Source organism: Thunnus thynnus, chromosome 15 (assembly GCF_963924715.1).
Source record: "Thunnus thynnus chromosome 15, fThuThy2.1, whole genome shotgun sequence".
NCBI classification, from domain to species: domain Eukaryota; kingdom Metazoa; phylum Chordata; class Actinopteri; order Scombriformes; family Scombridae; genus Thunnus; species Thunnus thynnus.
In genome coordinates this window covers 18,886,739-19,030,917 of record NC_089531.1, presented here as the reverse complement: position 1 = coordinate 19,030,917, position 144,179 = coordinate 18,886,739, and the positions used below count along the sequence as shown (strand labels likewise).

Below are 144,179 nucleotides of genomic sequence, written 5' to 3'. Positions count from 1 at the left end.
TTTTACTCACCCACACAGTATGTAAACATATTGAAGTTCTGTTTAAAAGTGGGTCTTCATCAGAGCTCTACAGTACATCTATGCTGCATGACTCAATGTAACATTTGTGATTGCTTTATTATTGATGACTATTGATTTACATTTGTTGAACTTTGGCATTTTCGGTAGATCTCTACTGATTGTTTTCTATGTAATTATATTTTTATTGCATCAAAAACATGCTCAACAACATTATTACAGTATCAGTCAGAATCCTTTAATCATTTTATTGTGGCACTGAGCTTTTCTATTAGAACAACCTAAAGTAGAAGTTTATTATATTTTATTATATATGATATTATTATATATTATACAGTTATATAGTACACATTTTCTTGCTAAGGAAATGAGTTTATTCTACTTATATCTACCTGAGTTCAAGGTTCTTTGGCAGCCCTAATAAAAACGGTCAGATTTTTACATATATTCTGCATTAAAATGTTACTATTCTCTTTGGTTACATGACCAGAGCTCAGTTATTTTTAATTTAATTTCAAAAGCAAGAAATGTACGTTCCACCTGTCAATTTACTTTTAATAAACAAAGGGGATCTAATAGGATCGGTTTTGAAAGAAGGGAATACGAGGCCCAAATATATTCTTCCCAAAAATGTTCATCTTAAAAATTATGAAGGTCCTTTTCCCTTCACAGATTTTCGGTATTATGTTCATTACTGCTCTGTTAACTATTGTAAAAATATGAAATAAAACCTTTGTTCAGTCTGAAATGAATTTGTCCAAGAAAGGCCATATCCTTTATTACTGCTCTTTTAGCTATGTTGCACATTTCATATCAAAACTATAAATAGTTAATTGTGTCTTAAAATAATATTCATATTTACATATGAACATTGAAAGCATTTTTCCTTGCTGTAATCATTCCTCCTGTTCATACTGGCCGTTAGAAGATTCATTCTTAATGTGCTTCAATGTAAGTGATGGACAGCCCTCAGTTTGTGCAAATATGTATTTGAAGTTTATCAGAAGCTCATGTCCAAACACCTTCCAAAGTTATCAACTTTTTACTGCAAATGTTGTAAAGGGATCAGTGTCTATCTTTGAAAGAGAATTTTAATACACAGACAAGGACTAAACTGCTCATAACCCTGAATTTCTGTATGAAAGTGAGCCTTCACCTTCAGATCATCTTTAACTTTTGTCTTGTAATGAATCAAAGATGCTTTTACAAGTAAAATGCTTTCGAAAAAATTGTGGTTCTCACTTGAACATTTCACTCATTGTGATTTTACCTTTGAGTTGAAATGTTGTTGAACACGTGTTGCATACACATTTGACTTTATTGCACTTTACCCCCCTCCCACAGAGTATTTGTACTCGGTGTTCTTGTGATCAAAACAGCTGTTACCAAATTTATCTACTACACAGAGTCTATGAAGTGGTGGAGCAGACTTTGAAAAACACTTTAATAATCTAAACTTACACAAACAAGCAAGTGAAAAATAGTAAATCATTTCACTGTTAATTCTCTTATTTTAATATTATTGTTTTACACAATGAGTGGAAGTTACCTGTGTGACTGTCAAGTGTCAGAGAAAATTTGGGTTGATAAAATAACTTGTGTACATACTTCCCCCACATTAGTGGCCTATAAATATCTGCATGGGATCATTAATTACATGTTAAGTGTGGACACCCCTGATTAAGACTTTCATTCACACAACATTTTTAAAATAAACAAGAATCGGTCTTGATGTCTCTCTTGGTAAAGTCTACAGGCTTACCAAGATGTCAGTTATATAACAGTCTCTACTTAACAAGGCCGTAACTACCATAGATCTTTTTTACTGAAGATATTTTTTACATGTCACAGGTGTGATATAATAAATTATGACTGAATTACATTTAACTGGTTCAGTTTCAGGGTCTTGTAGTGTGCATGCAGGCTCACTGTCACACTGTCACGGCTTACTGGAACACTTGAATCAAACAGAGCCATCATTAATGTTATTAGTAACATCTGTGCTTTTCCCAAAGGACAAATCAAAATGTCTGAGGACCTCCATATCCTCAATAGACCTGGTTTTTTGAGGATATGGAGGTCATGTCCTCTGCAGTTTTTTTTAAGCTAATATTTCATTTTTCGTGACATTATATTATATATATACTGGAATTTTATTCCTGCGATAGTGAGAGTTTGGAACAACATTAAAATCTTAATATTGGAGAACAAAAATATACAGACAATATAGTTAAAACTGAATACATAAAATGTTTTTTTTTTCTTTTTTAAATAGAGATCATTAAAAATTGTGTACACATTTTTTCTGGGCAAACATTTTCAGTTGCCAACATAAGCCAGAAATGACCAGCTCACCTAGAAATGTCAAATGAAAGCTACAACTTATTCAAATAATACATGAGGTCTAATCCATTCACTCTCCTTCCACCCCAATAAAGATGTGAGGTAAAAACTGATTGGTGTTGTTTTAAACAAAACTAAGTTAAGGAATGAATACATCTTTTCTTCGTGCACTACCAAAAAGTGCCAAGAAGAATGTTTATTTTTTTGTGATCATCTATTGGTCATAAAAAGTGATCACAGTCTGTCTTTGAAAGAGTTTTTAATGCCTGACAAGGACTTAGCTTATCATAACATTAAAGTGTTCACCTTTGAATTTTGCCTTGTGATGAAGTAAAGATGCTCTTGGCACTAAAATGATTTGGGAAAAAGCCCAGAGCCTCAGTTAGAACAGATATAAAAAGTGTATTAAGCCCTGGCTGCTGCCTGTGTTAAATAGATCTAATATAAACTAACTGAAGACAGTTTGATTTTACCATCAGAACCAAGTAAATATTGAGTTTTGAATACATAAAAAGATATTTACATGTATTTTAGGCAGTGTACTTGTGATTACATCATAAGAGCTGTTACACCTGTGCTGTTCCCATATTCATCTAAGACCTAATATAAATAGCTAGGACAGCCAAACACTTTGATAATTAAAATTTATGCAAACCAGCAGGTGAAGAAATAAAACATGTGACTTCTGTGAGAAATGGATGTTGATGGTCAACAGTTATATAACTCAAGTTTTTGTTTTCGGTTGTAGAAAAGATGATATTAGCAAAATGTTTTCATGAGATAGATAAAATTTAGAGATTCACTATTGCTTTAAATATCTCAGTGTCATAATGAATTAAAATGGCTCATTATAATTGCCATTGAGGAGCTGTATAAGCAGACCTCCACAGATATGTTTGCTCATGTTAGTAAATGTAAAACTCTGGATTTACTTGCAGATGTCAGATTAAATGTTGTAGGTAGTTTAGGCCAAACAGTTATGTTGTGTGTATGTGAAGAGTGGCAGTTTAAAATATACACATATATACTGGAAAAGCTATACATTTATTAAGTATACCTTAAAAGTTAAAATGACAATCTGTATTAATAAGGTCTATGGAGAGTTGGGAAGATACTTTGTGTTGCAGTTAAAGAGAATTATTGTCCTCTGGAGGAAGCTGCTTTAAGGTAACAAAACTCCCTATTATTGATGAATCAGAATATAAAATTCATGTGCTGCTACTTCATTTAATCAACAAGCAGAGTATGAAAATCTAGAATAGACATGTAAAAGCTCTTTAACTAAAACAATCATTTAAATCTAAACAAATGTGCAAGAAGAAAAATCTATGGATTGAAATGTCTTTATTGCATTATTGTTAATAGTAAATGCTTTTATTGTAATTCTATAAACATATTTTACAGTCAAATTGGGACAAAAAAGAAAATTTTGAGACTATCAAAAAATTGCGTGAATATTCTTTTTGACCAATCACTGTAGTTACATGTGTGAATGTTCAATATTCATAAAAATAAAGGAAATTGTGAGTATGTCCACAAACCGAAATTTGCAAACTCACACAGATTTTTTTATTGAACCACTGGAGTCGAATATGTGAACATCCAACAATTGTGAAAGTAAGAGTTAGAGAAATAACTTCTGTACACACACGTAATATTGTATATATATGTTTATTTTTTGTGTTCCAGACTGTGGATAGACAGCAGGTTGGCCTCTCTGACACAGTGGAGCTCTGCATCAGCCCAAGTCATACCATTTGCTAAGAACAGCCTATGCGAGAAGCACAAACAGACGGAAAGGTTTTAGAACATGAGTGATCATTCCATTTCAGATCAGTACCATAGTTGTTGTGAGCACAGTCTTCTTTTCCTCCATAGTTGCTTGGCTCTCCTGAATTCCAAAAGGCAAAGTTCACTGCAGATCCATCAGACCACATCCATCCTCCTTCCTTCTGGGTGTCACTGAGTCCGATCCAAGTGAATCCCTCAGCAGTGTCAAAGTTCTTGATCAGGGATTTGACAAAATTGTGTTCGTCCAGACTGTGGATTGACACCAGGTTGGCATTCTCTGACACACAGTGGAGCTCTGCATCAGCCCAGGTCATATGTGTGGAGACATACTTGTAGCAGCGGCCCTGGAAGCTGTACCAGAACATGGGACAGTTACCACGCTGTAGCTTCATTTCATGGTCACCTGAAGGAGACTCGGCACCCAGAGCCAGACCAAACAAGAAGAGGAACAAGAGCATGTTGGTAATTTCTTGATTGGAGCTGATCTGCACTGTGAGGTGTGATCAAGAATCGTGCAGAGACAGGGGAAAGGCTGTTCTCTTTTAAATGCTTTAGAGAGGGTGTCTGCACTGCTGGCATTATATGATTGGTCAAGAGCACTTGCCAAATATTTTCACCCACACAGTAACACACAGAAGCTGAACATAACCCAAGAAAAGACCATCGATTCACCATGAGATTTCATATCAACACTATAATTAGTTAGTTGTGTCTTAAAATAATATTCATATTTACATATGAACATTGAAAGTGTTTTTTTCCTTGCTGTAATCATTCCTCCTGTTCATACTGGCCGTTAGAAGAGTCATTCCTCATGTGCTTCAATGTAAGTGATGGACAGCCCTCAGTTTGTGCAAATACGTATTTGAAGGTTATCAGAAGCTTATATTCAAATTAGTAAAATCAAGTGGATATCTTCCACCTTTTTACTGCAAATGTTCCTCTTTTTATTACTATCCTCTCACTGCCATTCAACAGAGAAACACTGTCTGTGGAAACAAAGAGGAATTTTGTACTAAAACACTTTAACTTTGGAAGATATTCACTTAATTTAACAAGTGTGGATGACTTAAGCCTCACATTAAATTCAGATAAACTCTGAAATATATTTTTTCATAAAACAAGGACATTGAATTGTGTCCACTTACATTGAAAATGCATTTGGAGGATCTTCTAATGGTCAGTGTGAATAGCAGGAATGATTACAGTGTTTCAATGTCCATATGGGCACCTGACTGGAGTTTTAAGACCAACTTGAAAAGTTGTGAAGCTATCCTCTAATATGCAGACTAAATGAAGGTTTTTGTCCTTTCTCCATGCTCTGCCAAGAAGTTCCAGAAGAATTTTTCTTTTCTGTGAACATCTGAATGAAAATGTTGGTTTTTACTGCACAGACAAGGACTAAACTGCTCATAAAACTGAATTTCTGTATGAAAGTGAGCCTTCACTTTTAGATCATCTTTAATTTATGTCTTGTAATGAATCAAAGATGCTTTTACAAGTAAAATGCTTTGGAAAATTGTGGTTCTCACTTGAACATTTCACTCATTGTGATTTTACCTTTGAGTTGAAATGATGTTGAACATGTGTCGCATACACATTTGACTTTAATACACTTTACCCCCCTCCCACAGAGTATTTGTACTCGGTGTTCTTGTGATTGAAACAGCTGTTACCAAATTTATCTACTACACAGAGTCGATGAAGTGATGGAGCAGACTTTGAAAAACACTTTAATAATCTAAACTTACACAAACAAGCAAGTGAAAAACAGTACATTATTTCACTGTTAATTCTCCTAATAATATGTTTTTGTTTTGCACAATCAGTGGAAGTTATCTGTGTGACTGTCAAATGTCAGAGAAAATTTGGGTTGATAAAATAACTTGTGTACATATTTCCCCCACATTAGTGGCCTATAAATATCTGCATGGGATCATTATTTACGTGTTAAGTGTGGACACCCCTGATTAAGATCTTCATTCACAACATGTTTAAAATAAACAAGAATCGGTCTTGATGTCTCTCTTGGTAAAGTCTACAGGCTTACCAAGATGTCAGTTTGATAACAGTATAACAGTCTGTACTTAACAAGGCCGTAGCTACCATAGATCATTTTTTCTTGAAGATATTTTTACAGGTGAGATATAATAAATAATGGCTGAATTACATTTAGCTGGTTAAGTTTCAGGGTCTTGTAGTGTGCATGCAGGCTCACTGTCACACTGTCACGGCTTACTGGAACACTTGAATCAAACAGAGCCATCATTAATATTATTAGTAACATCTGTGCTTTTCCAATATGACAAATCAAAATGTCTGAGGACCTCCATATCCTCAATAGACCTGGTTTTTTGAGGATATGGAGGTCATGTCCTCTGCAGTTTTTTACAGGGGATTTGTGGGTTTTGGGAACCTGGGGTGAGTTAATATTTTTCATTTTTTGAACACTTATTTTTTAAGTATTTAATATTTCCCTGCCAGAATTTTATTGCTGCAATAGTGAGAGCTTTGCAACAACATTAAGATCTTCATATTGGAAAACAAAAATATACAGACAATAGAGCTGAAACTGAATAAATGAAATGTTTTTTTAAATTCAGATCATTAAGATATGTCTGAACATTTTTTCTGGGTGAGGGTGATTGTCGTCAGTAATTCTAAAAGTCTGACACTTCCTTCATTATCCGTCACCGTTGTTTAGTTGGCAGAAGCCTGCTGAGTAAAAGACTCCTCAGGATGACTACAAAATGATAGGGGTTAGCAGCATCAGCAAACCTTATCACTGCTGGGTGTCAACCATCAGTGACCCTACCTCCCTTTCACACACACACACACACACACACACACACACACAAATGCAGCACATGGCATGGAGTGCTTCTTGTCACAACTCATGCCAACTGGCATCAGTTGAGTTGAGACAGAGGCAACTGTTCACACATTACATTGCTTGATTAATTGAAACATGTCGGGGGAATATAATTATATAATTTCAACTTTGTAATACTGTTGTCCAGGGTGTGATCAAGCTGCATCAGAATTACAGGGTAGGATCATGTGCACTTTGTTCTCATTGCTGACTGAGTGAATTCCCATTAACTCTTAAGCCAAATGAAATTGTTAGACAGCAAACTTTTTAGAAAGGTGTATCTTTATATTTTTTTTCACATTTTTATCTGAATCACCCCTTTTTATCCTTTCTCCATGCTCTGCCAAGAAGTTCCAGAAGATTTTTTTTTTCTGTGAATATCTGAAGGATAATGTGGGTGATAGAAAGGGATCAGTGTCTGTCTTTGAAAGAGTTTTAATGCACAGACAAGCACTAAACTGCTCATAACACTGAATTTCTGTATGAAAGTGAGCCTTCACCTTGAGATCATCTTTAATTTTTGTCTTGTAATGAATCAAAGATGCTTTTACAAGTAAAATGCTTTGGAAAATTGTGGTTCTCACTTGAACATTTCACTCATTGTGATTTTACCTTTGAGTTGAAATGATGTTGAACATGTGTTGCATACATGACTTTATTGCACTTTACCCCCCTCCCACAGAGTATTTGTACTCAGTGTTTGTGTGATTGAAACAGCTGTTCCCAAATTTATCTACTACACAGAGAATATGAAGTGGTGGAGCAGACTTTGAAAAACACTTTAATAATCTAAACAAGCAAGTGAAAAACAGTGAATTATTTCACTGTTAATCCTCATAATATTGTTTTGTTTTGCACAATGAGTGGAAGTTACCTGTGTGACTGTCAAATGTCAGAGAAAATTTGGGTTGATAAAATAACTTGTGTACATACTTCCCCCACATTAGTGGCCTATAAATATCTGCATGGGATCATTATTTACGTGTTAAGTGTGGACCCCTGATTAAGACTTAAATTCACACAACATTTTTAAAATAAACAAGAAGAGGTCTTGATGTCTCTCTTGGTAAAGTCTACAGGCTTACCAAGATGTCAGTTATATAACAGTCTGTACTTAACAAGGCCGTAACTACCATAGGTCTTTTTAACATATGTGAAAATACAACAATGGTGAAAATATGAGTTAGAGAAATAACTTCTGTACACACACGTAAAATTGTATATATGTTTATTTTTTGTGTTCCAGACTGGAAGACTAGACACCAGATTGGCCTCTCTGACACACAGTGGAGCTCTGCATCAGCCCAGGTCTTATCTGTAGCGACAAACTTTTATGAATGTCCAACACTGGTGAAAATGAAGGTTTGATAAATGACTTTTCTTCATAAACATTTGTAACTTTTTTGTTGAGGCCCATTGCATTTTAACAGAACAACAGTTGGAAATACATCAGGTTGTCCATAGCAACCATATCACTTGCTAAGGACAGTCTATGCGAGAAGCACAAACAGACGGAAAGGTTTTAGAACATGTGCCATCATTCCATTTTCGACCAGTACCATAGTTGTTGTGAACACAGTCTTCATTTCCTCCTCCGTTGCTTGGCTCTCTTGAATTCCAAAAGGCAAAGTTCACTGCAGATCCATCAGACCACATCCATCCTCCTTCCTTCTGGGTGTCACTGAGTCCGATCCAAGTGAATCCCTCAGCATGGTCAAAGTTCTTAATCAGGGATTTGACGAACTTCTGTTCTTCCAGACTGTGGATAGACACCAGGTTGGCCTTCTGTGACACACAGTGGAGCTCTGCATCAGCCCAGGTCATACGTGTGGAGACATACTTGTAGCAGCGGCCGTTGAAGCTGTACCAGAACATGGGACAGTTACCACGCTGTAGCTTCAATTGATGGTCACCTGAAGGAGTCTCAGCACCGAGAGCCAGACCAAACAAGAAGAGGAATAAAAGCATGATGGTGTCTCTCTGTCACAGGAGCAGGATGAGAGGTTGATCTGTTAGTTGGAGCTGATCTGCACCGTTAAATGTTATCAAGAATCTTGCAGAGACAGGTGAAAGGCTGCTTTCTTTTATCTGCTTCAGAGAGGCTGTCTGCACTGATGGTGTGATATTTTGTAATGTTTGGCTAATAATCAACCAGGACTCTGAAATGAAAACAAGGAAATCAAAGAGAAGCAATAACTGCTTTACTATTGATCACTATTGATTTACAGTTGTTAAACTTTGGCACTTTCAGGAGAGCTCTGCTGTTTGTTTTTCTATATAATTCTATTTTTATTGCATCCAAAAAGTGCTTAACAATATTATTACAGTATCAGACAAAACCATTTAATCCTTTTATTGTGGCACTGAGCTTTTCTATTGGAACAACTTCAAGTAGAAGGTTATTATATTATATTATTATATGATATACAGTTATATAGTACACATTTTCTCGCTAAGTGAAGGAGTTTGTTCCGTTTATATCTAACTGAGTCCAAGGTTCTTTGGCAGCCCTAATAAAAACTGTCCTAGATCTTTACATACATTCTGCATTAAAATGTTACTATTCTCTTTGGTTACATGACCAGAGCTCAGCTATTTTTAATTTAATTTCAAAAGCAAGAAATGTACGTTCCACCTGTCAATTTACTTTTAATAAACAAAGGGGATCTACTTGGATTGGCTTTGTTTATATGATAGAATAAAATAGGAGGCTCAAATGCATTCTTCTTAAACATATTCATCATAAAAATTATGAAGGTCCCTTCACAGGTTTTCAGTATTATGTTCATTACTGCTCTGTTACCTATTACAAAAATATGAAATAAAACCTTTGTTCAGTGTGAAGTTAATTATGAACTTCTCTATTTGTCCAAGAAGGGCCACATCCTGTGATAATTTGAGGTGGTGAGCTCGAAAATTAGCAAAAACATCTTTTTGAGGAATTCCAAAAGTAGAATTTTGAACTCATGTAAAACACATAATGTAATAATCAAGCAATCCATATTAATCCTGAGTTATACAGGAGAAAGTATCATTTCTACCCATGATTTATTCATATCCTGCTGGACCCCGATAGAGTTCACAAGTGTAAAGTTGACTGATCAACACGACTCAAGAGGATCTTCTCTTAAATTTAGATAGCAGTTAGCCCACTTATAGATGAGTCTACTATGACAGTCTCAGTTATAACATTTGGAAATCTGTCTTTGCAGCTGTAAGGTTTTCATTCTTAATCTGGCTTTTTTTTTCTTGCTATATGAACGTTGAGAAATCTTTTTCAAAATCTTTTTCAGAATATTTTGCTGTCTTCTTTGTGATATATATAAGTGTCATCTGCATAAGAGTCCTCAGGTTGATACATTCACTTTTATTACATTTATTTTAGAAAAACTGACATAGTAAGTATCATAGTCTAATGAAAAATGTGAATAAGGAGTGTTTGGTTCAAAATCATCAAGGAAATAAAAATAAGGAAACCAAAGACAAGCAATAACTGCTAATTATTGACTTACAGTTGTTGAACTTTGGCACTTTCAGGAAAGCTCTTGATATTTTTTATATATAATCATATCCTCATTGCAACATAACAATGCTCAACAACATGATTACAGTAACTATCAATTATATAACAGAGAAGGGATGATGGAAAATGGGTGGAGGATGAGAACACATTATACACATATTTATACAATATCTCATACTTACTATTGTGTACAGGCAAATCCACTTCTGCTGTCTATTACATGGAAATGCAGGAATCCAGTGTGCCTTTTGTCATTTGGTCTAAGTCACTAAGGCCACTGGGACTATTGATTGATCAGAGGGTGCCAGAGATCCATAAAGTTGTTGTCATAAAACCAGGATGTCATTGTGTTTCAGTGTAATTTAGATCTAAATTGCAAAAGGGAAAATTTGTGGACTGAAATGTCTTCATGCCATTATTGTTAAAAGTGAATGACTTTTTTTTTGCAATTCTATCAATAATACATTTTTGTGTGGAGAAAAAGTTGTGTGAATATTCCTCTTGAACAATCACTGGAGTTACATATTTGAATGTAAAATATTCATGAAAATAGAGGGAATCAGAGAAGTTGTCTGCACAAATTGGCTAATTCCCTTTTTTTCAATCGATGGAGTTACCTATGTGAAGGGCCATCATCAGTGAAAAACATTTTTAACTTTTTTGTGGAGGCCCATTGCATTACAACAGAGCAATAGTTGTAAATTCATCAGGTTGTCCATAGCAAACCCGAACAGACAGATGTCATTGCTGTAAAAACACTTTTCATCTCATCCAGCGTTGTTTTCCTGCTTTCCAAAAGATAAAGCTGCACATCTGTCAGACCACATCCGTCCTCCTTCCTTCTGGATTTCACTGAGTCCGATCCAAGTGAGTCCCTCAGCATGGTCGAAGTTCTTGATCAGTGATTTGACAAAATCATTTTCACCCAGACTGTGGATAGACACCAGGTTGGCCTTCTCTGACACACAGTGGAGCTCTGCATCAGCCCAAGTCATACATGTGGTGATGTACTTGTAGAAGCTGCCGTTGAAGCTTTACCAAGACATGGGACAGTTGCCAAACAGACCAAAGAAGAAGAGGAACAAGAGCAGGATGGTGTCTCTCTGTCACAGTAGCAGGATGAGGTGTTGATGTGTTAAATGGAGCTGATCTGCACTGTTGGATGCTATCAAGGATCTTGTAGAGACAGCTGAAATACTTTCTTTTATCTCTGTCGGAGAGGCTGTTGGAGTGATATCATTGGTCAAATGCATTGAGAAACACAATCAGTTGTACACTACCACACAGTGTCTGAACATAACCTAAAGAAAAGATCACCAGCTGTCATAAAACCTATAATTTATTCATTTCCGATAAAGTTGTGACATAGTAAAACACAGCTTTAGAAAAGACGTGGCTTCAGTTGTCAGAAGGTTAAAGGGACACGAGGGCAGACGTATTGCTTTGTGCTTGACATCTTTTCTCATTTACAACAGATAAATACTAACAACATACCAAACATGGGCATATATTTACACATTAACAATATTACGTTAGTACAAAACCTTCAACATGTCCTCTCTTGCCTTGTGAACTTTGTGTTTTCTGTTTTATCATGCAAACAGGTTTTAAACAACATTGCTTTGAAGAAAACATAACTTTAAACAGTCATAACATGGACCAATAAAAGCACTAAATACACCCTCATGTTAGTTTCCTCTCCATTACAGCACTTGACACCAGAGGAGAGAGATAAGCATCATCACACTGACTTGCTCTCCTGCTGCCCTCAAGTGGCCACAACACTTAACAACAAGTACTTTTACATTCCAGCATTACATCTTCCTGAAGTATGCACTTCCACATTGTTGAACCTCTGAACATGGCACATAAACTGACACATTGTCACCTCAGAAATACATAAATAAACTTGTGACGGTCCCCTGGCTTGTGCTTGCACTTTGTTTCTGTGATGCAGCAGGTACCTGGAGGGCAGGGAGCTGATCATGATTGACATAAAGGCTGGTATGGATTTGAAGGGTTAGTAATAAACAAAAAGATGTCTTCTGCATACAGCTCAATCTTATACATAAAAGATCTTATTTGGAATCCTAATATAAAGCTGTGACTCCTAATGGTCTCAGCTAGCAGCTACATGGCCACACTGTGGATAGACACCAGGTTGGCACTCTCTGACACACAGTGGAACTCTGCATCAGCCCAGGTAATACATGTACAGACTCGGCACCCAGAGCCAGACCAAACAAGAAGAGGAACAAGAGCATGTTGGTGTCTCTCTGTCACAGGAGCAGGATGAGAGGTTGATCTGTTGGTTTGAGCTGATCTGTACCATTAATTATTATCAAGAATCTTGCAGAGACTGGTGAAAGGCTGCTTTCTTTTATCTGCTTCAGAGAGGTTGTCTGCACTGATGGTGTGATATCATTGGTTAAAAGCACTTGGCAAACACAAACAGTTTTACTCACCCACACAGTATGTAAACATATTGAAGTTCTGTTTAAAAGTGGGTCTTCATCAGAGCTCTACAGTACATCTATGCTGCATGACTCAGTGTAACATTTGTGATTGCTTTATTATTGATGACTATTGATTTACATTTGTTGAATTTTGGCATTTTCGGTAGATCTCTACTGATTGTTTTCTATATAATTATATTTTTATTGCATCAAAAACATGCTCAACAAAATTATTACAGTATCAGTCAGAATCCTTTAATCATTTTATTGTGGCACTGAGCTTTTCTATTAGAACAACCTAAAGTAGAAGTTTATTATATTTTATTATATATGATATTATTATATAATATACAGTTATATAGTACATATTTTCTTGCTAAGGAAATGAGTTTATTCTACTTATATCTACCTGAGTTCAAGGTTCTTTGGCAGCCCTAATAAAAACAGTCAGATTTTTACATATAAATTCTGCATTAAAATGTTACTATTCTCTTTGGTTACATGACCAGAGCTCAGCTATTTTTAATTTAATTTCAAAAGCAAGAAATGTACGTTCCACCTGTAAGTTTACTTTTAATAAACAAAGGGGATCTAATAGGATCGGTTTTGAAAGAAGGGAATACGAGGCCCAAATATATTCTTCCCAAAAATATTCATCTTAAAAATTATGAAGGTCCTTTTCCCTTCACAGATTTTCAGCATTATGTTCATTACTGCTCTGTTAACTATTGTAAAAATATGAAATAAAACCTTTGTTCAGTGTGAAATGAATTGTAAATTACTCTATTTGTCCAAGAAAGGCCATATCCTTTATTACTGCTCTTTTAGCTATGTTGCACATTTCATATCAAAACTATAAATAGTTAATTGTGTCTTGAAATAATATTCATATTTACATATGACATTGAAAGTGGTTTTCTTGCTGTAATCATTCCTCCTGTTCATACTGGCTGTTAGACGAGTCATTCTTAATGTGCTTCAATGTAAGTGATGGACAGCCCTCAGTTTGTGCAAATATGTATTTGAAGGTTATCAGAAGCTTATATCCAAATCAATGAAATCAAGTAGATACCTTCCAAAGTTACCACCTTTTTACTGCAAATGCTCCTCTTTTATTACTATCCTCTCACTGCCATTCAACAGAGAAAGACTGTCCGGGGAAACAAAGAGGAATTTTGTACTAAAACACTTTAACCTTGGAAGATATCCACTTAATTCAACTAATGCGGATGATGTAAGCCTCACATTAAATTCAAATAAACTCTGAAATATGTTTTTTCATAAAACAAGGACGGTGAATTTTGTCCTTTTACATTGAAAATGCATTTGGAGGATCTTCTAATGGTCAGTGTGAGAAGCAGGAATGATTACAGTGTTTCAATGTTCATATGGGCACCTGACTGGAGTTTAAAGACCAACTTGAAAAATTGTGAAGGTATCCTCTAATATGCAGACTAAATGAAGGTTTTTATCCTTTCTCCATGCTCTGCCAAGAAGTTCCAGAAGAATTTTTCGATTTTGTAAACATCTGAATGAAAATGTTGATGATAAAAAGGGATCAGTGTCTATCTTTGAAAGAGAGTTTTACTGCACAGACAAGCACTAAACTGCTCATAACACTGAATTTCTGTATGAAAGTGAGCCTTCAACTTGAGATCATCTTTAACTTTTGTCTTGTAATGAATCAAAGATGCTTTTACCACTAAAATGCTTTGGAAAAAATTGTGGTTCTCACTTGAACATTTCACTAACTGTTTGACCTAACCTATTATTATATTAGTTATTATATTACTATATTATTATATAGTTATATTATTTTAACTTTAGGCTGAAATGATGTTGAACACGTGTTGCATACATGACTTTATTGCACTTTACCCCCCTCCCACAGAGTATTTGTACTCCGTGTTCTTGTGATTAAAACAGCTGTTACCAAATTTATCTACTACACAGAGTCTATGAAGTGGTGGAGCAGACTTTGAAAAACACTTTAATAATCTAAACTTACACAAACAAGCAAGTGAAAAATAATAAATCATTTCACTGTTAATTCTCTTATTTATATGTTTTTGTTTTACACAATGAGTGGAAGTTACCTGTGTGACTGTCAAGTGTCAGAGAAAATTTGGGTTGATAAAATAACTTGTGTACATACTTCCCCCACATTAGTGGCCTATAAATATCTGCATGGGATCATTAATTACATGTTAAGTGTGGACACCCCTGATTAAGACTTAAATTCACAACATGCTTAAAATAAACAAGAAGAGGTCTTGATGTCTCTCTTGGTAAAGTCTACAGGTCTACCAAGATGTCAGTTATATAACAGTCTGTACTTAACAAGGCCGTAGCTACCATAGATCTTTTTTACTGAAGATATTTTTTACATGTCACAGGTGTGATGTAATAAATTATGACTGAATTACATTTAACTGGTTCAGTTTCAGGGTGAAGAGTGGCAGTTTAAAATATACACATATATACTGGAAAAGCTACACATTTATTAAATATACCTCAAAAGTTAAAATGACAATCTGTATTAATAAGGTCTATGGAGAGTTGGGAAGATACTTTGTGTTGCAGTTAAAAAGAGAATTATTGGCCTCTGGAGGAGGCTGCTTCAAGGTAACAAAACTCCCTATTATTGATGAATATAAAATTCATGTGCTGTTCCTTCATTTAATCAACAAGCAAAGAGTATGAAAATCTAGAGCAGACATGTAAAAGCACTTTAACTAAAACAATCATTTAAATCTAAACAAATGTGCAAGAAGAAAAATCTGTGGATTGAAATGTCTGTATTGCATTATTGTTAAAAGTAAATTTTTTTTGTTGTAATTCTCCAAACAAAACATTTTTATAATCAAACTGGGACAAAAAAGAAAAATTTGAGACTATCAGAAAGTTATGTGAATATTCTTTTTGACCAATCATTGGAGTTACATGTGTGAATGTTCAATATTCATGAAAATAAAGGAAATTGAGAGTTTGTCCACAAACTGAAATTTGCAAACTCACACAGATTTTTTATTGAACCACTGGAGTCGAATATGTGAACATCCAACAATGGTGAAAGTGAGAGTTAGAGAAATAACTTCTGTACACACACGTAATATTGTATATATGTTTATTTTTTGTATTCCAGACTGTGGATAGACACCAGGTTGGCCTCTCTGACACACAGTGGAGCTCTGCATCAGCCCAAGTCAAACGCGTGGAGACATACTTGTAGCAACGGTCGTTGAAGCTGTACCAGAACATGGGACAGTTACCATGCTGTAGCTTCATCTCATGGTCACTTGAAGGAGACTTGGCACCCAGAGCCAGACCAAACAAGAAGAGGAACAAGAGCATGTTGTCAAGTCAGGACAAGAGTGTTGGTAATTTCTTGGTTGGAGCTGATCTGCACTGTGGGGTGTGATCAAGAATCGTGCAGAGACAGGGGAAAGGCTGTTCTCTTTTAAATGCTTTAGAGAGGGTGTCTGCACTACTGGCATTATATGATTGGTCAAGAGCACTTGCCAAACGTTTTTAACCACACAGTAAGACACAGAATCTAAACATAACCCAAGAAAAGACCATCGATTCACCATGAGATTTCACATCAACACTATAATTAGTTAGTTTTGTCTTAAAATAATATTCATATTTACATATGAACATTGAAAGTGGTTTTCTTGCTGTAATCATTCCTCCTGTTCATACTGGCTGTTAGAAGAGTCATTCTTAATGTGCTTCAATGTAAGTGATGGACAGCCCTCAGTTTGTGCAAATACGTATTTGAAGGTTATAAGAAGCTTATATTCAAATTAGTAAAATGGAGTGGATATCTTCCAAAGTTACCACCTTTTTACTGCAAATGTTCCTCTTTTTATTACTATCCTCTCACTGCCATTCAACAGAGAAACACGTTCTGGGGAAACGAAGAGGAATTTTGTACTAAAACACTTTAACATTGGAAAACAAGGATGGCGAATTTTGTCCTTTTACATTGAAAATGCATTTGGAGGATCTTCTAATGGTCAGTGTGAACAGGAGGAATGATTACAGTGTTTCAATGTTCATATGGGCACCTGACTGGAGTTTAAAGACTGACTTGAAAAACTGTGAAGCTATCCTTAAATATGCAGACTAAATGAAGGTTTTTGTCCTTTCTCCATGCTCTGCCAAGAAGTTCCAGAAGAATTCTTCTTTTCTGTGAACATCTGAATGAAAATGTTGGTGACAGAAAGGGATCAGTGTCTAACTTTGAAAGAGAGTTTTAATGCACAGACAAGCACTAAACTGCTCATAACACTGAATTTCTGTATCAAAGTGAGCCTTCACCTTGAGATCATCTTTAATTTTTGTCTTGTAATGAATCAAAGATGCTTTTACAAGTAAAATGCTTTGGAAAATTGTGGTTCTCACTTGAACATTTCACTCATTGTGATCTTACCTTTAGGTTGAAATGATGTTGAACACGTGTTGCATACATGACTTTATTACACTTTACCCCCCTCCCACAGAGTATTTGTACTCGGTGTTCTTGTGATTGAAACAGCTGTTACCAAATTTATCTACTACACAGAGAATATGAAGTGGTGGAGCAGACTTTGAAAAACACTTATATAATCTAAACAAGCAAGTGAAAAACAGTGAATTATTTCACTGTTAATTATCCTAATATCGTTTTGTTTTGCACAATGAGTGGAAGTTACCTGTGTGACTGTCAAATGTCAGAGAAAATTTGGGTTGATAAAATAACTTGTGTACATACTTCCCCCACATTAGTGGCCTATAAATATCTGCATGGGATCATTATTTACGTGTAAAGTGTGGACATCCCTGATTAAGACTTAAATTCACACAACATTTTTAAAATAAACAAGAATCGGTCTTGATGGCTCTCTTGGTAAAGTCTACAGGCTTACCAAGATGTCAGTTATATAACAGTCTGTACTTAACAAGGCCGTAACTACCATAGGTCTTTTTAACATATGTGAAAATACAACAATGGTGAAAATATGAGTTAGAGAAATAACTTCTGTACACACACGTAAAATTGTATATATGTTTATTTTTTGTGTTTCAGACTGTGGATAGACACCAGATTGGCCTCTCTGACACACAGTGGAGCTCTGCATCAGCCCAGGTCTTATCTGTAGCGACAAACTTTTATGAATGTCCAACACTGGTGAAAATGAAGGTTTGATAAATGACTTTTCTTCATAAACATTTGTAACTTTTTTGTTGAGGCCCATTGCATTTTAACAGAACAACAGTTGGAAATACATCAGGTTGTCCATAGCAACCATGTCACTTGCTAAGGACAGTCTATGCGAGAAGCACAAACAGACGGAAAGGTTTTAGAACATGGGACATCATTCCATTTTCGACCAGTACCATAGTTGTTGTGAACACAGTCTTCATGTCCTTTATAGTTGTTTGGCTCTCCTGAATTCCAAAAGACAAAGTGCACTGCAGATCCATCAGACCACATCCATCCTCCTTCCTTCTGGGTGTCACTGAGTCCGATCCAAGTGAATCCCTCAGCATGGTCAAAGTTCTTAATCAGGGATTTGACGAACTTCTGTTCTTCCAGACTGTGGATAGACACCAGGTTGGCCTTCTCTGACACACAGTGGAGCTCTGCATCAGCCCAGGTCAAATGTGTGGAGACATACTTGTAGCAGCGGCCGTTGAAGCTGTACCAGAACATGGGACAGTTACCACGCTGTAGCTTCAATTGATGGTCACCTGAGGGAGTCTCAGCACCGAGAGCCAGACCAAACAAGAAGAGGAATAAAAGCATGATGGTGTCTCTCTGTCACAGGAGCAGGATGAGAGGTTGATCTGTTAGTTGGAGCTGATCTGCACCGTTAAATGTTATCAAGAATCTTGCAGAGACAGGTGAAAGGCTGCTTTCTTTTATCTGCTTCAGAGAGGCTGTCTGCACTGATGGTGTGATATTTTGTAATGTTTGGCTAATAATCAACCAGGACTCTGAAATGAAAACAAGGAAATCAAAGAGAAGCAATAACTGCTTTACTATTGATCACTATTGATTTACAGTTGTTAAACTTTGGCACTTTCAGGAGAGCTCTGCTGTTTGTTTTTCTATATAATTCTATTTTTATTGCATCCAAAAAGTGCTTAACAACAGTATTACAGTATCAGTCAAAACCATTTAATCCTTTTATTGTGGCACTGACCTTTTCTATTGGAACAACTTCAAGTAGAAGGTTATTATATTATATTATTATATGATATACAATTATATAGTACTCATTTTCTCGCTAAGTGAAGGAGTTTGTTCCGCTTATATCTAACTGAGTCCAAGGTTCTTTGGCAGCCCTAATAAAAACTGTCCTAGATCTTTACATACATTCTGCATTAAAATGTTACTATTCTCTTTGGTTACATGACCAGAGCTCAGCTATTTTTAATTTAATTTCAAAAGCAAGAAATGTACGTTCCACCTGTCAGTTTACTTTTAATAAACAAAGGGGATCTACTTGGATTGGCTTTGTTTATATGATAGAATAAAATAGGAGGCTCAAATGCATTCTTCTTAAACATATTCATCATAAAAATTATGAAGGTCCCTTCACAGGTTTTCAGTATTATGTTCATTACTGCTCTGTTACCTATTACAAAAATATGAAATAAAACCTTTGTTCAGTGTGAAGTTAATTATGAACTTCTCTATTTGTCCAAGAAGGGCCACATCCCGTGATAATTTGAGGTGGTGAGCTCGAAAATTAGCAAAAACATCTTTTTGAGGAATTCCAAAAGTAGAATTTTGAACTCATGTAAAACACATAATGTAATAATCAAGCAATCCATATTAATCATGAGTTATACAGGAGAAAGTATCATTTCTACCCATGATTTATTCATATCCTGCTGGACCCCGATAGAGTTCACAAGTGTAAAGTTGACTGATCAACACGACTCAAGAGGATCTTCTCTTTAATTTAGATAGCAGTTAGCCCACTTATAGATGAGCCCACTTATAGATGAGTCTACTATGACAGTCTCAGTTATAACATTTGGAAATCTGTCTTTGCAGCTGTAAGGTTTTCATTCTTAATCTGGCTTTTTTTTTCTTGCTATATGAACGTTGAGAAATCTTTTTCAAAATCTTTTTCAGAATATTTTGCTGTCTTCTTTGTGATATATATAAGTGTCATCTGCATAAGAGTCCTCAGGTTGATACATTCACTTTTATTACATTTATTTTAGAAAAATTGACATAGTAAGTATCATAGTCTAATGAAAAAATGTGAATAAGGAGTGTTTGGTTCAAAATCATCCAGGAAATGAAAATAAGGAAACCAAAGACAAGCAATAACTGCTAATTATTGACTTACAGTTGTTGAACTTTGGCACTTTCAGGAAAGCTCTTGTTATTTTTTATATATAATCATATCTTCACTGCACCATAACAATGCTCAACAACATGATTACAGTAACTATCAATTATATAACAGAGAAGGGATGATGGAAAATGGGTGGAGGATGAGAACACATTATACATATATTTATACAATATCTCATAGTTACTATTGTGCACAGGCAAATCCACTTCTGCTGTCCATTACATAGAAATGCAGGAATCCAGTGTGCCTTTTGTCATTTGTCATTTGGTCACTAAGGCCACTGGGACTATTGATTGATCAGAGGGTGCCAGAGATCCATAAAGTTGTTGTCATAAAACCAGGATGTCATTGTGTTTCAGTGTAATTTAGATCTAAATTGCAAAAGGGAAAATTTGTGGACTGAAATGTCTTCATGCCATTATTGTTAAAAGTGAATGACTTTTTTTTTGCAATTCTATCAATAATACATTTTTGTGTGGGGAAAAAGTTGTGTGAATATTCCTCTTGAACAATCACTGGAGTTACATATTTGAATGTAAAATATTCATGAAAATAGAGGGAATCAGAGAAGTTGTCTAAACAAATTGGCTAATTCCCTTTTTTTCAATCAGTGGAGTTACCTATGTGAAGGGCCATCATCAGTGAAAAACATTTTTAACTTTTTTGTGGAGGCCCATTGCATTACAACAGAGCAATAGTTGTAAATTCATCAGGTTGTCCATAGCAAACCCGAACAGACAGATGTCATTGCTGTAAAAACACTTTTCATCTCATCCAGCGTTGTTTTCCTGCTTTCCAAAAGATAAAGCTGACTGCACATCTGTCAGACCACATCCGTCCTCCTTCCTTCTGGATTTCACTGAGTCCGATCCAAGTGAGTCCCTCAGCATGGTCAAAGTTCTTGATCAGTGATTTGACAAAAGTATTTCCACCCAGACTGTGGATAGACACCAGGTTGGCCTTCTCTGACACACAGTGGAGCTCTGCATCAGCCCAAGTCATACATGTGGTGATGTACTTGTAGAAGCCGTTGAAGCTTTACCAAGACATGGGACAGTTGCCAAACAGACCAAAGAAGAAGAGGACAAAGAGCAGGATGGTGTCTCTCTGTCACAGGAGCAGGATGAGGTGTTGATATGTTAAATGGAGCTGATCTGCATGGTGGATGCTATCAGGGATCTTGTAGAGACAGCTGAAATGCTTTCTTTTATCTCTGTCGGAGAGGCTGTTGGAGTGATATCATTGGTCAAATGCATTGAGAAACACAATTAGTTGTACACTACCACACAGTGTCTGAACATAACCTAAAGAAAAGATCACCAGCTGTCATAAAACCTATAATTTATTCATTTCCAATAAAGTTGTGACATAGTAAAACACAGCTTTAGAAAAGACGTGGCTTCAGTTGTCAGAAGGTTAAAGGGACACGAGGGCAGACGTATTGCTTTGTGCTTGACATCTTTTCTCATTTACAACAGATAAATACTAACAACATACCAAATATGGGCATATATTTACACATTAACAATATTACGTATGTACAAAACCTTCAACATGTCCTCTCTTGCATTGTGAACTTTGTGTTTTCTGTTTTATCATGCAAACAGGTTTTAAACAACATTGCTTTGAAGAAAACATAACTTAAACAGTCATGACATGGACCAATAAAAACACTAAATACACCCTCATGTTGGTTTCCTCTCCATTGCAGCACTTGACACCAGAGGAGAGAGATAAGCGTCATCACACTGACTTGCTCTCCTGCTGCCCTCAAGTGGCCACAACACATAACGACAAGTACTTTTACATTCCAGCATTGCATCTTCCTGAAGTATGTACTTCCACATTGTTGAACCTCTGAACATGGCACATAAACTGACACATTGTCACCTCAGAAATACATAAATAAACTTGTGCCGGTCTCCTGGCTTGTGCTTGCACTTTGTTTCTGTGATGCAGCAGGTACCTGGAGGGCGGTGAGCTGATCATGATTGACATAAAGGCTGGTATGGATTTGAAGAGTTAGTAATAAACAAAAAGATGTCTTCTGCATACAGCTCAATCTTATACATAAAAGATCTTATTTGGAATCCTAATATAAAGCTGTGACTCCTAATGGTCTCAGCTAGCAGCTACATGGCCAGACTGTGGATAGACACCAGGTTGGCACTCTCTGACACACAGTGGAACTCTGCATCAGCCCAGGTAATACATGTACAGACTCGGCACCCAGAGCCAGACCAAACAAGAAGAGGAACAAGAGCATGTTGGTGTCTCTCTGTCACAGGAGCATGATGGGAGGTTGATCTGTTGGTTGGAGCTGATCTGTACCATTAAATGTTATCAAGAATCATGCAGAGACTGGTGAAAGGATGCTTTCTTTTATCTGCTTCAGAGAGGTTGTCTGCACTGATGGTGTGATATCATTGGTTAAAAGCACTTGGCAAACACAAACAGTTTTACTCACCCACACAGTATGTAAACATATTGAAGTTCTGTTTAAAAGTGGGTCTTCATTAGAGCTCTACAGTACATCTATGCTGCATGACTCAATGTAACATTTGTGATTGCTTTATTATTGATGACTATTGATTTACATTTGTTGAACTTTGGCATTTTCGGTAGATCTCTACTGATTGTTTTCTATATAATTATATTTTTATTGCATCAAAAACATGCTCAACAACATTATTACAGTATCAGTCAGAATCCTTTAATCATTTTATTGTGGCACTGAGCTTTTCTATTAGAACAACCTAAAGTAGAAGTTTATTATATTTTATTATATATGATATTATTATATATTATACAGTTATATAGTACACATTTTCTTGCTAAGGAAATGAGTTTATTCTACTTATATCTACCTGAGTTCAAGGTTCTTTGGCAGCCCTAATAAAAACGGTCAGATTTTTACATATATTCTGCATTAAAATGTTACTATTCTCTTTGGTTACATGACCAGAGCTCAGCTATTTTTAATTTAATTTCAAAAGCAAGAAATGTACGTTCCACCTGTCAGTTTACTTTTAATAAACAAAGGGGATCTAATAGGATCGGTTTTGAAAGAAGGGAATATGAGGCCCAAATATATTCTTCCCAAAAATATTCATCTTAAAAATTATGAAGGTCCTTTTCCCTTCACAGATTTTCAGTATTATGTTCATTACTGCTCTGAAAGGCCATATCCTTTATTACTGCTCTTTTAGCTATGTTGCACATTTCATATCAAAACTATAAATAGTTAATTGTGTCTTAAATAATATTCATATTTACATATGAACATTGAAAGCATTTTTCCTTGCTGTAATCATTCCTCCTGTTCATACTGGCCGTTAGAAGATTCATTCTTAATGTGCTTCAATGTAAGTGATGGACAGCCCTCAGTTTGTGCAAATATGTATTTGAAGTTTATCAGAAGCTCATATCGAAATCAGTGAAATCAAGTAGATACCTTCCAAAGTTATCAACTTTTTACTGCAAATGTTCCTCTTTTTATTACTATCCTCTCACTGCCATTCAACAGAGAAACACTGTCCGGGGAAACAAAGGGGAATTTTGTACTAAAACACTTTAACTTTGGAAGATATCCACTTAATTCAACTAATATGGAAGACTTTAGCCTCACATTAAATTCAGAGGAACTCTGAAATATGTTTTTTCATAAAATGAGGACGGTGAATTTTGTCCACTTACATTGAAAATGCATTTGGAGGATCTTCTAATGGTCAGTGTGAACAGGAGGAATGATTACAGTGTTTCAATGTTCATATGGGCACCTGACTGGAGTTTAAAGACCAACTAGAAAAATTGTGAAGCTATCCTCTAATATGCTGACTAAATGAAGGTTTTTGTCCTTTCTCCATGCTCTGCCAAGAAGTTCCAGAAGAATTTTTCTTTTTTGTGAACATCTGAAGGAAAATGTTGGTGATAGAAAGGGATCAGTGTCTATCTTTGAAAGAGAGTTTTAATGCACAGACAAGCACTAAACTGCTCATAACACTGAATTTCTGTATGAAAGTGAGCCTTCACCTTTAGATCATCTTTAACTTTTGTCTTGTAATGAATCAAAGATGCTTTTACAAACAAAATGCTTTGGAAAAAAATTGTGGTTCTCACTTGAACATTTCACTCATTGTTATTTTACCTTTGAGTTGAAATGATGTTGAACACGTGTTGCATACATGACTTTATTACACTTTACCCCCCTCCCACAGAGTATTTGTACTCAGTGTTTGTGTGATTGAAACAGCTGTTACCAAATTTATCTACTACACAGAGAATATGAAGTGGTGGAGCAGACTTTGAAAAACACTTTAATAATCTAAACAAGCAAGTGAAAAACAGTGAATTATTTCACTGTTAATCCTCATAATATTGTTTTGTTTTGCACAATGAGTGGAAGTTATCTGTGTGACTGTCAAGTGTCAGAGAAAATTGGGTTGATAAAATAACTTGTGTACATACTTCCCCCACATTAGTGGCCTATAAATATCTGCATGGGATCATTAATTACATGTTAAGTGTGGACACCCCTGATTAAGACTTAAATTCACAACATGCTTAAAATAAACAAGAATAGGTCTTGATGTCTCTCTTGGTAAAGTCTACAGGTCTACCAAGATGTCAGTTATATAACAGTCTATACTTAACAAGGCCGTAGCTACCATAGATCATTTTTTCTTTAAGATATTTTTACAGGTGTGACATAATAAATTATGACTGAATTACATTTAGCTGGTTCAGTTTCAGGGTCTTGTAGTGTGCATGCAGGCTCACTGTCACACTGTCACGGCTTACTGGAACACTTGAATCAAACAGAGCCATCATTAATGTTATTAGTAACATCTGTGCTTTTCCCAAAGGACAAATCAAAATGTCTGAGGACCTCCATATCCTCAATAGTCCTGGTTTTTGAGAATATGGAGGTCATGTCCTCTGCATTTTTTTCCAGGGGATTTGGGGGTTTAAGGAACCTGAGGTGAGTTAATATATTTCATTTTTTGTATAATTATTTTTTAAGTATTTAATACTTCCCTACCAGAATTTTATTGCCACAATAGTGAGAGATTTGGAATAACATTAACTTCATATTGTAAAACGAAAAAAATATACAGACAATATAGCTAAAACTGAATAAATAAAATGTTTTTTTTTCATTCAGATCATTAAAAATGTGTGAACATTTTTTCTGGGTGAGGGGGATTGTCGTCAGTAATTCTAAAAGTCTGACACTTCTCTCATTTCTTCATCATCCGTCACCGTTGTTTAGTTGGCAGAAGCCTGCTGAGTAAAAGACTCGTCAGGATGACTACAATATGATAGGGGTTAGCAGCATCAGCAAACCTTATCGCTTCTGGGTGTCAACCAGAAGTTGCATCAGAATTACAGGGAAGGATCATGTGCACTTTGCTCTCTTTGCTGATTGAGTGAACTCTTAAGCCAAATTAAATTGTTAGACAGAAAATTTTTTAGAAAGGTGTATCTATTATTTTACTCACCTTTTTATCTAACCAACCCTCAGAGAATGTGCTAAACATAGTTTATTAAGTATTTATTGGTGATTCAGAGGTGTAAAACCATGCAGACAAGTTTCATTCTCTGTTTTTTCTATTTCCCCCTTTTGTTTGACCCTCTTGTCTTCTCCCAGTAACTGACTCACCCAGATTCTATGTGACACACTGGTCTGTTTGATGTTTTTCAAAAAAATGATCCCTTCAAAGTATTTTGTGACATTCAGAGCAGATGAAGGGGCAGAGATGTGGTTTCTCCCGTTGTCAGTTAAATGAGAGCAGCTTTCAGTTGACTGTTGTCAGGTGTTTATGAGTTGTGTTTGCGTAAACATCCACATGAACATACATACATCTTAGTGTCCTTTTCATTCATAAAAATGTTTGATAAAAGTGACTCTCTGTACACACATAAACTTGCAGAAATATATCTTTATTGTTGAGAACCAATGCATTTCAACAGAGCAACAGGTGGAAAGTCATTGGTTGAATTGGACATAACCATCTCAGTTGCTAAGGACAGACACGAGATGCACAGACAAAAGGCAAAGTCTCAGAACAAGGACCATCATTCCATTTCAGATTACCGTTATAGTTTTTGCGTGCACAGTGTTCCTTTCCATGATAGTTGTTTGGCTGTCCATTGTCCCAAAAAGCAAAGTCCAATGCAGATCCATCAGACCATATCCATCTTCCTTCTTTATGGATGTCACTGAATCCGATCCAGGTGGATCCCTGAGCAGGGTCAAAGTTCTTGATCAGGGATGTGACGAACCTCTCTTCTTCCAGACAGTGGATAGACACCAGGGTGGCACTCTCTGACACACAATGGAAGTCTGCATCAGCCCAGGTCATATGTGATGCGACATACTTGTAGCAGCGGCCATTGAAGCTGAACCAGAACATGGGACAATTACCACGCTGTAGCTTCAATTGATGGTCACCTGAAGGAGTCTCAGCACCCAGAGCCAGACCAAACAAGAAGAGGAACAAGAGCATGTTGGTAATTTGTTTATTGGAGCTGATCTGCACTGTGGGGTGTGATCAAGAATATTGCAGAGACAGGGGAAAGGCTGTTCTCTTTTAAATGCTTTAGAGAGGGTGTCTGCACTGCTGGCATTATATGATTGGTCAAGAGCACTTGCCAAACATTTTCACCCACACAGTAACACACAGAATCTGAACATAACCCAAGAAAAGACCATCAATTCACCATGAGATTTCATATCAACACTATAATTAGTTAGTTAGTTTTGTCTTAAAATAATATTCATATTTACATATGAACAGTGAAAATGTTTTTTTTGCTGTAATTATTCCTCCTGTTCATACTGGCCATTAGAAGAGTCATTCTTAATGTGCTTCAATGTAAGTGATGGACAGCCCTCAGTTTGTGCAAAAATCTATTTGCAGGTTATAAGAAGCTTATATTCAAATTAGTAAAATCAAGTGGATATCTTCCACCTTTTTACTGCAAATGTTCCTCTTTTTATTACTATCCTCTCACTGCCATTCAACAGAGAAAGACTGTCTGGGGAAACAAAGAGGAATTTTGTACTAAAACACTTTAACTTTGGAAGATATCCACTTAATTCAACTAGTGTGGACGACTTAAGCCTCACATTAAATTCAGATGAACTCTGAAATATGTTTTTTCATAAACAATGAATTTTGTCCACTTACTTTGAAAATGCATTTGGAGGATCTTCTAATGGTCAGTGTGAAAAGCAGGAATGATTACAGTGTTTCAATGTCCATATGGGCACCTGACTGGAGTTTTAAGACCGACTTGAAAAATTGTGAAGCTATCCTCTAATATGCTGACTAAATGAAGGTTTTTGTCCTTTCTCCATGCTCTGCCAAGAAGTTCCAGAAGAATTTTTCTTTTCTGTGAATATCTGAATGAAAATGTTGGTGATAAAAGGGATCAGTGTCTGTCTTTGAAAGAGAGTTTTAATGCACAGACAAGCACTAAACTGCTCATAACACTGAATTTCTGTATGAAAGTGAGCCTTCATCTTGACATCCTCTTTAACTTTTGTCTTGTAATGAATCAAAGATGCTTTTACAAGTAAAATGCTTTGGAAAATTGTGGTTCTCACTTGAACATTTCATTCATTGTGATTTTACCTTTGAGTTGAAATGATGTTGAACAAGTGTTGCATACATGACTTTATTACACTTTACCCCCCTCCCACAGAGTATTTGTACTCAGTGTTTGTGTGATTGAAACAGCTGTTCCCAAATTTATCTACTACACAGAGAATATGAAGTGGTGGAGCAGACTTTGAAAAACACTTTAATAATCTAAAAAAGCAGGTGAATAGAGATCATTAAAAATTGTGTGCACATTTTTTCTGGGCAAACATTTTCAGTTGCCAACATAAGCCAGAAATGACCAGCTCACCTAGAAATGTCAAATGAAAGCTACAAGTTATTCAAATAATACATCAGGTCTAATCCATTCACTCTCCTTCCACCCCAATAAAGATGTGAGGTAAAAACTGATTGGTGTTGTTTTAAACAAGCACCAGTGAGTGGGATGGAGATCCTGGAGGAGACAAGTGACAGTCTGTTTTCTTTTACATGCTGTGGAGTGGGTGTCTGCACTGTTGGTGTAATATTATTGGCCAAGTGCACTTGGCAAACATTGTCAGTTGCACACTGCCACACAGTATCTGAACATGAGCCAAAAAAGACCAGCACACCTGGAGATGTCACACAAAACCTACAACTTATTCAAATAATATATAAGGTCTAATTCATTCACTCTCCTTCCACCCCAATAAAGACCCTGTGAGGTAAAAACAGATTGGTGTTGTTTAAAACAAAACTAAGTTAAGGAATGAATACATCTTTTCTCCATGCACTACCAAAAAGTGCCAAGAAGAATGTTTATTTTTTTGTGATCATCTGAGGGAAGTATTGGTCATAAAAAGTGATCACAGTCTGTCTTTTGAAAGAGTTTTTAATGTCTGACAAGGACTAAGCTGATCATAACATTAAAGTGTTCACCTTTGAATTTTGCCTTGTGATGAAGTAAAGATGCTCTTGGCACTAAAATGATTTGGGAAAAAGCCCAAAGCCTCAGTTAGAACAGATATAAAAAGTGTATTAAGCCCTGACTGCTACCTGTGTTAAATAGATCTAATATAAACTAACTGAAGACAGTTTGATTTTACCATCAGAACCAAGTAAATATTGAGTTTTGAATACATAAAAAGATATTCACATGTATTTCAGGTAGTGTACTTGTGATTACATCATAACAGCTGTTACACCTATGCTGTTCCCATATTCATCTAAGACCTAATATAAATAGCTGGGACAGCCAAGCACTTTGATAATTAAAATTTATGCAAACCAGCAGGTGAAGAAAAAAAACACGTGTGACTTCTGTGAGAAATGGACATTGATGTTTTAGTCTTCTGTTGTAGAAAAGCTGATATTAGCAAAATAAAGTTTGTATGAAATGGAGAAAATTTAGAGATTCACTATTGCTGTAAATATCTCAGTGTCATAATGAATTAAAATGGACAACCAAGCATTTTGAATATTAAAATTTATGCAAACCAGCAGGTGAAGAATAGTTATATAACAGTCTGTAATTAACAAGGCCGTAACTATCATAGATCTTTTTTACTTGAAGATATTTTTACAGGTGAGATATAATAAATAATAGCATTTAGCTAGTTACGTTTCAGGGTCTTGTAGTGTGCATGCAGGCTCACTGTCACACTGTCACGGCTTACTGGAACACTTGAATCAAACAAAGCCATCATTACTGTTATTAGTAACATCTGTGCTTTTCTAATATGACAAATCAAAATGTCTGAGGACCTCCATATCCTCAATAGACCTGGCTTTTTGGGGATATGGAGGTCATGTCCTCTGCATTTTTTTCCAGGGGATTTGGGGGGTTAAGGAACCTGGGGTGAGTTAATACATTTAATTTTTTGTATAATTATTTTTTAAATATTTAATATTTCCCATTCCTGAATTTTATTCCTGCAACAGTGAGAGCTTTGGAAAAACATTAAGATCTTCATATTGGAAAACTAAAAAATATACAGACAATATAGCTGAAACTGAATAAATGAAATTTTTGTTTTTATTCAGATCATTAAAAAATATGTGCATATTTTTTCTGGATGAGGGGGACTGTCCTCAGTAATTCTAAAAGTCTGACACTTCTCTCATTTCTTCATCATCCCTCACCGTTGTTTAGTTGGCAGAAGCCTGCTGAGTAAGAGAATGATAGGGGTTAACAGCATCAGGAAACCTTATCGCTGCCATGTGTCAACCATCAGTGACCCTACCTCCCTTTCACACACACACACACACAAACGCAGCACATGGCATGGAGTGTTTCTTGTCACAGCTCATGCCAACTGGAATCAGCTGAGTTGAGACAGAGGCAGCTGTTCACACATTACATTGCTTGATTAATTGAAGCATGTCAGGGGAATATAATTATATAATTTCAACTTTGTAATACTGTTGTCCAGGGTGTGACCAAGCTGCATCAGAATTACAGGGAAGGATCATGTGCACTTTGCTCTCATCGCTGATTGAGTTAATTCCCAATACCTATTAAGCCAAATTAAATTGTTAGACAGCAAACTTTTTAGAAAGGTGTATCTTTATATATTTTTTTCACATTTTTATCTGAACCACCCCTCAGATAATGTGTTAAACATAGTTTATCATGTATTTATTGGTGATTCAGAGGTGTAAAACCATGCAGACAAGTTTCATTCTCTGCTTTTTCTATTTCCCCCTTTTGTTTGACCCTCTTGTCTTCTCCCAGTAACTGACTCACCCAGATTCTATGTGACACACTGGTCTGTTTTATGTTTTTCAGAGAAATGATCCCTTCAAAGTATTTTGTGATATTCAGAACAGATGAAGGGGCAGAGATGTGGTTTCTCCCTTTGTCAGTTAAATGAGAGCAGCTTTCAGTTGACTGTTGTCAGGTGTTTGTGAGTTGTGTTTGCGTAAACATCCACATGAACATACATACATCTTAGTGTCCTTTTCATTCTTAAAAATTAAGGTTTGATAAAAATGACTTTCTGTACACACATAAACCTGCACAAATATATCTTTATTGTTGAGAACCAATGCATTTTAACAGAGCAACAGGTGGAAAGTCATTGGTTGAATCAGACATAACCATCTCAGTTGCTAAGGACAGAGAATTTGAGATGCACAAACAGAAGCATACATTTCTGAACATATATCATCATTCCATTTTAAATCAATATCATAGTTGTTGTATACACAGTCTTCATTTCCACCTGCGTTGTTTGGCTCTGTTGCACCCCACAAGACAAAGTCCACTGGGCATCCATCGGACCACATCCATCCGCCTTCCTTCTGGGTGTCACTGAGTCCGATCCAGGTGAATTTCTGAGTGTGGTCAAAGTTCTTGATCAGAGTTTTGACAAAATCGTGTTCTTCCAGACTGTGGATAGACACCAGATTGGCCCTCTGTGACACACAGTGGAGCTCTGCATCAGCCCAGGTCATATGTGTGGCGACATACTTGTAGCAGCGGCCGTTGAAGCTGTACCAGAACATGGGACAGTTACCACGCTGTAGCTTCATTTCACGGTCACCTGAAGGAGACTCGGCACCCAGAGCCAGACCAAACAAGAAAAGGAACAAGAGCATGATGGTGTCTCTGTGTCACAGGAGCAGAGCTGATATGCGCCAGTGAGTGGGATGGAGATCCTGGAGAAGACAAGTAACAGTCTGTTTTCTTTTACATGCTGTGGAGTGGGTGTCTGCACTGTTGGTGTAATATTATTGGCCAAGTGCACTTGGCAAACATTGTCAGTTGCACACTGCCACACAGTATCTGAACATGAGCCAAAAAAGACCAGCACACCTGGAGACGTCACACAAAACCTACAACTTATTCAAATAATATATAAGGTCTAATCCATTCACTCTCCTTCCACCCCAATAAAGACCCTGTGAGGTAAAAACAGATTGGTGTTGTTTAAAACAAAACTAAGTTAAGGAATGAATATATCTTTTCTCCATGCACTACCAAAAAGTGCCAAGAAGAATGTTCATTTTCTGTGATCATCTGAGGGAAGTATTGGTCATAAAAAGTGGTCACAGTCTGTCTTTTGAAAGAGTTTTTAATGTCTGACAAGGACTAAGCTGATCATAACATTAAAGTTCTGTATAATAGTGCTTTTTCATATTGAGATCAACCTTTGAATTTTGCCTTGTGATGAAGTAAAGATGCTCTTGGCACTAAAATGATTTGGGAAAAAGCCCAGAGCCTCAGTTAGAACAGATATAAAAAGTGTATTAAGCCCTGACTGCTACCTGTGTTAAATAGATCTAATATAAACTAACTCACAACAGTGTGATTTTACCATCAGAACCCAGTAAATATTGAGTTTTGAATACATAAAAAGATATTTACATGTATTTTAGGTAGTGTACTTGTGATTACATCATAAGAGCTGTTACACCTGTGCTGTTCCCATATTTATCTAAAACAGAATATTAATAGCTGGGACAGCCAAGCACTTTGAATTTATGCAAACCAACAGGAGAATAAATAAAAAACATGTGACTTCTGTGAGAAATGGATGTTAATGGTCAACAGTTATATAACTCAAGTTTTTGTTTTCGGTTGTAGAAAAGATGATATTAGCAAAAAGTTTTCATGAGATAGATAAAATTTAGAGATTCAATATTGCTTTAAATATCTCAGTGTCATAATGAATTAAAATGGCTCATTATAATTGCCATTGAGGAGCTGTATAAGCATACCTCCACAGATATGTTTGCTCATGTTAGTAAATGTAAAACTCTGGATTTACTTGTAGATGTCAGATTAAATGTTTTAGGTAGGTTAGGCCAAACAGTTATGTTGTGTGTATGTGAAGAGTGGCAGTTTAAAATATACACATACTGGAAAAGCTACACATTTCTTAAGTATACCTCAAAAGTTAAAATGACAATCTGTATTAATAAGGTCTATGGAGAGTTGGGAAGATACTTTGTGTTGCAGTTAAAAAGAGAATTATTGTCCTCTGGAGGAGGCTGCTTAAAGGTAACAAAACTCCCTATTATTGATGAATCAGAATATAAAATTCATGTGCTGCTACTTCATTTCATCAACAAGCAAAGAGTATGAAAATCTAGAATAGACATGTAAAAGCATTTTAACTAAAACAATCATTTAAATCTACACAAATGTGCAAGAAGAAAAATCTATGGATTGAAATGTCTTTATGCCATTGTCAAAAGTAAATGCTTTTTGTTGTAATTTTATAAATAATACATTTTGTATAGTCAAACTGGGACAAAAAGGACAATTTTGAGACTATCAAAAAGTTATGTGAATATTTCTTTTGACCAATCATTGGAGTTACATGTGTGAATGTTCAATATTCATGAAAATAAAGGAAATTGAGAGATTGTCCACAAACTGAAATTTGCAAACTTACACAGATTTTTTTATTGAACCACTGGAGTTGACTATGTGAATATCCAACAATGGTGGAAGTGAGAGTTAGAGAAATAACTTCTGTACACACACGTAATATTGTATATATGTTTATTTTTTGTGTTCCAGACTGTGGATAGACACCAGGTTGGCCTCTCTGACACACAGTGGAGCTCTACATCAGCCCAAGTCATACCAGTTGCTAAGGACAGTCTATGCGAGAAGCACAAACAGACGGAAGGGTGTGAGAACATGGGAGATCATTCCATGTCCGATCAATACGATGGTTGGTGTGAACACAGTCTTCATTTCCTCCAGAATTGTCTGGCTGTCCTTCATCCCAAAAGACAAATTTCACTGCACATCCATCAGACCACATCCAACTGCCTTCTTTGGGGATGTCATCGAGTCCGATCCAGGTGAATCCTTCAGCAGTGTCAAAATTCATAATCAGGGATCTAACAAACTGCTCTTCTTCCATACTATGGATAGACACCAGGTTGGCCCTCTCTGACACACAGTGGAGCTCTGCATCAGCCCAGGTCATATGTGTGGAGACATACTTGTAGCAGCGGCCGTTGAAGCTGAACCAGAACATGGGACAGTTCCCACGCTGTAGCTTCATTTCATGGTCACCTGAAGGAGACTCGGCACCCAGAGCCAGACCAAACAAGAAAAGGAACAAGAGCATGTTGGTAATTTCTTGATTGGAGCTGATCTGCACTGTGAGGTGTGATCAAGAATCGTGCAGAGACAGGGGAAAGGCTGTTCTCTTTTAAATGCTTTAGAGAGGGTGTCTGCACTGCTGGCATTATATGATTGGTCAAGAGCACTTGCCAAATATTTTCACCCACACAGAAACACACAGAAGCTGAGCATAACCCAAGAAAAGACCATCAATTCACCATGAGATTTCATATCAACACTATAATTAGTTAGTTAGTTTTGTCTTAAAATAATATTCATATTTACATATGAACATTGAAAGTGTTTTTTCTTGCTGTAATCATTCCTCCTGTTCATACTGGCCATTAGAAGAGTCATTCCTCATGTGCTTCAATGTAAGTGATGGACAGCCCTCAGTTTGTGCAAAAATCTATTTGCAGGTTATAAGAAGCTTATATTCAAATTAGTAAAATCAAGTGGATATCTTCCACCTTTTTACTGCAAATGTTCCTCTTTTTATTACTATCCTCTCACTGCCATTCAACAGAGAAAGACTGTCCGGGGAAACAAAGAGGAATTTTGTACTAAAACACTTTAACTTTGGAAGATATCCACTTAATTCAACTAATGTGGATGATGTAAGCATCACATTAAATTCAGATAAACTCTGAAATATATTTTTTCATAAAACAAGGATGGCAAATTTTGTCCTTTTACATTGAAAATGCATTTGGAGGATCTTCTAATGGTCAGCGTGAACAGCAGGAATGATTACAGTGTTTCAATGTCCATATAGGCACCTGACTGGAGTTTTAAGACCGACTTGAAAAGTTGTGAAGCTATCCTTAAATATGCAGACTAAATGAAGGTTTTTGTCCTTTCTCCATGCTCTGCCAAGAAGTTCCAGAAGAATTCTTCTTTTCTGTGAACATCTGAATGAAAATGTTGGTGACAGAAAGGGATCAGTGTCTGTCTTTGAAAGAGAGTTTTAATGCACAGACAAGCACTAAACTGCTCATAACACTGAATTTCTGTATGAAAGTGAGCCTTCACCTTGAGATCATCTTTAACTTTTGTCTTGTAATGAATCAAAGATGCTTTTACAAACAAAATGCTTTGGAAAATTGTGGTTCTCACTTGAACATTTCACTCATTGTGATTTTACCTTTGAGTTGAAATGATGTTGAACATGTGTCGCATACATATGTTGACTTTATTGCACTTTACCCCCCTCCCACAGAGTATTTGTACTCGGTGTTCTTGTGATCAAAACAGCTGTTACCAAATTTATCTACTACACAGAGTCTATGAAGTGGTGGAGCAGACTTTGAAAAACACTTTAATAATCTAAATTTACACATACAAGCAAGTGAAAAACAGTACATTATTTCACTGTTAATTCTCTTAATATGTTTTTTTTTTTTTTTTGCTTAATCAGTGGAAGTTAACTGTGTGACTGTCAAGTGTCAGAGAAAATTTGGGTTGATAAAATAACTTGTGTACATACTTCCCCCACATTAGTGGCCTATAAATATCTGCATGGGATCATTATTTACAGGTTAAGTGTGGACACCCCTGAGCAGCATCAGCAAACCTTATCGCTGCCGGGTGTCAACCATCAGTGACCCTATCTCCCTTTCACACACACACACACACATGCACACAGACGCACACACACACACACTCACACACACACATGCACACAGACGCACACACACACACACACACACACACACACACACACACACACACACATGCACACAGACTAATCCATTCACTCTCCTTCCACCCCAATAAAGATGTGAGGTAAAAACAGATTGGTGTTGTTTTAAACAAAACTAAGTTAAGGAATGAATATATCTTTTCTCCATGCACTACCAAAAAGTGCCAAGAAGAATGTTTATTTTCTGTGATCATCTGAGGGAAGTATTGGTCATAAAAAGTGGTCACAGTCTGTCTCTCAAAGAGTTTTTAATGCCTGACAAGGACTAAGCTGATCATAACATTAAAGTTCTGTATAATAGTGCTTTTTCACATTGAAATCAACCTTTGGATTTTGCCTCGTGATGAAGTAAAGATGCTCTTGGCACTAAAATGATTTGGGGAAAAAGCCCAGAGCCTCAATTAGAACAGATATAAAAAGTGTATTAAGTCCTGACTGCTACCTGTGTTAAATAGATCTCATATAAACTAACTGAAGACAGTTTGATTTTACCATCAGAACCCAGTAAATATTGAGTTTTGAATACATAAAAAGATATTTACATGTATTTCAGGTAGTGTACTTGTGATTACATCATAAGAGCTGTTACACCTGTGCTGTTCCCATATTCATCTAAAACAGGATATAAATAGCTAGGACAACCAAGCACTTTGAATATTAAAATTTATGCAAACCAGCAGGTGAAGAAATAAAACGTGTGACTTCTGTGAGAAATGGACATTGATGGTCAACAGTTATATAACTCAAGTTTTAGTTTTTGGTTGTAGAAAAGATGATATTAGCAAAATAATGTTTGTATGAAATAGAGAAAATTTAGAGATTCACTATTGCTGTAAATATCTCAGTGTCATAATGAATTAAAATGGCTCATTATAATTGCCATTGAGGAGCTGTATAAGCAGACCTCCACAGATATGTTTGCTCATGTTAGTAAATGTAAAACTCTGGATTTACTTGTAGATTAAATGTTTTAGGTAGTTTAGGCCAAACAGTTATGTTGTGTGTATGTGAAGAGTGGCAGTTTAAAATATACACATATATACTGGAAAAGCTACACATTTATTAAGTATACCTTAAAAGTTAAAATGACAATCTGTATTAATAAGGTATATGGAGAGTTGGGACGATACTTTGTGTTGCAGTTAAAAAGAGAATTATTGGCCTCTGGAGGAGGCTGCTTTAAGGTAACAAAACTCCCTATTATTGATGAATCAGAATATAAAATTCATGTGCTGCTACTTCATTTCATCAACAAGCAAAGAGTATGAAAATCTAGAACAGACATGTAAAAGCACTTTAACTAAAACAATCATTTAAATCTAAACAAATGTGCAAGAAGAAAAATCTATGAATTGAAATGTCTTTATTGCATTATTGTTAAAAGTAAATGCTTTTATTGTAATTCTATAAACATATTTTACAGTCAAATTGGGACAAAAAAGAAAATTTTGAGACTATCAAAAAGTTGTGTGAATATTCTTTTTGACCAATCACTGTAGTTACATCTGTGAATGTTCAATATTCATGAAAATAAAAGAAATTGAGAGTTTGTCCGCAAACTGAAATTTGCAAACTCACACAGATTTTTTTTATTGAACCACTGGAGTCGAATATGTGAACATCCAACAATGGTGGAAGTGAGAGTTAGAGAAATAACTTCTGTACACACACGTAAAATTGTATATATGTTTATTTTTTGTGTTTCAGACTGTGGATAGACAGCAGGTTGGCCTCTCTGACACACAGTGGAGCTCTGCATCAGCCCAGGTCTTATCTGTGGCGATGAAATTTTATGAATGTCCAACACTGGTGAAAATGAAGGTTTGATAAATGACTTTTCTTCATAAACATTTGTAACTTTTTTGTTGAGGCCCATTGCATTTTAACAGAACAACAGGTGGAAATTCACCAGCATGTTAGTTGCTAAGGACAGAGTATGCGAGAAGCACAAACAGACGGATAGGTGAGAGAACATGGGCGATCATTCCATTTCAGATCAGTACCGAAGTTGTTGTGAACACAGTTTTCATTTCCTTTTTCGTTGTTTGGCTCTCCTGAATTCCAAAAGTCAAAGTCCACTGCACATCCATCAGACCACATCCATCCTCCTTCCTTCTGGGTGTCACTGAGCCCGAGCCAAGTGAGTCCCTCAGCAGTGTCAAAGTTCTTGATCAGGGATTGGACAAACATCTCTTCTTCCAGACTGTGGATAGACACCAGGTTGGCCTTCTCTGACACACAGTGGAGCTCTGCATCAGCCCAGGTCTTAGGTGTGGCGACATACTTGTAGCAGCGGCCGTTGAAGCTGAACCAGAACATGGGACAGTTACCACGCTGTAGCTTCACTTCATGGTCACCTGAAGGAGACTCGGCACCCAGAGCCAGACCAAACAAGAAGAGGAGCAAGAGCATGTTGGTAATTTCTTGGTTGGAGCTGATCTGCACTGTGAGGTGTGATCAAGAATCGTGCAGAGACAGGGGAAAGGCTGTTCTCTTTTAAATGCTTTAGAGAGGGTGTCTGCACTGCTGGCATTACATGATTGGTCAAGAGCACTTGCCAAACATTTTCATCCACACAGTAACACACAGAATCTGAACATAAACCAAGAAAAGACCATCAATTCACCATGAGATTTCATATCAACACTATAATTAGTTAGTTAGTTTTGTCTTAAAATAATATTCATATTTACATATGAACATCGAAAGTGTTCCCCTAACCCTTAACTTTGGAAGATATCCACTTAATTTAACTAGTGTGGATGATGTAAGCCTCACATTAAATTCAGATAAACTCTGAAATATATTTTTTCATAAAACAAGGACGGCGAATTTTGTCCTTTTACATTGAAAATGCATTTGGAGGATCTTCTAATGGTCAGTGTGAACAGCAGGAATGATTACAGTGTTTCAATGTCCATATGGGCACCTGGCTGTAGTTTTAAGACCGACTTGAAAAATTGTGACGCTATCCTCTAATATGCAGACTAAATGAAGATTTTATCCTTTCTCCATGCTCTGCCAAGAAGTTCCAGAAGAATTTTTCTTTTCCGTGAACATCTGAATGAAAATGTTGGTGATAGAAAGGGATCAGTGTCTATCTAGTTTTACTGCACAGACAAGCACTAAACTGCTCATAACACTGAACTTCTGTATGAAAGTGAGCCTTCACCTTGAGATCATCTTTAATTTTTGTCTTGTAATGAATCAAAGATGCTTTTACAAGTAAAATGCTTTGGAAAATTCTGGTTCTCACTTGAACATTTCACTCATTGTGATCTTACCTTTGAGTTGAAATGATGTTGAACACGTGTTGCATACACATTTGACTTTATTACACATTACCCCCCTCCCACAGAGTATTTGTACTCGGTGTTCTTGTGATCAGAACAGCTGTTACCAAATTTATCTACTACACAGAGTCTATGAAGTGGTGGAGCAGACTTTGAAAAACAATAATCTAAACTTACACAAACAAGCAAGTGAAAAACTGCAAATTATTTCACTGTTAATTCTCTTAATAATATGTTTTTGTTTTCCACAATGAGTGGAAGTTATCTGTGTGACTGTCAAATGTCAGAGAAAATTTGGGTTGATAAAATAACTTGTGTACATACTTCCCCCACATTAGTGGCCTATAAATATCTGCATGGGATCATTATTTACGTGTTAAGTGTGGACACCCCTGATTAAGATCTTCATTCACAACATGTTTAAAATAAACAAGAATCGGTCTTGATGTCTCTCTTGGTAAAGTCTACAGGCTTACCAAGATGTCAGTTATATAACAGTCTGTACTTAACAAGGCCGTAGCTACCATAGATCATTTTTTCTTGAAGATATTTTTACAGGTGAGATATAACAAATTATGGCTGAATTACATTTAGCTGGTTCAGTTTTAGGGTCTTGTAGTGTGCATGCTAACTCACTGTCACACTGTCACGGCTTACTGGAACACTTGAATCAAACAGAGCCATCATTAATATTATTAGTAACATCTGTGCTTTTCCAATATGACAAATCAAAATGTCTGAGGACCTCCATATCCTCAATAGACCTGGCTTTTTGAGGATATGGAGGTCATGTCCTCTGCAGTTTTTTACAGGGGATTTGTGGGTTTTGGGAACCTGGGGTGAGTTAATATTTTTCATTTTTTGAACACTTATTTTTTAAGTATTTAATATTTCCCTGCCAGAATTTTATTGCTGCAATAGTGAGAGCTTTGCAACAACATTAAGGAAAACAAAAATATACAGACAATAGAGCTGAAACTGAATAAATGATTTTTTTTTTTTAAATTCAGATCATTAAGATATGTCTGAACATTTTTTCTGGGTGAGGGGGACTGTCCTCAGTAATTCTAAAAGTCTGACACTTCCTTCATTATCCGTCACCGTTGTTTAGTTGGCAGAAGCCTGCTGAGTAAAAGACTCATCAGGATGACTACAATATGATAGGGGTTAGCAGCATCAGCAAACCTTATCACTGCTGGGTGTCAATCATCAGTGACCCTACATGCCTTTCACACACACACACACACACACACACAAATGCAGCACATGGCATGGAGTGCTTCTTGTCACAGCTCATGCCAACTGGCATCAGCTGAGTTGAGACAGAGGCAACTGTTCACACATTACATTGCTTGATTAATTGAAACATGTCGGGGGAATATAATTATATAATTTCAACTTTGTAATACTGTTGTCCAGGGTGTGATCAAGCTGCATCAGAATTACAGGGAAGGATCATGTGCACTTTGCTCTCATCGCTGACTGAGTGAATTCCCATTAACTCTTAAGCCAAATGAAATTGTTAGACAGGAAACTTTTTAGAAAGGTGTATCTATATATTTTTTTTTCACATTTTTATCTGAATCACCCCTTTTTATCCTTTCTCCATGCTCTGCCAAGAAGTTCCAGAGGATTTTTTCTTTTCTGTGAATATCTGAAGGAAAATGTTGGTGATAAAAGGGATCAGTGTCTGTCTTATAAAGAGTTTTAATGCACAGACAAGGACTAAACTGCTCATAACACTGAATTTCTGTATGAAAGTGAGCCTTCATCTTGAGATCATCTTTAATTTTTGTCTTGTAATGAATCAAAGATGCTTTTACAAGTAAAATGCTTTGGAAAATTCTGGTTCTCACTTGAATATTTCACTCATTGTGATTTTACCTTTGAGTTGAAACGATGTTGAACACGTGTTGCATACATGACTTTATTGCACTTTACCCCCCTCCCACAGAGTATTTGTACTCGGTGTTTGTGTGATTGAAACAGCTGTTACCAAATTTATCTACTACACAGAGTCTATGAAGTGGTGGAGCAGACTTAGAAAAACACTTTAATAATCTAAACAAGCAAGTGAAAAACAGTGAATTATTTCACTGTTAATTCTCCTAATATTGTTTTGTTTTGCACAATGAGTGGAAGTTACCTGTGTGACTGTCAAATGTCAGAGAAAATTTGGGTTGATAAAATAACTTGTGTACATACTTCCCCCACATTAGTGGCCTATAAATATCTGCATGGGATCATTATTTACGTGTAAAGTGTGGACCCCTGATTAAGACTTAAATTCACACAACATTTTTAAAATAAACAAGAAGAGGTCTTGATGGCTCTCTTGGTAAAGTCTACAGGCCTACCAAGATGTCAATTATATAACAGTCTGTACTTAACAAGGCCGTAGCTACCATAGATCTTTTTAGCATATGAACATCCAACAATGGTGAAAGTAAGAGTTAGAGAAATAACTTCTGTACACACAAGTAAAATTGTATATATGTTTATTTTTTGTGTTCCAGACTGTGGATAGACACCAGATTGGCCTCTCTGACACACAGTGGAGCTCTGCATCAGCCCAGGTCTTATCTGTAGCGACAAACTTTTATGAATGTCCAACACTGGTGAAAATGAAGGTTTGATAAATGACTTCTTCATAAACATTTGTAACTTTTTTGTTGAGGCCCATTGCATTTTAACAGAACAACAGTTGGAAATTCACCAGGTTGTCCATAGCAACCATATCACTTGCTAAGGACAGCCTATGCGAGAAGCACAAACAGACGGATAGGTATTAGAACATGGGACATCATTCCATTTTAGACCAGTACCGAAGTTGTTGTGAACACAGTCTTCATTTCCTCCTCCGTTGCTTGGCTCTCCTGAATTCCAAAAGGCAAAGTTCACTGCAGATCCATCAGACCACATCCATCTTCCTTCCTTCTGGGTGTCACTGAGTCCGATCCAAGTGAATCCCTCAGCATGGTCAAAGTTCTTAATCAGGGATATGATGAACTTCTGTTCTTCCAGACTGTGGATAGACACCAGGTTGGCACTCTCTGACACACAGTGGAGCTCTGCATCAGCCCAGGTCATACGCGTGGAGACATACTTGTAGCAGCGGTCGTTGAAGCTGTACCAGAACATGGGACAGTTACCACGCTGTAGCTTCATCTCATGGTCACCTGAAGGAGACTCGGCACCCAGAGCCAGACCAAACAAGAAGAGGAACAAGAGCATGTTGTCAAGTCAGGACAAGAGTGTTGGTAATTTCTTGGTTGGAACTGATCTGCACTGTGAGGTGTGATCAAGAATCGTGTAGAGACAGGGGAAAGGCTGTTCTCTTTTAAATGCTTTAGAGAGGGTGTCTGCACTGCTGGCATTATATGATTGGTCAAGAGCACTTGCCAAACATTTTCATCCACACAGTAACACACAGAAGCTGAACATAACCCAAGAAAAGACCATCGATTCACCATGAGATTTCATATCAACACTATAATTAGTTAGTTTTGTCTTAAAATAATATTCATATTTACATATGAACATTAAAAGTGTTTTTTCTTGCTGTAATCATTCCTCCTGTTCATACTGTCCGTTAGAAGAGTCATTCCTCATGTGCTTCAATGTAAGTGATGGACAGCCCTCAGTTTGTGCAAATATGTATTTGAAGGTTATCAGAAGCTTATATTCAAATTAATAAAATCAAGTAGAAACCTTCCAAAGTTATCAACTTTTTACTGCAAATGTTCCTCTTTTTATTACTATCCTCTCACTGCCATTCAACAGAGAAAGACTGTCTGTGGAAACAAAGAGGAATTTTGTACTAAAACACTTTAACTTTGGAAGATATCCACTTAATTCAACTAGTGTGGACGACTTAAGCCTCACATTAAATTCAGATGAACTCTGAAATATATTTTTCATAAACAATGAATTTTGTCCACTTACATTGAAAATGCATTTGGAGGATCTTCTAATGGTCAGTGTGAACAGGAGGAATGATTACAGTGTTTCAATATTCATATAGCCAGAAATGACCAGCTCACCTAGAAATGTTAAATGAAAGCTACAACTTATTCAAATAATACATCAGGTCTAATTCATTCACTCTCCTTCCACCCCAATAAAGATGTGAGGTAAAAACTGATTGGTGTTGTTTTAAACTAAAGTGAGTTAAGGAATGAATACATCTTTTCTCCATGCACTACCAAAAAGTGCCAAGAAGAATGTTTATTGTTTTGTGATCATCTGAGGGAAGTATTGGTCATAAAAGTGATCACAGTCTGTTTTTTGAAAGAGTTTTTAATGCCTGACAAGGACTAAGCTGATCATAACATTAAAGTTCTGTATAATAGTGCTTTTTCATATTGAGATCAAGCTTTGAATTTTGCCTTGTGATGAAGTAAAGATGCTCTTGGCACTAAAATGATTTGGGAAAAAGCCCAGAGCCTCAATTAGAACAGATATAAAAAATGTATTAAGCCCTGACTGCTGCCTGTGTTAAATAGATCTAATATAAACTAACTCAAGACAGTGTGATTTTACCATCAGAACCAAGTAAATATTGAGTTTTGAATACATAAAAAGATATTTACATGTATTTCAGGTAGTATACTTGTGATTACATCATAAGAGCTGTTACACCTGTGCTGTTCCCATATTTATCTAAAACAGAATATAAATTGCTGGGACAGTCAAGCACTTAGATAATTTGAATTTACACAAACCAGCAGGTGAAGAAATAAAACATGTGGCTTCTGTGAGAAATGGAAGTTGATGGTCAACAGTTATATAACTCAAGTTTTAGTTTTTGGTTGTAGAAAAGCTGATATTAGCAAACTAAAGTTTGTATGAAAAGGAGAAAAATCAGAGATTCATCCTGCACTGTAGCGTCATTTCATGGTCACCTAAAAGAGACTCGGCACCCAGAGCCAGACCAACCAAGAAGAGGAACGAAAGCATTTATTTTCTGTGATCATCTGAGGGAAGTATTGGTCATAAAAAGCGATCACAAAGAGTTTTTAATGCCTCACAAGGACTAAGCTGATCATAACACTAAAGCATTCACCTTTGAACATCAACTACCAATTAGTTAGTTGTGTCTTAAAATAATATTCATATTTACATATGAACATTGAAAGTGTTTTTCTTGCTGTAATCGTTCCTCCTGTTCATACTGGCCGTTAGAAGAGTCATTCTTAATGGGCTTCAATGTAAGTGATGGACAGCCCTCAGTTTGTGCAAATATGTATTTGCAGGTTATCAGAAGCTTATATTCAAATTAATAAAATCAAGTGGATATCTTCCAAAGTTATCAACTTTTTACTGCAAATGTTCCTCTTTTTATTACTATCCTCTAACTTTGGAAGATATCCACTTAATTCAACTAATATGGAAGACTTTAGCCTCACATTAAATTCAGATGAACTCTGAAATATGTTTTTTCATAAAATGAGGATGGTGAATTTTGTCCACTTACATTGAAAATGCATTTGGAGGATCTTCTAATGGTCAGTATGAACAGGAGGAATGATTACAGTGTTTCAATATTCATATGGGCACCTGACTGGAGTTTAAAGACCAACTAGAAAAATTGTGAAGCTATCCTCTAATATGCTGACTAAATGAAGGTTTTTGTCCTTTCTCCATGCTCTGCCAAGAAGTTCCAGAAGAATTTTTCTTTTCTGTGAACATCTGAATGAAAATGTTGGTGATAAAAAGGGATCAGTGTCTGTCTTTGAAAGAGAGTTTTAATGCACAGACAAGCACTAAACTGCTCATAACACTGAATTTCTGTATGAAAGTGAGCCTTCACCTTGACATCCTCTTTAACTTTTGTCTTGTAATGAATCAAAGATGCTTTTACAAGTAAAATGCTTTGGAAAATTGTGGTTCTCACTTGAACATTTCACTCATTGTGATCTTACCTTTAGGTTGAAATGATGTTGAACACGTGTTGCATACATGACTTTATTACACTTTATCTCCCTCCCACAGAGTATTTGTACTCGGTGTTCTTGTGATCAAAACAGCTGTTACCAAATTTATCTACTACACAGAGTCGATGAAGTGGTGGAGCAGACTTTGAAAAACACTTTAATAATCTAAACAAGCAAGTGAAAACTGAAAAACTGCAAATTATTTCACTGTTAATTCTCTTATTTATATGTTTTTGTTTTACACAATGAGTGGAAGTTACCTGTGTGGCTGTCAAGTGTCAACAAGCACTAAACTGCTCATAACACTGAATTTCTGTATGAAAGTGAGCCTTCATCTTGACATCCTCTTTAACTTTTGTCTTGTAATGAATCAAAGATGCTTTTACAAGTAAAATGCTTTGGAAAATTGTGGTTCTCACTTGAACATTTCATTCATTGTGATTTTACCTTTGAGTTGAAATGATGTTGAACACGTGTTGCATACATGACTTTATTACACTTTACCCCCCTCCCACAGAGTATTTGTACTCGGTGTTTGTGTGATTGAAACAGCTGTTCCCAAATTTATCTACTACACAGAGTCTATGAAGTGGTGGAGCAGACTTTGAAAAACACTTATATAATCTAAATTTACACATACAAGCAAGTGAAAAACAGTACATTATTTCACTGTTAATTCTCTTAATATGTTTTTTTTTTTTTTTTTGCTTAATCAGTGGAAGTTACCTGTGTGACTGTCAAGCGTCAGAGAAAATTTGGGTTGATAAAATAACTTGTGTACATACTTCCCCCACATTAGTGGCCTATAAATATCTGCATGGGATCATTAATTACATGTTAAGTGTGGACACCCCTGATTAAGACTTAAATTCACACAACATGTTTAAAATAAACAAGAATCGGTCTTGATGTCTCTCTTGGTAAAGTCTACAGGCCTACCAAGATGTCAGTTATATAACAGTCTGTACTTAACAAGGCCGTAGCTACCATAGATCTTTTTTACTGAAGATATTTTTTACATGTCACAGGTGTGATATAATAAATTATGACTGAATTACGTTTAGCTGGTTCAGTTTCAGGGTCTTGTAGTGTGCATGCAGGCTCACTGTCACACTGTCACGGCTTACTGGAAGACTTGAATCAAACAGAGCCATCATTAATGTTATTAGTAACATCTGTGCTTTTCCCAAATGAGAAATCAAAATGTCTGAGGACCTCCATATCCTCAATAGACCTGTTTTTTTGAGGATACAGAGGTCATGTCCTCTGCAGTTTTTTTAAGCTAATATTTCATTTTTCGTGACATTATATTTTAAGTATTTAATATTTCCCCACCAGAATTTTATTCCTGCGATAGTGAGAGTTTGGAACAACATTAAAATCTTCATATTGGAAAACAAAAATATACAGACAATATAGTTAAAACTGAATACATAAAATGTTTTTTTTTTCTTTTTTAAATAGAGATCATTAAAAATTGTGTGCACATTTTTTCTGGGCAAACATTTTCAGTTGCCAACATAAGCCAGAAATGACCAGCTCACCTAGAAATGTCAAATGAAAGCTACAACTTATTCAAATAATACATCAGGTCTAATTCATTCACTCTCCTTCCACCCCAATAAAGATGTGAGGTAAAAACTGATTGGTGTTGTTTTAAACTAAAGTGAGTTAAGGAATGAATACATCAGAATATAAAATTCATGTGCTGTTCCTTCATTTAATCAACAAGCAGAGTATGAAAATCTAGAGCAGACATGTAAAAGCTCTTTAACTAAAACAATCATTTAAATCTAAACAAATGTGCAAGAGGAAAAATCTGTGGATTGAAATGTCTTTATTGCATTATTGTTAAAAGTAAATGCTTTTATTGTAATTCTATAAACATATTTTACAGTCAAATTGGGACAAAAAAGAAAATTTTGAGACTATCAAAAAGTTATGTGAATATTCTTTTTGACCAATCATTGGAGTTACATGTGTGAATGTTCAATATTCATGAAAATAAAGGAAATTGAGAGTTTTTCCACAAACTGAAATTTGCAAACTCACACAGATTTTTTTATTGAACCACTGGAGTCAAATATGTGAACATCCAACAATGGTGAAAGTGAGAGTTAGAGAAATAACTTCTGTACACACACGTAAAATTGTATATATGTTTATTTTTTGTGTTCCAGACTGTGGATAGACACCAGATTGGCCTCTCTGACACACAGTGGAGCTCTGCATCAGCCCAGGTCTTAGGTGTGGCGACATACTTGTAGCAGCGGCCGTTGAAGCTGTACCAGAACATGGGACAGTTACCACGCTGTAGCTTCATTTCATGGTCACCTGAAGGAGACTTGGCACCCAGAGCCAGACCAAACAAGAAGAGGAACAAGAGCATGTTGGTAATTTCTTGATTGGAGCTGATCTGCACTGTGAGGTGTGATCAAGAATCGTGCAGAGACAGGGGAAAGGCTGTTCTCTTTTAAATGCTTTAGAGAGGGTGTCTGCACTGCTGGCATTACATGATTGGTCAAGAGCACTTGCCAAACATTTTCACCCACACAGTAACACACAGAATCTGAACATAACCCAAGAAAAGACCATCAATTCACCATGAGATTTCATGTCAACGCTATAATTAGTTAGTTTTGTCTTAAAATAATATTCATATTTACATATGAACAATGAAAATGTTTTTTCTTGCTGTAATCATTCCTCCTGTTCATACTGGCTGTTAGAAGAGTCATTCCTCATGTGCTTCAATGTAAGTGATGGACAGCCCTCAGTTTGTGCAAATATGTATTTGCAGGTTATAAGAAGCTTATATCCAAATTAGTAAAATGGAGTGGATATCTTCCAAAGTTACCACGTTTTTACTGCAAATGTTCCTCTTTTTATTACTATCCTCTCACTGCCATTCAACAGAGAAACACTGTCTGTGGAAACAAAGAGGAATTTTGTACTAAAACACTTTAACTTTGGAAGATATCCACTTAATTCAACTAATGTGGATGATGTAAGCCTCACATTAAATTCAAATAAACTCTGAAATATATTTTTTCATAAAATAAGGATGGCAAATTTTGTCCTTTTACATTGAAAATGCATTTGGAGGATCTTCTAATGGTCAGTGTGAACAGCAGGAAGGATTACAGTGTTTTAATGTCCATATGGGCACCTGACTGGAGTTTTAAGACCGACTTGAAAAATTGTGAAGCTATCCTCTAATATGCAGACTAAATGAAGGTTTTCGTCCTTTCTCCATGCTCTGCCAAGAAGTTCCAGAAGAATTTTTCTTTTCTGTGAACATCTGAATGAAAATGTTGGTGATAAAAGGGATCAGTGTCTGTCTTTGAAAGAGAGTTTTAATGCACAGACAAGCACTAAACTGCTCATAACACTGAATTTCTGTATGAAAGTGGGCCTTCATCTTGACATCCTCTTTAACTTTTGTCTTGTAATGAATCAAAGATGCTTTTACAAGTAAAATGCTTTGGAAAATTGTGGTTCTCACTTGAACATTTCATTCATTGTGATTTTACCTTTGAGTTGAAATGATGTTGAACACGTGTTGCATACATGACTTTATTACACTTTACCCCCCTCCCACAGAGTATTTGTACTCGGTGTTTGTGTGATTGAAACAGCTGTTCCCAAATTTATCTACTACACAGAGAATATGAAGTGGTGGAGCAGATTTTGAAAAACACTTTAATAATCTAAATTTACACATACAAGCAAGTGAAAAACAGTGAATTATTTCACTGTTAATTCTCTTAATATGTTTTTTTTTTTTTTTTGCTTAATCAGTGGAAGTTACCTGTGTGACTGTCAAGCGTCAGAGAAAATTTGGGTTGATAAAATAACTTGTGTACATACTTCCCCCACATTAGTGGCCTATAAATATCTGCATGGGATCATTACTTACAGGTTAAGTGTGGACACCCCTGAGCAGCATCAGCAAACCTTATCGCTGCCGGGTGTCAACCATCAGTGACCCTACCTCCCTTTCACACACACACACACACACACACACACACACACACACACACACACACACACACTCATACACACACACACACACACACACACACGCACACACACGCACACACACACACACACACACACACACACACACACACACACACACACACATACACACACACACATGCACATAATAGGGAGTGTTTCTTGTTATAGCTTATGCCAACTGGAAAGAGAGCGAGGCAGCTGTTCATATATTATGTTGCTCAGTGCTTTTCCACACACTACCAAAAAGTGCCAAGAAGAATGCTTATTTTTTTGTGATCATCTGAGGGAAGTATTGGTCATAAAAAGTGATCACAGTCTGTCTTGAAAGAGTTTCTAATGCTTGACAAGGACTAAGCTGATCATAACATTAAAGTTCTGTATAATAGTGCTTTTTCACATTGAAATCAACCTTTGAATTTTGACTTGTGATGAAGTAAAGATGCTCTTGGCACTAAAATGATTTGGGAAAAAGCCCAGAGCCTCAGTTAGAACAGATATAAAAAGTGTATTAAGCCCTGACTGCTACCTGTGTTAAATAGATCTAATATAAACTAACTCACAACAGTGTGATTTTACCATCAGAACCAAGTAAATATTGAGTTTGAATACATAAAAAGATATTTACGTGTATTTTAGGTAGTGTACTTGTGTTTACATCATAACAGCTGTTAAACCTGTGCTGTTCCCATATTTATCTAAAACAGAATATTAATAGCTGGGACAGTCAAGCACTTAGATAATTTGAATTTACGTAAACCAGCAGGTGAAGAAATAAAACACATGTGACTTCTGTGAGAAATGGACATTGATGGTCAACAGTTATATAACTCAAGTTTTTGTCTTTGGTTGTAGAAAAGCTGATATTATTAAAATAAAGTTTGTATGAAAAAGAGAAAATTTAGAGATTCACTATTGCTTTAAATATCTCAGTCTCATAATGAATTAAAATAACTCATCATAATTGCCATTGAGGAGCTGTATAAGCAGACCTCCACAGATATGTTTGCTCATGTTAGTAAATGTAAAACTCTCGATTTATTTGTAGATGTCAGATTAAATGTTTTAGGTAGGTTCGGCCCAACAGTTATGTTGTGTGTATGTGAAGAGTGGCAGTTTAAAATATACATATATACTGGAAAAGCTACACATTTCTTAAGTATACCTTAAAAGTTAAAATGATAATCTGTATTAATAAGGTCTATGGAGAGTTGGGAAGATACTTTGTGTTGCAGTTAAAAAGAGAATTATTGGCCTCTGGAGGAGGCTGCTTAAAGGTAACAAAACTCCCTATTATTGATGAATCAGAATATAAAATTCATGTGCTGTTCCTTCATTTAATCAACAAGCAAAGAGTATGAAAATCTAGAACAGACATGTAAAAGCACTTTAATTAAAACAATAATTTCAATCTGCACAAATGTGCAAGGGGAAAGATCTGTCTGTCTTTATGCCATTATTGTCAAAAGTAAATGCCTTTTGTTGTAATTCTATAAATAAAATAGTTTTTACAGTCAAACTGGGACAAAAAAGAAAATTTTGAGACTATTAAAAAGTTGTGTGAATATTCTTTTTGAGCAATCACTGGAGTTACATGTGTGAATGTTCAATATTCATGAAAATAAAGGAAATTGAGGGTTTGTTCACAAACTGAAATTTACAAACTCACAAAGATTTTTTTTATTGAACCACTAGAGTTGACTATGTGTGACTATCTCCAACATTGGTTGACATACAGTGGAGCTCTGCATCAGCCCAGGTCTTAGGTGTGGCGATATACTTGCAGCAGCAGCCGTTGAAGCTGTACCAGAACATGAGACAGAATATAGCTTCATTTCATGGTCACCTGAAGGAGACTCGGCACCCAGAGGCAGACCAAACAAGAAGAGGAACAAGAGCATGTTGTCAAGTCAGGAAAAGAGTGTAATGTGTTGGTTGGAGCTGATCTGCACTGTGGGGTGTGATCAAGAATCTTGCAGAGACAGGGGAAAGGCTGTTCTCTTTTAAATGCTTTAGAGAGGGTGTCTGCACTGCTGGCATTATGGTTGGTCAAGAGCACTTGCCAAACATTTTCACCCACACAGTAACACACAGAAGCTGAACATAACCCAAGAAAAGACCATCAATTCACCATGAGATTTCACATCAACACTATAATTAATTAAGAAGGGCGGAAGAATTGTGACCAAAAAACTGGTGTAAAGAATCCAGGTCCAGGCACTCAAAGTAGGTTTGAAAAATAAAAGTTCTTTATTTCAGTGGGCTAGAGACATTAAATAACATACCAACGCGGGTTTGGAGACACAAAGAAACAAACTGTGTAATTATATTTGCAGTCACCACAAGTGTGCAACACTGAGCACCTGCATAATTTTCTTTCTGGTCTCTAGTGACATCACACAATAAATACAATACAGGAAATACAAAACCAAGGCCCTCCAACAGGCTATTATCCTTGCTAAGGATGGGGTAGGCAAAGAAGGATAAAAAAAAAAATGTATCAATGAGCAATGTAAATGTTTGCACTTTGGCACTTTTTGCACTTTATTGTTTGATATATTGTATTTGTAAATTTATTATTGTGAAATTCAATAAAGATCTTTAAAAAGCAAAGACGGATAAAATCCACAATAGGAAACAAACATCAGAATACAACATTTAAGTCAACATTAGTCAATCAAACAAAACCACCATTACAGATGCACTCAAGCAATAACAACATCAATATATAGTATCTTCAATGAGGAAACCAAGTTGAGAACACTTTAGGGACCTTTTAAAAGAAAAAAAAAAAAAAGCTTTTGGGAATATCAACTCCTTAAGAAGACAAAAAAAAAATTACACTAATATAGGACAAAGCTAATGAGTATAAGAAAGATGAAAGGTCAAAGTCTTCGTTTAGACCAGGGTAACTGGTGGCTTTAAGGGCATAGATCCAGTATGCCTCTCTTTGTTTGAGGTGTTTAATTTTGTCCCCACCCCTGGCATCAGAGCTGATAACTTCAATACCTTACACTCTTAGGGTTTAATCACTCCCATGTTGTGCTTCCATGTACTGTTTGGCCATAGGATAATTCATGTTCCCAGTACGAATGGCATACCTATGTTTGGCCACTCTGTCCCTCAGCCTCCTTCTAGTGAGGCCTACATAGAAACAGCCACAAATGCATTCAAGTCAGTACACAACATGGGTAATATTACAATTCATGAAACTGGTGATAGCGTAGGTTTTGTTACTAAACACATTTCTAAAAGTGTCGGATTTCACCATATTCTCACAGTAATTGCAATTACCACAGCAAAAATTGCCAAGTGTCAGGTTCGAGAGCAGGAAGTCAACTCCTGACTAGTTTGTCCTTGATCGTTGGAGCCCTTCTGAATTCTTAATGGGCTTCAATGTAAGTGATGGAGAGCCGTCAATTTGTGCAAATATGTATTTGAAGGTTATCAGAAGCTTATATCCAAATTAATAAAATCAAGTGGATATCTTCCAAAGTTACCACCTTTTTACTGTAAATGTTCCTCTTTTTATTACTATCCTCTCACTGCCATTCAACAGAGAAACACTGTCTGGGGAAACAAAGAGGAATTTTTGTAATTCTATAAATAAAACATTTTGTATAGTCAAAGTGAGACAAAAAAGAAAATGAATTTGCCTGCACACTGAAATTTTTCAAACTCACACAGATTGAACCACTGGAGTTGACTATGTGAACATCCAACAATGGTGAAAGTAAGAGTTAGAGAAATAACTTCTGTACACACAAGTAAAATTGTATATATGTTGAGTTCCAGACTGTGGATAGACAGCAGGTTGGCCTCTCTGACACACAGTGGAGCTCTGCATCAGCCCAGGTCATACCAGTTGCTAAAGACAGTCTATGCGAGAAGCACAAACATACGGAAGGGTATCAGAACATGGGACATCATTCCATTTCAGATTAGTATCACCATTGATCTGAACACAGTCTTCATTTCCTCCTATGTTGTTTGGCTCTCCTGAATTCCAAAAGATAAAGTTGACTGCACATCCATCAGACCACATCCATCTGCCTTCTTTGGGGATGTCATTGAGTCCGATCCAGATTTTTCTCGGAGCAACGTCAAAGTTCTCGATCAGGGATTTGACAAAATTGTGTTCTCCCAGACTGTGGATAGACACCAGGTTGGCCTTCTCTGACACACAGTGGAGCTCTGCATCAGCCCAGGTCATATGTGATGCGACATACTTGTAGCAGCGGCCATTGAAGCTGAACCAGAACATGGGACAATTACCACGCTGTAGCTTCAATTGATGGTCACCTGAAGGACTCTCAGCACCCAGAGCCAGACCAAACAAGAAGAGGAACAAGAGCATGATGGTGTCTCTCTGTCACAGGAGCAGGATGAGAGGTTGATCCGTTAGTTGGAGCTGATCTGCACTGTTAAATGTTATCAAGAATCTTGTAGAGACAGGTGAAAGCCTGCTTTCTTTTATATGCTTCAGAGAGGCAGATTTTGAAATGAAAACAAGGAAACCAAAGAGGAGGAAGGAGGAGAGGAGAGGAGGAGGAAGCAATAACTACTGATTATTGACTTACAGTTGTTGAACTTTGGAATTTTCAGGAGAACTCTCTTGTTTGTTTTTCTCTATAATTATATCTTTATTGCATCATAATAATGCTCAACAACATTATTACAGTATCAGTCAATTATATCAAGGACAACGGATGAAGGAAAATGGGTGGAAGATAAGAACACATGATTATATTTTTATTGCATGAAAAACATGCCCAACAACATTATTACAATATCAGATAAAATCCTTTTATTTTTTTATTGTGGCACTGAGTTTTACATTTGGAATAAATTTAAGTAGAAAGTTTTTATGGGTATATAGTACACGTTTTCTTGCTAAGAAAAGGACTTGTTGTTGTTGTTCTGCTTTTATCTACCTGAGTAGATAAAAGTAGTAGTAGTTGTCTGCACACTGAAATTTGCAAACTCACAAAGATTTTTTTATTGAATGACTGGAGTTGAATATGTGAATATCCAACAATTGTGAAAGTAAGAGTTAGAGAAATAACTTCTGTACACACACGTAAAATTGTATATATGTTTATTTTTTGTGTTTCAGACTGTGGATAGACAGCAGGTTGGCCTTCTCTGACACACAGTGGAGCTCTGCATCAGCCCAGGTCTTATCTGTGGCAACGAACTTTTATGAATGTCCAACACTGGTGAAAATGAAGGTTTGATAAATGACTTTTCTTCATAAACATTTGTAACTTTTTTGTTGAGGCCCATTGCATTTTAACAGAACAACAGGTGGAAATTCACCAGGTTGTCCATAGCAACCATATCACTTGCTAAGGACAGTCTATGCGAGAAGCACAAACAGACGGAAAGGTGAGAGAACATGAGTGATCATTCCATTTCAGATCAGTACCATGGTTGTTGTAAACACAGTCTTCATTTTCTCCTGCGTTGTTTGGCTCTCCTGAATTCCAAAAGTCAAAGTCCACTGCACATCCATCAGACCACATCCATCCTCCTTCCTTCTGGGTGTCACTGAGTCCGATCCAAGTGAATCCCTCAGCATGGTCAAAGTTCTTAATCAGGGATTTGACAAAATTGTGTTCTTCCAGACTGTGGATAGACACCAGGTTGGCCTTCTCTGACACACAGTGGAGCTCTGCATCAGCCCAGGTCATATGTGTGGCGACATACTTGTAGCAGCGGCTGTTGAAGCTGTACCAGAACATGGGACAGTTACCACGCTGTAGCTTCACTTCATGGTCACCTGAAGGAGTCTCAGCACCCAGAGCCAGACCAAACAAGAAGAGGAACAAGAGCATGATGGTGTCTCTCTGTCACAGGAGCAGGATGAGAGGTTGATCCGTTAGTTGGAGCTGATCTGCACCGTTAAATGTTATCAAGAATCTTGCAGAGACAGGTGAAAGGCTGCTTTCTTTTATCTGCTTCAGAGAGGCTGTCTGCACTGATGGTGTGATATTTTGTAATGTTTGACTAATAATCAACCAGGACTCTGAAATGAAAACAAGGAAATCAAAGAGAAGCAATAACTGCTTTACTATTGATCACTATTGATTTACAGTTGTTAAACTTTGGCACTTTCAGGAGAGCTCTGCTGTTTGTTTTTCTATATAATTCTATTTTTATTGCATCCAAAAAGTGCTTAACAATATTATTACAGTATCAGACAAAACCATTTAATCCTTTTATTGTGGCACTGAGCTTTTCTATTGGAACAACTTCAAGTAGAAGGTTATTATATTATATTATTATATAATATACAGTTACATAGTACTCATTTTCTCGCTAAGTGAAGGAGTTTATTCTACTTATGTCTACCTGAGTCCAAGGTTCTTTGGCAGCCCTAATAAAAACTGTCCTAGATCTTTACATACATTCTGCATTAAAATGTTACTATTCTCTTTGGTTACATGACCAGAGCTCAGCTATTTTTAATTTAATTTCAAAAGCAAGAAATGTGCGTTCCACCTGTCAATTTACTTTTAATAAACAAATCATAAAAATTATGAAGGTCCCATCACAGGTTTTCCGTATTATGTTCATTACTGCTCTGTTACTATTTTCTATATAAATATATATTTTTTGCATCAAAAACATGCTCAACAACAGTATTACAGTATCAGTCAAAACCATTTAATCCCTTTATTGTTGCACTGAGCTTTTCTATTAGAACAACTTCAAGTAGAAGATTATTATATATATTATATCTGATATTATTATATATTATACAGTCATATACAGTAGTACACATAGTACACATTTTCTTGCTAAGAAAAGGAGTTAATTCCACTTATATCTGCCTGAGTCCAAGGTTTGTTGGCCCTAATAAAAACTGTCCCAGATCTTTACAAATATTCTGCATTAAAATGTTACTATTCACTTTGGTTCCGCGACCAGAACTCAGCTATTTTTAATTTAATTTCAAAAGCAAGAAATGTACGTTCCACCTGTCAATTTACTTTTAATAAACAAAGGGGATCTATAAGATCTGTTTTGTTTATTAGAAAGAAGGGAATAGGAGGCCTAAATACATTCTTCCCAAACATATTCATCATAACAATTATGAAGGTCCTCTTCCCTTCACAAATTTTTCAGTATTATGTTCATTACTGCTCTGTTACCTATTACAAAAATATGAAATAAAACCTTTGTTCAGTGTGAAGTTAATTATGAACTTCTCTATTCGTCCAAGAAGGGCTACATCCCGTGATAATTTGAGGTGGTGAGCTCGAAAATGAGCAAAAACATCTTTTTGAGGAATTCCAAAAGTAGAATTCTGAACTTGTGTAAAACACATAATGTAATAATCAAGCAATCCATATTAATCATGAGTTATACAGGAGAAAGTATCATTTCTACCCATGACTTTATTCATATCCCGATAGAGTTCACGAGTGTAAAGTTGACTGATCAACACGACTCAAGAGGGTCTTCTCTTTAATTTAGATAGCAGTTAGCCCACTTATAGATGAGTCTACTACGACAGTCTCAGTTATAACATTTGGAAATCTGTCTTTGCAGCTGTAAGGTTTTCATTCTTAATCTGGGTTTTTTTTTCTTGCTATATGAACGTTGAGAAATCTTTTTCAAAATCTTTTTCAGAATATTTTGCTGTCTTCTTTGTGATATATATAAGTGTCATCTGCATAAGTCAAAGTCCACTGCACATCCATCAGACCACATCCATCCTCCTTCCTTCTGGGTGTCACTGAGTCCGATCCAAGTGAATCCCTCAGCATGGTCAAAGTTCTTAATCAGGGATTTGACAAAATCATTTTCACCCAGACTGTGGATAGACACCAGGTTGGCCTTCTCTGACACACAGTGGAGCTCTGCATCAGCCCAAGTCATACATGTGGTGATGTACTTGTAGAAGCTGCCGTTGAAGCTTTACCAAGACATGGGACAGTTGCCAAACAGACCAAAGAAGAAGAGGAACAAGAGCATGATGGTGTCTCTCTGTCACAGGAGCACGATGAGGTGCTGATGTGTTAAATGGAGCTGATCTGCACTGTTGGATGCTATCAAGGATCTTGTAGAGACAGCTGAAATGCTTTCTTTTATCTGTTTCGGAGAGGCTGTTGAATTGATATCATTGGTCAAATGCATTGAGAAACACAATTAGTTGTACACTACTACACAGTGTCTGAACATAACCTAAAGAAAAGATCACCAGCTGTCATAAAACCTATAATTTATTCATTTCCAATAAAGTTGTGACATAGTAAAACACAGCTTTAGAAAAGACGTGGCTTCAGCTGTCAGAAGGTTGAAGGGACACGAGGGGAGACGTATTGCTTTGTGCTTGACATCTTTTCTCATTTACAACAGATAAATACTAACAACATACCAAATATGGGCACATATTTACACATTAACAATATTACATATGTACAAAACCTTCAACATGTCCTCTCTTGCATTGTGAACTTTGTGTTTTCTGTTTTATCATGCAAACAGGTTTTAAACAACATTGCTTTGAAGAAAACATAACTTTAAACAGTCATGACATGGACCAATAAAAACACTAAATACACCCTCATGTTGGTTTCCTCTCCATTACAGCACTTGACACCAGAGGAGAGAGATAAGCGTCATCACACTGACTTGCTCTCCTGCTGCCCTCAAGTGGCCACAACACATAACAACAATTACTTTTACATTCCAGCATTACATCTTCCTGAAGTATGCACTTCCACATTGTTGAACCTCTGAACATGGCACATAAACTGACACATTGCAACCTCAACAACACATAAATAAACTATATAAAACTAAAACTGTTAAATTTAACATTAAACTGCAAAAACAACAAACAAAAAACACTGAATTAATGAGGTTACTGTTTTAATTTCCTTAAGAATGATATTTTACTTGGTAACTCACCTCTGTCTCTGCTACACTGTCCCTGCCATCCCTTTTCTCCTTGCTGTACCCTGTGACTACATGCCGATTCTCCTAAATGAATTATATCGGCAGATGCAAAATAGTCAGATAAAGAAAGCAGACTTTCCTGTACAATTCTGTTCATCCCAGGACAGAGAAATGTGCGCACATTGGATATGGATATGTGACTCATATAATTAAAATTAATACAATTATCTTTACCACAGCCAAATGTGTAACTTAAGATGCACACATAGGTACAGGCACACTAAATGAAAGTTCTGTTAATTCATGTTGAGATTTAACATCTGTTTTCACTCACTTGTGCATCTACTGATTTCTCAATATATCGCAGGTATGCATGTTATATTGTACAGTTATTCAGCATCTATTTCAGTTTTGTAATTAGGACAAGTAAGGCAAATACAGAGAATAAAAAGATCAGTGTAAATAAACCACTAGCATGTAGTTAATATTAAGTGCAATATTGCCTTTAACTTTAAAGACATTCTTTCCCTCTTTGCCAATGCTATGTGATAATGAAATCATCCTAAACAATGCTGACAGTTTGTGGACACTCACTTGTCTTTTAGGCTGTTTAATAAAGAAATACCTTATGTTTGGCCCCTTCCTCTTCCATAGTGACTCACTCATAGTTTCTGAGTTGTTCTGAATGCAAGGCAAGCAGTGATAGAGGATCAGATCATTTATATACTGACAAACAAGAAACATACACATAAAACTAACATTATCATGCCTGCGTGTTAGGGATATAAACAGTTTGGCCCTTTAACTTACTAATTAATACATATATAACATACACACCAGTGGAGGCTGGTCCATAGAGGCAGAGGAGGTTGATCCTCCTCTATTTTTTGAGAGGCAAGAGGGAGATCAAAATATAAAAAAGAATATTTGGTTGAAATGAACCATTACCAAATCTCACTATTATTTATAAAATATTTTTTCTCTCTTCTTTGGAAAAAATCCATTATTGAAATTCTGGTTAAAATGCTTCAACAGTGACACCTGCAGGGCAGGAGGAGAAAGAGCAGTGTGTGTGAAGTGGTGGTGGGGGAGAGTGAGGGAGAGTGGGGGACAGAGGAGGACGGGTGCCTGCTGTCCTCCACAGGGCGGGCTCTCTTACATCAAATTAATGTACTTCTTTTTTTTCATGCTTTTTTTCACATCCTCCCTTACCAATCACAACCAGAATGCAATATTGACATCGAGTTGGTCCAATAATAGTCTCCAGATTTCATCTTCAGTTCTCTCCACTGTAAGGCAGAGTAGCAGCAGTAGATAACGAGCAGTAGATAGCTCCTTGCGTTAGCCAACGCAACAGTTGGCTTGTCGTAGCAGCCTGAAGGACTCTTTATACATCCATGGAAGGACTGTTAAGGACTGTTGTTAAGCTAACGGGAGAATGGATCTGGACTGAGCAGCGCAGCAGCGGCAGGACGCTGGGGAGGCTGGAGAGAGAAGCAACCGGAGAAACAACCAGGAGAGTTAGCTTGTTTGTCATTGTTGCTAATGATATCAGACTGGTTAACCAGCAGCCACAAAGTTCTATTAACTAACAAACAAGATGACCAACAGCTACAAATGGACACTATGACATGAATAATTCATCTCCATGATAGAAAGAAGAAGACGTCAGATAATGTGAGTCAGATACAGCTTCTCTCTCTCTGTCTCTTTGGTCGCTAATTTCATCTCTGATGGTTAAATATTTCTATGTGGCTGTTGTGTGAATTTATCTCCTTAACAAGAATGCAGCAGAGATCATATAATGTGCTGTGGGTAGTTTGCTTGTTGAAGTTACAGTGAGCTGTCGGGACTCACTCATTCATTTGGAATTGATCTAGTTTTTAATTGAGTGGTTGTTCAGTCAGCTGTTGATGTTCTGTGATTAGTGAGGTCTGGCTGCTTGTGAGAATTTCTTCAGTTCGTTTTTAAGCGGAGTCTATACTGAGTAATGAGCTTAAAGTAACTAGAATAATAAGTTAACATGTCAACTTTGTAGACTATATTTTGTATGTCGTGCATATAGATAAGAGTGTGTAAGTCATGTATTTGATACATGCATTAATACTTTCTGATGTGAACTTACACTTTTAGATCTGTAGATTTTTCAGTGTTCAGTCTTTCTAGTATTCAGCACTGATCTGAACCTGTATCAGAGTATAAGCTTTGTGGTACTTTATATATTTCTGTACACTAAGAAAATATATAGGAAACACATGTAAATCATGTGATATGTTGTCTGTTTCTGATGAGAACATACATTTGTTGTAACAATAGAACAATACTATAAATTTGAATTTCGCTTTGTTGGTAAAATGTTACATTCTGAACCACTCCATGGCTAAAATGAGCACTTCTTTGTTTAGAGACAATATGTATATGCTATGTCTTCACCACTCAGGGGTTTTTGTTTTTGAAAGCAAATTCTTTTATTGGCATATAAAATTGCTCCCCACCCCTCCGTTTTCATCAGGTAGAGACAATGATATAGTATGATATGGTTTGATGTAAGATTCCATGTTGGTCTTCCTCCTGTCCTCCCCAATTTTTTGAGTCACCAGCGACCACTGATACACACACATAAACACTGCAACGCTGATAGGAGAATCAATATTAGTGGGTTAAAAGACAGAGACCTCAGGACAACAGCTAACACATGAACAAGGACACATGAATGCTGCCAACAATATTGTTGTGCACGTGTTGTTTGAATAATACAATGTATTGGTGCTCACCTCAAACCCGCATCTTGTCAGTCTGCTTTCTGTCTTTCTCCCTCTTTTGCCTCTGTCTCTTTTTACCAGAACGTGTCTCCTTTTATTTCTTTTGTGGTGCGCCACTAGGTACTAGTACAATCCTGCCTCCACCCGACCGTGTGTAATTAAACACAAGAAAAGTAACTGACAGTGCAGTTTCATGAGCTTGAACCTGTATCGATGGATGACAATTTTTAGGGGGGGCAAATTTCCCTTGTTCGTACACTGGGGAAGAGCTGGAGCAGACTTTGAAAACTGCTTTAATAATCTTAACTTACAGAAAAGCAAGTGAAAAGCAGTGAATTGTTTCACTGCTAATTCTCTTAATAATACGTTTTTGTTTTGCACAATGAGTGGAAGTTACCTTTGTGACTGTCAAGTGTGAAAATTTGGGTTGATAAAATAACTTCTGTACATACTTGTATCTTCTCTGTACAGATGAACAGTGACCAGGTTGAGTTGCACATATTTGCCAAAGAACATGATCAATCATTCCATTTCAACTCTGTGCCAAAGTTGTTGTGAATACAGTCTTCATGGTTTCCAGTGTTGTCTGGCTGTCCTGCAAAGTTGACTGCAGATGCATCAGACCAAATCCATCTTCCTTCTCTCTGGGTTTCAATGTTAAATGGAAAAAACCTTTTGTTGATCAATGAAGCTGTACACTTTTATTAAAGAAACAGAGCCAAAGTTAGACTCTCAACAGTTTGATTTTATTCACAGAGGTGAGTATGTAGCAATTATTTAGTTTTGTGTACATAAATAGAAATACACCTGCTGGATATGTGGAGTATTTATGATGACACAGAATCAACAGTTAAACATGTTCCTTCATTTATCTAACCACAGAAGAGTATGAACAACTAGAACAATGATGCAAAAACATGAATAATTTAAATCTATATTTTGTTCTAATTCTGTCAATGATACATTTTTTGGCATGTTTCAGTGAGGATAAAAGAACATTTTGAGTTTATTAGAAAGATGAGAATTTTTCCTTTTGACCCATGACTGGTTTTAACTGGTGAGTGTCTAAAGTTAATCAAAATGAAGATTTGTGAAATAACTTTTATACACACATAAATAAACATATACATTTGTGTTTCTAATCAGTCATCAGTACAACAGGTGGAAAGTCATCAGGTTGAATCAGAGATAACCTTCTCAGATCCTAGGGATAAAATGGGCGAGATACACAAACAAAAGGGATTGTATCAGAACACTGACGGTCATTCCATTTCAACTGATTGCCAAAGTTTTTGTGGGCACAATTTTCTCGTCCTCGATAGTTGTCTGGCTGTCCTATGTCCCAAAAGACAAAGTTGACTGCTGATCCATCAGACCACATCCATCTTCCTTCTTTGTGGATGTCATTGAGTCCAATCCAGGTATATCCCTGAACAGGATCAAAGTTCCAGATCAGGGATTTGACAAAATTGTTTTGAGCCACACTGTGGATAGACACCAGATTGGCCCTCTGTGACACACAGTGGAGCTCTGCATCAGCCCAGGTCATACGTGTTGCGACATACTTGTAGCAGCGGCCATTGAAGTTGAACCAGTATTTGGGACAGTTACCACGCTGTAGCTTCAATTGATGGTCACCTGAAGGAGTCTCAGCACCCAGAGCCAGACCAAACAAGAAGAGGAACAAGAGCATGATGGTGTCTCTCTGTCACAGGAGCAGGATGAGAGGTTGATCCGTTAGTTGGAGCTGATCTGCACCGTTAAATGTTATCAAGAATCTTGCAGAGACTGGTGAAAGGCTGCTTTCTTTTATCTGCTTCAGAGAGGCTGTCTGCACTGTTGGTGTGATATCATTGGTCAAAAGCACTCAGCAAACACAAGCAGTTTTACCCACCCACACAGTATCTAAACATATTGAAGTTTTGTTTAAAAGTGGGTCTTCATCAGAGCTCTACAGTACATCTGTAGATGCATGACTCAATGTAACATTTGTCACTGATAGATAAATGTATAGATCCAGATTATTTTAAGTACAATATAAAATTATTATTATCAACTGGAACAAAACATGATAGTCTAATGAGAAACATGCATGATGAATGTTTGACTAATAATCAACCAGGACTCTAAAATGAAAACAAGGAAATCAAAGAGATGCAATAACTACTTTATTATTCATCACTATTGATTTACAGTTGTTGAACTTTGGCACTTTCAGGAAAGCTCTGCTGTTTGTTTTTCTATATAAATATATATTTTTTGCATCAAAAAACATGCTCAACAACAGTATTACAGTATCAGTCAAAACCATTTAATCCCTTTATTGTGGCACTGAGCTTTTCTATTAGAACAACTTCAAGTAGAAGATTATTATATATATTATATCTGATATTATTATATATTATACAGTCATATACAGTAGTACACATAGTACACATTTTCTTGCTAAGAAAAGGAGTTAATTCCACTTATATCTACCTGAGTCCAAGGTTTGTTGGCCCTAATAAAAACTGTCCCAGATCTTTACAAATATTCTGCATTAAAATGTTACTATTCTCTTTGGTTCCGCGACCAGAACTCAGCTATTTTTAATTTAATTTCAAAAGCAAGAAATGTACGTTCCACCTGTCAATTTACTTTTAATAAACAAAGGGGATCTATAAGATCTGTTTTGTTTATTAGAAAGAAGGGAATAGGAGGCCTAAATACATTCTTCCCAAACATATTCATCATAACAATTATGAAGGTCCTCTTCCCTTCACAAATTTTTCAGTATTATGTTCATTACTGCTCTGTTACCTATTACAAAAATATGAAATAAAACCTTTGTTCAGTGTGAAGTTAATTACAAACTTCTCTATTTGTCCAAGAAGGGCCACATCCTGTGAGAATTTGAGGTGGTGAGCTCGAAAATGAGCAAAAACATCTTTTTGAGGAATTCCAAAAGTAGAATTTTGAACTTGTGTTAAACACATAACATAGTAATTATGCAATCCATATTATTCATGGGTAGAGTTATACATGAAAAAGTACCATTTATATCCGTGACGTTATTCATATCCTGCTGGACCTCAACAGAGTTCTCAAGTGTTGGGTTGTCACTGATCAACATGACTCAAGAGGATCTCGTCTTTAATTTAGATAGCAGTGAACCCACTTATAGATGAGTCTACTATGACAGCCTAAGTTATTGCTTTTGGAAATCTTGTTTTTTTTCCTTGCCATATAAATGTTGAGACATTTTTTTCAATCTCTTTTGTTGTCTTCTTATGGATATATATCAGTAGCCTATCATCTACATAAGATAGAGTATTCGGGGTAAAATATTCACTTTTATTACATTAATTCTAAAAATAAATTTTGATGTAGTAAAATGTTGCTTTTGAAAAGACGTGCCATCTGAAAAATGTATAGGTCCATAATATATAAAGTACATACATATAGAAATTATTGTTATCAATTGGAACAAAAATATCATAGTCTAATAAACAACACATGCACGAGGAGTGTTTGGTTAAAAATCATCCAGGAAATGAAAACAAGGAAACCAAAGAGAAGCAATAACTGCTAATTATTGACTTACAGTTGTTGAACTTTGGAATTTTCAGGAGAACTCTCTTGTTTGTTTTTCTCTATAATTATATCTTTATTGCATCATAACAATGCTCAACAACAGTATTACAGTATCAGTCAATTATATCAAGGAGAACGGATGAAGGAAAATGGGTGGAAGATAAGAACACGTGATTATGTTTTTATTGCATGAAAAACATGCACAACAACATTATTACAATATCAGATAAAATCCTTTTATCTTTTTATTGTGGCACTGAGTTTTACATTTGGAATAAATTCAAGTAGGAAGTTTTTATGGGTATATAGTACACGTTTTCTTGCTAAGAAAAGGACTTGTTGTTGTTGTTCTGCTTTTATCTACCTGAGTCCAAGCTTCTTTGGTAGGCCTAATAAAAACTGTCCCAGATCTTTACAAATATTCTGCATTAACCTTCATCCTACCAACATATTTAAGGGCTACCGACTGGGGTCCCTGGGGACCCCATGAAAAAACTACTGTAAGACACAACCTTCATAGCAAAATGTGAACTTATTTCTTCTCAAAACATTATTAGTTATGCAATTAATGTCATCTAAAAAAACTGATTATTATTATTTTAGGAAAGTTAGAGTTAATTGTTGTAATTGTTTATAACAAAAATGTATACTTTTAATACAAATTGCAGCTTTTATCCCCCTTCAAAATGATTGACAAAAAAACATTCATTTTCATTACATTTATTCTAAAAATAAATTTTGACTTAGTAAAATGTAAGAGGAAAAATTTGTGGATTGAAATGTCTTCATGCCATTATTGTTAATTATTGTTTTTGCAATTCTATCAGTAATAGATTTTTGTAGAGTCAAATGGGGAAAAAGTTGTGTGAATATTCCTTTTGATCAATCACTGGAGTTACATGTGTGAATGTTCAATATTCATGAAAATAAAGGAAATCAGAGATGTTGTCTGTATAAAAATTGAAAACTCGCATTTTTTGTTTTTCAGCAACCATCTCAGTTCCTAAGGAAAGACTATGCAAGATGCACAAACAGAGGGATAAGTGTCAGAACATGTGCAATCTATCCATTTCACATTACTATCATGTTTGTTGTGAACACAGTTTTCATATTCTCCATGGTTGTTTGGCTCTTCTGCATCCCAAAAGACAAAGTCCACTGCACATGCATCAGACCACATCCATCTGCCTTCTTTGGGGATGTCATTGAGTCCGATCCAGGTTTTTCCCTGAGCAGCGTCAAAGTTCTTGATCAGGGATTTGACAAACTCCTGTTCTTCCAGGCTATGGATAGACACCAGGTTGGCCCTCTCTGACACACAGTAGAGCTCCACATGAGCCCAGGTCATACGTGTGGTGACGTACTTGTAGCAGCAGTGGTTGAAGCCAAACCAGAACATGGGACAGTTACCACGCTGTAGCTTCATTTCATGGTCACCTGAAGGAGACTCAGCACCCAGAGCCAGACCAAACAAGAAGAGGAACAAGAGCATGATGGTGTCTCTCTGTCACAGGAGCACGATGAGGTGCTGATGTGTTAGTTGGAGCTGATCTGCACTGTTAAATGTTATCAAGAATCTTGTAGAGACAGGTGAAAGGCTGCTTTCCTTGATCTGTTTCAGAGAGGCTGTCTGCACTGCTGGCACACTATTAAATGCACTTGGCAAACACTTTCAGTTGTACACTACCACACAATGTCTGAACATAACTGAAACAAAAGATCACCAGCTCAGCAGGAGATGTCACATAAAACCTATAATTTATTCATTTTCGGTAAAATTTCGACATAGTAAAACGCAGCTTTAGAAAAGACATGTGGCTTCAGCTGTCAGAAGGTTGAAGGGACACGAGGGGAGACGTATTGCTTTGTGGTTGACTTTTTTTCTCATTTACAACAGATAAATACTAACAACATACCAAACATGGGCATATATTTACACATTAACAATATTACATTAGTACAAAGCCTTCAACATCAACGTCCTCTCTTGCATTGTGAACTTTGTGTTTTCTGTTTTATCATGCAAACAGGTTTTAAACAACATTGCTTTGAGGAAAACATAACTTTAAACAGTCATGACATGGACCAATAAAAACACTAAATACACCCTCATGTTGGTTTCCTCTCCATTACAGCACTTGACACCAGAGGAGAGAGATAAGCGTCATCACACTAACTTGCTCTCCTGCTGCCCTCAAGTGGCCACAACACATAATGACAAGTACTTTTACATTCCAGCATTACATCTTCCTGAATTATGCACTTCCACATTGTTGAACCTCTGAACATGGCACATAAACTGACATGTCGTCACCCCAGAAATACATAAATAAACTATATATTACAATAAATAATAGCACAATTGTTCTGCTCTTTAAACACATCAAGCAGAGGTGTGTGCATGTGTGCGTCGTGTACAGGTTAATAGTAAAAATGACTTCCACAACATCTTTCTATGGCACTGAATATGAACAGACCATGACTCTAATTTATCTGCACTAGCAGTCGTAAAATCACTGACTTGGTTTCACAAAAAGCATCTTCAAAAAGAAATCCACTCCCAGAATTCATAAATGTTACTCTCATAATCTTGGATGGTTTATCTAAAATTAGTAAATATGAATAACCTTTTGAATTAGCTGAAAAATCCACCTGGGTTACTGTAACAGTCTCAGCAGGACTGGCTCCACATTCAGTGTCAGAGAATCCACAGGAAGTGTTAATTCACAGATAAGGACCAAGCTGCTCACACAACACTTAAGTTCTATTTAAAAGTGTGTCTTCACCTTCAGATCATCTTTGGATTTTGTCTTGTAATGAACCAAAGATGCTTTTGGCACTAAAATCTTTGCAGCTCTGTGCTCTGAAAGGCTTAGTGTTGAAATGATGACGACAACAATGATGAACACTTGTGGCAAAAACATTTCTACTGTATTGCACTTTAACCCCACCCATGCTTTATAACTTTTCAAACAATGCCAGACATGCATCGCTACATACCATTTAGGAATCTCACCATCTACTCAGCAGAAATGTACCATTGAAGTGAATTGTTGTGCATAAACAAACACAGGGCGAGGACAAATTAATACAAACACTAATAACATCTGCCAGATGTGAAAAATGCTGCTGGTTCTGGTTGTCTCGTCTTAATTTGTATGCATCATCACTGGTATATAATTTTTGAGAGATTCCCTTCATCCCATGCTGCACTTCTTCCCTGATGTTAACAGTCAGAGTGATCATTTTATTATCAAAAAGACAAACTGAAGGATCCTCAGTGATTTGAATAGCAAACAGGAAGATTTTATCCATATTTGAAAATTGATCAGATACAGAAAGGATAGGTTTTCCTTGCAAACATGTAGTGGGACAGCTCAAATGATCAGAATCAATGTTCTAGTGATAACTGTAATTAACCAAGTCTTTCTATTTGTAATATGTCAACTTAAACTATATAACTCCTGCCAGACAGTCTTGCAATAGTGCTTCAATTATTCTGTCCAAACCCTGTGTTGTTGACAGTGAAATCTTAGTGCACATAAGACCACTTCTCATCTTTTCAGTCAGTGTCAATGTCAAATCTCCTCATGAACATGATTTTGTTGAATAAAGCTATTTAACAAAGTTCTGTTGTGCAGTGCTATCTTTGTTAACACAATATACTTCTAGGGTTGAAAAATAAAGAAAAAAATAACCCTCTATGATGGGACTGTGTTTCCATAGCAACCCGAGGTGAGTGGGATGCCATCTCTCTCTCTCTCTCACTCACTCACTCACTCACTCACTCACTCACTCACTCACTCACTCACTCACTCACACACACACACACACACACACACACACACACACACACACACACACACACACACACACACACGCACACACACACACGCACACGCACACGCACACGCACACGCACACACCTTGAAGTCAGTCATAAGAATGTCAGAAAGCATCTCTGAGAGGAGTCAGATCTGCATTACATGATCAAGGACCAGATATCATCCCAGGGCTCTTTGAAGGAAATCAAATTATGTTATTAAAAATAAAAAAAAACACACTGATTCCTAAATAAACCAAGAGCTCTACAGTACATCTATGCTGCAGGACTCAATGTAACATTTGGCACTGAAAAAATGTATAGGTCCATATTATATACAATGTAAAATTATATCTTATCACACAAAAACATCACAGTTCAGTGAGAGGAGTGCATGATGAGTGTTTGGCTAAAAGTCAACCAGGACTAACATGAAAACAGGGAAAACAAGGAGAACTGATAACCAGTCACTATTCATTATTGAACTCTGGCACATTCAGGACAGCTCGAGTGTTTTAATCGTCAGTCAGTAAAAACCTCTCACACTTCTTCCTTCACATGCCAGGTCCAAAACACTGTTAATGTTGCACCTTTTTTCACTCGCTGGGGCTGTACATTTTTATTTAAAAGACAGAGCTCCAGTGACAAAAGGTAAAAAGGTGTCATAGGCATGTTGAAATGTTGCACCGGTTGCTGCTTGCGTTATATAATATGCTACCACACGATAACCAAAACAAGCTTTACATTATACACCTAAATAACTATGGCATGTATCTTGGATATACATGCGTCACGAGGCAGATATGTAGATGAAATAAAATGAGACCATTGATGGGGCAGATTATGGCCGTCAGGTTATAAACACCTCTAACTCCTCTATAGATGTTTTTGTGTTTGTAATTGAAATGATGAAGAGGCTATCAAGTCCTTGTTGACCTCCAGTGGGGCGACGAGACTTTGACAGAAATAAAGGAAACATTCCACCTGCTGAACAGGCTCATAAATAACCAAAAGCTCATCACAAGAACAAAAACAAGGGTATATTCAGTCCAATAGATACTGTACAAACTAATTACATCCTCCTCTTCTCTCTTTCTCAGTTTGGCAAATCTCTGCCTTGCTGTGCTGAATCTCTTCCTTTCAGTTCACAGAGTCTGTACAGAGTTTATAAATCCTTTATAAGCACACGTTTAATGTCATAAAGCCTTTAGAGAACACATGTGAACTGCTGTGGCGGAGGCTGAGTTGAGCTCCGTGTTTATGTGGGTTTTGTCAGAAAACATGGCACCTTATTTTCCGCTTGGCACCACTGCTGGTAGTGAGATTTTGTTGCAGTGTGTATGTGTGAGTGTGTGTGCGTGACATTTTTCGTCCTACACAGCACACACACTCAGTGCTAGCGTTTCCCATTGCATTGTGTCCAGTGTCTTTGTGTCTGTGTGTCTGTGTGTATGAGGGCACGCCTGTGTGTGTGCCTGTTCAGGCGCGTGGCTCCAGTTTGTGTGACAATTCGAAAAGCGTCTGCTGATTGTCGATAATGTGCAGGTAGTGAACGCTCGCCCTCACGTCCGCACTGTCGACCCCGATCACCTCGTTGCCTGAGAGACAAACACGAAACACTTAAGTTAGTCACACAGTTTTCCGATTGACTCAAGAACACACATTTGGTACAAGCACAGACTGTATTATGGCCATATAAAGAGAGAAAAAGTCTGGAAATGGTTGCTTAGAAACTGTAAGAGAAACTGAGTGGGAGAGATGACAAACTCAGGTACAGGTGCAGTACACTAACTCAACTGCAGATGGCAGTAGAGTCCTCACAATGAATTGATCCAAACATCAATATTCCATACAACATCAACAGTTTCTCACAAGAAGGATCATTTGCGCCAACTAAATTTACTCAGACTCACCTGGTTGGTCACTTTGGCAGTGGCGAATCATTCGAACCGTGTCTGCGATCATATGCTGTTGGTTTAGGAGAAGACATGTCACATTCAACAGTCAAAATGTTATATATTAAAAGGTACATTTAAATATTTAAAACTTGAAGAATAAAGAACGCCTAATAACTTTGTTCTCTGATTTGAAATGAGACAATGCAGATGTACTGAAGCTATTATTTTCTTTCCTCCATCATCAGTCAGTGTTTTCTACTCCTGACAGATTTACTCCATCTTCACAAATGTGAAATGCGTCTTCAATGGTTAATGCTGATCAGCATCTCATCCTGCTTTGTTAATTTTTCCACTGGCATCATCCAGGAGTGTCTGATCACTTTGCCAAGCTGTGAGGTGGCTGTAAGCTGTGCCAGGTTCCTGCTATTCCTTGGTCTCCAGCAGGGGTCAATAAAAATCATTAAAAGACAGTGTCATAATTTTTCAAGTCTGTCTTAAAGAAAACAGTCATGTGCCCAAATTAACCTTGACATGTGTATTTCTTGCTGCCTTCCTTCTGTCCAAAAATGTATTTCAAAGTTTATTTGAAGTTAATGTGACGCTTAAGCTACCCAAATTAGTCAAATCAAGTCAATATCTTTCAAAGTTACAGTATTTTTAGTGCTAAATGTCCTCTTTTTGTTACTGTCCTTCCACCACAGCTGAAGAGGAAAACACTGTCCATCGAGACACAAAGAGGGACATTTTTACTAAAAAGACTAACTGTGGAAGATATCCACTTTATTTGATGTCAGGTGGCTGAGGCTTCTCTAAATTTTTAAATACATTTTTGCACAGAGGGAGGGCTGTGGATTTCGTCCCCATCACTTACATTAGGAAGGGATCTCTTGATGGTCTGTATGAACAGGAATGATTACAGCGAGCAAAACCTATTTCAGTGTTTATAGGGGCACCTGACTGTTGTTTTAAGACGGACTTGAAAAAAAATGTGAACCTATCCTTTAATGTCCCTTTACTCTGGTGGGTTAACGAAGACTAAAATTCTTACAGTCTGATGTATTATTTCATAGTTACACCGATACACATACAGTACACAACACACTCACTATAACGTTCAAAATATAACAAGTCTGATTTTGATACGATAATTACTATGTCTTCATCATCTTAAATTAAAAATGAGAGGGGCAGAGGGGTAAAATTACCAAAATGGCTACTAAGACACTGTAAGACTGACTCCACTCACCAGCTTCTCAAAGTTGACCAGGTTGTCATGAAAGGTCTTGTTTCCCTCATGGATAAAGGTAATATCTAAGAGCAGAGGACAGGCGTTCAGGTGTAATACATTAAGAACAATTAAATATATGTGTGTGTGTGTGTGTGTGTGTGTGTGTGTGCATGTCTGTGTGGGGAGTTAGAAAGGATACCTTTCAGGAGAAGAGGCATGAAAGGGATCTTGGGAGGTTTCATTCTCTTGAAGGCTTCTCTGTAGGCTTTGTGGTTAAGAGATGGATCCTGGAGAAAAACAGAATATAAAGGATGAGAAAAGAGGAGCTGAGGTACTGACAACAATTTAGTCAACATGCAAACGCTTTATACATTTTATATTTAAAACTGGATTACTATCAAATCAGAAGAGGAACATAATATCATGTATCTCTCTCTTCAGTAGGCCTCACCGTGATGAGCTCCAACTCTGAAAAGAGCTTCTTGAACTTCCCCGGACATTTCTGAAAGGAAGGTGGTTTGGTCAGAATTAGATTCAAAATAAAAAGCATGTGTATAAATACAATAAAAGCAATAACAGACACACTTACCTCCCAGGTTTGGTTGAGTCGACTCACAGCTGCTGTGTTGAGACCCATGATGATGGCAAATGCAGAGTTCAAATTCCTTTGAGCTTTGCAACTACAGTCACACAAAAATGTGCAACACTTTAATCACAATGCAGATAAATCTTGAAATTTTATATGTGTATATTTCTGAGGATGTGTGTGTGTGTGTGTTTTCTTACTGAGCTGCAATCTTGATAAACTTCTTGAGCAGCTGCACTCTCTTGTTGAGCGATACACACATGAGCACCTCGGACATGACCCACTGCTGCACCTCGTTACAGCGCTGGAGGAGGACTGAGAGCGCCGCTGTGTGGGCGGTACCAGGAGCACGGCTGAGGGTGTAGTACACCAGCTCCTGCTGCATGTGGATCAGACATTTCAGAAAAATACACCCCAAAATATATACTACTTCTAAGATCTTAGCTACTTTATAAATATTTTCATTATCTATTTACCTCTCCATTATGTTAATTATTTGATTAATCATTTAGTCTGTAAAATGACAGAAAACAGTGAAATTTTTTATATATTGCCTGTTTAGTCTGACCAGCACTCCAAAACCCAAATAAAATCAATTTACAATCACAAAACAGAGAAAAGCAGCAAATTCTCACATGGAACCAGAGAATGTTTGACACTTTTGCTTGATAAATGATTTTCATAATGAATTAAAATTGTCAATTATCTGTGTTGATCGACAAATTGATAAATCAACTGACTCAATTGTTTCATCACTCTTAACATTCTGAACAACGCTGATCAACATTTTTAGTGAAATGTGAGAATCAAGCACAAAACATTGTCTAAATTTCTAAATACTCGGCTCCTCCTGACAGCCGCTTAGCTGCAGAAGACGTTCTGTACTCATGATCCAGCAAATCTTGTGGAGCATTTGCATCTTTAATGCTTATGTTCCAGCAATGTCTGTCATGAATTTATAATAAATTACATCCACATGCTGTGTGTGTAAATTTGTGTGTGTTTACCTCATGGATGGATTTGAAGAGGCTCCAGTCCAAGTGTGTGAGAGCAGCTGCCACGTCCCAGGTGTTGATTCCTAAAAGTCGCACTGGCCTCTTGCTTAGCTCAGCACTGTCTGTTAAGGGAGGCTGCACGCACGCACGCACGCGCACACACACACACACACACACACACACACACACAGAAAAGAAAGTTAGTGCACAGAAGGATAATATATACAGTACATACTGCACATACACACAGGTACTTCTATGTGCAGTAATAAGGCTATCTCTTAGTAAGCTTACCAAAGCAACAATATCTCAACTTAATAATAAACTACAGAGCAATGGTGGGGGATTCAAACATAGTACAACATTTTAAACATTCAAAAGAAACAATACAGAGCCAAATTAAAGCTGCAAGCAGCGTTGAACGGGCCTTCGCGCCCTTGCGCACGTCGGGCCGCGGCGCAGTCAAAGGGCTTCTATCACGGGCATGTAGATGTCTTCAAACCCGGCCTTTTTTCAGACAGTGCAAGAAGGAGATAAACATCACTTCCTTTGTCCATTGTTTTCCCCGCTGCTGGGGCTCCTTTGCTGCAATTTTGTAGGGGGCGCTATTCAGCCAGTTTGCCAGTATCACTCATGGAATATTGTCATGTGGACGTGTTCAGGCCGGGACTCTTATCAACCATGCAAAGTTTGGGGCAGACTCGAGCATTTACACTAAAGTTATAGCAATTTCCTCTGTCATGGCAAAACATGAAAACTCAACGCCACGCCACAGCCACACGCTTCAACGATAGCTAAATTATAACATATTAGGCACATTACCGCCACCCTCCGCTTCGGACTGTAGACCAAATATTAAATCCTACACATCAATCCTGTCTGTCTAATAAACTCAAAAAAAACCCCAAAACTGCTACTCCACCCACTTGGCAGGTTCATTAAAGTTTTAATGCTGAGCTCTGGAACTCTAGTCTTCCTGAGTTCTTCCATCATATATTGTCTTTTTTGATCATACTTAGTACAATCTATGCTTGCATGTGTAATAGTTTCCTCAGCAAAGTGGGAAAAAATATGTGCATATATCGGCAATCGCCAAAAATGATAGTCAAAAAGTAATCGTGTTAAAAAAACGTCAATATTGAGCAAAAATAATTTTGATTATGCTTTTTGCCATAATCAAGCACCCATAAGGAGAACATAAATTTTGATTTATATACACACACACACACAAAGCATTTAAATATGTATGTGATAAATTGTTGTCTTTAATAAACAGTTACTTGAACATTTTTCAGTGTGCTCCTAAATTTCTGTGTGCTCCTAATTTTTTACATTTAGGAACACATGTACTCCTCGACAAAAAAGTAAGCATTGAACACTGCTGTCAGGTGTGAAGAGACAATAAGTAACTGCAGCTGGACACAGTAAAATACTCATATATTTGAATGGAGAGTGTGAGCGAACCGCTAGGTGCTTGGGCCCTAATAAAGGAAAAACTGCAGTACAGAGCTACAAATTTTAGTTTCGATTTTATTTTTCTGCAGCACTTTATCACTTAACTGTCACTCTCACTCCATTGTTTCCCTTCCCCTCATCTCCACTACTGAATTATACATATAAGACTCATAATTATTGTAAAATAAATGATAATAACACCAAACTTCATACAAAGTTTGTATATAATGTACTGTAAGTATATAGACCTTTCCTGCTGTATCCTTCAAAAATGAGCTGCATTTAACCGTGACACCCATCCGCCCACTTTCTTCCCTCCTTCTCCCTCTCAGCTGGAGAGAAGGATTTCAGATTACTCCTCTTGTGAAATATCCTCATAAATCTCATGACTATGGCCAAATCTTACATTAAAAATCATATTTTAGTAGGAATTTTTGTCGCAAATCTATTGATACAGGTTTGAAAGTGGTCTGACTTATAGTTTAGATGTCAGATGCCCCAGTTTGGCACAAAGTCCATGCCCAGAGATTGCCTCCCCATTGGTTTACATTGTAAGGTGTGATGTGGCACTCCAACTTTCGAGGCTTACAAAATCTACACCGTTCAAGTTATTACAAAGTTTTTGATAACTTTTATTCAGCACAGTGTGATAAGTCATGTATTAAAGTTTGAAGCCGATACCATTAACACCGTAGGAGGAGATAGCGTTTATTCAAGGTTCAAAATTGGCACAAAGTCATACTTTCATGGGTGAATTGTGGACTTCCTGTTGGATTTAGGTCAGGGGTGTCAGCGTATAAATTGTAGGTCTTGAATGAGACAAATAATTGAGTTAGTGTGAAGGGACTGGTGTTCTTTCTTCTACCACTTTCATTTTTTCAACATGTTGTCAATTCTTGATTTTAACTGGACTGTAAGGGTGCTGTACCATGATGCCATATCATATCTAATGATGCTTCCCAACACAGCATCATAGAATGAAAAAAACAGTTTAAGTCTGCAGAGAAAATGAAGTCTCTGAGCCAGCCTAGCACACAGATTCTCAATGTGTACACTCCATTTTAATTCAATGTCCATCTGTATGCCCAAATACTTATAGGAGCACACCTGCTCAATTTCACTGTCACCAATGATCACAGGGTCATGCACTCTTACCTCCCTGGGGTCAAATATCATTTCTTTATTAACATACAATTCATTTAGCAGAGACTTTAATCAAAGCGAGGTGCATCTGAGAGTTGATACAACACAAGCAAGGATCTAGTCCGGAGAGAACAATGTTTGAGTCCGAACGTTAAGAATGAGATAGTGGCCATCACACCAGACCTGGTACACTAAGGGGCAGTCATCACAACACAGCAGGCTTAATATAATTGTATCATCTGAGAATTTGACAATGTAATTATTTGGCTGTCTGTTTCTGCATTCATCTGTATAAAGTGTGAAGAGAATGGATAAGCTCACATAGCCTTGTGGTACCCCTGTACTACAGTCTACGACCTCAGAGAGGGAGCCATTTACCTTTGGCTGTTGGGACCTGTTTGTTAAGAAAGAATAAAACCATTTGATAATAAAAGGATTTATTTGCATGTCATTTAACTTCTGGAAAAGCAGGTGTGGTTGGAGTGTATTAAAAGCTGAACTGAAATCCGCAAATAAAACACGCGCATATGCCTTGGGGTTCTCCAAATGCTTACTAATTAAGTGCATCACAATGATGACAGCATCCTCTGTACTCCGCCCCTGCTGGTATGGAAACTGAAGTGGGTCCCCACATGAAACCACATCTGTCTTAAGCATGTTTACTATGACTCTCTCAAAAGATTTCATTGCTACAGATGTTAAAGCTACAGGTCTAAGGTCATTGTTGGCAGATGGACATGGTATTTTAGGCACAGGAATTATTATGGACTTTTTCCAGAGAGCTACAACAGTGTGACTGTTTTAGGACTGTTGAAAAATAGGACTCCATGCAGCAGTTAGTTCTGATGAGATTTTTTTTAGCAGAAAGTCAGGCAAGCCATCTGGCCCGGTTGATTTCTTGTTGCATACTTTGCAAAAAATGGTCTTTATCTGCTTGGATTCAACTTTCAGTCTTTAATAGGTATCAGTAGTGGTAATGGAGTCTAAGGCCTCAGCCCTCTCCTGAGAAAAGTCCTGTGTTTCAAATCTGAGAGAAAGGTCATTCAGTTATCAGTCTACATTCAAGCAGACCTGAAAGCTGAGAGGGGAGTGGTGATTCCTACAATACAATTGTTCTCTCCAACTCTGGTTACAGGTCACCATACTGTATTAACTACAACTCTGCATTTGTGAGCCTGACATTTGACGTTAACTCAAGACAATATGTCTCCAAATACTGTAACACCTAAGTCTAAATATCACGTCTTCCAGCCCACTATGGACAGTAGATTTTTAAATTCGTCTAACGTAGAGGATATACTGGTTTGTTAATGTCAGGCTGCTAAACACACCTATGCAGCACGAAACCAAAATTTGCAGTTTATAAAATGCCCAATATTGCAAAAATTATTTAAGGATTCACAACTGAAGCTCCACTCTGCAAAACATGCCATTACAGAACACCACTTTGCCCTGATACAGCACTCTCCAATCCTGCCGTCACGGTTGGGCAACAACTAAATGATTGTGGCTCGCACCTTTCCTCTCCTATTGAGTCAGACTTAATAACAATCACCTGGCCTGACTGTCTCCGGCTTGCTTTTAATGCATGACTCATCGTAACACTGCGAAAGTATGTCAGTCAGGGAATTCGAATATTCATTTTCATGCCTCATTTAGCCAGAAGATGATACAGAAGCTACCAACAATATCAGAGGATGCAAATAATCATTTTTGATAGGGTTGTGATTTGCTTTTAACCTGCAAGCTGCATCTTTAGCCTCCATCTGTGCTTATGAGACACATGAAAAGATTGAATTTTACAGAAGGACAGAAGCACAAACAGAACAGTGCATTTACATACCAAGATCTCTGTGAGGTCCCTGCGACAGGCTACAAGCTTCCCCTGTGGGGTCAGAGACTCTGAATACACACAATCACTGGGCTGTAGCACCCTCCGCTCTACAGAGACAAAGATATACAGAGAAGGAGAGAGAGAGAGAGAGAGAGAGAGAGAGAGAGAGAGAGAGAGAGAGAGAGAGAGAGAGATGATGATGACGATAACAATTAAAAAATGAGCATTTTGAACAAGGATTTGTTGCTTATGATAGTTTGTTTACTATGTATTACACTTGCATTTGTGTATTTGTGTGTGTGTGTGTGTACCTCCAGTGTGCGAGACTACAGCAAGGATCATGTCTTCCTCTGCTCTGTCCATCTTCAGACTCACAATCCTTAGCAGCTCGTGAGCCTCCAGCGAGGGGTGTGTGTGGACACTCAGGTAGGAGTCGGCGCTCACGTACACGCAACAAATAACTGGGAGACACATGAAAAATGTTCAGAAAGCAGTGAATATATTGTGAATATGTTTGTGATACTAAATGGATACAGCAAAAACAGTGAAATAAACAGCAAATTTCTGTAAATGAATGTTGAAGCACTCAAGTATGTTCAGTTAGAGACTTCAGTTAATTTTGGTCAAGTACAGAAGCAGACAAAAAAACTGAACAGTCTGTATTTAAGTAATTTGCATGTGCACATTGAAATTTAAACTCCCAGACTGTCATTATGCATAATTGTATACAGTCCTGGGCAGTGTGGGGTAGTGTGTGTGTTTGTGTATGCGTGTGTGTGTTACTCACCCTCTCTAGTCTCAGACTGCGGACTTCGGAGTTGCAAACAGTTTTCCTTCAAACTCAACTGCTGATACATTTGTTTACTCTGACAGAGAGAGAACAGAACAGACAGAGATTTTTAGTATCATAGTTAAACTGCACTGTTGCATCTGTATAAGTATCTATACGGCTCTATCAGATCTAATTGTTTCAATTTGTCGAGGTGTAGCCCCTTGTACACCATGGGCTTCAATGCTTTATTTCACAATGTAAAAAACTATGGTATACTACTGGAAAGAATGACTAATATAAGAACTAGCATCAGTACTAAACATCAGCTGAAAAAAATGGCATTGCCATACCTATTTTATTTAATGTTTTTATGTATTTATTTATGTATTTATACCTTTAAAAACTGTAGATTTAATAGATTTTACAGATGGTATCATAGATCATTTCTGTGTTACCTTTTGGTTTGGAGGGCAGTCATCCACTGTGCTGTAAGACAGAAACACGCAGCAGTGAGGAGGGATGCCTGGCAGACTGAGACGTTAGCACACCATCACATTTAATACAGAGAGCACTGTCCTTGTGCAGAGACACAGATACACTCACTGTCTGCGACGTAGAAGCTTCTGAAACTCCTTCAGGTCTTTCTCCAGAGTAGGGAACTCATACAGATCTTCTAACACACACCTGTAGAGAGTCTAACATTGAGACCAAAATGATAATTAGCATCCATGACAACACAGCAATGATCTCATGTTAGATGCTTTTTGACTGACGGTATAACATTTGTTGTTGAATGCCTCAGTCTTTGGTCTTCTTAGACTTCATCTTTGCTTATTTCACTTCACTTTAATGGCACATGACCAGAGTTGGTGGCTAAGTTCACAGTGTCAGCAACATTACACACACACACACACACACACACACACACACACAGATATACACTCACAGAAATCAATGTAACATATATCCTCCAGGCTCCGTTTCTACCTATCATGCTTCATTGGCTTCACATTAAACAGCTGTCTGATGAGCTGTTACAACTATTTACACAGCTGTGGGGAAGTGCATAAACTTGACATATTAAAATAAATATATTAATATATTTATCAGTTGTTTTTCACTGATAAAAAAACAGCCTTTTTTATTCATCTCATCAGTCCTTAAGGTAGGTATGAGAAAAACAAGAGGCATAGAAAAGGCATAACGTACAAGTGAACCAACATTACATGACATTACTGTGCAGCTCATTTACTGAGCACCATTGAGTGTAAATGATACAACAACACAGGTAGAATACATTAAAAAAACATTAGACGAATTCTGTGCCTTGTACTTAAATGCATGACTAGGCACACTCGGTAGTGTCTCTGTGTGCATGGCAGAGCATTAGTAAGTAGCATGAAAGCTGAGGAGGCAGTAACACTGACAACATGCACTAACATGTAACAACACTAACACACACACACACACGCGCGCACACTTACACACACCTGCTTATCGCTGTCATTGACCCACCGTAGCCCCCCATCTCAATTCCCCTCTCATTCCTCTGTTACTAGGCAACTATCACCTGGGTTACGCACTCCATATGAGATTATACCCATGCCAACCCTCGCACTTTGGTTTCCATGGCAACCCGGCACAGAGCAATGGAGCCATCAGGTTATGGAGGGACAAGTGAGTGGTGAGTGTGTGCGCTTGTTGCGACTGAGCGCGGTTATGTACATGTGTGATCGTGTTGGGCATGTAGGTGTTTGCCTGTTTCTCTTTTAGTGTCATGGTTGTCACAGGCGTTCGGATCAGATTAAACCGACCACGTGAAAAGATAGTGGGAACACAGTGTATACAAGCACCACTGCGGTGACAAATGTGACACACACAAGAATCTGTATGTGTGTTTTTTGATGCTGTTATCCTGTGCAGACGATTTGTACATACAATCGGAGGTGGATGCTTTTGATTAGATACAGTTGATGACATGAATAATTTTCCTGGTTATGTTGAATTATTCTCTAAAATAACACAACCACATATTATGATTGTATACAATCTTTCATAACATAATACACTATTAAAGTGCCTGTATTTTTGGTCTAGCTATTCAATTTCTCCTTTGTCAGTAGGATGAAACAAAACATCATCAAAACAAACAGTTCCCTGGTGGAAGAAAGCTGAAACCCAGTTCAGTGTAACAGTAGGTGCTGCTGACAAAAAGCTCCGAGAATACACACACACACACACACACTCACACACTTTTCAGCTCTGTCTCTCTCACACACCAAATGTTTGATGTCCTATCGCGCAGCACTGGGGAAGGACAACCCCATTTTAGAACAAGGCAGATGAAGACAAATGAAGATGAATGAGACTTCTGATGTTGTTCAGTGGCACATGTGAGAGGACAGCAGAGGATCAAACTAATTACATAATTGAAATACAAAAGACAGAGGCACAGGGTGACTCGCAGGTTGAGTAGTGCCGCACCTTCATGAAGCTCCTGACGTGCTCCTCCTCTTTGAGGAAGTCCTTGTAGAGTCTGCTCCAGTGGGAGACCAGCTGCAGTACCTTACGCTTCCTGAAGAGGGCGTCCTTGCCCTCCTCCTGGCCCCTGCAGCGGGCGCTGCTATAGGTGAGAGCAGTCAAGGAGAAAGCAAAGAAGGTTGGGAGAGATAGTGTGGAGGTTGAAAGGATGTGTGTGTGTGATTATGTGTGTTTGCCAGTAAGGATATTGTCCCAGCAGAGCCTGACAAAGGTCATGGGTGGACATGAACACCAGGTAGGTCAACAGGAAGTCATCCAGCAGCATTTCTGAAACACAGGAAACACATCATGAGTCACTTACTATGCCTTCACTGACAAATAGGACCAAGTGAGGTTCTCTTCTTTATTGCAGAATTAAGATAAGGTCATATGAAGGTCTCTTATTTTCTCCCTTCACCTCTGATTTCCGATGTCTTCATGTACTGGTATCCACTCTTGTGTCACCCACATCAAAGCACTGCATATACAGCTATAAACACCTCAACTTCAAGACTGAACCTTCAAGGTCAATCTCATTTCCCCCTTTTATTTGCCCTTAAGTAGCTTTAAAGTGGCCACAATCAATAATTTATATAAAAAACTGATCAAATGACTATTAGTAATGTGAAAGCGGTCGTTTGTAGTGATGAATTGAAAAAGAATAATGAACCAACTCTGCAGTTCACTTCACCTATACAAAGTCTTGTCTTGGCTTTGATTGGTTCACTTTCACTGCATCCGTAGCGTCGTTTTTAAGAGAGAGCATAGCTAAAGAGCTAAGCATTTCCCTCAGGAGCTGGTGGAGAGCAAAAACAGAGCTAAAAGGAGAGTGACTATTGGACTTATATTAATCATGTGACCAGAAACACAACTCCAAATTAATGCTAATGTTGCTCTATGTTTGCTGGATGTTTAAATGGAAAACTGTTTACAATATCAACTTAAAAAGTGATGACATGTTAGCGTTGTGTTCACAGCTTGTTTCCGCTGCCTCCAAGGGCCCAAAAAGTCATTTTTTTGCAGGGTTAAGGGTGGAAATACTGTATCACTCTTTTCCACCCTTTCTAACAGTATCTCATATATTCTGTATCAGCTTAATCCAACACTTCATTGCAGTTATATGATGTTTCCACTAAAATATTCAACACATAGGTTTTTTTATGGCTGGGCCATTCAAAAATTCTATTCTACTTGTCTTGTGCATCATTTTATATACGTTTCCCCTCAATTCAACCAGGTATATTATGGACATACTATGGAAATGTTCCACTGTAACTCAAAGTAAAGGTCGGTGGATCCAAAAAAGTTTGGCTTGACATCATACGTTTGGGCTTGAAGAGGTTAAAAGGTCATTTGCTTATGGTGCCAGCTACTGTCAATCAAATCTTTTCCACTACACCCACACAGTCCTGATGAAGCAGATTACCTTTAACTTTGATTGTTGCTGTTATTTCAGCAAAAAAATATTTTGTGTTATAGAGAAATACTTACTTGAAACCAAGAACATAAACAAACAAAATAACATTTACGTCAATAAAGGGAGCCATTCTTTTGTCTCATATTTTTAACAACTTCATAATCTAAAGAAATTCATTAAAGTAAAGCGAGTTAATGTGCATGTAAAACAGTAAGAGTGTGTGAGTGTGAGTGTGTGTGTGTGTGAGACTCAGCAGGTGTTCAATGGGTAAGAACCGAATATAAACAGCCCTCATGGCAGAGGGGTAATGAGCCAGTGTTGGTGGGGTGAGGGAGAGGGTGTGTGTGTGTGTGTGTGTGCGCGTGTGAGTGTGTGTGCGCGCGTGTGTGTGTGTGTGTGTCACAACTCTTTCCTCGGGAAATGTGTGACCCAAATATGGTTCTGTCGGGCAAAGAGCAAAGAAATCAATTATAGAAGACTGAGCAGAGGCCGCGACATTAATATTTGATCAACTGTCTTCTCTTTAGAAATGAAAACACAACTTTTCTCAAGAAATCTGAGTATTTTTCTCTTCAATCTGTAGATGTAGCGCTTCTTCTTGACCAGCTATTAGTCTTTTTCCTGCTTTCCATTTCCCTCTCTTGCTCTCCATCCCAAACCATCCTCGTCCGCCCCCCTTCCCTACACCCCTGTTTTTCATTTTCTCCTTCTGGGCAGTTACATTTCCCCCGCTACTACTCTCCTCCTACGCTCGCCCTCTCTTAGCTCTCTGTGATGATAAATATCCATTTTCATCTTCAACATATGCCCTCTGCGTTTGCCTGCTGGCACACACAAAGTCAAACACATACACTCATAGACACAGGAAAACACACGCACCCAAACACACACACACCACCCTGATGAATAACTCATTCAGCTCTGACCTTGGGGACTTTATCTCTTGTGAGAGAAAAAGAAAAAAAAAAAGAAAATGTGTGTGTGCTGAACTAATCGCAGTAATCTGCTGCTGTGTTTTTTCGTTGTGTGTGTGTGTGTGTGTGTGTGTGTGTGTTTATGTGTACGTGGGGAGGGACGGTTGGGGTAATCGCTGTCTCGCTAAAGAAGCGTGTTCGAGCCTGTTCAACATGCTGCAGAGCTAAGCCCACTAAAACAGCACACTGATGCTCAGCACCACCCCAGAGGGCCTACACACACACACACACACACACACACACACACACACACACACACACACACACACACACACACACACACACACACACACACACACACACACACACACGCACACGCACACGCACACCCTCATGCTTATTCAGTGCACATAGACCAAAAGATAGACACACGCACACAGATACAGAGACAAAGACAGACAAACATGCACATACACTCTTGATCCGCATCTCTGCTTCTGCTTCTCTCTCTGTTCCTCCAAAAAAAGAAAAAAAAAAAAAAAAAAAATCAACCCGATCCTTAAAAAAAAAAAAAAAAAGTGTCTTTTCTCCTTTCAGTGAATAAATATCAGGCGGTCTTCCTCCACAAAGACCATCTCAGTTCTCCCTCTCTCTCTCTCTCGCTCTCTCTCCCTCTCTCTCCTACATTCATCTCTCTCTCTTTCTTCGTTTGCTTCCTGCAATTCAGTGAGATGGCTCCCTGTGGACTGCTGGGAACTGGTGGTGCTGAGGAGTTGATATATAAAGACGCCTTGTTTGGAAAGGGTGCAAACAAGCAAGAGAAGGGTTGTATAAAATACAGGTTGGGACCCAGATGTCTTGTGTAATGAGTTGTGTGATTAAAGTCTTATTTTACTAGACCTGGAGCTGGATGCATCAGCTGTTCAAACTATAAAAAAGTGTTTTCTTAGTGGAGGGTTAGACTAAATTAAAACCGGTTGCACCACACTTACTAGCTACTTCTTGCGAAGGGATTATTTGTTATTGAATGTTCAAACCTACTAACTGCCAGGTGCAACTGTTTCGTCAAGATCTATTGACTATGACAATACATACAAATACAATATACTTAGATACATTCTTCTTTTTATCTGTGCGGGAATGATTAACTTACATCAACAAGATTTTAAGATGAAAGGGGCTGTACTGTAGTCAACGTTACAAATTAAGCCAACTCACATCCACAAACACTGGCTGAAATGATTAGCTGATTCATTGATTAGTCAATCAACGGAAAATCAATCAATACCAAGTCCTTTATCAAGCAGAAAAATGCCAAATACCCATTGGTTCAGGCTTCTGAAATGTGAGGATTTGCTTTTCTCTGTCGATTCTAATTTGAATACGTTTGGGATTTGGACTACTTGTCAGACAAAACACAATATTTAAACATGTCACTTTGTCTATTTTCACTCTTCTTTTACTACTTTTAACATTTTACAGACTAAACAATAAACTGATTCCCACAGTAAACCAGTTTATTGCTACTGTAAGTGCTGCACTGTCAAAAAAAACAGTAGCTTGATTGTAAGGATCCAGCTACTGTAAAACTGAGATATGACAGTTAATAAACTGAAATTGTTTGTGGCAGTAATGTCTTCAATACCCCAGGGGAATCTTTTTACAGACTCATTAGAGCATTTAACCTTTTGAATGTTCCTCGTATTTACAGGCAGTGACATGGCTGAATGAATGCACACATGCACCTGGATGTGGTGTGAGAGCTGACTCATGCAGCCACACACACGCACGCACACTGACAGTATAATCAAGGGGAAGTGCATACCTCCCGGGCTTGAACCCACTTCGGGGAAAATAAAAGAGACAAAAAAGTCCAGGTTGGGCTGTGTTGTAACTTGTTGTGTGGCAGTGAAAATGAAATTCCTTGGAAGGAGGGGGAGGTCTGGTGTTTAGTTTTAAATATACCACCAAACAAAAGACAAACATCTCAGCTGCTGTCTACTTTTCCACCACTTTTCTATCTTTATAATGCAGACACATCCAATTCTTGTGTATAAATGCCTTCTCAGATGTGTCTGTGTGCACAGTGTGTGTGAAATGTGTGTGTTTAAAGTACATGTGTGGTGTGTGCGTCTCCAAACTTACCGCTCTCCCTGCTCTCTGGTGCCCCTCTTTGGTCATCCAACCGCAGGTCGCTTAGCAGATGCTCCAAGATTTTGAGCGGCGTTCCCGACACCACCACATACCTGTAAGACGAAGGGCCGCAACAATCTTCCTCACTAGAGCACCAAGTACGATCATTTCCCTCCCTCCATCCTCCCTCCCTCTCTCTTTTCCTCTCTTCCCTATGATTCTCCTCTACATCGTCATCATCAATGTAACGAAAATAAGGAACGTCAAATGTACAGATTTCTGAACTGCTACTGCCTTCGTCGTGATTATCATCCTCATCGTCGTCGTCCTCATCATCATCATCTATGTCCTCCTCTGCCTCGGCAAGCGTAGCTCGCTCGGTGGTCATCTTCATATCTAAACACTTCCGGAGGATCAGCCCTCATCTAAGCGTTGTATACCCAGGAAGGGTGCTCTCCTGTGGGGGTAAACTGCCTTGCTGTCTGCCACTGTCAGCTAAGAGCTCCAGAGATGAAAACCTTCTCTCTGACAGCACCAACAGTAGGACTGGGAGGGAACTGATTACTACTGAATATGCTGAGCACTCTATACACAAAAACACACACATACACACACCCACTTAACCTGCCTGTCACTGACACTCCCTGCATTGTGCCTTAGGTCTTGAGACACAACAACTTAAAAACAGAAAAACAGACACATATGGCACAAAGAATTCAACTTTGAGGAAATACACACATACATACACATACTCTCTGGTACACACATACACCATCGTACATGCATACACTGATTTATAGAAGGAAAGTAAACCAGTCTTGGTTTCATGGTTGTTTCCCTTTCAGCTGAAAACAAAAAAGTCATTATCCTCTTCCTGCTCTGTGCCAGAAGCTAAAGCATACATTATCTTACACACACACACACACACACACACACACACACACACACACACACACACACACACACACACACAGTGTTGCCAGCACTACTGATATTTTACATGCAAGAGTCTGTGGTTGCAACCTGAGACTCCGAACTACAGGAGAAAAAGCAGGATAGACTTGACAGGAGAGGGAGGAGTACTATGATTATGTTTTTGTTGCCACTGTTGATTTTGAGGGCTATGATTATGTAGGAGGTGGGACTGACCTCTTGTCGCAGTCCTCCTCTCTGGACCCGCCCCCTGAAGATGTGGGTGAGGGCCGTTCTGACGGCGACGTCACTGATGATGTCACTCTTTGCAACACCAACACGTCCCGTCCTCTCTCCTTCAGGCAAACCCTCCCTAACGCCTCCTGAGAGAGAAAGAGAGAAAAAAAGATGTAAAAAAACAGTGACAACATGTCACCAGGTGAAAGGAGGACGAGCTGTTAGAGGAAAGTTTAAGGGAGTGAAGACTATTTTTTGAACAGTAGACAATTTCAGCCACAATGAGCAATAAAGTGAATGTAATGCATCTCATGTGACTGTATTCATTTCTGCTTCATTATTTGTATTATCACTGTGTGTCAGGACTGTGCACACTGTGACCCATTTATATAATTTTACATTTCAAGTGCATGTGTGTGTTTTAGCTTATTACAGATATATCGTATCTGCGTACATATCGTCCAATGTTGTCCATTTAAAAACTGCGTCACCATTCTGTAGTTTTTCCACCATAGGACGCTGACTTTGTTTTTCAACTGTGAAGTGTCTTGCTTAATATCTTTATCACAACTCGAACAAGTTTAAAAGGTCCAAAAAGGCTAAAAAAATAATAATGAATATTGTCCAACACATTACTGTCTGATTTTTTGTTACTGGCCCCAAAAATCCAGTATTGGTAAGGCTCTAATGTCCGGACTCTTTGATTTTCAATTAAAATGTTTCTCTAACACCAATCCAAATCCAGCATTCACACACCAATCCACACTTGTGCACACATATATTCTGTTCTCACTAAAAGAGAGAGGTATTGCATTTCCTGTCTTGGCATTGTGTAATTAAAAACAATGGGGACAATTAGGAATGCGGGCTGACACTTAATGATCTCCTGCTCCAAAAATGAACAGCAACTTGATCTGTGAGCACAAAACACACACACATACACACACACTTGCAGTGACAGTGCAAAGGGAACGGAGTTCCAGATGGACAAAGGAGCACATTAAGAAACAGCCTGGGGAGAGAAGAGGAGAGGGGTAGATCAAAGGAAGAGGACAGGAGCAGAAGGGAAAAAAAGAAGCAAGTCTCTCCTCCAGCTGCTTGCTGCAGTCTCTGTCACAGCCAGAGGGATCGAGTAGCAATCGCAACTGATACAAAGATCTCTCTATGCAGGGTTATCCATCTGTTGCACTCTTTCTTATTTTGATACACACAGACACACACACCACGTAGGACTGCACACAGTTAAGTTATATCGACTTTAAGGTAAAAGTTCTAAGGTCTAAAGTTCAAACAAAGTGCCAACAGTGATCAATAACTGTGATCAAAACATTTACAACCTTGATTTTATTTTAGACATCGTGGAACCTGAACACAGAGCAATGCTAATGCAGTCACAGATACCTCTGTAACACATTAAAACAAGTCAATAGAAAGGCAGACATTTACAAGCATACACACACACACACACACACACACACACACACACACACACACACACACTCTATCTCTGTGATCGTCAGATGAAAGGAGCTGTTTGATCATGAGAGACAGTAGGTGGGATCTGACTTGGGTCAGACAAAACATAATGCCCAAAGTGCTCTTTTTGTGTGTGTGTGTGTGTGTGTGTGTGTGTGTGTGCGTGCACGCATGTGTGTGTAGATATGTCCTGATGACTCATATTATTCTACTCTAGGATGATACAGATGTTCAGTGAACTGAAGGTCACCAGATCCTCCCCCTCAGGTGTATTGATGTGTGTGTGTGTGTGTGTGTGTGTGTCTGTCTGTCACATTTTCCTCTTAAACCTTCATTTGATTAATCACAATGCGATTTATCTATTTATTTTGTTCAATTATGTCAAACCATTTGGGCTTATTCATTCCTATTTAACTCCAAATTCTACATCTACTAAAATCTTATGGTATTTACAAAATGTTCCATGTTCACTGTTCAGGTAGAGCTACGTGATAATAATGATATAACAATTGAAATTGCAACACAGAATATTTTTTTTATTGATTTTGACAAAACGACTCACTGTAGGGGCGTTCAGGTACTGTAGGTCAGTGGTTAAACAGAAAAAAGCACTCGCCCACCACACGCTTCTATCTTGGCCGAGCACTCGAACAAACAAAACTGGAGGTGTTCACACTTTACAGCAGCACCATGTCTTGTTTAGGACTCAATCTGAGCATTTTATGAGATAAATGAAGCTTACAATTTGAATATTGCCGTAATCTATACTGTCATTTTTGTTTTTCTTTTTAATTTACTTCTCAGTTATACCATTTAGCCATCATTAAATTTACTAGGCTACTTAACAGTACCATATGATTTCAATATGATTAAACTATAAAGCAGATAACACAGTACTATCACCCAGCCTTTGTCTGAACCATGGATATGAAACAGCACACAAGACAAACTCTGGACTCCAGTCGGACTGATTTTTACGTTGCACACAGAAACTTCTCAGATACTGAGGTGTATGAATTCACTGTCATGTTTCCACGTCTTCAAAGTGAATCCAGCTGTGGACAACGTGTATTCCCAAGAGAACCCAAGTAACATTCTGTAATTAAATGTCCACAGGGTGTAGCAACACAAAGATGCATATAGGAGATAAATAAGGCAGTGATGTTAAGAGATCTAACACTGCATGCCATTAATTACATTTTGGGCTGGCACCCACACCGCACCCAACGGTACAGATGTGATGTCAAGATAACAAGTTGTGGTGGTCTAAGGACATGCTTGGTCCACTTCATGCAGGGTTCAATACGAACCAGGAGGCTTTATCACAAGCCTCCCCTGTTTATCTCTGCTGAAATTTCCTGTCTCTTTTCACCATTAACTCCCTCAGTGTCCCAGATATACTGTGAAAAAAATAAAAAGAGAGAGATTATGTAACCAATTATAACCACTATAAAAACAAAAGAGAAGAAAACGTTGCGCTGTGTTCCTGATACAGTAGCAAACTGTTGATCTTTCCGATAACACACTCACACTCTTTACACAGATGCCAAGAAAAACAACACTGAGCCAAAAGTGGGGGAAGGCAGCGTTATACACTAACACACACACAAGATCAAAAGGCTGCCAGAAAACACACAAAAACAAAAGTAAAACTTACAACATTCACCTTATTGGGCATACACAAGAATTCACACTCAAATAATCTCTAAAGAATTAAGTGCAAACAGCAGTTCCCAACAACATTAATTCAGCCTGAGAAAGAATGTAAGCCACAAAAAGTAAAAATATACAAAGTAGGGACTTGGAACGCAGTGTTGAGGAGGGGTCAGAAAGTTATGCAATAGAGAAAGAGAGAGAACAAGAAAAGGAGGAAAGATTAAAGGAAAGAAACCAAGATGGAAAGAAAGAAACATGAGGGATCATGAAAACTAGTGAGACGGAGTGTGGGAAAAAGTGAGAAGCACAAGAAGCAGTGACTGTGAAAAGAGACATTTGAATCCAACTCACAAACGCATTTTATGCAAACTTTTGAACGCCCCCCCCCCCACCTTCCAACAAAAAATTCTAACATTTCCATTGAAAGGGTAGAGGCACAAAAGGTTTCCAAAAAGTCCATTTACACATCTTTGAGGAAAAAAGAGAATCTTTTAAGAATTGATGATCAATTTGCATGATAGTTTCTATTCCTTAAATCACACACACCCGTGTCTATGTGTATATATGTGTATATAATTCAAATATGTAAACATTTCTCATTGCAGTTTAGTAACAGCAAACCTACACTGATTCTGAGGTTTGTTCTCAGGACAGTCACTTGTTCTCAGCTAGCAGGTGTGTCGGTCTCTTTCCTTCCATTCCTCCCAATCCCTTCCTTCAATTCAACCATCTGTACTTCTAGCTCTTCTCCACCCTTCCCTCCTCACTGTCTCCCTCTCTCTGTTTCTGAAACACATTTTCTTTTTCCTCTCTTCAGCAAGCTCAAGCCAGGTCTCTCCCTTTCTCTGCCTTTGAAGGGGCAGACGTTACGCTCGACGGATTTGGATTTGGGAAGAGAAAATAGCGACTAGAGGACATGCACTTGCTGTGCCGCTTGCAGGGTCATTAACTGAGTACACAGCTGTCTCTCTCACACGCATACACGCACGCACGCAAACACACACAAAGTGTTTTTGGGCACAAGAGACAAGAAAGAGATGATGCAAAACACGTTCGGCGTCTTAAAGCTCTTTTGCTCACTCTGTTTCTCTCTCACTCAGTCTGTCTTCTCTTTTCTTTCTCCCTCATACACACACACACACACACACACACACACACACACAATATGATGTATTGTACAGAGGAAAGGTGGGCCTCATGGAAAGCCTAAAGGAAGCCCTTTCTGATCCCTTCCTGTTCCTACCAGTGTGTGTGTGTGTGTGTGTGTGTGCGTGCGTGTATATTGGTGTCTGCGCTGATAGTGACCAAGCCATATCTGTGTTGTGATAGCTCTGGGCCTGATTCCTGGAAATAATGGATAAGAATATGAAAACACAATGCTTTTAGCTCAGCAGCACACATACATGCTACCACACACACACATGCCCGCCCACACATACACACACGCGCATGCACACACACACAAATTGTGTAATTGTTAAATAACACATTCCTTAACTATTAGAAAGTAACATAAGCCATCCAAAAAGAGCCTGTTTGTATGTGTGTCTCATGGGTGCTGTGACCTTGTATAATTCCTTGTGCAGGGTGACCTCTGTTACCAACTGCAGCAAACTCTGATAGCTGAATCAAATGTGAAAGAGTATAAATTCAAGTGAAAAGAAGGCAGAGATGCACGCAATTCACTGTACTAACACATGAATTGTATCACTATGGAAACAGCCCACACCAGTTTGTCAGAGCTTGTCTGTCATGGAAAAAAAAAAGGAAACTAGAATAAAATAAAATAAAAAAAATCACCGTGACAACCCAGTAAAAGGAGAGTGGTCTTTGTGGTGAATCGAGCTGGGTGCTTGGTTTTGGGTGCTGCCACGTCTTGTAGTCTGAGCTGGACAATGAGCCGGCTGAGATGATTGTCAAGCCCAATGTACAAATCTTTCTTTTCTGAAAAACACTCTTAGAAATGATGATAGATGAACATGTTATGTTTTGTCTCTTCTACCTCTAATAATATCATGCTACAATAAGTGTGAATGTCACTGTTTTACATATATTTTTGTATTTGTGTTCTAATATGAGGAGGTATGTTGTCCTCTCTTCTTTTTAAGAGGATTTTGGGATCCCGACAAAAGCTTTGAACTTATAATATATGAAATTATAATTTAAAGACAAACTGAACACTCCTGCATGAGTTGTTGATGCTGCTTTTATTCAGAACATTACAAGAATCATCACTGCTTGCTTTGATGTTTGTTCCTAATTTGTCAAACCTACTGTAAGAAACAGCAAACTTATCTCATGATAATCACAAGGTCTTATATTTACATGATATTTATAGTGGGTATGTATGTGCAGACTGAAGAATCTTTGAACTACAAGGTCATTTCATTATTAATCTTTTAATATTCATTTATCAACATTGTTCCCAGAGTTTCCCTCAAATCCATCTTCAAGTAGCTTGTAAGTTAAAGAAAACATTGCTTCTTCACTCCACAATAATGTCACACCAACCATTATTTAAAGCTTTATGGTTTCAAAATACATGATTTCTTGCACATCATTTCATATCCTGCAAATCCGTAACATCATTTGATGATGGTACAATAGAGTTTTACAAATTCTGTTAACCAACCAGTTTGAGAGGACTTGAAGTTACACTTTAAGATTCAAGTCATCCATATGTTGGTAAACTGTTTTACATATCAAAGGGTTTAGTATGAAGTGTGCAGGGCCTCTCTCTACTATATCCCTGATTAAACAACAATACATTCATGTTTCTCTATAGTTTCCTACAGGAGTAATGCTTTTCTAAAATGCAGTATCTTTTTACTTTTGCATGTAAGGAATGAAAATGAATTCATATGCACTTTGAAAAATCCCCAAGGCCGGGCTTCGGTCAAACTCGCCGAGCTGATGTGATATGCGGTAGATTTCACAAACACACACATCACGATGTAGGGTGAAAGAAGACTGCATTCGCTTCGCTTCCTGCCCTCAGGTGTACTGTAGAGCGGGATTATACAGTACAACGCTTCACTAACACCCTGCTCATTATGCGCACACACTGACTCAGCCTGCCACAGCGCCAGCAGTGCATGAACACACACACACACACATACACACAAGCTCCCACACATGATTATAAGCCCCAGCCTGAAAACTCACACAGATAAGTGAACACACATACACAAGTGCAGTCACACACACAGTATATTGGCTACTTGACAGACTATAATAAGAGTATGAGATCACATTGCACTAAGCCATTATTAACACCCACACTAGACGAGCTAGAGGACTGGTGGTTGTTTAATCTAAGGTGATCTGAATGAAGCGAAACTCTATATGTGCATCAACAGTGGCAACGTTAGCGTGCGTGTGTGTTTGTGGGTGCATGTCGGTGCCCAGATGTGTCCTCATGTAGGCAGATGATGTACGAAAATGAGCAGACTTGCTGTAAATGTGTGTGCTCGTCTGTCTGTCCTTTAGATTGACAACACAAATCATGATGGTCCTGATGAGGCTCCCTGACCTGAATCCATGAGTAACTCAGACCTGAAGTGTGTGCGTGCTTAAAAACGACGACAGCAATGACGACATTTACCGCACAATGACATCAATTACTCTCTACTCATTCTAACCATACAGCTGCAACTCATACTGTGGATTACATAGTGGGCAATCAACAAGCTCACAGAGCATCATCAGTCTTATCATTACTGATAATGTAATGTTTGATATCAGTGACATTAAAAATTAACAATCACTCACCGCCTGGTTTCTATCAGGCAGCCGGTAGTTGTGGTTCTGCAGCAGCCGACAGCCGTCCTTGGCCAGACGCTGCACGGCCTCCAGTCCGAGCCGACTGGTCAGCTCCTCGCGGCCGCACACGGTCCCCATCCCTCCTCCACTGCCACTGCCACCGCTGTCCCGCAACGCGCACACCCCGCCCAGCTGCAACACGGGAGGCATGAACACATATCTCAAACCGCAGTCCCAAGACATGGTGGAAACAGTCAAGGTGTGTTTGTGGGATGGAGGTCAAGTAAGTTCAGTGTTTTTGTCCGAGTGAGAACCAAAGCAGTTTGGGCATAATCCAGAAACATGCGATAACAAGTTTTCAGTAGCCCCTTTATGTCCATGTGAGGAGAATGAGAAGAAACGGTAATCCTGGGTGTCTCTGTCTATCTTGTTCTCTCTCTAATTCCTCCTCATGATTCACAAACTCTCTTATTCTTTCTATCTATTACAGTCTGTAATTCCCTTTATCTGTTGCACTTCTCTCTTTGTCTCTGTCTGACTGCTCTGTGTCAGAGGATCTGGTGGAGAAAGAGTGAGTGTGTGTGATTAGTTGTATAAGTGGGCGGGAGTGTGTGTCTGTGTGGGAAGAGTGTGTGTTGGGGGTGTGTGAGGTGTCTGTCTGTCTCCACCCCTTTATAGTCGGGAGTTTAAAATGTGGTAACCACCGTGGTAGCCCAGTTTAAGTAGTGTATAAAAGTGTGAATACCTCACAGTGTTGTCTAAAAAAAAATAAAGAGAGACAAGTAGAAGTAAGAGACAGAGACATATACTTAATCAAAAGTGCTGCAGGATACTGGAGAAACGAATGGCTCTGTCCTCAGATAGACCTGACGACAGAAAACATGACTGTGTGTGTGTATGTGTGTATGTGTGTGCTCCCTAGGGTGCTGCTAGTATGATGGTTATCACCACTGGCAGCGGGTAGCCTGGTCTGTTTATTTTCCTTGGAATTGAGAGAGAGAGGTATTTCGTTTGGCTGAGAGTTGGGTAACCCTTCCTGTGAGCTCAACTATCCCACGGTGCCAAGCTCAAGCAGAGAGTAACACACACACATACACGCGCACACACGCACACACACACACACACACACAACATGATGGCATACTCCCACGCTTAATTTTGTTTACTAGGAAAGCACCCCCCCAATGACAACTCTTATCTGTTAGAATAGCCACGTACACACACACAGACATTATATCAGAGTCACAGTCCCCTGTCCCTTGCTGCTTCCTGTAGACCTGTTCTCAACTTCCTGTCCTAGACACAGAACGCACCGAGATAAACCTGTCTGTGGTCTGTGTCTGTTTTTATTATGTGTCCGTCTCCGTCTATCTCCTCTTCTCTCCCATGGTATCCTTAATTCTTCTTTGATCCCTCTTGTGTTTGTAATCCATGACGAGCTAAAACATTCAGTGTTCAATCGGCTGAAGGGTAACCGAAACTAAATTAGACTCCAGTCCACTTAAGCTGCTTTGGAGTTGAATTAGCGAGAGGACAGCATTGTTTCTTGACACCCTAAAAAGTTGTCTGCTCTGTACATGAAGGAAATCCTTCATGTACATTGCAGTTATGTGTATGATTTAATGACCTCCTTCTCATCATACCAAATAAACTAAACTAAACTAAACTAAATTAATACTCATATTACTAGTAGTTCCCAGACCGGGGGTTAAGACCCCCAAAAAGAGGTCACAAAATGTTGACTGGGGTCGGAAACAAGTAAAACTAAATTTGGAGTGTACCAGTGGCTGGCCAAGAGGTGGGGATGCATACCATAAAACCACAATGTTCCCCATGTGATTTGATTATCAACTGTACAATCAAGGCTGAAATATCCAAAAAAAAGCTTCTAAAAAAAGAGAGAAAAAACAAAATTATGCTTTTTTTCTAATATTGGCTTTTTTCTAAATACTGTAAGAGAGGGAAAGAAAAATATACTCTTTAGTTGCACTCTTATACATAAGCAACATGTGACGAGAAGATGCGAGAGGGCATTTCTTTGTATTAAGCGGTCAAAAGCCAGAGACATGTGAACCACTGATCTATAGTATTGTATGTATAACTGTGTTTAAAAGATTCTCTTTTTTCTGTTCTTCTCTATCCTCATATCTCTGGTCTAATCAGACTATAAATAATTGATGGAGAAAAAGATGTTTCCACTGTACAGAGATGGGACCAGGAAGCAAACAGGCCTCCCTCTACTCTGACCCCGTTTTCTACATTTAGCCACCTCATGGAGAAACACACACACACACACACACACACACACACACACACACACACACACAGATGCTTACACTCAATGACCTTTGAAAGGGGGAGGAAAGGTAGTTAGAAAGATTGGTATCTCTTATTATGGATCTCCCAGTCCAATCTGTGTTGGCGCTGATCAAGTTATATTTTAATTGGCCAGTATTGGTCATATTAAACCTGGTCCATTTCCAGTCTTTTGTTTATAGCACTCTGGTGACAACAGCTGTCAAAAAAAAGCCCTATCAAAACAGCTATACTTCTTCCAAATGCATATGCTAACAGCAGAGGCTGAAACTATGACCACTTTGCACGTATTTCAGCAACATTTCATATGTGCACTACTCTAAAATGTCGCTGCTGGTTGAAAGTGGCATTTGACCTTTTTATATTTGGTTTATGCTGCATACAAGAGAGGTTGTCTAAATCTTCCTGCCTTAACAGTTTCAGACTAATTCTACTCTTGCCACAGATATCATACCATATATGCTGTATTCAATACAAGCTATTTTTTATTAATGCAGATATACTCACTTATCAGGTATATTTCTATCTTGGATTAGATTGACTTTTCTAAATTTGATGTAGGCCTATTTTAAGCCAAGTGTACACTGTCCAAATTGGGAATTATAATTATTAGATTGGACACAATTGACAGGTAGTGGTAATGAAATTACTGATTGAGATTGTGGGCAAAGACACTTAATATGTTTGAGCTCCCCAATAGCCTAGAGGTAAAGGTGCCAACCAAGAACTACAACATCCCTGGTTCAGATCTGGCATGTCATTCCCTATCTTTCTCTCCCCTTGTTCTTTGGCATATTATTTAGTATGAGTAGGAGTGTGTCTGTCTATGTGTGTATTACCGGGCTGCTCTCCTCGCTGGGTGTGCGAGGCTCCTGGTGGCTCGTCTCCGTCGTCTCAGAGTCCTGCTCTGATACTGCAACCGATCACAAAAGACTCATCACATAACATAGTCTTTGTCACTCCGTGTTCTCATAATGCAGATGGAAAAATATTAACAAAAACGTCTCAGGAAAACAAACACAGTCGGACTAAATAAATACTTACAAGCTTTGCGAGTCTTTCGGGCGAGAGCAGCTGCCAACTCACTTTGTACCTGTTGGAGGAAAGTGAAATGTGTCACAAAAAATATCTCATAAGATGATACTCAACAAGCAGACATATATGCGCACACTGACCGTAGAAGTGAGCCTCTCGAGAGCTTTCATCTGGAGAATCTCACTGCAGATGTCCCTGTTGCCTTCAGAGTCCTCCTCTGACCTTCAGGGCACACACACATAAACAAACAAAGCTTTACTTTCAAGTGATAAGTGCATTATTCTGATCACTCACCAGAGAAAAAAGTTCTCTGCAGAGCTGTGGTCCTCTACACTGCCCCCTGGTATACTGAGAGAGGAACTACAGCTTACAAATACATTTACTTCTTAGCTGGAGGTTGAAACCCATGAACCTTTATTTTTTAAAGATAAAATGATACTTGGAATGATATAAGTGGATAGACTATTTTCAATTTTTAACCCTTTACTAAATGAAATACACTCTAGCTAGATCCTCAAATGTGAGGATGGGCCAGTTTTTTCTGATTAAACCATTTTAAATTTTTTTGGGGGGTTTTGGAATGTTGATCAGACAAAACAAGCAATTTGAAAGGGTTTTGGGAAGTTGTGATGGGCATCTAAAGGGTTGACTGTTTAATTGAAAAAAATAATCAGCCCTAAACATAGTAAACATACAGCAGACAAATATATTTTCTTGTGAATATTTTATATCCAGCAGAGTGGTACAGTACAGTATGTGCCTGTTTTATTTTCCCTCCCATCCGTCTTTCTAGTTCTTCACTGCTTACACGTCTTAGTATGGAGCATCTCTCTCTCTACCCCCCCTTCTCTCTTTCATGTGGTTTCATTTAAAATAGCTCCCAGACACACCCTCCTATTGATGTTAGCGAGGCTGTGTGTGTGTGTGTGTGTGTGTGTGTGTGTGTGTGTGTGTGTGTGTGTGTGTGTGTGAGAGAGAGAGAGAGTGTGTGTGTGCAGCAATGCGGCTGCTGTGTGTACATGTGTTCACAATGTATATAAATGTGTTATTCTTGTCAAGGGTTTTTGTTCCAGGTCTGAGTGCATCTGTGACTATGTTTGTGTATGACTTCTTTTGTGTGCATCCACGCGCATGTGTGTGTGCTGTATAAACAGGTGGTTGTTTTGGGGTAAACTCTGCATTATTCCCACAGCAATAATGCAAGGTTGTAGAGTTTGTCTTCAACAGTGGCAGCCTGCACCCCCTCATCTGATATGTTCTCTTAGAAAACCACTGTTTGGACTGGTCTCCCACACACTGACTCACCCCCTTACACAACGCACACACCCAGACCAATTTGCATACAATTTGGATTTTATCAACAGATCCCAGTGGCACTAGTAATAGTTGTGGAGGAAAAAGGATGAGACCACGCATGTGTGTGTGTGTGTGTGTACTGTAATCTGATAAGGGAATGATAAATGCACAAGCGGGAAAGATGGTGATAACATGTAGCCCTCAGCTTGACACTTCAGCTATTGGCTCTGACACAGACAGAGAGACAGGCAGGTAAACCAACGGATGCCTTAAAGGATTGTGAAAATACCATATTTTTTCTGTCAGTCTCTCAACTATAGCAATAAAAACAGTCACTAGATTTGCTTTCCTTTCAGTGTTTATGATCAAAATGACTTGTCACTTAAAAAAAAAGATAACTGATACTCAAACCTCTAGCAGAGCTGGAAGAACAAGGGAAAATTATTGTCACAGTGACTTAATCTGAGAGTTTTCCTTTTTTTTTTTGTTTCTCAACAAATACTGAGTTCCATTAGTTGACGACAAGTTGTACAAAACCTATTCTAAGCCATCATGCTAAATTTATTCCCATCAGGGTCATTAAGTCTTTTTAGTCAGTGTTTATTTGGTAATTTGGTGACTCACCATGAGCCTGAATGTACCGAAGCTGGAAAAAAGGAACAGTGGGAGGTGTGTCACCAATCATTAAGCAACACAGAGTAGTATTGATAGAGGATTAACATGACTGGTGCTAGCAACGCCTAAAAGGTGCATGCCGCAGGAAGTAGATATGTTCTGTGATATTTTGTAATTTACCAAGTGATGCATACACAAACAGATCCTAATCAAAAGCTCACCAGTTTTTGTGAACTATATATCAGCCTATATAATTTAGTCTACCCACTATAACCTATTTATTTATTGGTATGTTATTCTTTGTCTTCACTAGAGTAGTTATCCCTAGAAGGGAGTATAACAATCAGCTAATTTTGCTTTATCAAGTAGCAAGTTATCAGTATCAATGTAATGCTTGCCTCATTAGATTAAACTGCAGGAAGAGATAGGGCGCCAACATTTCTGAGGAGCATAAGCATCAATTACACTTGGTTGCATTTATAATCTTGCTGCAGCACCTTCAAGAACGCTTTATTTCTCCAATTAGAAACGTTTTAACGACAACAGATAAGAACAATTTAGTACACAAACGTTGAATCATTTAATATAATTTAAATTATTGCATTTTAGTAGCCTACTGGAAATTCTATGTCCTTTTTGCAATTTTAAAGAGAACTAGACGCAATTCGAAAGTTAGTCCACTGACCCAAGGCAATTGAGAACCCTTGAGCATCACTGAAAAGGGCTTTCACAGGTGGTTTAACACACATTTATATGCTAAGGCAGGCTCATGCCCTCAGACAGTGCACTCTGCCAGGATTTTGTTTAAATTACTGCATTTTATTAGCCTGCTGGTAATTCTAGCTCCTTTTTACGATTCCAAAGAGAATCAACATTAATCAGAGGATTAGTGTATCACCCAACGCATTATCAAGTCTCAGAAGCAGTTACATCCAGGTGCTTTCGTTCACAGCTTCAACTATTTTTTTTTCACAGCTACAAGAGAGAGACAGGGAGAGAGACAAAGAGGAAGGGAGGGAGTGAGATGGCGAGAGAGAGCAGAGAAACAGTGCGACATTCACAGACAGCAGCGGGGTCAAAGTGACAGACAGAGTTAGAATGTTGAATGCATAATCTTATCTATGTCAAATCCGCAAAAATGAACTGCACTTTTCCGAGTGTAGTTTCAAGAAAAAAAAACTATTAGGCCATATTTGGCCTAATAAAGTTTTATACGTATAACCTACAAACTATATGAACAGTTATGATAACAGGTATATTTACATCCATTCATGCTGTATAAGTGAGAATACATGAAAAACACTGGATGATAAATATATGCAGACCTATTTATCATGTAAATTCTGGTCTTTTCAGAGCTGAATACTTTAGCATCACTCAACTGTTGGTACAACCGGGAGAAAAAAAATCCTCATTAAAATCAATTTTAAACATACTAAAATGTCCATAATCCACCATCCCCACCGACCCGACACCCATTGCTCTGCTGAAGCACATCGCCAACTTCTGGAAACACTTTGGTTGAGTGCTACTAAGTGCGCATGTCACCCACTATAATCTATATAAGGTATCTGATGGAGAACGCAGAAATAAGTACAGTATGATACATGAGATTCATATTAGTAAGTATGACATTCAATTCCCCTCGCTGTCGTGCTCTCTCCCTGGTGTCTGTAAATACACCCTTTGAAGTTGACACACAGATGAATAAGTTGTGTGCTCTTGTTCCTTTGCTCTCCATATATACTTTTTTATTACCCCCCTCCCTCTCCCACCCATCTCACTCTCTTTCTTTCTCTGAGTGACAGATTGAGTTCAGTAGCAGCCTCAGCAGGAATTCCACACACAGGAGCAGAAAAGCAGGGAACTCTGGCTGACACCACTGTGCGTGTGTATGTGTATGCGTGTGTGTGTGTGTGTGTGATCACATCATGTGTAGGTTTTTGTGTATCAGTGCATTTCTTCTATGGATGTGGAGGTGTGTGTGTGCCTGTGTCTCACATAAGCAGATTGAGGATTTAAAACACTGAATGGAGATTAGGTTTCTCCTTGGGATTTGAGGAAGATATAGGAGAGTGTGTGTATGTGTAAGTGTATATTATGCTGCAAGACAAATGATGCACTTGCATGAGTACACAACACATCCACCACATCAAACAAAGTCACTTGTCACTTTTTGTGGTAAATCACCAGACAGACAAATGACCTCAATCATGAGTCTAAAAGGGAACACTGTCACTTCAAATTTCGATATTTTACCAGAGCAATGAGCTTCCACTTCAGGTCAATGGAGATTATCCAGCATATCACAACTAACTCACATTCACCATCAACTATGATCTTCATTCTTTAACAGTTTCACATGTTTGTGATAACGACAGAGATCCTGTGACAACGATGGAAACAACTGACTTGCCATAACAACAGATATATGTGACAAATATTATCCATTCACATCCAGCCAATAGGGCTGACACATTTATTTGAAATTTGAACCGACATTTGAAATTGGCAAAATATTAAAATTTAAATCTCTATTTGATGTTACTGGATTCAAAATTCACAGTGTCTAAACACAAGAGCTTTGTAGTCTAGTGCAGGGCATTGTAAAAAAATATGTTGTACAAGTTATACAAGTTGTATATGTTAAAAAAGTTGTACATACAAGTATAAAAGAAACATTAAAGAAACAGCCATGCAACTTTCCGATCTACCCCCTAGGCATGTTCGCCTATATGCAGCATGGAGAGACATGTTTCAGTCCTAATTATGTCACCAAACCATCTGAGATGTAATGTGTGGAAGTATTTCGGATTCAACATCAAGGTGAGGAAGTTTGCTGCCTTTCAAATATAAAATGGCCTGACAACAAACCTGATATTACCCGTTAGCTAGTAAATCAGGTGAGGCAGCATATGTTCTGCAAATGAACCGTACTGTGACAATTTTACAACATAGTTTAGGATTAGGCTACATGGGTTGCATTCAACTTTATTAAAACTAATTATGTGTTACTTCTCATTTGTTCAAACTTGATTTTTGTGAAAAACTGACAGCGACTACTATCTATCCATATCCATATATCCATCCATTGCAGTGTAACTTGTGCGGTCAGATTTTAGTGGACACTTACGGGCTGTTGGCTCCACCTCCTGAGCGGAACTGGACATATGGGGCAAGTTGTAAGAGAAGTCTGACAGCTTCTGGCCACTCCCCCTCATTGGAGCGAAACTCACAGGAGGCGGAGTCACACTCCTCAAAGCTGAACTGGTAGTAAGAATTTGAGTCCGAAAACACCACCCGCTGGTCCACTGGGGAAAGGACAGACACACAAATGCAGAAACACACCAAAAAGAAATGTGAGTGGCAGCTTCCTCTCCTCCATCACACATCATTTACTTTCTCCACATCATTTGACTTCACAGCTTTAGGACTATAAAACAGCAACCACATTATTGTTTAATAGCTGTATTTAAATGCGTTTCATTTTATTCTTTGAGTATTATAATTATTATACCGCTATAATATAAACATTGATGGAAAAAAACATTGATCAAAAGAAATTACGTAAAATAATTATTTTTTGTTTATTGCAAACACTTCTTCCTCCTAAAGAAAGAGTAAAGACATGGTGCCCACAATAAAACCTATATAAACTCTTTGTGTCAGTTATGGCGGATTAGTCAGACCACTGAACTGAGCAAATGTCCAAAAGCAGGCCGCCTCAAGAGGATCATGGTTGTTTATTCTTTAAAGAAACATTAATCGTCTTTTAATATTATACTGTCTTCACAAACATGAGTCATTCGTAGCATACTAAGTGTGGTTTCAACACAACATGGGTTAAAAAGGAATATGAATAACATGATGGCATTTCCATTTTATTTTCCTTATGTCTGCTCCATTGAATACAGAAATATGTATCACACCCAGGAACTATCAGTGTGGTGATATTAAAATTACTAATTTCTCATAAGATTTAGTGTGTGGTAAAATGTTAGCCTCTGGTCTCTGGTAAATTGTCTCTGGTGATTCATGAGGGAATATGTTTAAGGCAGAATAATTACTGAGATTATTAGAGGGGGGCTTAGATACACAGTGTACTGAAGCCCAGTTTCAGTGGCATTGTCCTTTATGAAAAGTTAATCTCAGAAAGGTAATGTCACTATCTGTGCTAGACAAGATCTCAATTAAAAGCAGGTTCATGTGCTTAGCAGGTGAATGAGGCAGTGAATTAATCTCTCTGTTTTGTTGGAAATCACCTGGTGAACCGGGTCATCATTTGTCTCTTTAGAGATGTGTAGATTGTTGCTGATGTTGCTGGAAGGTGACTATAAATTTGAAGCGCCTCCGACCTCCGGGCATGTTAGTGTGAGCATGAGTGTGTGTATGTGGGATTGTGTTTTTACCAGACAGCAGGACTCCCAGCTCCAGCAGCACCTGCCAGACACGCACAGCAGTAGTCCGACAGCGCACGTACACACACTGCTCACACAGCCACTGCACCAGCTCCACGCCCACATAGCTGCGTCTGTTAAAAGACACACACGCACACACACACATACATTTTCAGCACACAAATAAGGCCGCATAGTGTTATGATGCACATACACACTCTTCTTCCCCCGGCACAAAGCTTGTCTTTTTTTATTTAATCAATACCTATTGATTATTCATTAGTTCTCTGTAAGCCTTTTCCTCTGAAACACTGAATACTTTCCATCTGCTCCCCCCCCCAGATAAACTCCTGGTGTACGTGTGTGTGCGCAAGGATGATTAAGAGTATCTATTTATATTTGTGTCCAGATGTTCACATGTTTTTTGCATGCATCTGTATGTTCTAAATATACAATATATTGCACAGGACTGCATGTATTCCCGTACCATCTTGTAGTCTGCTATTAAATGTCCAACCAGAAAAGACCTCAACTGTGGTTGGTGAGCCAGTGTACATGCTTCACCGGACACATCGATTCAGCCCTACAGACAGATACACACACTCATACTCACGGACATACACACACAAACACACACACACACACACACACACACACACACACACACACACACACACACACACACACACACACACACACACAAAGATAAGTGTACCGTATGATTCTGGCCAGGTGTATCTTGTCTTTAGCTGGGTATGGTCCATGAGAGAGGAAGGCATTCCTCACAGCCCGGCCAGCACATGGAAAACTCTGGGAGCAAGACTGATACATACACAGACACACACACACACACATACACAAAAACAAATAAATTACTATGAATTCTTTAAACATTTGCACTGTTTTTCTAAAATATGAATGCTAAACAATTCATAAATGACAAAAGTCTTATCTATAAAACAGTTTTGGACATGAACATTAGACTACAGAGAGCTGGTCTGGCTACTCTGTCATTGACCGGCTCACAAGGACAGCTCAATTTCTTTCCCCCTCAGGAATGAAACATTGACTGTGTCTACATGCTCTGCAATAATCCTGCTATTGACACCATTGTAAATAAGACAGTATTTCAGTTAAGCTGTTTATATGTATTGCTTGTACTGTTCCATTCATATTCCTTTTTACATGCTTCAGAGCAGAGCCCACTTAATGACTGATGAGGCTCCATTCGCATTATGTTACGACTTGGGAGACTTCCTCCAGTGTCAATTCAAACTCAAGTTTTATCCTGTCTCTGCTATGAGTGCAAATTTAGCAAAAGACTTAAGTCACTTTGACTTTTATAGCAGAAAGGCAGAGCATGTGTTAGTTAAACTCTCCCTTGTGTTGCAACATTAAGTGCAAATATATATCTACTGACACGTCTGGACACATCATCATGTTCCTGGAATCATGGAGTGTTTCAGGTCTTTCAACATCATACAACTTCCTCCAGGCGACCCAGCCTAGGCTGATCAGACCCCAGCTTGTGCCCAGATGGCAAACTAACTACTCTGCCCCAATTGGCTGTCCTCTCTTGATCATAGCCACCTTGAGGGTCTCTCTGCCGCATCGTTGGTACTATGGATAGCTCTTCTCCTACTCTCTCCCTCAACGCCCAGCAAGCTAAGGGCTCTGGATAGACATTGGGCTGCAAAGCACCTGTACCCAACCTTTATTGGCAAGCATCTTGCTCTCCAGCCACCTTGCAGACATTCTCTGACCAGACTGTTATACTTGGTGATCTTCCTTTCAAATGCCTCTTCCAGGTTGTTCTCACAGAAGGTCCTGGCTACTCCCCAGCTCTGAAAAAGGCAATGGCTTGTTTTGAGGGGTGAGCCTTCTTGGCCTACTCAACTCCAGCGCTGATGGACTCTGCAATGGTCTTCAAGACCTGGTCATGCCTCCATCTGTACTGCCCCTCTCCCAGTGCCTTGGTGCAGCAGCTTAGAAAGTGCTTGAGCAAAGTGGACAGGCTGGTGTCTCTGCCTCAACCCATGTGTGGAGGTTTGACGGTTTGGGATGCACATCATAGACCGCCTGGACAAGGAACTTGATCCGGTTGTGCTCAGCCTGCCACAGCTCAGCCCAGGTCACTTTCCACTCCATGGCATTGTCCTATCTGGTCCATGCTCCTTGTTGGCTTATCGCTACTGTTCTGCAGGTCCTTTCCTCCTCCACCGCTACTCTCACCTCCTCCTGGACTAGGTGTCAATTTCCTTCCCTTTGGTAATGTCAATGTGGGGGGTTGGAAAAGATCGCAGTCCACCACTCCCAGCAGCCTCTTGTGACAGAGCCACAACTTTGCCTGCAAAACAGCTTCCTCTGCTCTCCACTTCCTCCCAGTCCTGACCTGAATTCCAGCTTTGGTCTATGTCCTCCTGCAAGCATACCAGCATGCCACTGCATTTTCATCCTAAAAGCTGTTTGGTGAATTTGTAACGGTTGGCTATGAACACAGCCCACTTACAGGCTCTTTCACGGCGGCATCTCCGATGCCTTTCCAATCAACATAGCACCATGATCAGGACTCATATCAGCCGAGCTAGGCCTGTGCGTTCCTCTTCCCCTGCTTGCTTATGCTAGCGCCTTAGGGTCTTCAGCTCCTGTCTCATGTTGTGAATCTTTGCCATCCTTTGATTCTTTGAATAATGTCCTCTGACACCTTTCCCTTGCTCTTCCCCAAATCCTTCCGAGGCGAAGTTCACAGCTTGCTGTCATAGCTTGAAGTTTCCTGTCAACATCTCCCCCTGCAATCACCTCCAGAATCTGATCTACATCATTATCTAGCTGGTTCCACAGAGATGCCTTGTTAGCTGCTGGCCATTTGATCCTCTTCCTCTCGGACTTGATGCTGAGGTTAGTCTTTTGCAGCACTTGGAGGTTCTGGGCACTGTGGGGTGGCTGGCTCCTCCTGAGTCTTTCCAGGTTGCTTGCCTGTGCATTGTGCGTCTCCTGTTAAAAACGTATCCTGTGGATTTTTTGACCATTACAGTGGTGCTATGAAGCAATGTTTCCAAAAGTGGGTCCCTGTTTTGTTTGTAATTTGTGCACATACACAAAGATGCACATGCACATGGGAGAAATACACATTCTTGCTGACGGTTTTCCACTTTTCCATTTTTCAGCAGTTGGTAGCATAATGCAACAAAAAACAGCAATGTGACAGTAAAAGGCAGGTAGGAAGACAGCTAGTCAATAGAAACATTAAAGTAAACATGTAAAAATATTCAAAAACTCTTTGCAAATGTGTTATGATGAAAGAGAAGCATTAAACACATTTGTTAGGCCCCAAAGAAAGTTTGTTCTAGAGATCAACACTACATGAAAAACCTTAAAGGTAGATTAAGGTACTCGTTAGTTATTGTTCTAATCAAAACCTTGCAGTCTATGTGAACACAGTCATTATGCACTTCAATATGTGACCGACACCCAATTTTGATTTCAACTTTGTACAAAAGGGCCCAAAGGTTTCTGGCTGCAAAGCAGAATCACTGATCATTATATTGGGGGCAGCAAGGTGATGTCATCAATGCCCTTCAAACAAAGAGGCTGGATTTAATCAGGCTCACACAGCCAGCCCTTGAATTTCACTTCACACACTGTGGTCTGCTGATCCTTGATAGCCATGTTCTTCAGTTATGGGTGTTGCTAATATAACAAAATTACTTGACAGGCAATTGTATCAAGGTGTGAAAAACATTACAAATAATTTACAACACCTTTGCTGAAACATGTTTTCGTTCAGATTTTCAAGATATCCTACAAAGTTGCTTCAGTTGCGTGAATTGGTTTTTGAATAAATATGAGGTGACATATCAGCTGTTGAAGAATCATATGTAATGTTGAAGTAATTGATCACAAAGTTCAAGAGTCGAATGGTGGCCAGCCAGTTCTGACTTAAAATTCAAAACGAAGAACTACTCGTTGTCACGATCATCCAAACTAATCTCCATAGTTTATTGATTGGTCCAGCATCAGCATCCAGGTTAAATCAATGATACTCAGTGAATATTTTCAAGACTAGAGTCTTGTAGCAAAACTGAGGCTGGGGGATGTAGACTGGCTTAGCAAAGATCATGTTTAAGCCCCCATTTTTGCAAGCGTCTTCTTAAGTGCCTGTGAGCAAAGACTTTAGTTTTTATGAGCGTCATACATACTGCATTTCCACTGAGGCAAGGTATAGAAGAAAATCTAGTGAAATATAATAATTCTGAGGGACAAATTACCAAGCAGATACATTTTTTCGCACAGGTGCACATGTAAGCAGAATCTAAGCTTTAGATGTTGATTTCCCTCATTTTTTAACCTTGTTATTTTTTTAGCTGATGTTTTCAATGTTGAAAGAAACTGTACTGGTGAGATATTTAAACCCTAAGGCCTTTTCCACAGTACAGACTTTACCAAACAGCATTATAGTGATGCATGACAAATTAAGACTCTCTCTGAGTGTGTGTGTGTGCATGCGTGTGTGCAACCTTAAAAGTCATTATAAAATTGAAGTTGAAGTCATTATAGAATGCTTCATAATGTGTTTTGATTATTTTTATAAATCATTATGAATATTTATGAGTGCCGCTTACTATAATTATACAGTGCTATAAGCAGATTATAATGCATTATAAGTATGTTTATAATGCATCATAGACATGGGCGCCATAGAAAGTGTTACCCATGCATGCGTGCGTGCATGCGTGTGTGCGTGCAGTTGGTGAAACTAGCTTGGAAAAATCCCAAGGTAATATCACCACTGATGTCACCTATATTGGGACTTAGCAAACAAATTTTTACCTCGTGGCAAAACTTAAGAGATGACATCATCTGTGTGTGTGTGTGTGTGTGTGTGCGTGTGCATGTTTCCTTACCTTGTGTACTGTAGGTCCAGTGCTCGGGCCAGGGATAGTGTCTGGTGATTGCTGTTGAAACAAAATACACACAAGCCATCAGAGCCAACACACAATGACACATGCACATAGTAAATACACTGAACAAACAAGCCTCTGAGATGAGAAAGACCAGTTTTTCCATTCCAAAAACATTAGTGAGGTTCTGTTTAAACCAACAGCAGTAACAACTATTGCTAATACACACTTTCAGGTGATAATTAGTGGTTTATTGTAAAGTGACACCTATAAATGCAACATTCTTTTATCAAACTCAAAGAATGTGGCCATTTACACATAAAGTGTATACTTTATAAGGTTTTTATAAGGATTATCTGGCCTAATTGGTTTATCAGTGAAACCTGACACATATTCACTCAGGCACGTGTTACTACTAAGCCAATACAAGAAATATCATATCATAATATTACAGCAACGCTGTAGTAAATCTCTTCATGGTTTCTACAGTACCATCATGCCATGTTAGAGCCTTTGCCCTGGGCAAATCTGTACCTCTACTTCCCCTATCATGAAATCAAGACTTAATCTTTATGGTTTATTATGGTGCCAGAGGAGCTAGTTGACACCATGTTGACACTGTGGTGACACACTCATCATAAAACAGATAAGAAATGATAGTAACAGCAGAAATGTTTTTGTATTTCACTGCAGTGTAATACATTCCGATGTCATTTAGTAACGACTCATCTCGATTGCTCCAAATATTTCGAAGCTGCGTTTTCAAACTCCAGCAACAATTTTTGAAGATAATAATTCATAACAGGTGTGTTTTTTAAACACAAGCAATAAAATATCAACTCAAATGTAAACATAATGAGGAATGACAACACTGTGTTAAATTTTTTTGCTATTGCTATTTTTTTTATACTATTTGCATACTTGTTTGCAACTATTTGTCCTGTATTAGGGCCTAATATTGAGTACTGAATCACACATTGCATTATTGTATAGTAACTATGTCATACCAGCTTTGAAAAAAAATGTATGTCTAGTATTCAATATTCCAACATTCATCTTGTAAAAACACTTAATTACCTTACTTTAAGATCAGATTAAGATGTATCTGTTCTTTTCCAATTCACACAAGGAAACCTTTACAGTGCCTATAAAAGAATTCAGTGTTTGTTTTACAACACTGAGTCACTGTGGTTTAAACATTAATTTTTGATGCCGATCAAAGACTCTTTGATCTTGAAGTGAAAAATTAATCTTAATGAAAGTACAAATATAGAGCACAGAATAACTTACCCCTTTACACTGACACACCTAAATTATGACTAGTAGGCCAATTGTTTTTAGAAGTTGCATTAGAAGCTCAATGGAGATCACCTGTGTGTAATCAAGGTGTGACAAGTGATTTTAGGTCAAATGCACCAGATGGTCTAACAGCTGATTGGTCTAATTTGACTTATAATAAAAGCACAGGTGTCACTAATAACATTAACGATGGCTTTGTTGTATTAAAGTACTTCAGTAAGCTATGACAGTGTGACAGTGAGCCAGGACGCACAATAGCAGAAAACTTGAGAATGAAGCAGCTACTGTAAATGTAACTAAGACATCATTAGTTGTATTATTTACACCTGTGCTTCTCCTACTGTGACATTTCAAAATGTCTTAAATGTTTGTTTTTTGTTAGAATGTTCTAACATGAAAAAGTCCAAGTGAGTGAATATCTTTTGCAACAGTTTTTCATCTGATTTGCACTGGGAGTAATCCAGCATCATTATCAGCGGATATGGGTGAGTAAATATCAGATACTGTTAACTGCTGTGAAAACACCAGAGTAAAATACAAACTGTACAGTTGTATTAGGATGACGATCATGTTGCCAGTGTTCATTAAAAACAGACACATGAGAACCTTCTGCAATAGGAGTGCAACTGGTCTGTGAGCTCAGTCTGTAAAGCAGGATCACTGTAAGAGTTGTAGGTTTGATTCCCACTGGAAACCTTCAGAGAAAACTGAGCCGGTGCCGCTGCTCTTCGCCTCTCACTGGCTGACGATAACAAACCACCAGGTGAAGACGAATAGAGAGATCAAATGAGGGAACAAACGAAAAGCACCTCAGCAACTGTAGAGGATGAATGTAGATGAACAAATACAAATGAGTTTGAATGAAAAGAGGAGAAAAAGGAAACTGAACAATTCACAACAGTCTATGAATATATGACGGGGGGGATATGAGCATGACAGATGGAGAAGGAGAGGGATGAGACGTGAGAGACGCAGAGATCATTTTAATTGTGATTGTGAAAAAGAGAGTGCGCGAGATAAAGACAGAGACGGAGAGAAATGTACTGCTGTGGCTTTGAGTTGCGGGAAAATGAAATAGAGGGATGATTAGAGAGATGTGAAGCAGTGTGTGTGATCCTCATTAGAGCGATGATACTGTCGGAGATGTCGCGCGCACACACACACACACACACACACATGCATACACACAAGCAAGTGAGCGAGCATCCACAATTAAATACACACCTTATCCAAAGCCAGTGACTGTACTACAGCTGACTTAATCTGGATTAAGACTGTGCTCACACTAAGGCTTGAATTGTAGTTCTCTGAAGATACACCTAAATGTTTCTGCAGGTCTACATAAAGAGGGGTGTTACTGGGAACTGTAAACAATCCTCAAAATCCAAACAATTACATAAGAAACACGTGTAACCTCTGTGCAAGTTTGCACACATGCAGTTCCAGCCTTAAGTTGGCTAAATCTGAAAAACACCTTAAGTGAAAACGATGTGCCTCCACATTAGCATTTTCAGGTTGTTTTCCTTGAGATATCTGTCCATACGGAAACACATAATTAATAAGTTAAATGCTGAAACTCTTCTTCTTACTTCTACTTCAGTCAGCAAACAGCAAAACTATGTATCACAGCAAACATCTGCTCAGGAATTGTTAAGACAGAGTGGTTACTGATATCAGCTGGTTAAATTCTCCCTTCCTGCTGTCTGTGATCACTTATACTGTGGTTTAATACAACTGAACTCACAATTTAGCTGTTTCCATTTACATATTTCTCTCTTTCTGTTGTCAGACAACTGAACAACCAAAAATAGTGATTGATCACAGCTCCTAAAAGCTATATGACAACCAGGCGAACAGTAATTCTTACTCTGCTGCATTGAGACATACATCAAATCACCATTTTATGATCAACGTGGTTGGACAAATTACACATGAATACATCTGTGCTGTGTGATCAGCAACAGTATAGCTGAGACCATCAGTCAATGAATCAGTCGATCAACAGAAACCACTTTCATAATGGATTTAACGTTTCCTTTTCTATGCACAAACACGCACTCCTCCACTACACGGTGTACAGCTCACAGCTTTCTCAATTCTGAGATTTTCCTGCTTTTCTTGGGGTTTTTTTTTTGTTTTTCTGGAATTTCTTTACAATCTTTTGACATTCTAAAGACCAAAACATTTACAGAGAAAATAATTGACAGATGAATCCAAAAGAATCGTTAGTTGTAGACGTATTGACATTTAAAACAAGTGATCATAGAGAAAGTTAGAGGTGACAAACAGTACAAAAGCATAATTTTCCCCTTTATAATGAAATGTTTCAGATTTATCCACACTGGAAAATGTTTTCAAAAAAGTGTTGACATCCTGCTAGATATCAGTAAAGATGAGAGCTTTTTTTCTGTATTTCAGTGTGAAGACATGCAGTGTTTGGACTGAGGGTTAAGTAGAGCACACCAGCCAGCCAAGCACATAGACTAAATAAATTGTTTCTGACTCTCGACAAAAGAGAGACAGAGCTCTGTCTTGCTCTTTCTTTCTCCCTTTTGTCTCGGATGCTGTATCTTATCTCTCCATCTCTTTGTCTCCCTGTCTGGTGAACACAGATCTCTCGAAAGGTCTCTGTTTCTCCGCCATCATCTCTTCTCACAAACACACTCAGACACACCAGCGCTAGAGGGGTTTCATTCATACTGTATCACACGACGAGAGAAATGTCTGCTGGCCGTGTTCCTGTGAGTGTCTTTGTCTGTGCTTCGGTTTCTTCTTCTTTGCACTCCTCCATCACACGGTGTACAGTTCACTGCTGTCAGTACACCGAAGGCCAAACAAGAGTGACACAAGAGAAGAGAAGAGAAGAGAAGAGAAGAGAAGAGAAGAGAAGAGAAGAGAAGAGAAGAGAAGAGGAATGAGGGCTATAAAGAGAGAGCACATGCTGACACGCTTATCTGTGTGATGACTTCAAAGTGTGTATACAGGGAGAGAGAGAGAGAGCGAGCGAGCAGGAGAGAGCGGGGTCATTATCTGCAAGAAATGGATTACTCTCAGATTAGATTGCTGAGCACAGTGAAGAGCTGTAGCACGGTAAGCTTGGCAAGCCCCCTCACACACACACATTCACACTAAGCTCCTGTCGACTCCTCGACAGATTCGTCATACAAGGAAGTCAAAATGGAGACATCAAAGCAGCTACAGCTCAATGGACATACACAAATGCACTCACACATGCGTGCACACCAAGTACAGCTGTGAACAAACCCACCTGCCAGCCCATGACTATCTGCTGCCACACGTGACCTTTGGCTATAGGCCTATTTGTTCAAAACGACAAACAGAGCTGAAACAATTAGTCAACGATTTGATCAGCAGTTTAAGTATTTTTTAAAGCTAGACTAACAGTTTGCAACCATGCTAGCTTTAGTGTGAGATTGCACTTAAGCACAGTGAGGCTTTGAGCTAAATGCTAACATCAGCATGCTAAAGTGCTCACAGTGACACTTCTAACATGCTGATGTTTAGCAGGCACCATCTTACTTTAGCCTGTTAGTATGCTAACTGTTGCTAATCAGTGCTAAACACAAAGTACAGCTGAGGCTGATGGGAACGTCATCTGCGTAATCTTGCAGGTATTTGTCATAAGCAAAAGTGTTGAATAAATTCATCTGATGATGGCACCAGTCTTTCAAATTTATCCTATGGGGACCTGCAACATCTTTATGTCAGCCAATAGTTGTCAAGACAAACCAAATTGTCAAAATGCATAGTGGCATTAGAGGCAAGGGGGTCATCAGTCAGTATGCTTCGTCCTCTGGGGACCATGAATGTCGGTACAAAATTTCATGGCAATCCATCCAATAGATGTTGAAATATAGTCTGTACACAAGTGGTAGATTCACTGAAATTGCCGTCCCTAGAGCCATGCTACTAGTGAGACTCACAATGCTAAAAATTCTCTGGACCAAATTTCTCAAATGTATTTGCTGGGTTTTGGTCTTCTATGCTAAATATCTTGGAGTTTGGACTGTTGGGCTTCAGGAAATACTAATCTGTATCTATACATCTATCTGAAAATGATAGTCACAGCCCTGAACAAGAATATTTTTGGACTTTATGTGACCTGAGTTTATGATTATGTTGTCTTTGAAAATCGATGTGTCCCAATATTTGAAGTCTTACAGTTAAGGTACCTCTTAGATAATCTGTGTAAAAGTCTAATAATCATCATTTATGCATGGTAAATGCCATATTCAGTGAAAAAGTATCAGATTCTCGTTGATTTTGTTTGTGAATTGATTTCGTGAATTGATTTAGCCTAAATCCCTAAATATCTGAAAACACAACATTCAAACTTTTAAAGACAATGTCTCAACATTTACTATTTTGAAAAACAACAAATGGCCTTATATTAGATACGCAAGCTAACATAATGGTGGTCTTAAGAATAATGACATTTATATGACTGCTCATTTTCCTGGTACTTTTTTGTTCTTTTGCTGTCTGCATGTTTTATTAGGCATTGTTCATTCTGCATACAGTATACGCTTGTATTAGTGTGCACATTTTTCTTTGGCGAAGCAATTATATTCTAAGTAATCATATGAATATGTAAGTTGTTATTGTAAAGTACGGGGTTGCTCGTGATAAAGTGTGTGTGTGTCTATAAAGTATACGAGTGTAAAGTGTGTTTGAGTCTCTCTCCACCCCTCACATACCCTTTCATCATTCCTATATTAATGTATAATGCAGTTATGGGTGTGAAATATAGCTGGCAGACATAAAAACACATCACAAGCTGATGCATGTATAATACAGATATTACACCATCTTCTGAGGAATATCATAAACTTTCCTCTGACACAGTGATTGTAAAGTCTGATAGCTTACATTATTAGTGTGTCATGCTTCTTAACCTCATTTCACAGTCTAAATGATATAGAGCAGCATATTCTACATCGATATACAGTATTAATGGGTAACATATGTTCTGTAAGTAGGTCTGGGTTTGTGTTGAAGTTTTTACCCATAATAAGGTTTTTACATTTTGGTGGATTTGGTCACAACTGTAGCAACATTTTCATTATACACATTCAAATGTCCTAATGGCAATAGTGAAATAAGCAGTCTGCCAGATATCAATACAAAGTAGAAGGAAGAAGCAGAAACTGTGACCCCATATAGTATGATTAAACTGTAAATGCACAACTGTGTAGGTTCTCTTTCAAAAATATGCCATTGCTGCCAGCATGTTAGCTTCATCCACCTCCTTAGATGTTCCTTGTGTTTTTCATGTTCTTTGTTTCTCTTTTATTGGTTTGTGTTTATTGATTGACTTAAGCAGAGCTGCAACTAATGATTATCTTCATCAATACAAACTATAATTTCCCAGAGTCAATGGCTGCTTCTTTGAATGACTTATTTATTCAGATACTATCATGTGTGACAGAGAAAATCATTAAATAATCACATTTGAGAAGCGAAAACCAGCAAATTTATGGCATATTTGTTTTTAAAAGATGCATAAAACATATTATTTGATCATAAAAATACTTGGTGATTAATTTCCTGTCCATCAACTTATCGATTAATCAACTAATCATTGCTGCTCTAGCCTGAAGAAACTCCTTGTCCTTGTATTCATGTGCAAAAGCAAATATCGCATTTGAACCTGAATCGTAGCAATTTACAAAGTATATATTAAGACACAAGCAGAAATAGGTTACAAAAAGTCTTAGTGAATTTATCTTGGTTCTCATTGGAAGTTGTCTCTTTTTTATCACTGAACAATGTTTCATGTGCCACATTGTGATACACACATTGGTCTCCCTCTGTTGGCGTTAGCATTAGAATCCAACCAAAACTCCAAAGTGAAACCAGTTTCAGAGGAGTTAGTGGGATCCAGTGGGAATTGTTGGGCAACAGCACAAAACACTACCAATCAGGTCTACCAGTTGGCTCCAGGGGAATCTATCTTGCCCTACATTTCCCCACCAAACAAGTACGTTTTACTTTGACAACATGTCATAAAATATGAAGTAATTCATAATAGTATCTGCACAATTTTGGCTGGCTGATTGGTAGATCTCAAATCTGACATATGACTGAGCTGAAGTCGACTCTCTTGGGGAGAAGGAGGGAAACTAGCCAGACTTTCCCTGATGGGTTTAGTAATCTCAGCTTCACCCTGGCGAGTGTAGTGAAAGTTAAAAACTAGGTAAAGTGTTCCTTAGAGCAAATCTTTCTGCTCCTGTCATATTGTAGCCAATAAAAAGACTAATAATTGAATACTGGAGCAAGTCACAACAGAGATTAATTTAAGACGGGATTCTCCAAGGTGAGGTTGCTGCAGGCTGAAACCAAAGGCGACAGATGGCTCTTTGCAATACAATAGTTTCAATTCATTTCATAAGCTGTCTGCAAACATCAAAGACGCACATGAGGTAATGTGAGAAACTGCTTAAGTCAGGAGTTTTTTTTTTTTCTTTGTAGGGCAACAAATATTAGAACAAAAACAAACAATTGTTCAAGATGCTCCATGGATCAACAAAAAAAAAAAAGAGTTGTGTAATATTTTAGTGCTATTTTGCAAAGTAATGCGAAAACAATCCATGGCAGCTCCTCGCTAACCTCTTTTTGGAGTATTTTTATATTAATATACAAGTGTGTGTGTCTGTGTTAGTGTGTGTGCCAGGTGAAGCGTAGGAAACTGCCAGTGTCTAGAGAGAACCAGTCTGCCAGAACAGCCATACCTTTACACTACTTACCTACGCCTCATCACACTCACCCACACATGCACACAAGCACACAGGCACTGAGCTAGATGAAGAGATGAGATGGGAGGAGGGGGGGGGTGGGGTGGAGGGTAGGGGGGAAATCAACATATTTCTTCATCTACTCAGTCTTCCCTTGTTTCCTTCCCTTCAATGAACAAAAACACAGAGATGATGCAGTACATGCTACAGTTAAATGATTGAAACACTGTCTGTTTAATCCAGCTGCTGATGTGATCGGTGCTACATCATTTTGACACATCTGTAATTTTCAATAGGCAAGTAATCCCTTCATTCACCCATGCTCTCTGGTTTCATTATAATCATGTTTATTATTTAGGTTTTTGCATATTCTGTTCGGAAATTTATTATAGGATTTGCTGGAGTTGATTTGTTACCCGAGAATTGAATCATATTAATCAGACAGGTGGCAGGAACACAAAGTGTCTTCAAACTGTAGGTCATTTAAACATCACTTAAAAATAACAAGATACAACATGACAAACTGTTCATCTCCTTGGTCTAAGGAGCCGTTACACTACAAATGTTGTGTATTTTTAGCACATTTTGGCGCCAGTGGGACTGGAAGTCCTGCCGCTCTGTCTCTGATTCCCAAAGAGGGAAACAGGGACACATTTTCTTCTGGCTGCTACCGATGATGAAGATGAGCGGAGCTGACACTTGGAGCAGCTATTTGACTTGTCAGGTGTGCTCCTTCCACAACAGGGCACCCGGAGTCACACACATTTACTGCTTAGTTGAAGAGACAGAGTACCCATGAGATTTCTGATGGCTGCATACAGATTTTGGGACTGATTGTCTGACAACTCATCATCCCTAACTGGTCTCACCTGAAGACGTGATGGCTATATGATGTTCCTCAGCTTTACCTGATGAAGGTCTAAGGACCGAAATGTTGTATCTCTAATTAAGTTTATTGCACGTAACAGGATAGTGTGCAGGAGTTCTCTCTTCTCTTGCCGATGGTTGATATACAAATTTGCCCCATTAAGATATGGAAAACTGATATAATAATAAGATATAGAAATATTAGTTTATTTACTAAAGATCAGAGCTAAAACAATCAGTCGATTAATCAATTAGTTGATCAACTGAGAATCAATATGCAATGATTCTGATAATCGATTATCTTTTCATTTCATAATTGCAGATTCTCCAATTTGAGGATTTGCTGCTTTTCTCGATTTTTATCATTTTAAACTGCATGTCTGAGTTGTGGATGGTTGGTTGGACAAGTCATTTGAATACATTACAGTGGGGCTGTCACAACTTGTGATGGGCATTTTTCACATTTTTTTTAACATTGTATGGTGAATAATCATTTAATCTAGAAAAATCTGAAACATTAACCAATAATCAAAAAATAATTGATAGTTGCAGCCCTTCTACATTAATCTGTGTGCAGCTGCACACTGCAGTTTATAAGAATATTGTGTATATAGGCTATGTGAGGTGTGTGTTTGTGTGTGTCAATGTGTGTGTGTGTGTGTGTGTGTGTGTGTGTGTGTGTGTGGTGGTGGTGGTGGTGGTGTTGCCTTGACTACTGGAGTGTGAAGGTATGGTGTCCAACAGCAATTCTGGTTATTATGGATGTAACGCACTCACACCCACACACACACACGGTGCCTCTGCGACAGTAATGCTTGTAACAAAAATGAAAACACCTGAGTCGTGACAGTGTTACGAAACAGCCTCATACTAAAACGGTGTCGAGAAAACGGCTGGTTGAAAAGATTAAAAAAAAAAAACCCTGCGCCAGCCGTTGCTAACGTTCACCAAACATCAAACACGGAAGGACGGACAGTCAGCCAGCGGTCGGTTTGAAATACTCACGCTCTTCTTCCGCAGGTGCAGCCCGTGCTTCAGTAGCCCCGGCAGATCCCGGATTTTGTGCTTGAGCTGAGCCTGGTCCCGTGCGCTCCGGTTCCACCGCAAGCCCGCGAGCAAGCCGTCCTCTGCGGGCTCCGAGTCCTCCATGGTTCCTCTCCTTCTCCCGTCTGTCCTCGAGCTGCCGCCTGCCACTACTGTATCCTCACAAGGCGCACCACCGCCGCCCGCGCCCGTTCGCCATTTCCCCCCACCTGCATCTGCAACCTAGCCGCGCGCGCAACGTTAACGACCTGCTGAATGTTAGAATGTATTCCGCAGCACGCGACGCTGCTGCTCCACCCAATGGCTCGCGCGTCCTACTCTGTATTATCAGGTTGATGTGGATGTGTGTGTGTGTGTTTGGAGGGGGGGTGTCACAGGTGCATAGAAACATTGCATCACTTCCACCTATCATTCTCTGACCAGGCTGACAAAAGGAAAAGGAAAAGCGCGAGGTACATTTAGAAAACATCACATTTTCACCATTACTGGCGCATTTGACGTGTCCGCGTCACTGTGATGTATAATTAGATGTCTCACAAGTTGTAAGTTTAATAGGAAGAACAACAGAAGTCTTTGGGGGAGGTGAGGTGGGGATACGTCATCACATTACCTGGCTCAAATTTCCATAGGTAAACAAAGAGCAGCCACAGATCCTATTTATGAGTAGGTGTGGGTGAGTGGGGTACTTTCAGGAGGCAATTTTTCAGGTTTTCGAGCTGTATTTTGTCCTGATAGCATGTGAATGCTTTGGAGCTTGGAGTCTTACATTCCAGTTTAACCTGAAAAGAAGACAGGTGAGCTGAAACATGAGACCCTGCAGGGCTCTGGCTGTGGGTTGTTGGAGATGAGACACCGACAGTGGTTCCTCATTCTATAAATTTTCATAATCCATTTCATAATGCTATAATAGTAATCATCAGACAGTACTTTTAAACTCTTTCCTCTTTGTTAGAGTCAGTATACGCATAACATGCTGGTAATAGTGTGTGCCTTTCATGTATTCACTGGAGTCTTAATACTTGATAAGTAGGTTATCAGTGTATTTTATAGCTCAGCAGATAAGGAACAAGACATTACAGCACCAAAATGGCAAAGATATGTTTGAGACGGTTTAAACGTTTAAACGGCACAGTTACATCGTTTGTCCAGTAGAGACCACTGAAAAGTTCATCTTCAGTTGTAATTATGTGTCGCACTATTGATTTCTATAATCACGTTTATTATTGCCACTTGCCATGTAGTCACTTTAAGATTTTATCCCACCTTTAATGTATAATTATTGTGCATTGCTGTGTATGATGTGCATTGTCTTATGTGCCAGTGCCAAAGACGAATTTCCATTTTATGTAAATTTACTGGACAATCTGAATCTGAATCATTATGCAGCTACATATCTTGTCTCAGTTCTTTAACAACCCAAATTAAGGGATTATTATCAACAAAGTAAAAAAAAAAAAAAGAACATCCCACATATCTTGCTATCAGATTTTTTAATTCTAGAGTACCAATATGTTTATTGGCCTCAAAAATCTAGTATCAGTGAGGCCCTAGTATTAGCATGTTCATGTCACAGAGCAAATGCGTTTGTTTTTCTGGAAAATGAATACCTGGTAGATTTGACAAACCCACTTACTAAACAACACTTACTGTTTATTCTGAAGCTATTTCAAGAATCTTAAAAGATTCCTATAACCATCTAAATGAGAATGAGAAAATATAAAATGATTTTTTAAACTCATTTCAACTGTCTTTCCTAATCCAAACAAAGATTTATTGACCAATGACCTTGCTCAATTTGTACAACAGGATCCAAAATGAAAATGTTGTTTATATAAATGATACTTTCTATTATTTTATATTTTCATAAGTCTACAAAATAATGCATTTGTCTTATGTCATAAAAAAACAACCAAGGATATATGTAATTTATAGCAATCTGTATTGAAGTTCTTTGAGGAACTGGAGGAACACAGTGCAGCAGTGTGGCTCATTGATGTGTTAGTAGTTTTTGGACAACAGAGGGCTACGGCACAGAGGAATAAGATATATCAGACTTTGGACATTAGCCCATACAACTAAATTGGCTGTTACAGCCTACATGTTGTATTCAGTATATTTTTTTATTCTGTGCCTGCAAATTTATGTGTACAGATTTGTTTTTAACTTATTCATTAGTGAGATACATCAAAGAACAATATCTATCACATTATGATGAAAAACAAAGCTTTTTTTTGTTCTTAATCTGAATCTAACAACAACATTATGTGTTCAATTAAATTTTGTTGCTTATTTTTACATGCAACATGCCATGTATTTGCTTTTTTTATCTTCTTATGGCTTTACATTTGCAGCAAAGAAGTCATGAGACAAGAGGAAATTTGCTGTATGGCTTAAAAATGAGCACGGCCCTCTAAGGAAGAGGGTGAAAATACATGAAATTTGATGAAAGAATTCAACTGAATATGATATGAAAGAGAATTAATTGAATTCAGTAGATCTAAGGGGATCTGTGCTTGATACTCTAGATGACATAAAGCTGAGCAGAGTTCAGCTCCAGTGCACTTGCCTCAGTTGTATAACTCAGATGTCGAGTCTGCTTTTCTGATATGACTTGTAATATGGAATAATTGGCCCCTTTCGGGGACTCAGATACCAACACCATCGCTGTCAGAGGTAATGGGCTAGCATACATGCTGCTTGGCAGCTGAATAACACATCACACACACATGTGAAGAAAACATCTTTATTTTAGTTTTGTTCAAAAGTTTGCTGTAACATTTAATTTATTCACATATTAAACCCAAGTTGGGTGCTGAATCTAGACTCAAATGTGGGAAAGGAACAACAACACAGACATAAAATCGTGACTTATTTTTCCTCCTTTGTCAGTGTCACCTTTCCTGTGACAATAATGAACATTACAACCTAACAAAACCCCTAAGTCCATACATGATCCTGGTAAAGATTCAGATTTTACAGACCCTTTAACTCTGGCTGTGTTCACTTTGAGTGTAGCATTAAACACAACAAAGCCGTTTCCCTTGAATGACAGTAAAAACTGATTTAATTGAGGGTAACACAATGCTTGCAGTAGTTTCTCGGGCTTTAGACCTATAATTAAATCAAGTTTTTACAGTTGTGCAGTCATCTCTCAACAGAAATATCCTCAATGGGCATGCTCCCGCATATTTGTGTTCACAGATTACAATTGTCCATGTAGTTTGGGTTTTAAAATCCTTGAGTGCTACATGTTTTGTGTCTGTTTCTTAATATCTTGGGACCATGTTGGAAGTAAGTGTTCTCACTTAAACATGTTATCCCTTGGATTGGTGTGTTCTTATGTATCCATAAATAGAACAAATCAAACAATAGAAAGGCATGTCAGCAGCAACTATTGTATGTTGTGATCAGAGATAGAAATGAAAGAAAGTAAGCTTTTCAAAACAGATGGTAACAGTAAGAGCAGATCTATAGTACAGTGTACCCTGCTGCAAGAATGCAAGCTTTTGAGATCAACTTGAAATTTTAGTCAAGGTGTCGGGAAAGTGAAGAGAAAAGCCAGCGATGTTGGAGCTGTTGAGACATGTAGGCTCAGGGTTAAATATTGTGAAGTATTGATTTCACTTTGACATATAATACAGTTTAGCTGGCATTCAGGTTGGAGTTTGTGCATTGAGGTTGCACACAGGCCTGACACACCGTAGGGCTCTGTGGAAAGCTCAACATGCTGCATTTATAGAGACACACGCAGTCAAAAAAATGCAAAGCAGCAGTTCACATCAGTTAGTAAAGGAAGCTTGTGTATAATGGAAGGTTTTCAAATGTTTGTGTTTGTGATCTACTCAGCAAAAGAAAAAAAAATCTAATTTCTGGCCTCATGGGTGCCATAATCTGCCAAAGTGCTACAGGAGAGCTAAACACAATTACTGAGAACCCGAGGTCATCAATCCCTTTTCAGATCATTGGGTAGATAGCTGCCGTCTGAATCTGATAACTGTTTAAGGGAATACAACCAAACTAAAGATTTTGCTCACACAAACACACAAACATTGGATATGATTCCTGCAAAGTGGTGCATTTTGTCACATTGGACAAAACTGACGAGGACAACGATAATCAGAATTCTCTCTTTACAGAAGCCCAGAAGCTCCTTTTCAAAAGATTTCAGTGAGGAGTTAGCATGCAGCACATCAATAGCTCTACAGTAAGTCTGAAAAAAAGCAGCAAATTTTGTATTTAGACCGCCTGAAAGTGAAAGAAGGAAATAAGGAAAACACTCAGTTTGCTGAATTGCTGAAGTGGCAAAAGAAGAGAAGGGGACTTTGGGCTTTCTTGTGCCGAGTCTAGAGGATGATGAAATATGCTGCTCTGCAGTCCCCGGGGACCACCGAGACCAGCCGCTGATATACACATACAGAGTCACACATGCACACACAGCAAAATCAAATTAACCTGATAGTACAGCATTTGAATGAATGAGCCCTATACGTAGTAGAGCATACAGTACCGTAGAGTATAGCAGGTTTACATGATGGTGTACAGGGAGAAGAATTGATTACTGGGGCAGGGAAAAGTGGAGAAAAGGATAAGAGGTGGGGAGAAGAAAGCGTAAGAGGAACAAGAGGGCCGAAGCCGGGAGAAAGAGATAGTAAACCAATTACCGAGGACTGGAGAAAGCCTTTCATCCCAAAACTGTCACCACACACGCAAATATACACAGTTCTATCTTTCTTTCTGCCTCTCTCCTGCATACAAATACAGTATCCACACACACACACATGGTCAGACATCTCTCTTTATCATTCACTCACACACATATTCAGAGCTCTCTTCAAACAAATGCACTCTTGATTAAATATTGAAGACTGCCTGTGGCGAACTGAGCGGAGATACAATTCCTTTCGTCTCTTCTGGAACTCTCCATCCATGGAAGGAGAAGAAGAAGAAGAAGGAACGCCAGAGGAAGGGAAAGAGAGGAGAAGAGGCGAAAACAGTGGCCTGAGAAAAAGGCACAAAGGGAAGGGGATGAGGAGGAGGAGTGGGGGGGGGAGTGAAGGATAAGAGGAGGGATGGGAAAGAGGGAGAGACGCCAGCAGGGCAGTGAGAAAAAGACAGGAGAGCAGACAAGAGGATGGAGCTGAATCAAAAGGAAACTGAGTAGAGGAGCGCCATATTAAAGTGAACTTGAAGCTATAACTAAACACAGTATGACAGATAAGGTCATGTATAAAAGAACAGAAGCAAGAAGGAAGCGAGGCTCACACCATGAAAGTGCTGATACTATTCTGTGCACTTAAAGGCAATTGACCTGCCCTTATGTGCATGACAGACTAAGTTAAAGATATACTTTCTTTAGCCATGGTATAAGCATCGGTTGGACCACTACTTTGATGATGAAATTTAGTACAGACATTCAAGGTCCCCAGAGGAGGAATCCTGCCCACTTTGGTCATCCCCTGACTTGTCATGTAGCGCCACCAGGATAGATCTCTCTCTCTCTCTCTCATTAGCGTCGTCATCAGGTCAAGATTTCAATTTGTTCAATATTTTGGTTTAATATCTGCAAACCTAATGACATTCCCATCAGCCTCAGCTGTACTTTATAGCTTTTACACTGGGGACAAAATATGAAATATGACTCTAAAACCTTTGCTTCCAAACATAGGTTGCCAAACTTCCTAACAGACTTCAGGGTGATGCTGAAATTCCAGCTGAGACAATTAAAAAGCCATTATATGGCTGTATTGCTTGGGCAAAGCACTGAACAGTCCTTTGCCTCAGGATGTCGGAGATGACTATGAACTGTGATCATAGCTGCTGCAAGATTGCCATCTAGCAGCAGCCCAGATGAACTGCAGTCTGAACTGCATTGCGATGTCACAGGCTTTATTCCAACCTCTTCAGCAATAAACAAGTGCAGTAGACGGGCACATCCAATAAACTTCAAACAGGACCAAAGAAACAATGTACAAAAGAAAGATGAAAGTCCAGTCACTGTAGCTCCCTTAGATGCAGTTTAATGAGACATCCACCGGTGACGTTTCCAGGTACATGCTCTTCTTCTACCTTCAATTATCCTCACTCAGGAAGAAGCTTCAATATCAAGGGCATTATATCTTGCAACATGATGTAAATGTTATATGCTTAATATTCTTAAATGTCCCTGTGGTCTTGCTTATATTGGAAAAACAACAAGGGCCCTCAAAACTAGGATCACTGAACACAGATGTGCCATTTGTAACCAGGGTGTAACAAGCCCAGTGGCTGTCCATTTTAAAAAAGCCCAGCACAACATATCCACTCCTATTAAATGCCCCCAGAGAGGAAGCGACATGGACTCTCGACTCCTGAGGAGAGAACTGTTCTGGATTTATACACTGGATACTCACACACCAAGGGGTCTGAATGAGGACTTTAATATCAGACCATTCCTGTGATTGTTTACTTATTGCTGCCATGTTCTTGTCAGATAAAATTAATTCCTGTGCTGTTTATTAATATCTGCATTATTTTATTTATGACATGGTTATCCCCTGTATTTTTCATATTTGGGTAAACATCCAAGGGTTTTCTATTTTAGCATATATTTATTTATTATATTGTATTTTAAATAATGATGAAATGATGGACATTTTTTTAGAATATAGAGGTGCATTTATTTAAATCTAGCCATCTATTTCTATTGTGATCTGAGTGACCTTTCTATATTTCTTTGCATTATATATTTGTTTATATTATATGTATTTATTATTGTTATCTTTACATGTGTGTCTTGGCACTTGCATATAATATGTTGATCAGTGACAGAATGGGTTTTGTTGTACATATATCATGTGACTGTCATGTGACTGGAGCCTATGATCTATTTAAGATGGTGAATGTATATATTTCATTTAGTCTGAAGAAGAGCATGTAGCTCGAAACGTCATCAGTGGACGTCTCATTAAACTGCATCTAGGGGAGCTACAGTGTGTGGACTTTCATCTTCAGCAATCACATTGTTTACTTCAATCGCCTTGGATACTCTAGTGATTTTTCAAGCATGTGACTAGGAGCCCAAGGTTTGAAAAATTCAATGTTTTTAAGATCAGACACTGTAGTGCACAAGAGAGAGCACCTTTGGGAAGGTGGGAGTAGAGAGCTTAGAGAGACGCCAGTGCTCACATACTGCACTCAGTCTTTTATATGAAAAGGTATCTTAGGCTAGATATAGCACTGAGCACATTTTTTTTTTTTTAAAAAGTACTATTACATTCCTGTGGGAACCACAGAGGTACGTGCAACTGTTAACCACACAATATTTCCAATGACTGCAAAACTTCATTTTTCACTTTCATTTTTTCAGTAATGAAAAAGAGTCATCCACTCATCTTTAGTTTTTACTTTATTGTATTGTAAGTGCGCAATTTAAATTTCAGATACTTACACTGCAAGATTATTGCATTCTTACAATATTATGAATATGTTTGCCTTAAGAGAAAAGAAAAAAGAATAGGGAAAAACATCACAAACAGGAGAGAGAGAGAGAGAGAGAGAGAGAAACTATAAACTATAATACCAAAAGGAAAATGTAAAAACATAAATTCATCAGCTTGGGCATTATAATGACATATATTGTGAGATGATTGTCAATTGTCAGAGATTTTGCCATATTGTTTATACTGAGGTATCTATCTCTTTAATATCCCTGGTTGTATTAGGTCATAGGAAGCAATGTTGAAAACTGATGAGAAGGACTTTTTATGGTAATATTGGAGTTTCAAGATTATTTGCATGAGTGTGGTGAAGTACCTCGATTTGTAAGGATCACCGTATTAGCCAAAAACAGACATCCCCATTTCATTATTTCTATGAATGGTTACTTAGCTGAATTCCTAGAAAATGTAAATAAAATAATACAATCTATGATAAAAAATTGTATCCATATCACTGATCCCTATTTCTTTATGATTAATGAAGGTTTGTGTACATTGTTTTGGAGGATTATTTCTCACAGATTTGATATAATGTTCTGTGGTATCTTAATATTACATACTGTATGTTTTTTGTATATGACATGATGATTACACAAACATGTCATACTGTATACAAGGAGTGTGCCCAAATACTAATACATTATTCGGCAAAGCACAAATAGTGGGTTTTTTATGAATATTTGTTTCATACAAATATTTTCAAAATTATTTGTTTTTGGGAAGAAAAGTCAAATACCAGCGCACAGGTGGGTAACCAGACTGGTTAGCTAGAAACAACAGAGTTCTGTTAATAAACAGACAAGTTGACCAACAGCAACTAATGCAGTGGGACACTAAATATGACATAATGCCCTTCTATGAAAGAAAGAATTTATTTTCTTTATCTTCTTAACAATAATGCAGCAAAGAGATCATATAATGTATTGTAGGTGTTTTGGATACTGAAGCTGTTGTGTTACAGTGTTCTGTCTACATGTAGTCAGACGAAACTTAATTTCTGTCCTTCATTTCTTTAGATGTAGTTTTGTCATGATGTAATTTCTTAAATACTAAATTATTAAATATCTTTCTGGCCCCTCTAAAACAACAGCTGGCCCCAGTCTGGCCTCTTTGGTTAAAATGGGCTAGGGCTGGGCAGTATATTGATATAATATCAATATCATTATATGAGACTACATATTGTCTTAGATTTTGGATATCATAATATTGTGATACAGCATAAATGTTGTCTTTTCCTGGTTTTGAAGGCTGCATTATAGTAAAGTGATGTAATTTTCTGAACTTACCAGACTAGCTTTTCTAGTATCTGCCTTTATCCACTTAGTCATTATATCCACATTACTGATGATTATTTATCAAAAATCTTACTGTGTAAATATTTTGTAAAAGCGCCAATAGTCATCCCTACAATATTGTTGCAATATCGATATCAAGGTATTTGGTCACCCGGACTTTCTCCAGATGTGTATGTGTGAAAAAATAAACTTAATTTGGAAAAAGTGTCTGCCTAATAATTGTATTACAATGTAGTAGAACACATACAGTATAAATAAGTGGAACTAAACTGCAACTACAAAGAAGAAAAAAAAGAAATACTGTGTGCACATATATACAGACATACAGTGTATATTGTATGTTCACATTCAAAGTCAGTAAATTATGTGCAGGGTTCTCCTTATTTGCCTTATTTTGACAAACGGATGAGTTTATTTTAAACTCGTGAGAACCAGACTACCCTGATGATACACCATTCATAGAACATCAATTCATAGAATGACTTACTCAACAAAAAATAAACAGAATTTCCCCGAATTTGGTTTCATTGATAACGAAAGGAAAAAAAAAGAGGATCTGACTGATTTTGATACTAGACTTTCTTTTCTCAGGGTGCAATTAAGACAGAGATAGTATCTTAGAGTGAGTTATAAGATAATACCAGTTTGATGGATTCATTAATAGATAATAGGCAATTATTGTCTCTAATATAACTGATGCAAGTAAATGAAATAAACAAGGCAAGATGTATTAATAAAGGTATATGCACATGCTGACCCACAAGTGAAGGTGGGGGGTTATGATCATAAAAATATATACTGTAACCAGTTTGATCGCTCTCTTTTTAATCATTAGACTTTATAAGCATAAGAGAAACAAAAACAAAACCAAAGAGCAAGAGGAAGCCTGCCAAGTGGCCAGAGAATGCACTCAAAAATGCTGATTAATGTTTTTGAGAGTAACTATTATGTAACTATTATTAGCCTTGTACCCCACAATGAACCTGAGTGAGATTGAAGCAGTTTGTTGACATATGAGTTATAATGTTACAATATTATTCCTCATGTGAGTTGTAATGTTAGTCACAACATTGAGAGGAGTATTACCACAGTTCCACTATACTGGCTGATCATCATTTCTACTGCGAAACTGCAAAATCAAAAAAGAGGGAAATTGAGCAAGAGATACTCTCACTGCTTACGTGAAAGTGTTTCATAGTGTAGTTAATCTGTGTGTTCCCTGTAAAGGGAACTAAATGTGTTGTTTATTACATGGTATTCATTACAATCATTAAAGCATAATAAGTATAAAAACAAATAACAGCTAAAACGTATTAAAATGTCAACATATGATCTTTGTTCATTTTTTTCTCTCTTTTTCTTGAAACCACTGTTTTCGATTGTAAAGATGTTCAGAAAGACTGGTGAGGCCTTCAGATGATGTCATTTTAGGTCATTCCAGTCCTGCTTTGGATGAACATGATTTAGTTTGTCATTGGTTTGATGCGGGTCTGTGTGGTTTATAACATTATAATTCATATATCAGTGACATAGGCCCCAATTAGCAGGTGGATTTGAACCCAGCACCTTCTTGTGAGGTGGCAATGCTAATCTCAGAGTCACACTTCTTTTGCATGACAATGCAACCTGGAATTCTGTATCTCCTGTTTTTCACAAAACAATCCTACCGCAAGGTCCATTTAGTAAGTGTTCTGGAGATTTTCAATTATCACATGCGCTTCATCAGCAGCTGGAGGGGCTCACTTGTCATGTAATTGTAGATGTTCAAGTTTCTGTGTTTTTTGGAGCTTTTTCTTTCCAAGGACTCATCATCCACATTGGCTTCACAGTTGAGTTCACTTTGAAAGCAAGAAATAACAGCAATGCTGTCTGCTGATGAAGATCATGTGATATGATCAAAAGCTCCAGAACAGCAGCTAAATTGACCTTAGGGTGAGATTGTATTGTGAACTGCTGTTCCCAAGATCAAGAATCAACTATGGAACTCATCCTCTGTATTGTATTGTACTGTATTTTATTTAAAGGTACTGTAACCATGCATTATTACACCCAAATAACCATCATAATAAGTTTGAATCATCATTTTATAAAAACAGGGGTCACAGGGAGGTGATATGGATATTTTCAATGAAAGTTACATTGATACTTGGAAGATTCTTTGTTTTCTTAGAGCATCCACAGTCAGAGAAATAGCTCGCAAAAACCATATTGTGCTTGCACGCCAAGCTGCTTAGTGTTATCGATGCTAAGCCCCTTACAAAATGCAAAGGAACAAAGTAGAGAAGTTCAGTGCAATCTTTACACACACATAGTACATGTGTACACAAACCCAAACACACATCCTAGACAAATTGCTTTGCGTGTTAATTTTAGAGAAGTAGACATTGTATTTTATGACTATATTAAGTTAATTTCCAGCAGTAAAGAGGGGGATGCCTGTGGTTGATGGAATGCGCATACTGTGGATTTTTGCAATAGATCATAAATTAATTTGGTTCCAAAACCAGAAAGCAGAACTGAGAGTCAGAACTACTGCTTCTAGCTCACCAGACTTTCCTCCCAAACAAGAGAACCAAGCAGGATAATTACACAGAAATTAAATCCATGAATACATCTCAATGCATTAAGAGTTCAGAATTGGGATAGATTTATTAGTCAAAACTTTGCATGTCCACTATTCAAATTCAAAGTGTGTTTTTAGCTCCTCAGCAGGGGAAGAGAATTCAAGATTCAGTACTTAATTGCCATATCAACATGATTGGGATTTGTGAGCTCACTTAAACAAAAACAGAAAAAGACAAAAATAGTAAAACCACTCACTCATAAAGCACATAATATGTTAAACAAAAATATAAAACAGATCTGTAATATCCAACCCATAAAATAATTGTAAAAGTATAAAATAAATGGGTAAAATAAATTCCAACGCATAAGAACACCATAGATAAAACACAAGGGAAATTAGCAGCAACATCAAGCAACCCACTAGATAAAGTGCTTCAAGTGCATTATTTATAATAATTAAACAATTATTTAAACTCATTGAGTGGCCTGCAGTGCTATGTTTGGAGTGTTAAGGAGACAGACAGCTTCAGGATATGCTTTATTGCCATATAAACATGATTGATTGGATTTTTTCTTAGTGAGCTCACTTAAACAAAAACAGAAAAAGACAAAAATGAAACAGATAAAGACAGAATTGTCTAGGTTCGGCACTTCCCAATAACCTCACACACGGCCCTGCAATCACTGAGCTATTCTAAAGTCTCAGATTGTCCACTGAAAGTACCAAAACACCCCCTGATCAAAAGTGGATGTAAACCCATTGTTACAACATCCCCAAGAGAGCAGAACTGCATCAACTGGTACGTAGATTGGGTACTGACCCAATTTGGGAGTTCTTCGGTTTGATTCCCCGTGCGTAATGCCATCTGACAGAGGGAAAGTTACATATCTAAAATAGAAGTAGAGGGGAATTGAAAAGAATAAAATATTTTGATCATGCAGCATCTCACAGAGCCTGTGGAATGTAGCGTTAATGGACACATAATGAACAGTATGTTGATGGCAGCAAGGTAGCTGCACATAATTAGTATTTGAAAGGAGAATGTGAGGAAAGAAAGAAACATATAACTGAAGGTTTGTGCAGGAAGGTGACTTTTCTCTGAACGTTTAAGGAAAAAGGAAATGAGGTATTCAGGCAAGTTACAGTAGTGCCATGATGTCTTTCACATGCTTCCCCCTCATTCTCCTGATTACAAGAAAACAATGTGTGTAAGTAACTGGTATATAATATATCGGAAGTACAAAGCTCATATCCGGGTTATGAGTGTCATATCCCAGTCATAAAATGATGACGTACTGTAGAATACTCTGGATAGTGATATGCTTTTTTATCATAGAATTTGAACTGATGAACACCACACAACCAAAGTCAAATCACATTTCACACTTCCATTTTGATACAGAAAAAGAAAACATCAATCTTACATACTAGTAAGGAATACGTATGGAATCTCTTAGGGGGGAAAAAGAAACTTTTGCAAAGGCCTTACAGAGAGCAATCAATCCTCCTGGCGAGGGGTCACCATAGGCCAGCGCTTCACACATGACAAGACAAAAAGTCTAGGACCATAAATATCATATCCACAGAAAAAAAAGGAAAGGAAAAAGGAGACAGCAAATACTGACACGTACCTGCACTCACGTCATTCCCTTCAAGAATATAAACTGTTGTGAACTACAGTATCCTAAACTCAACTGAGTCACTTCTGGAATACAAGGTGGTGATTAGCCCCATGATAGAGAAAATAAACAAGGTTTACGTGGGAATGAAAAACACATTTGAGGATTTACGTCTAGTATCGCAACAGGGAGAGCATTCCATGGAAGGGAGGAAGATGAGGAAACCCTCTGCTGGGGTCGCATACAGGAAGCAGATGGAGTGCATGGTGGTAAATGGTACGGTGATAGCTCATGTCATCTATTACATCTTATCAAAACCAGCTACAAAATAATAAGGAGTAAGGAGTACAATACAGTAACACAGTTATCAAGCAATATTTTTCATATTTAATTCATGATTCAGGCAGCAGCCAAGAAAAAATCTCTCTGAGCTGAGTCAAAGTTAAGCAATATAGTGGAGAAGATCAAAAATTTTGTTCAGTTTAGGAAATATTCTCAGTACATATAATGAACAAAAGTATAATATTGAATGTAAAATTCAATCTGGCTGTTTATTTATCTGCATGGCAAATGAATGCAGTGTACAGATGGTATTAGTGAGATGAAGCATTTACAGTATATTGACAGAATTACAATGGGATTATAACTGAGCCTTGTGGTGCACCAAAATTTACTTTGTGGAAGATGTAACATGATCTTTCTAAGAAATGGCAACATAAAAAGCACCAAACCTGGAATGACATTTCTCAAGTTCACAAAGGTTGCTCTCAAGCCAAGTAATTGGAAGGTCATTTGTTCAAGTGTTTTGAAATGTTACGGTTCTTAACCTTTTTTGAGCTACTACGTAAGGCTCCAGACAGAACTAGGAGAAAAACGGTGTGAAAAATGGTGTGTTTATTTAGCCCATGAGACAGATCTTTCATAATTATTATTTGTATCATGTGCGATATTTTATTTTAAATTAGGCAAATTTGCCTTGATTTACTGATCATGCCATGACTTCATATTAGTTTGCTTTTTTTGTTTCTTGTTGGCTTTTGGTTCTAGCCCCCTGTGTTGGGAACCATGTTTGAGGGAACCTCTTGATTAATTACAAGTTAATAGAATAAAAAAAGGTTTTAAAGTCAAGCCAATCTATTGCTTCAACACAAGTGAGTAAGTCCTGATAACTTTCTAATCTTTGGCTCTGTTAAGTTGACTTCTTTAGTTGTAGAATGCAGGAAAATCACATGACACTTACATGTATCTGTTTGTACTATTATTTTCATAAGTGTTAAATACGCCCAATCCCAGAATGTCTGGCCTTTAGGACTGATTAAAGAAAACTTAAAGAATTAAACTGTCGTCAAAATTTTTGCCAATTAATGTTCTGACAATTAATTGATTAATCAACTAATTTTTTCAGCTGTAATAATATTTGATTCTAGTTAGAAACAGCTAGCTAATTAAATGGAGTAAGAGCTAATATGTTATGTTGTGTGGCTCATTTTTTCCCAAGATTAAGATTTTAATTTGAGATACTTTCTTCTGGTAGCGAAATTAAAATTTTTAGCACCCAAAGAGAGAGATTTTATTGCATGCAACTGGGAAATCTAATACTTTTGTTGTTTTGCATTTCTAATAGATCTGTGTGGTGTTTCATGGAATTACAAACAAGAACCTAATGGAGAACATTAAAATAGCCATAAACAAGCACAGCCCCACTCTACCAAGTGGGACAAATTTCCACTTTAGTTGCCTGTATATGATTCAGCAGGGCAAACATCTCCACATTTTCTTTAGCTCATCATTTTGTACCCTCATGTATGTGTAATGTAGAATTCTCACTCCACCCTGACCCGTTACACCCTGTTAAGAAGAAGAGACTGATGTGTCTCAATAGTTCCTCTTTTCTTGGTAACTTGGTTGGTAAGGTTCTTTCTTTTTGACTTTCACTTATAAAGTGGGCACAATGTACAAAATACAGTCACTTAGATTCTTTCATTCTTTCATCATGCAAATGTCCTGAACTGGTCAAACTCATGCATAGAAAACTCTGGTATCATGACTAATACTGGAAAAGGAATGTGACAGACAGTGTCACTGTAAAGAAACAACAAGAAGACTAACAAGACAATCTTTGATTTTCAGGAGATATAGCATATGCTCAAAAATGAATTTGTAGAAATATATCTTTGTAGAAACATTAACTTAATACAACTATCTGGGTAACAAAAATACCTGCTTGATGACACAATTTAAGGGATATTGATCATTTCAGCTGGTCATGTGAGGGGAAGAATATCTTACATAATCAATCAATCAAACTTTATTTGTATAGCTCCTTCCATACATGCCACAAACATGTTGGTAAAGTCAGCAGAAGTGGAGTGTAGAGGCCCCCTGACCAAGTCTGGAGTCCGACAGCCCCCTATCAGAGCCTTCATGTATGACCTAATGGTGACAACTACTTTGGTGCCTGGATGCAGATGGATCCTCCAAGGCCTTGAGGGAATCATCGTATGGGTACGAATGTGCTTCAAGCCAGAATATCAAGGGCACTGGTGTTGAAACAGGGAAAGGTAATGGATAAATTCTGCTTCGCCATAGGAGGCATCCAGATCCAGATTACTGAGAAGCTAGTCAAGAGCCTAGGCAAGGTCCTTGATAGCACCCTGAAAGACAATGCATCACTCAAGTCAATCAGTGGGGAATTGGAGTCATCGCTGATGACAGTGGACAAATCAGGGTTGATATCCTTTGTCATCTCCTGTGGCCCCTACTGGTCTATAAGGTCTCACTGACAACAGTTGAGGATTACGAGAGAAAGGTCAATGATTTCCTCCGCAAATGGCTGGGCCTGCCATGAAGCCTGAACAGCATTGCCTTGAACCACCAGAAAAGCAAACTATGGCTCCGATTCAGCAGCCTGACTGAGGAGTTCAAGCCCCCTGTGTCAGAGAAGAGAATCACTCGAACACATCCTCAGCTGTTTCCCGAAGGCTTTGGGAGAGGGACACTATCGCTGGCTTCATGACCAGGTCCTGAAGGCAGTAGCCAATTCCATCTGCATGGGGATCAGCCAAGCCAAATAATAGCGCGCAACAAGACAAGACAAGAGTTTATCAAGGCAAGGGAGACACCACAGGCTCAGGGTGGGTGTAGGGTGAGTGTAGGGTGTAGGGTGGGCTCCTAGTCACTGTATGGGATTGGCAGCTGAAAGTTGACCTGGGGAAGAAGCTCAAGTTCCCAAAAACCATCGCAGTGAGCAAAGTAAGGCCAGACATGGCGAATGGCGGGTGAATGTGTCCCTATTGAATTGAGGTGGGCTGCAGAGGCTTTGCTGGCCAGTCATTCTACAGGGCCCTCAAGCTCCTTGGCATCACAGGATTGCACAGGAAAAAAACATCAAAAACACCACCAAGGCTGCAGACAAGGGATCCAGATGGCTATAATCAAGAGGGGGGATCCGTGGATTACACAGGCCACTTGAACACAAGCTAGGGCATGATCAACCCTGGCTGGTTCGCCTGGGCAAGGGTGCATGAATGTTGAAAGACCCGAAACACCCAATGACTCCATATTGCATCACTGATGATGTGTCAAAGTGCACTGTAAGATGTATGTAAGAACTAGTGCGGTTCAAAGTGATTCACAGATGACTGACAAGCCGATAATAGGACAGATAAAGTGTAGACCACAAAAACAAAAATAGACAAAACAAAAAATCCCCAAAAAACAATTTGAAACATTGAAATAAAAATCATGAAAATGTAATACAATAGATAAAACTATAATAACAGTAATAGTAGTTAAAATAAATAAAGAAATAATAATAATAATAATAATAATAATAATAATAATAAAAACAGAGTTAAATAAAAGCTAGACTACAAAACTAGATAAAATAGATAAAAAAACATAACAAAACAAAGACAAATAAAATCAATAAGATGGGTAAATATACATACTTATATAATAGGCCTATTAATAATAATGAAATCACATAAAATAAAATAGAATACAATTTTACGATACAAATACAATAAAATAAATGAATAAAATAAAGTAAATAATGTCTATAAACGATTCTTAATCAAAAGCCATGCTGAAGAGGTAGGTTTTAAGTTTACGTTTAACAAACAGACTCGTGCCAGAGGACCCGAGGGGCCGTACTGGTCTGCACACTGTAAGCATATGAGACATATGCTTTTGGGGTAAGTCCAAGGGAATTTAATTTTGCAACCAAAAAGTTTCTCTCTCTGAGCTTATGACTAAATTATGTGGGGGGGGGGGGGGTAAAAGAAATACTCCAGGATGCAGACTGGAGAAGGCTAGAAAACATTTGTTATTGAAATTAAAATCCCACCTTAACATTGACGTCTTATCCAGGTGACACTTGACTTATTAAGTATTTATTTGATCTGGATGTTGATTTTACTATCACAAGTCATTAGACTATGCAAATGTATGGTTTTGGGTGGGTTTTCCGTTTAATTAATTAGCTGAAAATATCACAGGGATTTTTTTCTGAACTGTATGTGCTGTACGCGCACACAAACGCACGTGTGTGCGCGCACGTGTGGTTTTAGTAGTTTCAATTATTGAACTAATTTCTCAAGTAGCACTTTATACTTTAACTTTGATAAGCAAGCAAACAATAAAAGCAGTTTTTTAAACGAAGTTCCTGCTCTCATCGGTCATTTTGAAGATGAACACTCCCACAATCTTCATCAAAAATTACCATCAACCATTGGTGATGCCAAACCGGATGCTTGACGCAAATCAATTAATTCCGTGGCTGTTCCAGGGAGTTATTGGGAAATCCCTCCGGTCCGCAGAATATAAAATGTCAGCCCATCGCAAAGACAAGACAACTCCCTTTGGCCTTGACAGCCCTCAGCATCAGTGGAAACTCAGCAAGTGGTTACCAGCAGCGCAACATGACCTCTATGCTCAGTAAGTGATTTGCACTCTGCATGTTTCCTGCGTCTCTTCCTCTTTTCGTTCATTCATTCATTCATTGCTCTTCCCCACCGCACAGATGCTTACTGGCTCTCTGCAGTCATTCTAGCAGCTCTGGTGCTGTGCGCTACCGGAGCTCCAGTTACAGACGCGACCACCGAGAATCCGGCAGGTGACCCCTCAGGTGAGGAGGATGTGGTGGCTTCTGACGAGCTTAGCGACTCCCAGATTTGGGACTCGATCCTTGGTGCCACCAAACGCCATAAAAAGGAGGTAAGCACTTTATCAGAATCAGCTTTATTGGCCACATGTTTTTATGCATACAAGGGATTTGACTCCGGTTTCTTGTGGCTATAAATGTACTTAGACACAACAATGTTCAGAAATCTTCAAAGACTTTCACTAAACTGTGGTATTGTTGGAGTTGATTATTAAGTTTTACAGTCACAGTTGGAGTTTTCATTTTCTGGGCAACGTAAACTGCATTCCTGACTTCTATCATTTCTCTCTTATCACCCCCTCCTCTCATTAGTTTGAAGTTGAATTCAAAAATGAAATGAAATATCTATTTCTGGAGCACTACAAAACCTCATCACTCCCTGCAGGCTGCCCCCTCTCCAACTTCAGCAAGGTTTGTCTTCTCCTTTCAGATTCTGCTATACTGACCAAAGAGACTAAGTTCATGTGATTACTGACAGCTGGTTTCCTCTCCTCTCTTTCCAGGAGGCTTGTCTTCACAGGTTGGTCAGTGGCCTGCAAACATACAAGGTACTTCTGAAGCATGTGGAGAAGGAGTACCCCGGCAGCTTGATCCTCACAGAGGCCAGATATTACATCGGCCACCTGATCGATCTGATCAAAGGAAAGGTGAGTTAGAGATGCTGCATCTTTCTGGATAAACACTTCAAAAAACTACACATAACATTTGAATTTGTAGCTGTGTTTATCCAATGCGTTGGCCTGTGTGTGTCACACAACCTCAGGAACTTGAATTTGTCTTTATGTTTTATGATGTACTTTTACTGAAGTACATCAGAAAAACATACTTAAAATATCAGTTAAGTAAAAGTACGCATTGTTGAGCAATACGCCTCCTGTCAGTGTTATATTACATATTACATTACTGGATTATTGTTACTGATGCATTAAGTAAGTACTGGCAAATTCATGTACTGTATAAGAGTAAAAAATACAATATTTCCCTCACAAATGTGGTGGAGTGGAAGTATTTTAAGTAGCACCAAATGAAAATACTGAAAAACATAAAGTATGAACACTTCAAAATTGTATTTTTGCATAAACATCTTTTGTTTTTTGATCACATCTTATTGTGAAGGGCCTGCTCCTGCATTATATGTTAGGTTTGATATCATGATAAAGCACTTTCTTGTCACATTACATCACTATGTCACTCCCGCCCCACAGATGAGGCATCCCGAACGGGTCTCAGAGCTGAGCAGTAGCCAGGAGCAGCAGTTGCTGAAGGAGCTGGACAACCCCAACACTTTCCACAGAAAGATGACGGCGCACTGCATCCTGCGCCAGCTTCACTACTTCTTGCGTGATGGCAAGCTGGCGTTGAAAAAAAGAGAGATGCGCATGGGAAGCATGGCCAATAGGGATATGGCATATTAGGCCTACCAAATGTTGAAAAGAGAAAAACAGTGAAATCAGAAAAGAAGGAAATACCTCAGGGAATCTTCAGTCTTTGCTGTAGCGACAGGGGGTCTTTACTGTATGAATGTTATATGTTCAGCCCACTATTGCATAACTTATTACACCTATTTATACGTGGTGAAAAGTGTTATTTATAAGTCATAGGAAAATCCATTATTGTGGGTTACTTGTACTGGAAATACAATGTGTACTTAACACAGTGACTTGATTTCAATGTTGATTTCTAGATTGAGAGAAATAACTTGTGCAGCGTTGTTACGAATACTTTTTATAAGGAAACATTTTTGGAAAGCAGTGATTATATAGTCTATTTTTGTAAACAATGCTTTTATACTTGTAGTACACTGTTAACTATTATTTATTTTCATGTGTAAACTGATGTCATTACATTGATTGATTATATTCTGTACACATGCAGGAATAAAATTCATTTGGAGAGATTTAAAAAAAAAAATCAAGTTTCTTCATTTCAAAATTTCATTTCAAGCTGTTGCAGGGTTGTGACACAAAAGTCTGAATGGGAAAGTGGTCTCAGACTTTTGGATCCTACTGTATTTGAATGACACTTGCAGGTTTTTGATCAGTCTCTATCTGTATGTGGATGGAGGCTGGAAGATAAGATTTAAAAAAGACAATCTCACTCTTATAGATAAAGCAAAAACCAAATGACCAGTGATCTATATACTGTAGCAACAGTGTTTAGTATGTGTATATGAGGAAGCCAATCAATATTTCAGAAATATGTGTGGCATTTCCTAACTTAAACACATAAACCAATTACTTAAACATACAATTCAGACAGAAAGCATTTGGACAGTTGTGCTGTCCAGGCTCTGTGCTTCAGCGTATTGAATTGGAAATAAAAGAATTGATACTACACTAAACTTCCAAGTATCAGCTTTAATTTGAGAACATCAATATAGTAAGAAATGTGTGGGAACACTTTTAACACATAGTGGCCAAAGTTTAGTTCAGACATGGCCAGATAAACATGAAGTCACAATTTTTCAAGTCTGTCTTAAAACAATAGTCAGGTGCCCATATGAACATCCAAACAGGTTTTGCTAGCTGTATTTGATGTATTTAAGTTAATCTGAAGATAAAATGAAATTTCAGCCACCTGAATTAGTCAAATAAAGTGGATATCTTTCACAATTATAGTTTTTTTTTTAAAAGAAATCCTTTGTGTCTTGAGTGACAGTGTTTTCCTGTTCAGCTGCAGTGGAAGGATCATAACAAAAAGAGGGAATTTGGCACTAAAAATACTGTAATGTTAAAAGATACTGACTTGATTTGACTAATTTCGATGGCTGAAACCTCATATTAAGTAAACTTTAAAATACATTTTTGTGCAGGATTGTCGATTTTGTCCCCCATCATTTACGCTGAAAGGACGAATGATTAAAACAAGAAACCCAACAATTTTTTGAGGACATACAAAAAAATTGTGAACCTGTCCTTTAATATATAACATGACATATGACTGCCTGAAGTTCTGGACCCATAGGTTTGTATTTTCTTCTGGTGATGATCTCCCAGGCCTTCCTTGCAGCCACCTTCAGCTCTTGCTTGTGGGATCTCTCTACCTTCGTCTGGTCTTCAGCAAGTGGAAAGCATATTCAGAGATCAGCTGATTGACTCGGCCAGTCGAGGATATTCCACCTGTTCACCATGAAAAGCTCTTTGATTGCTTTGGAGCATGTTTAGGATGGTTGTGCTGCTGAATGATAAAATGTGATCTGGTGAGTTTTGATGCAATTCCTGAACGTATACCTCTGCATTCATCCTGCTGCTTCTGCCAGCAGTGAAATCATCAATAAATGCCAATGTGCTAATTCCACTGGCAGGCAGCCATACATGCCCGAGCCATAACAGAGGCACCACCATGTTTGTCAGATGAGGAGCTATGCTTTGGGACATGATATGTTCCTTTTTTATCCCACCACTTACCTATTTCCATCATTTTAATATAGGTATATTTTTCACGAATCAGTCCATCGAACTTTGTTCCTGAACTCTACTGGGGCTTTTTTTTTGTATGTTTTTGTAACCTGGCCTCTCTGTTTTTGAGTTTCTTGACGAAAACATGTACGCCTACATCCTCGAGAGGATTCTTGACGTGCTGTGCAGTCATACAGAGCTTTTTCTTCCTCATGCAAATGATTTTCTGTTCATCCACAAGACTTGTGCTCCTCGGTCTACCAGTATGCAGTTTCTCTTTTTAGAACTGTTGATTTTAGTAAACCATCAACTTTTGATATCTCCAACTCATTATTTTCTTCACTTGCATGGTCATCTCTTTACTCATCATACTGACAGACAACTCCACTTCAATATTAATAAAGACCAGAATGACATTTCTTTTGGGATTTATTTTCAGACAATTTACAACTGAAAGAGTAAAAACATGGAACAAATGGTTTATCCATTTGACAGTGCCACACAAACCAAATATAAATATTTTCAGCGACACAGTCTTGATTCCAGCTTGTTCATCCAAACATCTTCCATCCACGTAGCCAACACTCTCCGTACATGTACAGCCACAAACAATGTGGCGACAGATAACATTCGTTCATCACTTCTCGGACATTGTATGATTCATGGAGAAGAAGGTGAAAAATAAAGTCAATTTCCAGGATTTCCAACGACAGGTGGGTCACATGGTCTCTCGAGGAAGGGAGGGGATTTGCTGTGCGTAGAAGATGTTCCTCAGCCCCATAGCAAACTATAGAAAAACACAAAATGTTCAAACAGACTCCCAACATTTTACAGTTTACTTACAGATCGTTAGTGCTGCCACTGAAAAGTCTATTACAGATTTTGAAATTTTATATATTTAAAAAATGTCAGTAATGAAAAAATGAATGAAAAAAAACAAACACATATAGAGGTGTGGGCGGCAATACAGAAGAGGTGGAACAGTGAATCAGTGAATCTTACAAATGTTCAGGAGAGACGTTATTGAACTAATTTCTAAATGAATGGAAAATACTGTGGGGAAAAAAAAAGTTAAGTGGTTGATTCATTTTAAAAATAGAAGCCAAATGTCAAAGTCCTGGAAAGATATTCGTTGCTGCCGATCATTAAGACGGACTGTAGGAATGTTTGACAGTTAAATATTCCACTATCAAAGGAAAAAATCTCCATAGCTATGAAAACCGCCTTTTGTCGTTACATTTCACACCTTTCTGTGATCTTTATTTTCCTGCGGTTTCTAATAACACACATACGTCTTTAAAAGAAGCACAAATTCTTGCGCTAATGTCCTTACCTCAAGACTGTGGGTTCAGGCATCCCTGGATCTGCTCCTCGTTTGAAACCTGTAAAACAAAACCATAAAAGAACATTTACATTTTGGAAAAGTGGACGGAAAGTTGTGACACGGTGAAGTAGGACTGCAACTAACGATTATAATCATCGTCAATTAATCTGACGATTATTTTCTCCATTAATCGATTAGTCTATAAAATGTCAGAAATTGGTGAAAAGTGTTGATCACTGTTTCCCAGAGCCCAAGGTAACGTCCTCAAATGTCTTCTTTTGTCCCTAACAACAGTCCACAACCCAAAGATACTCAGTTTAATGAATTTTCAGTTTAACTGAATTAATTAATTTTGTAAAATGTCTGTGCACTTAAAAGAAGACAATAAGGTTTATGCTTTTGCCAGGGGATGCCTTAGCAAGTGTTTCACTGTGCGTTGTAACAGTTTGTCAGCAGATTAGCTTCCGCAGTTTGATTAAACGCCATCGTTGCACCAGAGCTGCTGACATCACCCGAAGGCCCTGCAGATCTCGTTTTTGTGGAAGTGGGGTGAAAGGGGCCAATGGAAATACATCAGGAATGTATTGGGCAGCACATCTGACTCAGCGCCTCCGACTCACATACACACACAGAAAGGAAACGCTTTCATTTCTGAAATATGTTTCTTCTAACTTAATTCATGGGTCAAAGACAATACCAACCATGATGCAACACATTCTTCAGAAAGAGGCATGAGAGATTACTAGAAGACTAAAAATAGCTGCACATTACTTCATGTGTGTTTTTTAACTAATTGATTGTTTAGCCCTGTTCACATTAGAAAATCTAAAACCAACAAATGTTTGACATTTTATTTACTATTTTATATTTATAATCATTTAATTGAATAGACATTTCAACATTGTCTCAATATAGTTCTTAAATGCTATTTTTAGAACTCCTTTTTGAAATTTGGTGTTTCCAATATGTTGAAGGCTGTGAAGATTCACACATGAGGGCAAGTCCACATGAGGTAACACATGCAAAAGTCTAAATTTCCCCATTTCTACTTGAAACCACAAACATCAGAGTATTTAGATGCAATACGTGAGACATGTCTGGGGTATTTACAAGACAAGCAAGTTATATATAAATACTGTTGACTTATTGCTTAAGTATTTCAAAGTCAGCCGTTTCATTGCTGCTCATATTCACAATAGCAGAGAAGATCATTCGAAAATGATCTTCCCCTCTCTCACAAACTGGAAGTTTTTATGCATGTCTTATCTTTATGAGAAACCCACTTACACTATTCAATTAAATCATATCTGCTTACATTCACTGAATTAACACAACAGTTAACCCACATAAGTATACAACTTTGACTTTTTCATCATTTAAAAAGGACAGCTTCACAGTTTTTCAAGACTGTCTTAAAACAACAGTCAGGTGTCCACATTAACACTGAAAGAGGTTTTCCTCACTGTAATCATTCCTCCTGTTCATACTGGCTGTAAAAAGATCTTCATATGCGCTTGTATTCGTTGGCTTTGTTGGTTGTGTCGGTTAGGTTTAGGCATTAGGAGTGAGACTGGTTAGGGTAAAAGTATCAGAGTGAGTCAATCAGAGGCAGAGTGGGACGGGTCATGACTTTGCCATCCTAGGAAGAAAGAATTTCGTGACCTGCTCCCTATGTAAATATGAAGGATCAATTCTAAGGTAAAGAAAACAACAGTTCTTAGTTTCAGGTGATTATACACTAATGAAAACTAAGTTAGAAAAAAGTATTGATACTTTTTGGATATCACGCGTTTAAAACAACATCATCTCCATTAATTATGCATTTGATGGTATCAAAAGTATCAAGGCTATAAAAAATAACAAAGCAAAACAAAACAGATATACAATCAGATTTTCAACCAAGGCTGCACACATGAAACAATGGTGAAGAATATCAAATCAAATTCATTCAGAGGAAACATCAAATTCCCTCTTTGTGTTTCCTCGCACAGTGTTTCCCTGATGAGCTGCAGTGGAAGTATAGTAACAAAAAGAGGGACCTTGGCACGAAAAAGACTGTAATGTTGAAAAATATCTACATGACTGACTTATTTGGACGGCTGAAGCTTCATATTAGCGTCAAATAAACTTTTAAATACATTTTTACACAGAGGGAGGACTGGATTTTTTTTTTATAAAAGAATCCTATAATGGTCAGTATGAACAAGAGGAATGATTATGGCAAGAAAAACCTATTTCAATGATCATCTGGGCACCTGACTGTTGTTTTAAGACAGACTTGGAAAAAAATGGTGAATCTATCCTTTAAACATCATGCATTACATTACCCCTCCAAAGGGAGGCATTAGACGGACGCTAAATGCTACAGTGGCAGTTTGGGTCTTACAAAAGAAGAAAATGTGGGACCAAAAACCTCGTTGTCTTGTTATTTTCTACACGTTGTTTCTACACAGGCTGCCAATAATGACCTATACACCTTCACACATATCCATAACCCTCACTCGCCCATCCACAGCTTGATATGAGCTGGTGGTTAAAGCACACTGTGCTAAGCTAACTGGCTAACATCAGACAGGCATGTCTCCTGCTCCCGCTACACATACTGACCCAGGTACAACACGGTTGGAATAAAACCCCATCGGATCACAAACTGGCCGCACTGGAACAGCTGCTGCAGCCGCTGTTTGGTCTCTTTGCTTAGCTTAGCCATGTGTTTATCCCGAAAAGCGAGGATGAGGATGCTGTTCCTGCTGCTGCTCCTGCTGCCAAGGACACGGAAGCGGAAGTGACGCAGAGGCAACCAGGCCGTAAAGTGACATGTTCAGGCGTAGATCACCATCTAGTGGACAAAATGCGACAGTTTACTGGATTTAATAAATGCCAGAGAGCTCAAAGTTTTAATTTGAGGATAAACCCCTTGAGATGCACCATCTCGTTTTCAAGGGGTCCCCGGGCACAAAACAGGGAAATTAAGAAACATTTAAGTGGAAAAAAACCCCAAAAAACATAAATAATAATGATAAATTAAGCAATCCAACGACACAAAACAATCAACATAATAACATCAACAAAGACAAACACATCCGGGCTCTCCCACCATCCCAAACCACACATACTACATCTGTTACAAGTGTCATCTGTTCAAAAAATGAACGAGAGATAAAATAAACACACAGACCAAAAACCATTATGTCAAAGCACTGAGCTCACATTCAGTTCAAACTCCTCTCCTCTCACCAAATGTTTAAAGATCCCCTCCAGACATGTGTTAAGACATAAAAATATTCTGCTTGGAACAATATTGTGTGTCTGATTTGGTTTTTCCACAGAAAAAAAGTATAATTACCACGTTAAAAACTTAATAATAAGGGTAAAAATCATATACTTAAGTAATGCTTTACATGTCTCGTGATGATTTAATGCATGAATTCATGATGTATCATGAATTCATGTTGCTCAACATTAACAAATGATCAAGTCACTATGACTTTATGTGACTAGTTCACACTTAATAAATACGTGTATAATAATTGTGAATAAGTGTTCAGTTATTTCATACAATGATATATGACCAAATTAGCTGAATTCCATCTCCACCAGCTCACATATAACACAATAATGTGCAATCTGCAAACTTTTCCTTTTTTGCTGCTAATACCTCTCTACTTTGACTGAAGTGAAATGTTGAAAACTGAATATACACATATCTATATTGCTATTGCTATATTAAAACAATCTGAGTAGTTCTCCCACCAGGTCTTGCATGATTCCCTGATCTTGTTGCCCTTTGTCAAAATATTGTTCTCAGATCTTGA

The 144,179-nt window shown here is 38.0% G+C and overlaps 15 protein-coding genes across 16 annotated transcripts; 1 reads left to right on the top strand and 14 right to left on the bottom strand.

The window, feature by feature from the left end:
- Positions 1–4,103: 4,103 nt before the first annotated feature.
- Positions 4,104–5,047, bottom strand: LOC137198190 (lactose-binding lectin l-2-like). Its single transcript, XM_067611853.1, has one exon. The coding sequence runs from the start codon at positions 4,608–4,610 to the stop codon at positions 4,122–4,124; it is 489 nt and encodes a 162-aa protein (XP_067467954.1). The 5' UTR covers positions 4,611–5,047; the 3' UTR covers positions 4,104–4,121.
- Positions 5,048–7,665: 2,618 nt separating this feature from the next.
- LOC137198191 (lactose-binding lectin l-2-like) lies at positions 7,666–9,111 on the bottom strand. The gene has a single exon (XM_067611854.1). The coding sequence runs from the start codon at positions 8,990–8,992 to the stop codon at positions 8,504–8,506; it is 489 nt and encodes a 162-aa protein (XP_067467955.1). The 5' UTR covers positions 8,993–9,111; the 3' UTR covers positions 7,666–8,503.
- Positions 9,112–18,244: 9,133 nt separating this feature from the next.
- Positions 18,245–19,048, bottom strand: LOC137198189 (lactose-binding lectin l-2-like). Its single transcript, XM_067611852.1, has one exon. The coding sequence runs from the start codon at positions 18,795–18,797 to the stop codon at positions 18,309–18,311; it is 489 nt and encodes a 162-aa protein (XP_067467953.1). The 5' UTR covers positions 18,798–19,048; the 3' UTR covers positions 18,245–18,308.
- Positions 19,049–26,294: 7,246 nt separating this feature from the next.
- LOC137198188 (galactose-specific lectin nattectin-like) lies at positions 26,295–27,887 on the bottom strand. The gene has a single exon (XM_067611851.1). The coding sequence runs from the start codon at positions 26,874–26,876 to the stop codon at positions 26,391–26,393; it is 486 nt and encodes a 161-aa protein (XP_067467952.1). The 5' UTR covers positions 26,877–27,887; the 3' UTR covers positions 26,295–26,390.
- A 3,148-nt stretch (positions 27,888–31,035) lies between these two features.
- LOC137198187 (lactose-binding lectin l-2-like) lies at positions 31,036–31,995 on the bottom strand. Its single transcript, XM_067611850.1, has one exon. The coding sequence runs from the start codon at positions 31,551–31,553 to the stop codon at positions 31,065–31,067; it is 489 nt and encodes a 162-aa protein (XP_067467951.1). The 5' UTR covers positions 31,554–31,995; the 3' UTR covers positions 31,036–31,064.
- A 1,453-nt stretch (positions 31,996–33,448) lies between these two features.
- Positions 33,449–34,532, bottom strand: LOC137198185 (lactose-binding lectin l-2-like). Its single transcript, XM_067611848.1, has one exon. The coding sequence runs from the start codon at positions 34,043–34,045 to the stop codon at positions 33,557–33,559; it is 489 nt and encodes a 162-aa protein (XP_067467949.1). The 5' UTR covers positions 34,046–34,532; the 3' UTR covers positions 33,449–33,556.
- Positions 34,533–37,415: 2,883 nt separating this feature from the next.
- On the bottom strand, positions 37,416–38,227 carry LOC137198186 (lactose-binding lectin l-2-like). The gene has a single exon (XM_067611849.1). It carries the CDS (start codon positions 38,153–38,155, stop codon positions 37,667–37,669), a length of 489 nt encoding a protein of 162 aa, XP_067467950.1. The 5' UTR covers positions 38,156–38,227; the 3' UTR covers positions 37,416–37,666.
- A 3,294-nt stretch (positions 38,228–41,521) lies between these two features.
- Positions 41,522–42,429, bottom strand: LOC137197766 (lactose-binding lectin l-2-like). The gene has a single exon (XM_067611175.1). The coding sequence runs from the start codon at positions 42,268–42,270 to the stop codon at positions 41,782–41,784; it is 489 nt and encodes a 162-aa protein (XP_067467276.1). The 5' UTR covers positions 42,271–42,429; the 3' UTR covers positions 41,522–41,781.
- A 10,426-nt stretch (positions 42,430–52,855) lies between these two features.
- Positions 52,856–53,460, bottom strand: LOC137197768 (lactose-binding lectin l-2-like). The gene has a single exon (XM_067611176.1). The coding sequence runs from the start codon at positions 53,347–53,349 to the stop codon at positions 52,861–52,863; it is 489 nt and encodes a 162-aa protein (XP_067467277.1). The 5' UTR covers positions 53,350–53,460; the 3' UTR covers positions 52,856–52,860.
- An 816-nt stretch (positions 53,461–54,276) lies between these two features.
- LOC137197765 (lactose-binding lectin l-2-like) lies at positions 54,277–54,908 on the bottom strand. The gene has a single exon (XM_067611174.1). It carries the CDS (start codon positions 54,827–54,829, stop codon positions 54,341–54,343), a length of 489 nt encoding a protein of 162 aa, XP_067467275.1. The 5' UTR covers positions 54,830–54,908; the 3' UTR covers positions 54,277–54,340.
- A 6,500-nt stretch (positions 54,909–61,408) lies between these two features.
- LOC137198184 (lactose-binding lectin l-2-like) lies at positions 61,409–62,497 on the bottom strand. The gene has a single exon (XM_067611846.1). It carries the CDS (start codon positions 62,355–62,357, stop codon positions 61,869–61,871), a length of 489 nt encoding a protein of 162 aa, XP_067467947.1. The 5' UTR covers positions 62,358–62,497; the 3' UTR covers positions 61,409–61,868.
- A 1,879-nt stretch (positions 62,498–64,376) lies between these two features.
- LOC137197764 (echinoidin-like) lies at positions 64,377–65,841 on the bottom strand. The gene has a single exon (XM_067611173.1). It carries the CDS (start codon positions 65,727–65,729, stop codon positions 65,241–65,243), a length of 489 nt encoding a protein of 162 aa, XP_067467274.1. The 5' UTR covers positions 65,730–65,841; the 3' UTR covers positions 64,377–65,240.
- A 137-nt stretch (positions 65,842–65,978) lies between these two features.
- On the bottom strand, positions 65,979–117,895 carry rapgef5a (Rap guanine nucleotide exchange factor (GEF) 5a). 2 transcript variants are annotated; one of them, XM_067611171.1, is made up of 26 exons: positions 117,485–117,895; positions 107,562–107,612; positions 103,373–103,479; positions 102,670–102,791; positions 101,394–101,571; positions 96,490–96,571; positions 96,359–96,407; positions 96,154–96,227; positions 93,008–93,190; positions 86,105–86,250; positions 84,968–85,068; positions 80,701–80,779; positions 80,456–80,600; positions 78,575–78,666; positions 78,427–78,457; positions 77,987–78,065; positions 77,511–77,660; positions 77,209–77,306; positions 72,780–72,902; positions 71,973–72,151; positions 71,776–71,866; positions 71,638–71,688; positions 71,386–71,473; positions 71,205–71,269; positions 69,974–70,028; positions 65,979–69,658 (listed from the first exon to the last, which is right to left on the bottom strand). In XM_067611171.1, the coding sequence occupies exons 1-26, from the start codon at positions 117,626–117,628 to the stop codon at positions 69,540–69,542; spliced, it is 2,682 nt and encodes an 893-aa protein (XP_067467272.1). In that variant the 5' UTR covers positions 117,629–117,895; the 3' UTR covers positions 65,979–69,539. The 2 variants fall into 2 exon arrangements, with proteins under 2 accessions (XP_067467272.1, XP_067467273.1); XM_067611172.1 differs by lacking the exon at positions 93,008–93,190.
- Positions 117,896–135,153: 17,258 nt separating this feature from the next.
- il6 (interleukin 6 (interferon, beta 2)) lies at positions 135,154–137,530 on the top strand. Its single transcript, XM_067611845.1, has 5 exons — positions 135,154–135,416; positions 135,502–135,695; positions 135,955–136,053; positions 136,146–136,289; positions 136,848–137,530. The coding sequence occupies exons 1-5, from the start codon at positions 135,401–135,403 to the stop codon at positions 137,055–137,057; spliced, it is 663 nt and encodes a 220-aa protein (XP_067467946.1). The 5' UTR covers positions 135,154–135,400; the 3' UTR covers positions 137,058–137,530.
- Positions 137,531–139,451: 1,921 nt separating this feature from the next.
- tomm7 (translocase of outer mitochondrial membrane 7 homolog (yeast)) lies at positions 139,452–143,158 on the bottom strand. The gene is made up of 3 exons (XM_067611170.1): positions 142,972–143,158; positions 140,374–140,422; positions 139,452–139,827 (listed from the first exon to the last, which is right to left on the bottom strand). The coding sequence occupies exons 1-3, from the start codon at positions 143,072–143,074 to the stop codon at positions 139,812–139,814; spliced, it is 168 nt and encodes a 55-aa protein (XP_067467271.1). The 5' UTR covers positions 143,075–143,158; the 3' UTR covers positions 139,452–139,811.
- Positions 143,159–144,179: the final 1,021 nt, after the last annotated feature.

Coding starts and splice junctions, on each gene's coding strand:
- LOC137198190 (XM_067611853.1), bottom strand. CDS start 4,610: ATGCTCTTGTTCCTCTTCTTGTTTGGTCTGGCTCTGGGTGCCGAGTCT.
- LOC137198191 (XM_067611854.1), bottom strand. CDS start 8,992: ATGCTTTTATTCCTCTTCTTGTTTGGTCTGGCTCTCGGTGCTGAGACT.
- LOC137198189 (XM_067611852.1), bottom strand. CDS start 18,797: ATGCTTTTATTCCTCTTCTTGTTTGGTCTGGCTCTCGGTGCTGAGACT.
- LOC137198188 (XM_067611851.1), bottom strand. CDS start 26,876: ATGCTCTTGTTCCTCTTCTTGTTTGGTCTGGCTCTGGGTGCTGAGACT.
- LOC137198187 (XM_067611850.1), bottom strand. CDS start 31,553: ATGCTCTTGTTCCTTTTCTTGTTTGGTCTGGCTCTGGGTGCCGAGTCT.
- LOC137198185 (XM_067611848.1), bottom strand. CDS start 34,045: ATGCTCTTGTTCCTTTTCTTGTTTGGTCTGGCTCTGGGTGCCGAGTCT.
- LOC137198186 (XM_067611849.1), bottom strand. CDS start 38,155: ATGCTCTTGCTCCTCTTCTTGTTTGGTCTGGCTCTGGGTGCCGAGTCT.
- LOC137197766 (XM_067611175.1), bottom strand. CDS start 42,270: ATGCTCTTGTTCCTCTTCTTGTTTGGTCTGGCTCTGGGTGCCGAGTCT.
- LOC137197768 (XM_067611176.1), bottom strand. CDS start 53,349: ATGCTCTTGTTCCTCTTCTTGTTTGGTCTGGCTCTGGGTGCTGAGAGT.
- LOC137197765 (XM_067611174.1), bottom strand. CDS start 54,829: ATGCTCTTGTTCCTCTTCTTGTTTGGTCTGGCTCTGGGTGCTGAGACT.
- LOC137198184 (XM_067611846.1), bottom strand. CDS start 62,357: ATGCTCTTGTTCCTCTTCTTGTTTGGTCTGGCTCTGGGTGCTGAGACT.
- LOC137197764 (XM_067611173.1), bottom strand. CDS start 65,729: ATGCTCTTGTTCCTCTTCTTGTTTGGTCTGGCTCTGGGTGCTGAGTCT.
- rapgef5a (XM_067611171.1), bottom strand. CDS start 117,628: ATGGAGGACTCGGAGCCCGCAGAGGACGGCTTGCTCGCGGGCTTGCGG. Junction 102,792..103,372: donor CACCTGGCCAGAATCATACG/GTACACTTATCT, acceptor GTCTTTTAACAG/ACGCAGCTATGTGGGCGTGG. Junction 78,667..80,455: donor ACGTCAGGAGCTTCATGAAG/GTGCGGCACTAC, acceptor TCTCAATGTTAG/ACTCTCTACAGGTGTGTGTT.
- il6 (XM_067611845.1), top strand. Junction 136,054..136,145: donor CCCTCTCCAACTTCAGCAAG/GTTTGTCTTCTC, acceptor CTCTCTTTCCAG/GAGGCTTGTCTTCACAGGTT. Junction 136,290..136,847: donor TCGATCTGATCAAAGGAAAG/GTGAGTTAGAGA, acceptor CCCGCCCCACAG/ATGAGGCATCCCGAACGGGT.
- tomm7 (XM_067611170.1), bottom strand. CDS start 143,074: ATGGCTAAGCTAAGCAAAGAGACCAAACAGCGGCTGCAGCAGCTGTTC. Junction 140,423..142,971: donor TCCAACCGTGTTGTACCTGG/GTCAGTATGTGT, acceptor TTTGTTTTACAG/GTTTCAAACGAGGAGCAGAT.